Source organism: Chlamydotis macqueenii, chromosome 7 (assembly GCF_036417535.1).
Source record: "Chlamydotis macqueenii isolate bChlMac1 chromosome 7, bChlMac1.mat, whole genome shotgun sequence".
Taxonomy (NCBI): domain Eukaryota; kingdom Metazoa; phylum Chordata; class Aves; order Otidiformes; family Otididae; genus Chlamydotis; species Chlamydotis macqueenii.
This window is the reverse complement of record NC_141562.1, coordinates 25,061,644-25,175,803: the sequence shown is the minus strand read 5'-3', so window position 1 is coordinate 25,175,803 and position 114,160 is coordinate 25,061,644. Positions and strand designations below refer to the sequence as shown.

At 54.4% G+C, this 114,160-nt stretch overlaps 4 protein-coding genes across 8 annotated transcripts; all 4 read right to left on the bottom strand.

Annotated features, from left to right (window-relative positions):
* Positions 1-16,121: 16,121 nt before the first annotated feature.
* FGF8 (fibroblast growth factor 8) lies at positions 16,122-24,233 on the bottom strand. Its single transcript, XM_086752334.1, has 5 exons — positions 24,202-24,233; positions 24,064-24,100; positions 21,847-22,027; positions 17,497-17,603; positions 16,122-16,409 (listed from the first exon to the last, which is right to left on the bottom strand). Exons 1-5 carry the CDS (start codon positions 24,231-24,233, stop codon positions 16,122-16,124), a joined length of 645 nt encoding a protein of 214 aa, XP_086608460.1.
* An 11,020-nt stretch (positions 24,234-35,253) lies between these two features.
* Positions 35,254-39,468, bottom strand: NPM3 (nucleophosmin/nucleoplasmin 3). The gene is made up of 6 exons (XM_086752428.1): positions 39,377-39,468; positions 37,648-37,733; positions 36,829-36,948; positions 36,475-36,568; positions 35,967-36,098; positions 35,254-35,847 (listed from the first exon to the last, which is right to left on the bottom strand). Exons 1-5 carry the CDS (start codon positions 39,417-39,419, stop codon positions 35,998-36,000), a joined length of 444 nt encoding a protein of 147 aa, XP_086608554.1. The 5' UTR covers positions 39,420-39,468; the 3' UTR covers positions 35,254-35,847; positions 35,967-35,997.
* A 3,564-nt stretch (positions 39,469-43,032) lies between these two features.
* On the bottom strand, positions 43,033-66,372 carry OGA (O-GlcNAcase). Of its 2 annotated transcripts, XM_086751811.1 has the most exons (16): positions 65,833-66,372; positions 62,066-62,117; positions 61,628-61,725; positions 60,274-60,404; positions 59,438-59,609; positions 58,313-58,411; positions 57,796-58,080; positions 57,033-57,191; positions 55,161-55,771; positions 54,581-54,755; positions 50,874-50,959; positions 49,898-50,002; positions 48,196-48,281; positions 47,008-47,200; positions 44,590-44,749; positions 43,033-43,813 (listed from the first exon to the last, which is right to left on the bottom strand). In XM_086751811.1, the coding sequence occupies exons 1-16, from the start codon at positions 66,017-66,019 to the stop codon at positions 43,677-43,679; spliced, it is 2,736 nt and encodes a 911-aa protein (XP_086607937.1). In that variant the 5' UTR covers positions 66,020-66,372; the 3' UTR covers positions 43,033-43,676. The 2 variants fall into 2 exon arrangements, with proteins under 2 accessions (XP_086607937.1, XP_086607938.1); XM_086751812.1 differs by lacking the exons at positions 50,874-50,959; positions 54,581-54,755.
* Positions 66,373-69,390: 3,018 nt separating this feature from the next.
* Positions 69,391-113,892, bottom strand: KCNIP2 (potassium voltage-gated channel interacting protein 2). 4 transcript variants are annotated; one of them, XM_086752395.1, is made up of 9 exons: positions 113,719-113,892; positions 75,142-75,241; positions 73,910-74,030; positions 73,429-73,498; positions 73,268-73,338; positions 72,669-72,776; positions 72,195-72,299; positions 71,851-71,913; positions 69,391-71,521 (listed from the first exon to the last, which is right to left on the bottom strand). In XM_086752395.1, exons 1-9 carry the CDS (start codon positions 113,789-113,791, stop codon positions 71,474-71,476), a joined length of 759 nt encoding a protein of 252 aa, XP_086608521.1. In that variant the 5' UTR covers positions 113,792-113,892; the 3' UTR covers positions 69,391-71,473. The 4 variants fall into 4 exon arrangements, with proteins under 4 accessions (XP_086608521.1, XP_086608520.1, XP_086608523.1 ...); XM_086752394.1 differs by having other exon boundaries at positions 73,268-73,498; XM_086752397.1 differs by lacking the exon at positions 75,142-75,241 and having other exon boundaries at positions 73,910-74,034.
* Between the last annotated feature and the right edge of the window lie 268 nt (positions 113,893-114,160).

Here is a 114,160-nt window from a genome sequence, read left to right as displayed (position 1 = left end):
GGTAAAGCAATTGAGGAGTTCAGCTGTTCGGGTCAGCAACAATTTCATTTGGTTTGTACATGTCAGTATTGTGTGTGTGTTTATAAATATTTTCTGTGTTTAATAAACAGTGTATTGGGTAGTGGTTTACCAAGTGTTTTTCCTACAAGTGAATATAAGCCGAGTAACAGGCCATATAACAGATTCTGTATAAAATTGCAGAAAAGGGCAAACGAAATATTGTAAATGAGGAAATCCTAGATAATAACATATATTTGTCTTAGAATATAAATGAAAGTGGTTAGAGTTAGTTATCTCTGCTGCGAGGTACCTCCTGATTAGCATGCTTAATTATACAAACTTAATGGTCTCCTAGAAGCTTTAGCACTGTTTCTTTTCTTTTTTTTTTTTGAGAAAAACAGTGCTATGATAAAGAGTGTTAAGAGAAAAAAAAAGTAAAAAAACCTTAAACATGGGGCAAAGCTTCAGTACTGTCATTGTTGTGGGTGTATTTTCAGAAGTAGTTTCCCAAGAACTCAGTCTCTTACCTGCTGTGATTTCTCCTGACTGTTCTGGATCCTTATTTTATGTAATACAAGATTAAAATCTGGATATAAGCTTTTCCAAACACTTGTAGGTGCTGAAACTGCCTGGCAGCTCTAGTTGCCCACTTCCAGGACTGCTAAACTTTTCTAGCTTGCAAATAACTGTCATGATTGTGTGTAAATACCATCTCTTGGGACTCCTGCGATAGATACTGTAGGAATGCAGTTGCCCTGGAAGTAGCCAAGAGGGATCCATTTCCCTTCACATCTTAAAACATTCTTTGGGGAAAACTTCTTTCTCTCCATCCAGACTCTCAATTATGTCCCTGAAAATCCTGGGAAGAGGGTTGAAAATAGGGTACACACTCTAAGAAACAAACAAAAAAAAATACAAAAGTTAACAAGGGAATGGAGGAGAATAAAGTCATTTTCCCACTTATATGAACAAATGGACAAGAATAGCCTTCTGAGCAATCCGAACTTTGTACAGGAGCATAAAGGCAGCAGATGAACATTGTAGTAGAAAGGCAGAGGAAAGAACTACAGTGAGAAAGCAGAGAGATGGTGTTGAGGCACTTTGGGGGCGGGGGGAGATGATTCGTTGGGCTAAGTGACCTTTTCCCATCCAGCAATTTCTTCTGTCCCAGTGCAGAATGACAATAGGAACCCAATGGCAGCGCAATCTGACATCCACGTCCATACCAAAAGAGATTCAACTGGACCGTGCTGCGCCGCTGCGGCCATGGGATGCTGTGAAACAAGCCAGACCCAAGTTTCCAACTTGCCCTCTTTTCTGTTGTTGTTGTTATTGCTGTTTGTTTCCATTCACCTCCTTTTATTCTCCATTTTTTTTCTATCTTGACTCTGATGGGGGCTCTTTTTGTGCGAAACAAGCCCTTCTGATCTCTTTGAAAGACCAGCTCTTGTCATTCTTCCAGATCATCATTGTATGACATGTTTTTATATCAGACTGACAAAGGAGCTATTTGATCAGGGGGTATGGTGTGTGATTGTAAGAAATTCAGCTAGCCGGTGGCAACCATTGTTCCCCAAAGCGGCTCCCTGACCCCATTCTATTCAAGGAAAAACTCCCTTGGAGTGGCCTCTATTCATTGAGTAACACCAGTCCGCAGTCTCACTCCAGGAGTATGCTCAATTCAGAGGTGTGTCACCGATATTGCCCATCAACCAGCCTTTAACTCTTTCATCAGCATTAGGTTTCCAACACAACAGCTGTTATCATAGGATGAGCTGGGGAGGGGGGGCTGCAATGCATTCCAGCTCGCTGGAGCTCTCCTTATCTTGGAGAAATTTAACCTTCCTTTCAGAAGTTGCCTTGGAAAATATTCGTCTGCTGCTTTCTGCAGAGTGCAGCCCAAGTTGTTCACCTTCTCATCCCTGTGCCCTGAAACATCCCAGCTTCTGAAACAAGTACCTCTATGCTTGCCCAGGCTAACACGGGGCTTGGCATTGATTTAAATGCTCTTTGGATTCGGCCTAAAATGATCTGTGACTCTCCTGCATCCCAATCCTGTAACCTTCCTTCTCTCAAATAATCTCATACCCGTGTGTGCATCCATGGCATCAGTACCACTACTGGCTGACGGAAAGAGCACACAGCCGAGACCCATCTGTCTCCCTAGGAGATGTTTCATCTCACATTAGCGGCAGAGAAAATTTAGGGCATTCCCACCATCTCCAATAAGGCTGTTCCTGAAAACTGTTCCTGCTTCCTTGAATGGAGCCCTCCGTGCGCTAACACAGAGCCTCCAAAACGTGGTGAAATCGGTGCAAAAGCTCCCGGTAGGTATGAGAAGCTGTGGATCAGACCCACAGTTCTGTGGTTATAGGGCATTGCCACGCAGCCAGAATGGGATCAGATTCAGGTGGGAGATGGCAAACGGCTACAGCTTTGGCACTGCAGTGATCGATGGTTTTGAATGCTGCTGGGAGAACTGCCTAGATGACAGGATTAACACTGGCCAGCCCAGTACAAATGTAGGTACACAGACCACTGATTGTGCCTCAGGGAAGACTCTGCAGCAAAAATTAAACTCAGTTCATTCATCTTAGCATGGCTCTGCTGCATGTTTCAATGCAAAATTTTTCCCCCATGCAATGAGCATGCCGACCGGCCCTTGCAGGCCATCCACCTCTTGACACAGTTGCAGCATCCCAGCAGTAGAGTTACTTGCCGGGCCTTCTGGTGAGCCACAGGCTTCCCTGGTTGGAAACGCAACCCTGCTTTCAGCATGACCCCTAGACCCCCTCCACCTTCTGCAGCCTTCCTCCACCGGCAAGCATCCTGCCCGGGCTTTGGTACCACCTTGGTAGCGGCTATCTCCGGGATCGGGATTTGCTAATAAACTCGGGCTCCCTCTGCTGGGACAGAGCACAAAATACTGGGGGGGTCCGTCTGCAGGACAGGGTTACTTCACTGTTGGGCTTTTGACTTTTTTTTTTTTTCCCCATGACATTTCAGTAGATGTCATGACGAACTCTGCATTTTTCTCCACTGGGTGATAACGGTGGAATAAACATCAATGCTTCGCACTGCAGCATCCTTCACCGCATGCTCCAAAACCTCTGGGAAACTTGCATTAAACTTCCAGTGACCTGTGAAGTGATCTGGCACCATCTCCGTCTTACGCAGGGAGGAGCTCAGGTGGTCAGCCTGCTGTTCCATGCGACAAGCTGAAATGTCCCTCTCCCCCGTCAGAGACAACGTGTATTCCCACACCACAATGCTGGATTTAACCCCTCTGAGAACAGTCGTTTAAAATGCATCTGTCACCAACCTGCTCTCCACCGCAGAAGACTTTTTACATCAACCTCAGATGACCACAAAAGTGGCAGCAGAGTGGGGAAACCCTCTCCACCCTTTGTCCAGCAGCATGTTTGGCAGCACGACCCAGCAGAAAGCTGCTTCTTGAAGGGCTGTGTCTGTGTAGCCATCTCTGCATCACAAGTGGAAGATACCTCCCTGCTCCTCCTGCACCATGCTAACCTGCCACCCCGTGATTTAAAGCGTGAGGGAAAAGACTCAGGTGCAGACCCGCTAGCCCAGCATTTCCAGTGTGCAGAGGTGTAACATCCCTGAGCAAAATCGGTTAGCATGGCAAAGAACTGCATTAGCTGGGGCTGTTAGGATAAATCAAGCAAAGGGAAATGTGGCTTAAATGTCAGGAAAAAGGTCCAGGCAAGAGTGAAACCTGCTAAGAAAGAGATGCAAGCCCAGTCCTTGAGTAGAATGGACAAAGCTGCAAAAAAAAAAAAAAAAGACACTTTAGGGAGACTTTCGCAGTGGGTCTAGGATTCTTTCCATCTGCTGCCTATGAATTCAGCATGCTACATTAGCTCTACGACCTTTAATCCACCCCTAGTTATTTGCAGAATGTTACTGCATCAACATTTTTTCCAACAAAACTGCAGTGTAGATCAAATTCTATGCATTTCCTCAGCAAAGCTGCCTCTTCCATGGCTCACGTCTCTGCTTCCAGCCCAGAGACCACTGCGGAGGGAAAGCAGGCTGGGCAGGGTGCTCCAGTTTCAAGGAAGGTCAGACATTTCCCCAGCAGCTCAATACAGGCCAAATAAGTCAAGGAGACCTATTGCCTTCTGTGACAGCAATAACCACTCTCATGAGTAATTTGGGTGCCCAGCTTGCAGCTAGGTCCACGGTACTGTCCTGCAGCATCCTGATGTTCACCCTGCTGTCTCCAGACTTGTCTAGGGCTGAGCCTTCTTTGTGTGGGCTGTTAGGAGAGGTATAGATCCACTCCTTTAAGGGGGAAAGATTTGTCTCCCCACGATGTGACTCTCTGAAACAATACAGCAGCAAATAACTTCAGAGATCCTACCACCACAGGTGTCCCATGTGGAAAAACCAGTAAGGGAGCACACCTGGGAGCACACTCAAGGCTTTCCTACACAGACAGCAACCAGGAAGGCCAGACCCATCAGTATCGACAGTTTCAGTGCACAGTACCTGTGATGCTGTGCAGGCAGCAGAGCAGAGTCTGGTCTTGGTGTCCAACATCTCCCCTGAGGCGCCAATGAAGCTCCTCTGGACCATGCATCAGGACAGGGTACAGCCAGCACGGCCCAGCTCGCCGTGCCACGGGGTGCACCCAGCTCTGGTGCAGGCAGCAGAGGAGCAGCGAGCAGTGGGTGCCGCCCAGAAAAACTAACCAAGAAACAGCTGCTTGTGTCACTGGGGATTTGCCCCACTGGCATTTCCCTAAGTGAGGGTCCTCTGAGCAGCCGATTAGGAGTTCACATGGTCTCAATAGCTGAGGCTGCTGCACACTTGTCACCTCAAGGTGACAGGAGGACTAAAAACCTGCATGCTTCACTGACTGCTTGGCTCTAGCTTCCCTGTCCTCCCCATGGACATTCATTCCCAGGGAATGTGCTTTAGGGAGCACAGGGGTGGGACCCACAGACCCTTCTCCCCTCTGCTGGTAAGCCCGGCTGCCCTCTCTTCTGCCTTCTTCTGCCTTTCCAGCTAGGACTTACCCATGCCGCTTTGTCCCCTCTGCTGCTTTTCTCTTTGCTCACATCACCAGAAGAGTCTTCCACACAAAAGAAATGGTGCATCCTCACCTCGTGTAAGGTGATCCCACCTCACAGTGCTGAGGGTTTGTCCGAAATCCCAGCTCACGGAACCTCACCCTCAGGTCAAAAATCTCAGCTGCAATTTTCTCCTCCCTGTAGGGAAGTTTCTCATCCTCATTGATGAGGCAAGCTGGCTCCCCCAGGGAGCCCGAGACTTGATTTGGGAAGCTCTGGCGGGGGTCCAGAGTACCTGGGAGCATGATGTCCTGGAGGATGCTGTGTCCCACCACACCAGCTGGCAGCATGGCCCGTGGGGAGGCCACCTCCAAGTCACACCACACGGCTCTGGTCTTCAGCCTTGTCACGGGAAAGGTACATCTCCTTCTTGCAAAGCTGTCCGAGGGGAGCATTGGTGGAGGACAGGTGGCTGCTGCAGTGGAGATAGTCATCAAACACAAGTCAATGTCAAGTGCACAGCGAACCCATGGGTCTGCACGGGGAGGTGGTGAAACCCTCAGCTCCTTGCAATGATCGCTCTGAGAGGGAGTGAAGTGCAGACACTTCTCCAGGCCCCACAACAGAGGCTGCGAAGGCTCAATGTGTGTCAGCAACCACCGCCCTCCCCTCCTGGTCCCCCCAGTCCTTTAAGGGCTGGGGATGCCACTTTCCCAGCCGGTAGTAATTAGTAGGAAAGAGCTTTTCTTACGATAAACCAGGCCATGATAGTGGTGGGATTTGGGTCATTACATACTGCCACAAGCCACAGCCATGCCCTTGGGAATTTGCAGTTTCCACAGCACCTTTACTCTCCCTGCCTGGTTGTGCCCCCTCCATCTTTTGGTCACACCTCAGCAAGTGCTGTGGGTCCTCATCTGAGGGCAGCAACAGAAACACAGATTCTGCCAATACCTTTGGGCATATGAAAACTTCTGCACTCGCTACTGTTGCTGTGCTGGCAAAAATAATTGCAGATATGGGCACTGAGGATAATTAGGTCTAACCAACCTTTACTCACATCTTATTCAGAGTGATTCTACTGAAGACAGAGGAACAACTGTGGCTTTACCCATCACAACTGAGAGCAAAAATAACTCAGACTTCACCAACTGAATATTTGAACGGCCAGAGACGGAGCCCTCCTGCGCAAGCATAAGCCTTGGGATTTCAGGATTTATTATAAAATAAATGCTACCTTTGCTTTGGAGATGTGCTGTCGGCTTTGCAGCAGGAAACAAGACATGGGAGATTATATCCATGCCTTAGCTGTACCTCCTGCGGGGACCATTCGTGCCTCTCTTCGTCTGAACAGACTGGAGTTACAGTGATCTCGACCGAACAAGGGTTACAGTTCCACAGTTGGTGTCCATAGCTCCGAAAGTCCCTGCGAGAACCTCCTGGGAAATGGCAGCCCTAAGTAGAGAGAGATCACTCCAGTGGGTGGTCACTGCATCATTTCTCCTCTCAAGATCCTGGACACAATCAAGCCAACAATGGACACCTCCGCCAGATGCTATGGCCAAAACACTTGGCTGCACTTCACAAGAGACACTGACAGACTGGATTCAGCTTAAAAAAAATCCTTACAAGAGCTTGGAGAGACCTGGAAAACCCACCTGCAGTGCCTACAGCAGCATGGTCAGGTTGGATGGCACTGTAAGCTGGAAGAAAAAACTACAAGATCAAGTGCCTTGAGTTGAAGTTAGGCAATTTTAAACTAAAAATACCAAATAACTCTGAAAGATGGAGTCCCTGTGGGATAGCCTTCTTTCCTTTTCCTTAAATAAAGACTATGGCTTTCACTCAGAAGGCAATGAGCAGTATCCTCTCATCTGAGCATTGCAGAAGACTGGGTTGGACGTTCAGAGCAATCTCCATGACCTTGAAATCTGCTCATGTACAAAAGCAGGTCCTTCTAGTCAGGATACAGGACAGAGTCCAACCTTCAGTCAAAGCTGGGGACTTGGACGTGAGGTTTAGAAAAAGATCAGTTTTGTGGTTTTGTACTTCCTTTAAGCTTGGATTATTGCATATATACATTGCTTTCCCCCTTGGACCACTTCCATACCTTTTCTTGGCCTCTTGCAGATTGCTTCAGCTGATTCATAGCTCTGCCAGGATTTCTTTCAGATCTTAATCTTTCTGTGCACTGATTCTCCCCGTTCCTTCTCTAAAACCGGGCTATGCCACTTGCTTTCAGCTCCAGCTGGGAGCTCCTCTGGGTTCACCCTGTGTCTGCGCAGAGCCCGGAACAGAGTTGGTATAAGTACATAGCACAAAGTATAAGCAGGAATGAGGATGGGACACTTTGGCAAAATAGCCCTGGAAAGTCTGCATCACTTCTTTTGCTGAATTCTCTGCTGAGGGTTTGGCTCCGTTTGCATTGGCTGCTGAAAGTTAAGCCAGCCTGATGATGATGGAGCATTTTTGATGTCTAAAAAAAGCCCCAAACAAAACCAACCCTTTCTGTTTATATTTGACCTTCTGTCTTCTACAGAAAAAGCCTGAGCAGCCAGAGCTCTCCCGGCTCCAGCAGGTGAGAGGCAGCCGTCACCACCTCCTGGAAGGATGCATTTGGCAACAGCTGAGGGGAATGAAACACCCAGAAGATGCACAGGCCAGGATTGCCATGTGCACCCTGAACAGTTAAATACACAAGCTGGAAAAAAAAAAAAAAAAAAAAAAAGGGGGGAAGCAGGTTGTCAGGTCTCCTGCTTACCACAGATTTCTCATTTTCTCCTTTGTGAGAATCTGATTCTCCTTGTAGAGACCAGAGGGAGAAATCCTGTCTGTCCCCTGGGAAGCAGGAGCTCACTGCACATTCACTGCCCAGCACAGGAGAAGTCCCAGCTGCAACCCAGCCTCTCCAGCCTCCTCAAAAAGGGTGGCAAGGTCATCCCAACATAGGTGAGAGCAGAGCTACTTTAGTAGGTATTTGATGAAATAAGCAGCTTTGTTCGGCTTGCACAAGGAATATCTAATACAGCTAATTAAAGAAAACACGCACCATGCTGGTGTACATGCTGCTGGGAATATGGGACTACTGTACCACCTGTGAAAGGATGGCAAAAGCATGGCATTAATGGGAACCAGATCTGCACTTGAAGGAACATTGCAGGAAAAAAAGATCTACATGAGTCTCAGGTGGAGGTGTCCTGCAGAAAGTCACCAGGACTCAGCTTCAGAAGCAGAGCTCAGGCTGCAGTAAGCAGGTCCTGGCAGGACAACAGGTCGCCAAGTGTCCTCAAATGCAGGAGGACCATGGCATCACATGCCAAGGCGCTCACTCCTCGCCCTGCACTGCTCTGCTACCCAGCTCCATTGGAGTGCACGTTTCACAAGCTCAACCTCTGCAGCACGTCCTCTGTGTTTTCAAAGTCTTTCTCTAACAGGTGGCTGTCTCCCTCCTCCCTGTACATGCTACAGCTTGAATCAGACACTTTGATCAGAGGGAAAATATCCTGGGGGGAAAAGCCCTTGATGTAGCACCAAGCAGTGTGTTCCAACCAACCTGCTAGTACACAGCTGAGAACCAAGGCTGAAACAGTGGAAGGAAATGGATGAAGATCTGACCAGTAATCTTAAACAAAACCCTGCCTGAACCCTGGGATTCAAAGAGTACTTTGACTTTCATAGAGATACTCACATCTGCAGATGAGTCTGCACTGCCCACCAGCAGACACAGGCCAGTGTCCCAGGTTGCTCTGGAGGCATTCCCAGGTTTGCACGTGCTGATGGGAACTGCTTTCCCCATACAAGCTCCTGGCCGGTTGTGCAGATGGAAACAGCCCAGGTGATTTGTGGAAACATCTGAACATCCAAACTAGACAAACCAATCTTTACAGGTTTGCTAACTGAACAGTAACTATGGAAGAGAGCTGGACACGAAGCAGTTCCCATCCACGGGGGCTTTGAACTCCGTGATGCTCCACAAGTACAAGTGGTTGCCCTACAAAGAGTGGTGGCTGCCTACCTGGTGGCAGCACTGGCTGCCAGTTCATCCTGACCTCAGTGTCCTATGCTTTAATCAAAATGGACAGAAATCCTGGCCATCATCTTGCCTGCTCTACTGGTGTGGGCAGCTCAAATGTTTGTCTGAGCCAGATGTGTTCACGAATCTTGGCTTTAATGACATTTTGTGAAACAACTTGGCTCCTCCACTGCAGCCCCAACTGCTGAGAAATCAATCATTACCAGCAGTTAGCTGTTTGATGGTTAACAGCCTGAACCGAAGCCAAACTGGTTGTTAATTGGGCTAACAACTGATTTCAAGGGGTTGTTTTGCAGGGCCCAACACTCCCAGCAATTGACTTGGAGTTGTAACTAGCAGCCGGGGCAGCAATTAACGGAGCCGAGGGAAATTCACAGGCCATTACCAAGGGGCCGGCTCCCAGCTGGGCATCTGCTTCTCACGGGGCGATGGGGAGCGCAGCCACACCCTGGGGCCTGAGCACACAAGTACAGCCAGCACGCAAGGTCCCCATTTCGCATCTCAGCAGACAAAATTTTCCTATCAAGGTACAGCCTGGGTCTTGTCATCCTGCACTTTAGCAGGTTTTTTTTTTGGGGGGGGGGATGTTGCAATTGGAGTTTTTCTCATGTATACTACGAACTTCAACAAGGACACCTTCCAGTTCTCCTTCAAATCCCTTCCCAGGACTCTTCTTTGCTGTGGTAGCAACTAAACCTGTAAGAGTGGATAGGTCTGTCATGCTGGATTGTGCCACGTGCTACAGCCAGCCATATAAAACAGCACGCCTCTGGGGCCAGGGCTGCCATTTACTCCATGAGTAGCTCATAAGAGAAGAGACTCCAGTGGAAAGAGTTGGCAAAGTAATCACAGCAAGAGTCAGTCTGAGTTTTTCCTTCTCCTATAAAAATTTTAAGAAAAAGAAAAGTTTAAGATACTATTGGTTGTATTGTCAAGAGAGGCCATCCCGGGAAGCAAGGAGCCTTTGCAGCGCCATGATCATGGCTGAAAGGGGTTACTCCACACCTGAACAGAGGGCTCAAATAGGAGCAGCGGCACAGATCAGGCACCCACTGAACTGGGGAGGCCCTGGCAGCCCTCAGCATCCTGTTTCCGATCCACAACAATTGGCAGCGCAAGCTTAGCAAAGCTGTAATACCTGGGCATGGCTGGAGTGGTTCTTCCCGACACAGCCAAGCCTCCTCCAGCCTGAGTTAGGACACCACATCTCACAGACTGGAGGGACCTGCTGCTACAGCCACTACAAACACAGGAGAAATACTGTAAGTCACACAAAGCCCAAGAGTATCCTCTCTGGTCCCAGTACAGCACATCTAAAGTGTGTTTCATTGCAGAGTAGCCTAGGCCATTGATTAGATAATCTGAAATCTTCAACCCATCCACACATGAGCCCTCTCTCATCCTCTGGCTGACATAGCAGAGGACCAGTGGGAGCCGCTTTGCTAAAGCCCAGCACCACTTTCGTGCTGACTCTGACCCAGAAAGTCTGCAGGTTCCCATTAACTGAGTCTCAAAAACCCCTCCAGCATCTCCCAAGAACTGCTCTGATGCACCAAGCCACAGCTGCCATGTGAACCCAGACCCATGGGTTGTCATACTAGACGACTCAGATTATGTCGCTCAGTAGAGGAGGAAGGCAAACAGCAAACTTGGCCATCTTCTGCTGCAAAGCCACAGCAGCCACCCCAAAAAGCTTACCCCTGTCCCAGAGGGCAGAACGTGGCTGCAGCTCCACACGGCCCTGCCCTGAAGGAAATTTCCAGGAGAAAAGTTGAGGGGTGGCCCCACTTCTAGGGGAGTTACTGCTGTAGGTGTGCCCAGGGAGGGGGCAGAGACACTGCAGATGGGAAGCAGGGTGGTAATGAGGAGCAGATGTGTAGGTGCTTGGAGCATCCCAGGTGCTACAGAAGTGCTAAGTGTTATTATCATGGCCAGGAAACAGGCTGTGAAAACCCTCCAAACTCCACATCCCCTGGCTCTGTGCCTTCTCCAGGATCTGGAGCCGACTCTCCCAATCAGCCCCAGGAAAACAGGAGCCAGCCTGGAGGTGCCTTCTGCTGCAGCTGTGTGGAAAAGAGAGGAGCCCAGAGAAACCAAGTCTCAGCAGGAGAGCTGGGTCTGGTACACTGTGGCCAATAAGGTTTTGAACCCTATCACAGCATGACACAGTCCCCCAACACATGCGTTTCAGTAGCAGCCTGGAAAGATAATTGTCTACATGGCACTAATTTTGTGGTCACCCTGGCCAAAGTTACCCATCTCATGAGCTCCTGGCCCTGGAGAGTCTTTCCCTTGGAACACTGCTGAGCTCATTTCTGCTCAGTCCCACGCCTCCCTCCAGGATGCTCCCACTCGTTGGCACAGGGCAGTACTGAGCTCTCCCTGCTGGCAGGATACGGCCCATCAATGAGCCAGTTTGATTTGGAGTGTCTGTGTGAGAGCAGAAATATGGGATCCCCCACTGAGCCCCTGAGCATCCCTATTTCTGGCTATAAACCCCCTTCCAAGGAGGAGCCTTTAGAGAGCAGGCCGAGATGATCCACAAGCCACGGCTGTCCCCCGCCCCCTCCCCAAGAGGAATTGCTCTCACACAAATGAAATGTGTGTAATTAATGGGCAGGGGGCTGGACAGGTCCGAGATGAAAGCGTTTCCTGGACTTGTCCTTCATTTGCATGGTATCAGAAGCTGTTCAGAAGGTGTGACTTTTCCCACAGGGAGCCCTCAGCTCGGTGGCACAATAAAGCCAGGACTTCTTACCCAGAATTAATTAAAGGAGGGGGATGGGGATGGCAGGGAGATGTTTGAAAGCTGAGCCTGATGCAATGAACAAACACCCCAGTCCTCCCTCCCAAGCTGGAGCATGCCCAAGGGGGCCCAGGCGAGCCCCATCCCTGCCACAGCATCACGCAGCCCACCCCGCTTGGTGGGCACCCTTACGGCAAAGTTGACATGGGTCAGCCCTACAACGAAGACCAACAGCATTTGTAAGGTGAGAGGATGGAAGCGGAGACAGCCTGTGCCAAAAGGTTTGGGGCTTGGTAGATCAAGCCCTGGTGCAGCCCCTGCTCAGACAGCATGGACCCCTTTTCTTGCCACTTTGATTTATTCTTGCCCATCTACTGTTTCTCTGCCATAGCCACGTTTAACCTTGCCAGGTGCTGCCCCTGTGTGTTCAACCCACATTTACTTCTTACCCCATGCTGGCTGGCTGGACCAGCCGAGCTTCCAGGCCTCGTCTCATAAGGCAGATTTTCCCAAATGTTGCTTGGCTCCAGCCTTGTCACTGTGTCCAGGTGGCATCATGTGGCAGAGTCCTGAATAGGCAGGGACACACGTACATCACTGCTTGGAGCTCGGGACGGGGCGGTCATCCCTGTGCCAACAGCCGAGGCAGTACAGCTCCTCTCCTGCTTCATCTGCCACCGGCCAGCCGGTGCAGTGAGGGGACTGCAGGGTGACACTGGGAGTGGTGGCACTAGGGACAGCCACATCTCCACCACAAGCACTTTGCTAGCTCAGAGCAGGGGTTTCTGCCCAAAACACCCATGCTAACAGCATGAGTTGGTGGAAGTGAACACCCACCTCCAAAGCCTCCTGTTCCCAGCGCTCCCCTGGGTCCAGCCCTGGCTCAGCATCCCACAGTCCCCAGGGTCTTTGGGTGGCTGTGATCCTCCAGCTGGGTCCTCACACCCGCTGATGGTGGAGGAGGGGAAAGTCCCAGGTTCCTGGACTGATGATTGACTCTGCAAGTTCGACCAGCAACCAGTTTTCTGCATCCCTGGAGGAACAGCAGATACCACCAGGGACTGGGACTGTCCCCATCTCCCTGTATGGATGGTGGGAGCTACCAGCCCTGGAGGACCACACACTCAGGACCCTACAGGGCCCAGGTCACTGGGAAGAGTGTGAGCTGCTCCAGTGCCAGGGACTAAGTGGTATCAATGCTGAGAAAGGGTATGAGGAGCCATTAATTAATTCACTTACTCATTAACTAACTAGTAGTGGGGTCTTTAATCTTCCAAGCAAAGGCAAAACAACATTTGCTGGCTGGAAGCTAAAACTGTACAAATTCAAGCAATAAACCAAGTCCCAAGTTGCAGTGCTCCTAGGCAGCATGGCTACCCAAGAGCCCTGTAATGAAAAGGGGCTATGAACCACAAATCAACTGAGCTGGGAAAGCAGGGGGTCCCTTCCCAGGAGCAAGGCCTGGATGCCTTTTGCAAAGGCAGAGCAGATGGCAGGAGATTGAGATGGCGTGTGTGTCCTTCCCTGGCTCAGATCCCAGGGGTGCTGGGTGCCCCCTGCTCCAGCCCTTGGCTGCACCCCAGGATGGCAGGAATAGGGGAACAGCCTTACTGGAGGGTGGGCACCCATGTCATGCTCTTCCCTGCCATCACTGTCCCTGGGGGACAGATAGCAAGGGAGGAGACATCTGCTGACCTGCATGGAGCCAGTCTTGCCCCTCTGCTACCCTTACCTGGAGCAGGAACCCAGCACAAGCTCACACAGGTTCACAAAGCCATTAGAAAAAGCAATTAGACAAATTAATGAAAGAAAAGTACCCATTAAGAACTATCAAACACCATCTCTGCTTTGGGAAAGGCTGGCAGCCATTCACTTTTAGCTCCTGTAGTATGGAAACCACAACGTGGGCTTGTCCCAGTGCCCCGTGCTCCAGGCTGCTGCAGTCCTTGGGTCCCTCCCTGCACAGCCAGGCAAACGCTGTCCTACAGCCCAAGCATCCCTCACCACCTCTGTGATGCAGCGACAATGCTCAGACGTAGAGTGTGGCCAAGCGCTGGGTGCCCATTCTTCCCTCCTTGAAGTTAATGCTGTGTATTGAGAGCACAGCCCAGCCTGAGGCATCAGCCAGGGGATGGCTCGTCCTCACGCCCCGCAGACAGCCACCACCCCAAGCACTATGTAACGCCGCAGGCAGCCACCCCCTGAGGACACAGCACCAGCAGGGCTGGCACTGGCACTGATGAGACTCTCACCTTGTGACACTGCTCTATTTCTGCAACTATTATTAAAAAAAAAACCCCACATATTTAACAATTTTATTCTTGTATCTTTCCATATCTGACACCACTCCATAGCTGAGTCCTTTATCAGCTTCTCTGAGCAAGATCCTGCACATCAGCAGGGCTGAGTATCCACCAAAGGAACAGCTCGTTTGGCACAGACACGAAGCTCTTCTAGACCAGAGGGGAGTGGATATTGGCTTTCTCTCTTTGACAGCCTCATCCCATGCTTAAAACTGCTGGTCAAGGCTTCTCTGCACTATGCCCCCATCCAGCCTGCAGTGTTCCTATCCCCACAGGTCAAGGAGGTGGCATCTGGCCATGAAACCTGGAATTTGCCACAAGGAAAACCATGATTTCTACAAGACCCATCTGGGACTGAGATCTCAGGGCATCCTCCTGCTTCCCACCTCTGCTCCCTTGGGAAAGGGCTCACACCAAGAGGCAGCCCCAGCCCTGTCCTGTGCCTCACGGTCCTCCTCCGCCCCTCCCTGGAAAGCATCAGGCTCCGTTAGACTAACACAAATTTTTAATGCACATATTAAATAAATATTTCAATCATTTCATATTCAATTTGTACACAACAAAAACAAAAGCAAAAAAAAAATCCTCAAGAAAACAGAAAACAAACAATTAAAAAAAGATTGGATGAAAAGTCACCCCTGGTTCTGGCTCCTATCCAGTGTCTTTGTTTGCCCTCCCTGTGAAGAATAATTGCTTTAACCCTCTGGAGAGCGTCACAGTCCCAGGGCAGCATGTGCAGAGCGGGGCTGGCTGGGGATGTTCACTCAAGAGATTTAATGTTTCATTCTTTTTTGGTTGTTTGGTTTGTTTTTTTTTTTTTCTAAATAGAAAATTTGGCTTCTGTCAACACAGAAATTTTGAAAGAAAACCTCTCCTTTCCTAGGAGGACAAAGATGGTGGTATTTCTCAAAGAGCAAACCTGTAGAAGATGGTTGACAATGGAAGTGCCAACCACAAACTTAATATTATGACAAAACCAGCCCGAAATGGCTCCACAGTAATTTGTAAACTCTCTTTTTAATTTTACGGATTAAAATTTCCATCCAATAAAAAAATATAAACAGAAAAAAAAAAAATCAGTTTTTGGTGAGAAGTTCACATTTTCCACACGGAAAAAAATCCAAACCAACATTTACCAGCCCGCTCCACAGCGGCTGTCACCCACTGCCTCACCTTAGTAGTTTAAAACTAAACAAATGCCAAAGATGCTCTTGTGGGTAAGAGGTACCAAGTCAGTTCAGGACTTTCTCTGGGGCATCCATCACCCCTGTCCCCTCCTGAGAAAAAAAATAAGTTGGGAGTTCTGAAGCCAGCAGCATTTTTGTAAGGATGCAAGCAGCTTCCAGCAACCCCTCGCTCAGCCGAAGAAGCAAGCGCATCTGAGGAAGGAAAGCATCCAGCGGTCCTCACAGCAGGTGTCACAGCCAGCGCCCACAGGCAGTGCCCACGCACCACCCAGGCTGCAAAACCCACCTGGGAGACCTCAGGTCACCTCTGAAACAAATTGCCTTCCCTTAATTGTTTTCTGGCCTCTCCATCTTCTCCGGTAAGCGAAAATTCAGTTCGTCTTAAGTAGCACATTGCTCCCAGATTTGGATTTCCAGGGTTTTTGCCTGTTTGTTTAAATGGTGGGGGTTTTTTTTCTCCTTTACCCTAGAGCTACCCAAAAAAAAATTGCAGAATAAAACACGACCCCAAACAGACTAGAACATTTCTAAGTGAAGGGCTCCTCCCCCTTCACCAGTCTTTGAACCTTTCATTCCTTTTAAAGTTGGAGTACAAAAATAGAGCCTCTCTCAATTTTTTTTCTTTTTCTTTTTTTTTTGTAAAAATGAAACAACCCCCCCCCCCCAAATTTTCAACAACTAGAGCAGGTAATTATTTTTATCCTCCCTCCCCCCCCCTTTTTTTTTTGTTTAACACCCATATGGGAAAGTCTCTACACATAGTCCACCAAGCTCGGAGGAGAGTCCTCCGGGAGAGGCGCAGGCAGGGCAGGTGAGTCAAGGGCCCACCCTGGAGTTGGAGTTTCTAGTCCTTTTACTTCTCCGGTTGAAGGGGTAGTTGAGGAACTCAAAGCGTCTGTGGGGCTCGGTGGTCTGGTGGCCCTTGGGAAGCCTCTTCATGAAATGCACCTCCCGTTGGTGCTGCCGGGTCTTGGAGCCCTTGCGCGGGCGGCCCTTGCGGGTGAAGGCCATGTACCAGCCCTCGTACTTGGCGTTCTGCAGCGCTGTGTAGTTGTTCTCCAGGACGATCTCCGTGAAGACGCAGTCCTTGCCTTTGCCGTTGCTCTGAGAAGGGAACAAAGGGGGAGATGTAAGCAACGAGCGCTCTGTCAGAGGGCTGCTTCTCGCTAGCCCAAGCTGGACCGGTTGGTGTGGCAGCAGTGTTGCCGTGCTTGTGGGCAGCCAAGGGCTCGTTTTTCCCACAGATCAGAATGGCCCCAAATCTGCTTTTCCTTAGAAAGTTGTGGAGAGCAGGCGTAGTGGCATGGGCAGACGCTGCTCATTGCAGCTCGCAACCCCGCTGTGACGCCAGCACCAGGCTGCAAGCCCCAGTGCAGCTTGCCTTAGCCTTCATTTCCACTGTACCCAGAAAGGGATTTTTGCTTGCTCCCATCCTGCCCCCATCCATGCCAGGGGCTGGTTCCCTCACCAGCATGGCCATAAGCAAACTCTCTATCTCAGTGGCAATTCACCCCGCCATGCTATCCCCCCCCAGGGTCTTTAATATAGGAAGGGTATCAAGGGCCAGGCAGGGCGATGTGGGGACGATGCCCACAGACGCAGGCAGGAGGGAGCACAGGGGCAGCTGGAGGCTGAGCTCCTTCCCATCCCATTACAGGCAGCAGTGCGACCAGGGAGGGGACCCACATCGGCCAGCCTCAGGGAAGGAGCCACCATGGAAAAATCTTCACAGACAACCACTGTCCCAGGGGGATTTTGCACATCCAGCTCCCTCCGCCCCCAGGGAGGGAGCGTCGAGGCTTGGAGGGAGCGTGACTAACCGGCACACGGCAGGGCCTGGCCTTGAGGCCAGCCCCATGGAGCATCTCAACATTCCTGGCACTTGTACCATGTAATCGGGGAGAATAGCCCAGCAATCCGCCTATTTGTTCGGGGAGATACAAGGAATGCGCCCCACACAGCACCTGCCCGCCTCCCTTGCTCCCTCCCTTCCCTCCCGCTGCCTGGGCTGCAGGACGGCTCATCCCCCTGCCCTCCAAAGGCTGGCTGAGCCCCCAGGACCTCCCTCACCCCCACAGATGGGCTCCATATCAGGTAAGAGCGCCACTCCCAGCAAGCGCTGCTCAGCACTCGCAGCGCACCCCTGGCTTTCCCGTGCCCTCGATCCCAGCCCTCGATCCCAGCGCCCTACCTTGCCAATCAGCTTCCCCTTCTTGTTCATGCAGATGTAGAACCCCGTGGCTGCCCCCTTGATGCGCACGCGGCTCCCGAAGGTGTCCGTCTCCACAATGAGCTTGGCTGGGGAGAGCAGGGGGAGGAAAGAGAGAGGGAGGTCAGAGGGGCTCTGGGATGGGGCAGGCACAGGGATGGAGACCCCAGCAACGCCTGATGCTGGGCACTGGGGACACGCGCTGGAGAGGGAGGCAGCTGGGCCAGAGAAAGCCCTAAAATGAAGTCACAAGGTTAAGAGCCTTGGCCCATCTACGCCGCCACTGTGTTCCTGCCTGATCTTGGTCACATCCCTTTGCCATCCTGAGCCATGCTGGAGAGGGAGCAGCTCTGCCTTTCCTGGCTCCGTGGGGCTCAGCGGTTCAGGTGTCACAGAGACATCCCAGAAGGGAGGCAGGGCAGCGAGCAGGGCACGCACTGGCTGGTGGAGAACAAGCCAGCTGCCCTGCAAACCCAGGCAGGCCTGGGCGAGCCTGCAGGCAGGCAGCCTCTGGAAACGCACGGCGCGTTGCCAGCTGGCCCCAGCCCAGGGGACACCGCTTCTCGTCTCTCTGCTGGGCCAGGGCTGCAGGAGGAGCAGTGACTTTGCAGCTGGCAGGGGAGGCGTGAAGGGTATGGCCATCCTTTTAATGCCTTTCACCTTTGCACGAGTCGAGAGGGCGTATTGATTTGGTCTCAGTTTTTTAATGGAGGCATCGATCGACTTCCGAAGGAGCTATGCAAATCGCCGGGTCGATGGTCCGCCTATAAATAGACCTGTCACCTTCCCTCCCTGCCTCCGCCCTGGGAACGAGAGCCCAAAGCCCATCCATCCCCAGGGAAAGGGGAGAATGGGGACAGGACATCCTCCTCCCCGGCCACACAGCTGCTGTCCCCAGAGCCAGCTCCCCTCCCCGAGGCAAGCCCTGATGGGGATGCTGGCTACCTGTTTGCACCTGTGCCAAGCACCAAAGATTTCCCCACGGCACTGAAAAGCCAGCCTGGACTGTCCCATCTCACCACCATCCTCGTGGTGTGAGCACAATTTGACAAGGTAATTAGAGCGCATCCTGCAAAGCTTGCAAGTCTACAGCCTTATTATGAGAATAAGCCCACTGATGCCTTATTTCTCCTCTCCAATCTCTGCGCAAGGGCTGCTCCATTCCTCAGGACTGTGGTCCACCCCACTTGCACATCTCTGCCCCAGGATTCCCAGGCACCGGCGAGCCCCAGCAAAGGCAGCAATGTGGCTCTGGAGCCACATTTGGCTTTGCAAGATGATGCTTTAGATGGCGGAAGGAGGCTGTAGGCACACGCACAAGATAAAGTCAGCGTAAATCCCTCTCTGGGCCAGGAGCAAACTGCTGCCTCTCTGTCTCTGTGATGATCCTGCATCCCTCGCATCACAGGCACTGCTGAGGTCAATGGCACTGAGAACGGGGACAGCGAGCAGGCAGTGCTGGCAGCAGCTGAGCTGAGCAATGGAAAGGGCATCCTAAAATTTGCTGGAGCTGGTTGGTTTGGTGCTGCTGGGCAAGCCAGGCTCGACGCACAAACAGGCACCCCTTCCCACATCGCCCTCCTGCCAACACCACCCTGCAGCATCCCCAAACTTCGCTGTGCCTGCAGACACCCACCACCAGCCAGGGACAGATTGAACTCAGAGCCAGCAAATTTGGGAAGAGCAAACTTCAAGCCGTGCCACCCCAGCACCAACGCCCAGAGCCTGGCAAGCACCCAGCATTCCCTAAACCAGCCATGGGAGCCACGGTGCTCCATCAACGAGGCGCTGAGAAAGTGACCCCCTATTTATCTATATTGGGGAAAGCGGGGGAATTGATCTCGGAGGCAGTAAAAGGTTTGAGGAGAATTGATTTTTTTCTCTCTGAGAGATAGGAGGAGTGGGGAGGGAGGGAGGAATAGAGGAGGGAGGAAGGGCGAGTGGGAGGCCTCAGCCCCAGCGAGCACAAAACCCCGCTTTAAAGATGCACATCGCTTCTCTTTCGGCCTTTTTTTTTTTTTCTTTTCCTTTCCCCCCACCGTGATTTACAGCCGCCAGCCGGGTTCGCTGCCCCGCAGGAGCCCAACCAGCACACAGCTCCAGCCCCACCAGCAGCAGAGGATGAGGACAACCTGTCCCCAGGGATCTGCACCCCTAGACCCACGCAGGCGACGCACGAACCTTGAAAAACCCAGCCCTGACCGGCGGAAAACCCCAGACGCAGACAAAACCGGCAAGTTGGCAGAGAACTGCTCCGGCATCCCCGGCTGCTTGTGGGATTTAGTCCAGGCTGCAACCACCGGCTCAGAGCCCAGGAGGGAGAAGCTGGGGCTGCACCGGCTGCCCGCCTTCCCTTAGAATTAAAAAAAGTCAATCAAATATTGACAATTAAGACAGATAACCGAAAACGCCGGACTCGATGTTAAGTCGGCTGTAAAAATGTCAGTGTGGGGAAAGGGGTCATCTGCAAAAATAAATCAACCCTTTTTACACGCCCACCCCCAAAAATGAGATAAAAAAAAAAAAAAAAAGCAGAAGGGCGGGCTTGGGGAGGGAGGGCTCTTTGCTGCAAAAGTGGATTTCTAAATAACATTTTAGGGGAGACCTTTTTATTTTTCCCCTCCTTTTTTGGGGGGGGGGGGGGAGCTTAACGTTTTCAACTCTATTCTTTCACTTAAGTGACAGATTTATCCCAGTAAAATTATGTTTCATACTGAAACTTTGAAGGGAAAGTGGCTACGTAAATGCTGAAAAAATGCAGCGAGACACACTTGATCCCCCAACTGGACTGAGAAGAGGAGAAAGTATTCAGGAAATGTTAAAAAAGGTGAAAGTAAGAAGCGTTTTAATAGTTCTTCCAGACATGGGGGCCTCCCTAGAGATTCATATAGAACAATCCTGAACCTCTATTTTAACATTTACAGACTTGCAACTCTTTTAAAACTTTACATCTGAAAAACTGCTTGTTCTCTTTCTGGTTTAGATCAGTCTTCATTTTGCTCCTTAGCTCTTCAAATGCTTAACCTTTTTTTATTACATTTTAATAGAGTTTTTCAAGCCACCACCAGTCCCCTCCTTCTGGCCTTATTTAAACCTGGTCGTTATTTAAATATGCACTAACTGCCTTTTAAAATCCAGGCATTATAGGACTAAAATAAGACGGGATTTTTTGCTTGGGAAATTAGCTAATGTCCTTTCAAGGAGCGTGGAGCTGCTCGAGGGTGGGAATAATTCACTTGGAAGATTAATGCTGGAGGTATGGAATACCATATAGACGGAATCTGTGCTGCGCTTGAGCTGCTGAAGTCCAGTGTGAATTTGTCAGCCAAAGAAAAAGAAGAAAAAAAAAAAAACACAAAAAAATAACAGAAGGGGAAGGAAGGAAAGTGTTTCTACTAATCTCCCCAAGCAAGAAAGGGAAATTGCAGCTAATACCAAAGAAAAACAGTTGTGATTCCTATGTACAACACACATGAACACAGGCACTTCCCTGATCCGGGTGCAGGATCAGGCCTCCCGCAGCCGGCCCCGCGGCTCGCTGGCCCCGCTGACCCCTGCGCGGCGTTTGACTGTCCCAATGTGTCATTAGCGCACGCGATCAAACTCTTTGGGCTTTGAGTGGCCCCAGCGGAGGGATCGGTCCCGCTGCCCCAGAGGGGTGGAGGTTTCGGGGAGGGGGTGCCAGGGCCGAGGCGATGGCAGAGGGGCTGCAGCACAGCACAGGCTCTCGCGCTCACAGAGTCCTCGCTGCTTTGTCTCCGGAGACACCGCAGCATCTTTGCCCGCAGCCAACTGCCTCACTGACCCTCCACTCAGGATTTGTTTTGAGAAGGGAGGGATGGGGGGGGATATGTCAGGAAAATGCCACTTCGGACAGTTCTAATTCAGGGAAGGTTTCCAAAGAAGCCGTTCACCGTTCTCCCTCACTCTCCTTCTCTTTTTCAACTTTTCTTTCCTTTTCTCTTCCAAAAGGGAGTCTCAGAGACACCCAGCCCTGCAAAGAGCTGGGCTGGAATGGCTGGTGCTGCTCAGCACGCCACAGCCCCGAGCCCTCCCAGTCAGGTGCAAACAGAGAATGAAAAAGAGAGGAGCAGAGCCCATCCTGCAAGCACTGATCCCCTCCCTCAGCACAGGGAACCTGCCCTCACCTTGAATCACGCAGACGCTGATCGCTGACCCCTATGTTCTCCCTTTACAAGCCCCCGCAAGCCGAACGATTTTAATGATTTCTGGCTAACAAACAGGACGGAAATCATCAATCGCCACGCCAGGCTGCAAACACCTCCCTGGCTCCCCCCGCCACTTCCACCCGCCCCCATTGCGCGTCCTTACCGTGCACATCCCCATCCTCTGCCATCGCATTGATTTTCTTGTTGTCCAAGATCTGCACATGTTTCCCGCTGGTCCGGCTGTACAGCTGGTAGGTACGGACGAGCCGCCGGCTGAGCTGATCCGTCACCAGGCTCTGCTCCCTCACATGCTGTGTAAAATTAGGTGGGGACTGAACAGTTACCTTTAGGAAATTAAAAAATATACGACACACCATTATAATCTCTACTCCTCAGAGGGGCGAATGGGCTGAGCCGAGATTGCTGGTCTCCAGCTGGGATTTACGGGGAGGCACAGAGCTGGGACCGCGGTGGTACCTCCTGTGCCAGCAAAACCCCCAGGAGAAGGAGCATTAAGCTCCAGGACACAGTGACCAGAGCCCTCGACAGAGCCGTGCCCGCTCCAGACACGCCCTAAGCAGGGAGGTGCAGGCGATTCGGGAGCGTGACAGGGCTCGGCAACCCCAGAGGCCTCCCCAGGACTCGGTGGGTCCCGGCTGACACTGGGGTACCCGAGATGGGCATCAAGTCTGGGTCTGGGGGCGTCACACAGGATGGCGCTGAGTTGCCCACACAAGGGGCTGACACATTCGTCCCACACCTCTCTCACCTCTGCTCCGGCTGCCCTGGGCTTGTACCCCTGCTCCCTCGGCTTCAGCAGCCACCTTTCCTCTGGCTCCCAGGCTCTTTCCTTGCCCCCAAACACCCCATTTATTGAGCTCTTGAAATACACAGCCCCCAGAGAAGGTAGAGCTATAAGAATTACAAGAAAACCATGCCCCAAGCCAGGGTTTTTAGGGCATAAAAACCCAAGGATACAACCGCGCTACCCGTGCAAACACATCCCTCATCCGCAGCCAGCGGCTCGGTGCCAGCAGCGGGGTTGTCCCCAGTCGGGGCACACCAAACCCGTTATCCCCAGAGCCGCGGCCGAACCCGTCCCCTCCAGACCCAATGCCACCGCTCCTGGGCTTTAAATGAGCGGCCAAACCTGCTCCCCCCTCAGCCCCGGCTCGCGAGCTTGCACAGAAGTCTTTTTTCCCCCCTTGTCTCAAGTCCCTCTTTTAAGTCTGGAAAGTTTCTCTGCTCCCTGACATTTATAAAGATGTATTCTGAGCAAATGTTAGGAGATAGCTCCTTTCAACATCAGAAGGCTGGGACTACCCCCCGCCACCCCCACGTCAAATGGGAAGATTTCCTCGCGTCTTAAACAACAACAGAAAAACCCAATAAAAGCAAAAGCCGCCACTCTCCCGAAGCCGGCTTTATAGAGATGTCTCCCCTTGACAATGTCATCGCTCTCGCTCTGCTTCTGCCTGTGCATGTGTGTTTCCTATAGACGGGTTTTGGATAATGCAGCAGGATTCTCTCCCCAGCTCTGATGAGGGTACCATGTGGAGGAGAGGTCATTAGCCATGCTGCTCTTTGGTCTCCATCTCATACTCCAAAATATTACAGCTATGTTTTTATACAACTGCACACTCCCAGCGCTTCATTCCCTTCGCTTTTCGGCTGGAAACTCGATTTTTTTTTTCCCCAAGCTTCCAGGAAAATAATTTTAAGAAGTGGCTTAAAGGGCATTTTAAACAAAGCTTCTGCACCTGTGATCTCAGGGGGAAGGGGGGCTACACCCTGGTTCGGAGGCGCACTGCTCCCAGCGACGCGTGCCTGCTGGTATGCGGGTGTTGCACGGGCTCTGCCCGGGCTGTTTAATCTATTTGTGACACTTCTGGCGATGCAAACCAGCAACGCTGAAGCCTGACAATTTTAAGCTGAATTAAAACCTGCGATTTTTAGTAAGGTTTTGCTGGGGTTTTTGTTGGTTTTTTGTTTTGTTTTGTTGTTTTTTTTTTTTCCACTCTTTTCAATGCCACTTTACTTCTTGGATGAAGTGGTGTAGGAAAACCACACCGGACAAGAGGAAAGGGGGTACATACTGTGCCATTTAGAGGTGTGAAGTGGACAGGACCTGAAGCTACTTAAAAATAACCCTGCTCAATTCCTTGAAACCCCGGGTGCTCCCTGCCTGGCAGCGGCAGCACTCCGCACGTTATTTTGCGGCCCGGGGGGCTTCGGCCTCGGCTTTTTTACAGCCGGGCGACTTCTGGGTTTTAAACTGCTCCTCCCTCCCACCCGAGCCCTGGGGACCGGCGTGGGCTGCCGGGCATCCCCCTTACACTCCCCATCCCCGGGGGGCGAACAAAGCCGGGCGGGCACTTACCTGGGCTTGAAGGCAGAGGACGAACAAGTGCATTAACCTGGAGGTGGGGGTGGGGGGAAAGAAAGCGGGAGAGGTGTGAACCGGGGGGCTGCGGGCCCGGGGCGGGGGGCGAGGTGGGGCTGGGGCTGCGGTACTTACACGTAGCTGAAGAGCGAGGAGCAGGGGTCCATCGCGGCGGCGGTGCGGGGCCGGGAGCCCGGCGGTGGGGAAAGCCCGGGGTTGTGGAGCGGGGGGCTCGGTGCGGTGCGGTGCTGCCTCGGCTCTTCGCCTTCTCTCGCCGTTGCCGGTGCGTCCTCACCCCAAGGAAAGGAGGGCACAAGCGGCTATAGCGGGGAAAGGCACCCCCCGCCCCGCTCTGCTCCGCGGCCCCGGGAGCCGGCGAGGCCGGTCCGCAGCCCCGACGGCGGGGGCGGGCGCGGCCAAGGAGCGGGGAAGGGGGGTTGGGGGGTGGGCGGCCACCGCCTCCGCAGGGGGGAATCCCAGCCGGACTACAGCCCCCGCGCCCCTTCCCCAGGCCGGCGCGACCTGCCGAGGCGGAGGGGGGCGGCGGGCCGGGGCTGGCACTAAGGGCCGGGCTCGGCGGGCAGCCGCCGGCCGGACGACCTCCTCTCCCCGAGCCTCAGTTTCCCCATCTGTAGAACGGGGTTTAAGGGCTGGGAGGGAGCGGGGAGAGAGGAAAGGAGGGAGGGTGCGTCGGGGCCGCTGTTCCCCCGCTGGGGAGTTCGCCGCTCCACGGGCGCGTTGTGAATTGGGACCGGGCGGGCGAGCCCTCCCGGGACGTGCCAGACGTTAAAAGGATTAGCGGGGGGGTGCGGGGAGTCGGAGTTTCGAGAGGGAGCGAGGCTGAGCAAATATCGCAGCCAGGGTGGGGAGCGGGACCCCACCTCCCACCCCGAGCATCCCCCACCGGGCGCTTACCTGGTGTGGCGGGCGGGCACCCTCAGGGCCGGCGGTGCGGGGCCATGGGGCCAGGCGGTGGCGGCGGGACGGGGCTCAGCCCCGCAGCCCGGGCAGGGCCGCCGAGGGCTGCATTGTTCCGCCGAGCCCCGGCGCTCCCGGCCCCGCCACCTGTTGCTCACCGGGGCGGGGGCTGCGGCGGGGCTGCGGGGCGGGCGGGCGGCCCCCGAGGCCGGTACCTGGCCGGGGCCGGCGCCGCCTCGCTCGGCGCTGAGTGACAGCTGCTAATTTGCCGGCCGTGCCCCGCTGCCGGTCCCCGCGCTCCCCGCGCCCTCCTTTATCTTATCAGAGCCCATAATTACAATTGCTATTTTGTTTCCTCGAATCAGCAATCAGCGCTATCTGCCCGCCGCTGGAGAGGCAGCTCCTGTCAGCCGGCCTCTGAGTGACAGAGCGGCGGGGCTGCCCCGCCGCACACGCGCCCGCACCCGCGCAGGGCCCTGCAACACGCCTGTGCACCCCCATGCACACGCACGCACCCCTCACACGCGCAGCCCCCCTTGCACACACTACACGACCCTCCGCACAAACCCACATGGCCCTTCACGCTCACCCCGACCCCAAAAACACGCATCCCTGCCTCGCACATGTAGGAACACGCCAGCTGCACTCACAAGACATTTCTCTTTCGCACACTGATATCCAGCTCACACAGTTTGTCCCTTGTGCAGGCACCCAGCGACCCCGGACACACGTGCCCCCACACCTCTCCCCACCACACACTCAGCGTTTCACCCCAAAACATACGGATGGATCTCCCAAGGGTCTCACCTGGTCTTGCCCAGCTGCTGGGGGGCAGCTGCCCACCTGGGCGTTGCCCCATCTCTGGGCTGGCCCCACAGGGCTCAGGGAATAAAACAGCCCGTGCATCAGTATCACCAGACCTAGCGCAGCACAGGGTGGGCAACTGCCTTGTTCTGGCCAAAATTTCCCACAAAATCAGCCCCTTTTGCATTGTCCTTTCCTTTTTCTGGGTGCAAAAGGCCAGAAGGATGTTTCTGAGAGTTTTTCCTACATGCAGAAAGAAGTCTTGGGCCAAGCCCGTGTTTAACTGGGAGATGTTAGGAGCGCAACAGGGAAGGGCAGGATGGGTACTGAAGGCACTCGGCTGAAGCAGGAGAGGGTTTCCATGGGCAGCACACGCTCACGCATCCACACTCATCAGTCTAGCACATGCTCGGGAGAAAAACTCTCTGTGTCGAGCCATGCAAACACACCACGGCACGGGTGAGGCAGCTCCCCGTATCCATCTCTCTGGGCTGCCTCAAGAAAACCAGGCAAAAGAGCAGGCAGCATGAGATATTACTGATGCTCTAAATTCAGACAATCCTCACTTTTTTATATACAAAAAAAAACCTAAAGGGATTTAGGCACTGTCTCTTTCCCAGGTGCTGCTCCTGCTCAGGAGCGGCCACCCCTGCTTTACCTCGGGTGGGCTCAGGGTCTGGCCGGGCATTATCCTGCACACCGTGTTCAGCAGCACCATGTCCAGAACAGCCCAGGCTGCCTTAAACCGGGAGATTTATGGTGTCCTGTATGGGGTCAGAGGCAGCCGCAAGCTGACAGCCCCATGTGCCCCCTGCCCTCGGCAAACAGGCTCAAGTGCCAGTCATGGCCGCAAAATCAAGCCGGTGTGGGATCACCCAGGGGTGGCCACACTTCGCCTGACAGCCGATGACAGACGATGCTCCTGCCAGCCATCCTTGGGCCCCCAGCCCAAGCCTCCGCAGCCCGTGTCCTACCCAGCCTTTGGGCAGGGGAGAGACAGTAGCGGCTTAGGGACAGGCAGCATCGTGGCTGCTGGGCTTGTCCCGCCTCTGCTGCTGCCTCGGCTCGTGGCCCTGATCTGCTCCTTGCAGGGAAGCTGAGTGCCTGCACAGAGGCATTTGTCTCCTTCCCTCGGTGCTTCCCAGCCCACTACGGTGTCGCTCGTGTTTGCATCAAGAATGGTCCTCCCCCACATTTGTTTTTTAAGTAAAACCCAGATATTTTCAGAAAGCCTGTCTCCTGTGCAAGACAGCAGAAGGGAAATCAGCCTGCCTATCGGCTCCTTCGCAGGCCATCTGAGCTAAGTCCCTGGTCCACAGGGTCCCCTCCATCCCCAGGCACTGAGGCTAAATGGCTTGTCTGGCTCTCCTGCAGAGCAGAGAAACCCCAACCTGGAGCTTCTGAGAACAGCTGGGCCTCAGGCGAAGCTGCTATGGAGCTGGGGGAAGAAATCCCCTCCTGGCAGAAAGACCTGGGGACCCGCTGTGTCCCCAGGGCACCAGGCTGTGATCGCTGGAGGAGGCTGCCAGCATCAGGTCCCGTCCTGGTGCCCCACTGCTCCATTGCCCTGATCTGCAGAACTGGGACCATATTTGGGCTGGGCAGGCACAGGAGCGTGTTTCCCTCAGAGAGTAGCTCATGTATTTTATGTTCTTCAGGGATGTCAAACGCTGCAGATGAAGCATCAAACACCAGAGGTGTGAGCTGTAGGAGCTGAGAGAGGAACCAGGACACAGAGATGGCTAACTCAGCCCTGATTAGGGTCCAAGCTTGCTCTCAGACCTTCCCCACCTCCGCCTCCCCTTGCACCCCACATGCAGCCTCCTGGTAGCCGAGAGCCATGTGGGCAGCTCTGAAGCAGCCCAGCCTGCGGTCTGGCGGTGAGCAGACTGTGAGAGGATTTGAGGAGATGGAGAAGGCAGTAGGCAAGCGACTGTGAGACCCTGGGAGGGAGCTGCCTGTGCCACTGTACAGCAAAGACTGGAGAGAGCGCAGAGGGTGCTGCGGGGGTCTCTCCCCATTCCCCCTGTGACCCTCAGCTCTGCACCCCCCCAATGCTGGGACCACCCCGGTACTGTTCCTGCTCTCTTCCAGGCTGTCCCTTCGCACATCTGCAGGGCACAGCCAGCTCCCAGCTCCAGGGATCATTCCTGTCTGGCCCAGTCCAGAAGTGGTCCACTGACACCCCTCTGCTCCTGCAGAGCAAGCCCCTGCTCCCCAAAAGAGGTCAAAGCCAACAAGGAGTAGCTGCTACCAGCTCCTCCCTGAGCATCAGCCTAAAACCTCCCCTCTTCTTTCAGAAAGGCAGAGCCAAGAAAAGCAACACCAACCATGGCTTTAGGGGCAACCGGTCCACACTGGGGCAAGCAGAGACAAAGGCTCCTTGCAAACCGGGAGTTCACAGAACAAGAGGAAGAGAATTTGGGGTGAGTGACTAAAACACCCACAGGAAATTTGGCTCAAAGCAAGGAAAACTATCAAGGGGAGAAACAACCAGGACATCGCTGTCACTGGCAGAGAAGGGCCAAGGGGCACAGTTCCCTGCTCCTGCCAGGCCAGGGACACAGGCAGGACCACAGCGCTAATCCCGACCAATGGAGGAGAGCAGCACCTGCAGCAGCAACTGCAGCCGGCCGGCGCTGTCTGCAGGCACAGAGCGCTCGGACAGCAGCTGCCTTTGACAGGGGACAGACAGTGTAGGCAGTGGGGCAGCTGGCCTGGGGGCTGAGGGTTGGGTTAACCAAAGGCTGGGGCACACAAAGACAATGACACTGGGGTGCAGACGGCACTGCTCTGCACCCGAGCATCTCCCTCCCTTCCAATGCCATGTGATGAAGAGCCAAAATGCATGGAAACCACGACCCTGGCACACTTTACAGCTCTGCCTGGAGGATGCTTGGCCACAAACCAGCTTTGTCACCTCAGACTAAACACGTGGATGCTTCCCAGCAGAGCCAGAGGGATGCTAGCCCTCTCCGCTCTCCCCGTTCCCAGCCCCAGGCCCACGGCCCAGCGCCCCAGCCCTGCCCGCTGATCCTTCGCAAAGGGACCGCAGCATTAATGGGGCGTTTCGGAGGCAACAGCAGCTCCTCCATGGCTGAGCAGCGTGGAGCAGCCTGGGGCGATCCCACTGCTCACCATTAACCTGCCCCTCCGCACTAAAGGGAAGGAACTTGGCTGAACCCCACCGGGATGTGTTACATGGGAATGACCTTGCCTTTGCTACCCACAGCACCAAGGCAGCCCCGGGGGGAACGAGGAGCGAGAAGGGGAGACACAGCCCACTCACAATTAATTCCCCTCTCTATTCAATTACTAGCAGCAGGGTTGAGGCATGTTTTGTGGGAAGGCCAGGACAGGAGACCAGCCTTGCATTCTGGTCGCAGCCCCCAGAGCTGTGCCCACCCCTGTGCAGGACCAACCTGGGTGATGTGGCCCCGTTAGGTCGCTCTTTGGCAGTCTGCTTTCACGGCTTCGTTTCAGGGAACAGGGCTCACTCCTCTGCCTTTTGGAGGTGGTTTCATCACCTCCTGTTCCTTCTGCCCAGCAGCTTTCTGGAAATGTGGCCTTTGCTTCCATAGTTTCAGGCTGTGCTCCTGGAAGTGCTGGTGTCCATACTGGCTCCGTCATCCCTCGGTGGCCACATGCTGACTCCCAGGCAGCGATGCTCCTGCGGACCAGAGGAGTCAAAGCTGGGCTCTGCTTTCCATCCAGGGTGGGTGATTTGGAGACGAGCATAGCAGGGGCAGCCTTGGGGAGCTCAGCACGTGACAGCTTCTCTCTTAGTCCCCGGACAGAGCTGGAGTTCACCCAGGGCAGTCCGTGGATGCACGGAGGGATTTTCCATTAGTGTTAAGCATCTGCCTCATGGCTGCATTTGCTCTGCCAACATCAGCGCTGCTTTCGTCGCTGGTGTCTTGCTCCAGTGCAGAGGGGGAGCTGAGAGGTGAGCCAGGCATGCGGGTAAGGATACAGCTGTGCTGCGTGAGTCCAGGAGCTTTGTGGAGGGGCAGTGATGGGGAAAAGCCCAACCAGGAATGGCCATGATGCACGTACACGGGGAAGGAGTGACACACATGGACACGTGGATGAGGATGTGCACGCTCATGACATTTAAGCAGCTCCACTTCATTCCTGACCCCACTGCACAGACCAAAGAGTACCTCTAGGACTCGGTCCCAAGATGTTCCTGGCTGGCACAACTTCCCCAGCAGCACAGCCCCAGCCCAAGCAGCAGCACCCTGCTCAGTGTCTCCAGCCATATGCCACCAGGCAGGGCTGGGAAGGGGAGTCAAAGCCAGGCTGGGTGGAAGGGAACTCCGTTGGCCACCCAGGAAGGTGGGAGCCGTCGCTCAGTGCGGGGGGTCACTGTCCTCTCTGTGGGATGGGCTCAGAGACTCCTTCAGGGCTGCAAGGAGCTGAGACAGAGATGAGGAACACCAGCCCTCAGCTCCCAGCCTGCTGGGCCAGGTGATTTGGCTTTGGTTGGGCTTCTCTTAGGAAGAGTATGCCTGCACCCAGCCCATGGAGGAGTTAAGCCTAAAGCTAACAGCGGTGGCCAGGGAGGCCTGTCCGTCGGCTGTAACTCTACCTTCGTTTGTTTGCTTACAGCATCCACCCAAAATGCCCGTGTGTGTCTCTGGGCCCCTGTGTCAGTGGCAGCTGAACTGCTGACCTTAGGAGTTTGCAAAACACCAGGGTTATGGCCCCTTTGACATCCCAGCCCCGCAGAGCCGTGGCTCATCCTGACCCTGGCCCTGGGGAGCCAGCCCCCAGAGCACCCCACACGGCCCTGCGAGAGATGGGGGGAGGCAACAGGGCAAATGAGAGCCAAGCCCAAAGAAACGGTGAGGTAGCCACGCTCCCCACAGCACCTGCTGCTCCACCAGGCTGGCCAGACCCCCACCCCACCCCAGATCTGGGGCTGGCACAGGAACTGTGCCCCTCTCCATCTCCCATGCCCAGGGCCATATCTGGCCTCTGTGCCACCCTGCACACCTCTGTGTTTTTGGAAGGTGGAGAACACGTGGTCCCAGGCAAAACCACAGCCAGAGCCTGGAGACAGCCTGTAGCTGGCTTCTCTTAGACACTGACTGCGGAAGGTGACTTCACACCATCCTGGAGAGTGACCATGGCATGCAAGAGATGCCCAAGCTCCCATCACAATGCAGACACCATCTCCAAGGTGTGCAGGGATGGGTCAGGGCTGCAGGGAACCAGCTTAGGCACAGGAGCAAGCACCCAGGGAAGTTCAGATGGGGTTGGAGAGCTCTCCAACGATTCTGCTCCCACTTTTTCCCCAGGAGCCAAAATCCCATCTCCTGAGGGACCAGCCATAACATTACACCATGCTGCCTTCCCCCATGAGCTAAGCACCAGGAGGTCTTGAAGGGCAGACCTGCCACAGACAAGATCCCTGTTCCCTGTGCTCTCTTCATCCTCTGCTCGGCCCATCAGCAACGACCCTCTGATCCAGCCCCAAAACCCTTGTGTGCTGCAGCTTTGGAGTCTCCATCCCTCTGAGAGCCCACTGAGGGAGTGGGGGCTGGAGGCATGGAGGGGGTGTGGGCTGTCCCACAGCCCCTGTGCAGAGCCAGCACCAGTGAGGACATGGTGGAGGCCAAATCCTGCCCATCCAGCCCAGGGCTCTGCCACCAGTGAGGGTGGGAACAGGGGACCACAAGGTCCCTGCGGTCCCTGTAGCGAGGTGCCTCCCTGGGAGGATCCCTCTGGCAAATCCTAAATCCCCTTGGAGCACAGCCCAGCTGCCCTTGGCAGACTCCGTCCCCCCCAGCTGCCACCAGCCCTGGCAGGGACACGTGGCCAGCGGTGACGGTCCTGTCAGGGACAGACCAGTCCGCGGCGATTAGATTCACGCCTCAGAGGGGTCGAAGGCCAGGACACCTGCGACCTCCACGTATCTCGGCTGTGGCTGTCGAGCACAGAGCTGCTAATGCTGCCCTGACGCGAGGCCGGCTGCGCTGGGGATGTGGGAGGCGACTGTGATGGACCCTCATCCAGGCGGCCTTCCATGAGGCTCTCTGCCACAGCCCAACCATGTTCACTTTTAGCACCTGCTTTATGTGTTTGTGAGTTTAAACTCAACTCATTGCACAGCCTCTGCCCCAGTATCTCTGCATGCTCCCCCAGTGCCTTTTGCTGTGCCCCTACTGCAGACCCTAAAGCCACAGCTGTCGCAGCAGCACCTTTGTGGAAACAACCCCCTCTCATATTCTGAGCAGCTCTGTGGAGCTGGGGACACACAACCCCACCACAAGTGGACACGCTGAGCAGCTATTGCACCCTGAGCAGAGCCTGGCTGTAAGCAACCTCCTGTGCTGGGGTGAGCAGCCAGGAGCAGCCGTGGCAAATCAGCTGCTGGCACCCATTGCGGGTCAAGAGCTGGAGGAGCCTCTTCTCCTCCCACAGAGCAGTCAGTGGGTGAACACCCACACGGCCAGGCTCCCAGCCAGCTCAAGGCACGCTGGGGAGGACCCAGCACACAACCAAGCATCAGCAAGCAGGAGATGACCCCAGACCTGACTTTCAGCTTCTCCATCAGACTGAGCTATTCCCACATAGTGCACCAGTGCCAGTTCCCTCTGCAAGGCCTGTTGATGGGAAGAGGATGGGAATTACTGGCAGCCTGGCCCTTCCAAATCCCACAGCATCCTCTCTTGGTTGCAATGTATCCCTGGTTCAACTCTGCCAGGGCCAGCCCTGCACTTTAGGATGCTGGCAGCTCCCTGAGGCAATAGAGGAGGTACCTGTGCCCACTGCCCAGCAGGACAGAACATGGATGGCACAGTCAGCTAAGGCTGCAGAGAATGGGGCACTCATCACACCTACCACCATGGTGGTCCCAGCTGAGGGTGGCTCTGCTGGCCCTTTTCCTGGATCCTGCTGCCACTGAGGTGCCACATGCCCCACCTTGCAGATTCATGGCACCTGGGATAATGAGGGAAGCTGCGTCTCCAGGGGTGTCCCACTGGCTTCCTCTGCAGCCCAGGCAGCCAAGCCTCGGAGAAAAGCAGTGTTACCCCAGTTCAGCGTGGGAACCAGTAGCAGAGAGCTCATGGAGCAGGGGACCAGCCCCACCTACAGCACAGTTACAGCTGTGCCTCTCAGCCACCCCGTGACCGAGTTCTCAGCCATGGACAGTTGAAACTCAGCAAGAAAAATGTTGGGGCAGGAACCACTGGGGCATCGCAAGGAAAACTGCTGCCTGGCCACGCTCAGCAGAGCAGGTCCCCATCCTGCTCCTCCGTCCCTGAGAAAGCAACGCAAACCTGATCCCTGAAACCAGAGCATCCTCTGGGAGTCACCTGGCATGGAAGAGCAATGGGCTCCACACCCTTACATTGCATCTCCAGCATATGTATGTAGAGCCCACATATGTATGTAGACACCTGACAACTTCATTTTTTCCCTCACCCTATGCAAAACAAGGCAGCCCTCACATAGGGAGGCCCACGCTTTGCTCCCCACATACAGAGAGCCTTCTGCCCCCTGCCACCCCTGAGCACCCCCCAGCCAGGCCGTGCCCGAGCTCACCTGCTCTTAGACAGCCCTGTTTGTTTGCCCAAGGTATTTGCAGCCGGGGGCACCTGCTTTGATACCATCAGCTCTGCGAAGGAAGCTGCTCACCTAGCGTGACCCCTGTAATCCCATCCTTCCCCATTAAGCGCTGTGTGTGAGCACATCCCCCCCTCCCAGCCGCCTGCCATCTCAGCATTTATCTCCCTCTCCCCGAGCTGAGCACATCAAGGCTGTGACATTGCTGGGGAGGAGGGGGGCAAACCTCCCCAAGGAGGAAAGAGGCCTGGCAGTGCCAGCACCCATCAGCCCCTCCGTTGCCCCCTCTGGGACTGGGGAGTTCCCTCCCCCGGCATTGCCGACCACTCAGCACTCTCAGCAAGGCCTAGGGATGGGCTGGTCCTGCAGGGAGGTGGACAAGCTTGGTCTCCTAAAGCCTCTTGCCACAAGCATAATGTCCCCCACGGTGCCACCTTTGCCCCCTGGCAGGAGCGTCCCTCCCACCACAGGCCCTCGTCCAAGCTACCGGGACACCCCCTAGGGAAAGCAGCACCCCGAAATGCCTCCTTCTGCTCTTTAAGAGGCCAAATGCTCCAGCCAGCACTGCCTCTCCCACCTCACCTCATGCAGCCGTACTGCCCTGCCAGGGCTGAGCTGTGCCCGCTCCCTCCCATCATCACCCTCCACCAGGCTCCCAGCCAGGCGCCTCCCCCAGCCCACCCTTCCAGGAGCACCTTGTTAAAAATGATCTACTGGCTCTTATCTCCTGTGAGCCAAGCTGCTCCTCCATGGAGAGCAAGCAGGACCAAGGCCAGGCAGATAAATATTTAGCCCTGATGCCTTCCACGTGCACAGGGCCAAGGAGATCTACAAGGTCCTGTGTGTGCCAGTGGGCACCATCCTGGCACTATGTCCTGCCAGCGCCTCCCAAACACACATCAAGCCCTCGGTCAGGATGTTCCTGCATCTCTTCCCTCAGCAAGGCTGCCGAATCGCTCTGCTTCCCGCAGACTTCCCCAGGGCGGTAAGATTTGCTGGGGCATCTCACAGCACTTGTGGACATGGGCATAGATTGCCAGAACACCCTATGACCCGGGTACGGCAGGAGGAACGATATTTCCTCGACACTTCCCCAGGGACATAACCTCTCCCAGCTGGCACCCATCCTTCCCACAGAGCCAGACCCAGGCACCCCACTCCGTGCAGGAAGCAGGAGCAGCAGCATCCCAGGGGCTGCCCAGACCTGGAGAGCGTGGCCGTGCCCTGGTGCGAGCCCCCAAGCTAGACCTGGCAGGGGGACAGGGAGAGGCCAGGAGCGGGGCAAGGGGAGCGGCCAGGAGACCGGGGTCCCCGCCGCCGCCGCGCTGCCCGCCTGCCCCCTAGCGGCCCCCGCCGCCTCCCGCTGCCGGGGCAACCCCGCCGCCGCCCGGCCTGGGACCGAGCCTGAGCCGACGATCCACTCCGGAGGATTTCCTACCGGTATCGGTGCCAACGAGAAACTCGCTGTCCCTGGGCATCAACAGGGTGGGGCAGGACATGGTGCTTCCCAGGGACAACAGCCGGGGGCGCAGAGGAGGAGGGCTGGGACAGGCACCGGACCCACGGGTCAGGGATGCAAGATCGGATGCAGGGAAACCACCAGAGAAACATTTAAAGACGTAAGTGGCTCCTAAAGGTGAGAAGTGCTACCTGACTGCAGCGTAGAAAGGATGAAAGGAGCAGGGTCCCTGCCCTGTACAGCCACCTGCAACTCTGCCCCTTCCCTGGGTGCACCACTGGGGTGGCTGACGGGGGACAAGCACACAGAGCCCACAGGGAGAGTGAAGAGCCCGGGAGATCCGCAGTATCGCCAAGGGGTCTGGACACAGAGGAGCATCTCCCTCTCCAGCATACATGGGAGGAACCTGGCAGCCAGCAGTGACCCCCCTCCAAACCTGACGCCTGAGACACCTTTATTCAGAGTGTAAAAACAGTTCTTTACAAAGTAGATTGACCCAGAACCTCCCCTTAAATCACAAATAGGCTGTGAGCTTCCACCCCACCGCAACTGCAGTTGAGGACGCAGCCTGGGCCCCAGTTTCACACTTCCAAGTGTATAAAAAACAGCAAATTGTGAGTAAAGAAAAGCAAACACACTAGAATCAGTGAAACGGCCCGCCCCACCAATGGCTTTACACCCATCTGCTGGGGAAGGGGCCAGGAGTGGGTGCCCAGGGAGATGGGGTGCACAGAGCAGAGGTCCAGGACAGCAAAAAGGCACAGGGCAAAGATCACCTCCTCCACCCCTGACTCCCCGCACAGGGATGGGGGAGAAGGGATGTACCAGCAGCATCCATCCAGTTTTGGGAACAACCTCCCAGGGCTGTGGGAAAGGAGACACCCCAGTGCTGGGAGCAGCCTCTGCTCCCCAAAAAGTTACAACAGAAAAAAAAATTAAAAAAAAAACAAAGCAGCAAATGTTGAGGTCCTGGCAAGAGGTGTCCGAGGTAAAAGCCGTCCAGGGAGGAAAGTCTCAGCGAGTACCTGGAGGAAGAACCAGACTGAGACCAGCAGCCTCCTGTGGCAGGGCAGCTTCCACCCACGCTCACCACACCAGGGTCACAGCCACCCGGACCCTTCCTCCGAGGCTGCTGGCCCCTCACCTTGCCGGGAAATAAGTTACTGCTTTCTCCTCTACTTCTTGGCTGGCATGATAGGAGCAAGCTCTGTCTCTTCCTCCTCCTCCTCCTCAGACAAGTCATCATCCTCCTCAAAGGAAGCATCTTCCCTGTGCACTGGGACACAAATAACTCTGTAACTCACCAGTGTATGTCTTTGTCAGAAACAACTGGTCCCCAAGAGCAGAGCAGCCCAAGGAGCACCAGAGCAGTTTTAACAGCAGCTTGTGGGCAAGAAGCTGTATCCCAGCTGGAGGGACACCTCAGAGGGGAATGGCAACAGCCAGCCATGGGAAAAGGGGACAGTGTGGGTCACCCAGACCCCTTTTCCCATGCTAGGCTACATGGCAGGGAAGGAATCCCTGCACAGAGATGCCCCCGAGCAGCACCAAGCGCATCTCCCAGGGGCTCCTCAGCCAGTGTTCGCGCTGGAGGGAGCCCCTCCGTACCCCTCACTCCTCCCAAGCCTTTTTCCCCACACACGAGTCCTTACCGATCCGGTGCCAGCCAGCGAGGTGTACTGGGCCAGAGCCCGCTGCCAGACGAAAGGTCACCGGAGGCTGCAGCTTGAAATTGTCCAGACTCAGCTGGAAAGAGACAAGAGGTGGAGTTGGGTTACTGGCAGGGGCAAAAAGCAGAATGTCCTGCAGTCCCCAGCATGGCATCCAGCCCAGTTAAATGTGTCCTTCTGGGGGCATCTGCAGCCAGGCCAAGGCTACCTAGGGCATCTCCCTGCAAGCTGCAGACCAGCTCACAGTCAGGATCCTAGAAGAAAGGTCCACAAACATCCAGAGACATCCAGTTCCCTGCAGCCACACCCACGTGATCCTTCAAAACAACCTCTTACCAAGGGCTGGCATGACAACTTCAGATTTGCCACGGGCACAGCAATCTCCTGGTTCTCATGGTTTCGTCCGACGACCTCCACCACATTGCACTCATCCTTGGCACCATCCGTGAGGCAGACCTGGGTGGGAGCAGAGATCGTGAACTCCCGCTCTCCCAGGGGACACAGCAGGGACAGCAACCCACGGGACAAGCAACCCACAGCAATGCTATCAGCCCAGCTGCCATGCAAGGTGTGAGGATGCTGCTCCACAAAACAGGAAGAGCACGGAGCTTCCCCTGCAGTGATTGTTCCCTTAGTGCCTGCAGAGGAGCTCTGCGTCTTTCCCAGCTGGGACATTTGTTCCTGCAGCCACCTCAGGAGATGGCACCCGGGCTGCAATTTCTGCTGATCTGATCCATGCTGGCAGGTCCTGTGCTACCAGGATGGAAAGTCACCCGCAGGGAGACCCAGGAATGAAGCCCTGCATCTACCTGGGCTTGGAGCACAAGAAGCCAGAGACCCAGCTGGTGAGGAGGGCAGGAGGCTCCAGTAAGGTCAAACACAAGAAAAAAACCCAAACTTTTCTTCACCCCGTGTCTGGAGTATTCCTCTGCCGAGCAGCCTCCTGACGCCACTGGCTTTGCTCAAGCATCTCCGTACACTGAACAAATGCGACAGCCCACGCCCAACCCTGAGAGCAGCCAGCACCGATACCTCAGCCAAGGGGGTCCCCTGGTCCAGCCGGGCCAGGGAAGGGAGAACAAGCCTGGGAAGGAGGGGTGAGGCTGCCGGTCACTATGGGAGAGGACAAGCACAGCTAATTCTCATTTCTTTTACCACAGACAGGGCCAAAATGTGGTCAGAGTCATCCTCCTCGTCCACCTGAAACGTGTAGGACTTGGTATTGGCAGTCAGCTCGCAGCCTGGAAAGAGCAGATCGGAAAAGCTGCAGCAGCCATTATGCAAGCCTAGGCATCACGCGCACAGGGTTCCCAGGGCGAGCCCTGGCTGGGCACACTCACGGCATCCCTAAAACTTCTTATTTTCTCATAAGTACGCTGCCCTGGACCACAGGAGAGGGAGCAGACAGAAAGGCAGCTCTGCTCTCCCCCAGAGCCAGCAAAACATTTGCACTGGCGAGACTGGAGGCAGAGACAAAGACACAGAGTGTGAGACCTGGGCGATGAGGAAGAACTCGAGAGGAGGATGCTGGGCCAGGCTGCAGAGAGCTGGAGTCCCTCAAGAAAAGCCTGAAGACAGATTTTATTACATACTTCTCCAAACAGCTAGAAAAACACGGGAGATACAAAATTATGTCCTTGGCTCTGCGGATCAGGATTCAGCCGACCATGCGAAGGAAGGAAAGCAGAGCGCCCTGGGTGTGTTTGCTTATCGCTGGGTGATTCACCAGCGTGAAGCCAATCGGAAAAAAACAGATCTGAGCCCTGCATACCAGAACTGGCACTTGCAACGGAGAGAGAGGAATGAGCCTCGGCAAACACGGCCCAGGGCAGGACCTCTTCCGAATCACCCTTACGTATTCAGCTGGCCGGGGCAAGGACCAAAACCCAGGTGCAGAACAGGCCTGGGGCGGGCGGAGGGGGGGGCTGCTCCTCTTCTCTTTCCGAGACAGGCGTTTGCTGAGCCGTGGTGCCTGAGATGCTGCGGGCTGGGAGCAGCCCGGGACACGCGCACGCCTGCTCGCACACACGTTTGTGGGCAGCGCGGGGCCGCGTGTACGGTGGGGGGCGGGGGGGGGGTGGGTTAACAGCCCCTGCCGAAACCACTCCCAGAAAGGAGGGGCACGGCTCTGCCCCTCCCCCCGCGAGGGGCACCCACGTGGGAGCGCGGCGGATTAAGCGGAGGAGCGGGGGAGCCGGGGCTGCCGCCCTCCCCCCCCACTACTCCCAGCCCACAAGAGCCCCAAGACTCCACGCGGCTCCCCCCAAACTGCCCCAGGAAGCCCACCACGGCCCCCCTCCCTCCCAAACGCGGCCACACACGCGTCCCTCTGCCCCGGCCCCCGCTCCCCAAACTCTAAGGCCTCGCTGGTCGCCCTCACCCCACGCCCCAGCCACACACGTGTCTGTCTCCCCCACGGGCACGTCCGGTGCCCCTCAGGGCTCAGCAATGCCCCCCCACTTCTCCCCCCCGTGTCTCTTGCCCTCTTCTCCCGTGTGTCTCTACTGCCCTCAGGTCTCTCTTTTGCCCCCGACGTGTCCCTACTGCCCTCCCACGTGTGTCCCCCAGATCTACTCCCACGTGTCTTTTCTGCCTCCACGCCCGTCTCTCTCCTGCGCCCCATTTCTTGCCACCCCCCCCAACGTGTCTCTCCTGCCCCCCACCTCCCTATTATTTCCTCCGCGTGTCTCCTTCTCCCCACAATCTTTCCTACCTCCCCCCATCTCTCTCCTATTCCCCTCCACGTGTCTCTCCTGCCCCTGGTCTATGACCCCCCCCCCCCCGACACGTTTCACCGCCCCAACCCTCCCATTAACCCCCACGCGTGTCTCCCGCCACCCAGGTCTCTCCGTCACGCCGCCCCCTCGCCCCCCGTGCCGCTCACCGAAGAGGACGCTGCCGGGGCAGGCGGGCCCGTGCGGCTCCATGAGGCGGCAGCGCGGCGCTGGGAGCGGGGCGGGGCGGGCCGTGCCGTGCCGTGCCGGGATGTGCCGGGCCGCGCGGCCCCGCCCCTGCTGCTGGCTGGGGAATGACAAAACCGAAGGGTTCCGCGTGCTGCGTGGAGGGGAACCCCACTGGGGTCCTTTCTGGAAGGGCGGGCTCGCTGGAGTAGCTGGTGAAACGGCGCGGTTACCGCGTTTTATTTCCTTGCAATAAAAGCGGAAGGGTTATTATCCCAGCGGGGCCCTAATGACTTTCCCTCGTAATCAGCCTCTTCCCTCCGAGGATTTTTTTTTTCCCCGATGGGTACGCAGGAGGGGCAGCAGTGGAAGGGGAGAGGGGCTTAGATGGTGAGGGCAGTGAACAGCCCAAAAGCCACGCAGGAGATGAAAGCTATCACCACCCTCCTTTAACTGGGGGTCTCCAGCCCATCCCGGGCCTTCAGCCAAAGCCAGTTCAGCAGGACATGGCCAGTGCCACAGCAGAAAAACGGCCCTTAGTACCTGTTGTCCACACATCACCTATCCTGGCTCCAGTGGCCCAGCCCTCCCAGACATCCGGGAGGAGATCGAAGGCACTGACAGAGCGAGGAGTGGCAGAAGGCCAAAGGCATTAAGAGGGTTATCAGTGAGACCCACAGTGGTACAGGAGCCTTTGAAAGCAGAAAGCAAGATCCTGCCTCAAAAACCTATCACAGGGAGCAGAGGGCTGGAGTGGCCTCTCCAGGCAGAAAGGGAAGCAGCCAGGTTTGTGCTGCAGGGGTGGAGGGGGCAGCAGCTGAATTAAAACAAACCCCACTAACGATGAGCTCACACCAGGTTCTCGGTCAGAAGCTGGCTCTGCTCCCATCGCAGAGGAGACCTCCACCAGCTGGCCCTTTGCTCTGCTCCAGCTGGAGTTCATTCAAGAAAAACATGACTGAAGAGGTTTGAAAAGCCGATCCTGGCCTCAGAGAGAGGCAAACGCTCACTCAGCGATGGTTATACAAGCGCACTCATTTGCTTCTGCAGTAGCTGCTCTCCGCAGCCATCTGGCTGGCAGCAGCGTGCTACCTACGTGACCCGCCTGCAGCCACCACCCTGGAGCAAAGGAGGGAAGAGCGCCCATTTCTGCTCCACACTCTCTTAAGGGAAAAGTTCCTGGTGCAACATGAGTCCAAATCTGCCACCCAGGCCGAGATGTGTTTAACACAGGCAAAGGCATATTGCCCTTTCTGCCATCACTTCATGAAATAGGCTTCAAGAAAACAAAGACAGCCATATGCAACACAGTATGATTTTGTGAAGATAAACTACCATTTTAACACAGCACCCATCTACCGGGTTAGGAGGAGAGTTTTTAACTGCCAATTTCCCTGCTCAATTTGCATGTTATCACATTCCCCACAACAGATGCCTTTTGCACTGCATAACCAGTGCACTTTTACAGTAGGCAGATGAACTCTTGCGAACTGACTTTAGGAAAAAGCTGCTTTTAATAACCCTGATCCATCCCTTCCACCCAGCTGTCATTCTAAGCAGGAAGCTACTTGCTTTAGCTGTCTCAGGTGTTTAGCTTCCCAAGTTAAATTTAGTGGATGTAGAACTAAGGCCAGACTGTGGAGCTACAAACATTTGCCACTTACACAGAGTGTGACCCTCAACATCTCTCACCTCTTTTCTGCTGACAGGCTCTCCTGGGTTTCAGCAACCTCTAAACTCAGCAGCTGGCAAGAAAGAGTAAGAAAGGGCGAACAAGCACAGGTGCGAGACAGCTCACACTAGCTTTGCCAGACACTGGAGACCACCTTTGAAAGAACTGGTTTTCACAAAACAGGTAAAATTGAACCGGTGCTACTCACAGAAAGGGCTACAAGAAAGGTCACTGACACTCAAAAAAATCTTTGGGGCGAGTACTTCTGAAGGGTCAATGAATACCTGTCTACGAAGAACATCAGCACAGGTAAGTGTCTGCCACACAACAACACACTGCCACCACCAAAGCCAGACAAGTTTCTCTGGCAGCTGATCCTGAGGGCATCCAGCACATACGGCGTGATGTAACACACTGCTGAACCACTTCTGGTTCTGGAACCTCATATAAAGACACACATTTCTTATTTACATTTACTTCTCAATTTTTATTCTATTTCTCGCATGGTCTTCAAATACAGTTTTACAGGTCTTTTTTTTTTTTTCTGCTACAGATACTGTTGACCTAAAAACAGATTAATGAAAGTGGCATTCCAACCTTAATGAAAATTCATAACCATGAAAGATATGTCAACATATCACTTTACAATCCTAGAATGATGGTATTGGCCTGACATTCCATAGGCTCATACAATTAACTCCTATTATAATAATAACAAAGTCATAGGAAGAGAAAATGTGGCAACTCTTAAAAGCCAAGAAATAAGGCCACAAGCATCCTATGGTGTAACGTTATGCATCCAGATAAAATAAGTTGACTCTGGTATCCATGAAGAAACAAAACTCTCCCACCTGATAAACCAAGGTATCAGCTACTCAACATGCACTCAAAGCTGCATAAAAACTAGTGGCATTCAGCTCTGACTTACATGAAATCCCATAGCACAACCCCATACCTCTCTCTAAAAATGAAATGAACTTGTTTCAACTTAAATACTTCGCTACCGCATTAAAAAATTGTTCACATTCTGCAAAGGGAAAAAAAAAAAAAAAAAAAAACAAACCATCCTGCATGTGACTGCACCAGAAGGCCAAACACAGCATCTCCTTACAGGTGGCAGACAACATTACTGCTGTCTTGATGCCATCCGTTATTGGTTGCCTAACTTCTACATAGCTGGAGGCTTGTAGAAGGAACTGAACTTCCTTTGCGCACCACTGAAAAAAACCCAGGAAAATTAAAAAGGAAGATACAGACAGCTGATGGCAGCGGGTGAAAGCAGAGTACTGCGAGGTGTATACCACTGGCCAATTACGTGTCTGGGACACTGGGACTTTTGTGAAATACCAATTTCATAAATGATGCAACTACCTTACTACCAGATCCCATACCATGCCGATTCCATCCCATAACCAAACATGTCAGACCTGGGTAAAAACTTTAAACTCTTCGAAGATTTAAAAGTAGGTAATCATTTAAATAATGTGTAAAAATGTGCTTATTGTGGTATTTCTTATAGAAAAGTTATTTGATACAAATGTGAAGGACTTGAAGACCCTGACTTAATCAAACTAGTATGAACAGGCTTTGGAACACGGTGACTGTTCCAAGGACAAGTCCCAGCCGTGGGCCAGCTCTCTCCCTCTCATCGCCTTTCATCCACAATCCTGTGCGAATGTTACCAAAATGCGTCGGCAGACCACCCTGTGAATTGCTGTTTCAGTCCCAGGAGAATGATAGCCTCAAGCAGTGACAAACTGCCGTCTGAAGGAAGGATCAATTTGGGATCCGCACCCCTTATGCAAGATGGTCGGTTTCTAGCCCTGGATATGAGGCACAATAAGAAAGGTCAGTGCTGAGGACAGATTCGTTCTCCATTGTGGTTTTAGGTTATTCAAAAGTGCCATCTTGGACCTATACCATTTCACTTTTCAAAAGAAAAAGTTACAAAAACTGGTAAACAAAAAGTTAGTCAGCATACAGCTAAGTTTATATACACTGAAATTTACAAGTTTGTCATTAAGTGACTTCTGCCACAGACCAATGCACATTTGTCCCTAACAAAGCACAAAGCTTGAACCAATGGTCATCAGAAGTGACAACGGGTCATTGCTTTATCAACAAGCATAAAGATAGTCAAAAACAGAACTGTAGCCACTTATCTTTAAATTTGCTGATTGACACAAGCAATCCCTCCCATTTCTGCAACTTCCAGTCGCACATCGTGCTCTGACAGAGAAAAAAAAACCTGCATCTTTATAGATACTTCTGCCAGAGACCACTTGTTGACACATGAATGCAGAACTGTCATCAACCACAGAGCCGATTGAGAGGGATTCCTCCGAGAAGCTATAGCCCATGCAAGATTCCTTGGCACTTCACACAGGACCAGGAGAGGACAAGGTTTCTCTTTGTTAAGACAGTATTTTCAGCAGCATTATCCTCTTCCAACAAATTACAGTCTGAATGTGTGATGGGTGATTTTCACATAGCCCCTTCTACCAAGCTGACGTATTGCTGGCTTTGTGCAGCTAGACCATATGAAGATCCCCACCACTACCTGCCAAGCTGTTAAGGGACTACAGTACTGGAACAGTTCGCCGTCAAGGACTTCACAGGCTTCTTCCAAGGATAACAACATCCTTTGGAAATCCTTCCATTTTAGCAATTTCAAAACAACCCAGCTTGCTGTAAAATTCCAGGATTCTTTTATCATCTGGTCTGACTTCACAAAAAGCCCCACGGGAGCCTGAAGAAGGAAGAAACAAACAAAACACTGTAGGAGAAGAGTTACTGTAAAAAGCACAGACATCAAATATTACTAGAATTCCCACCTGTTTTAACATTTAAACCCAATGAAATCACTGATCCAATTCCATATGGAGCATAGTGCCCAAAAGAGACCAGATTTACAGCTGGCCATCCCTAATGGGACCACACATTGTAGAAGTCTTGTCAGTCTGAATAAACCCTCTACACACCTTTTATTTAACATAAAAGCATCCTGAAACTCTGATGTTGGCTCAGAAAAGTTGCACTAGAAGAGGGCACCAAATCATGTAAAAGAACTGTGAACCTCAGGTGCGCAGTAAGGCAGACAGCCAAGTACTTGCCCATATTGAAGGTTTTGGTAATTACTCACCAGCACACACTGCTGCACATAAGAAAAAGCATCATTACCAATGTCAGCAGGGGAAATATAAACATTTGTGTGTGGCTCAAGATGTAAAAACGTGTGTTCTCATTGCCAAATTGCTCCCTTAGTTCTTCCTATTTTCTAATCTGCAGGATAATGGCTAAAGTGAAAAGCTACCTTTTACCAAAGGCAGCAGCAGAAGCTTTCGGATAGCTAACTTTTATAATTATTCACCTAAATCTAGAATGCTCACTGTGGCAGGAATCAAATATCTCAGGCTGACATGCAAATATGGTATGGTAATATTATATAACCACCCCAAGTTCACCTTGCATCCTAGAACTAACATGTAAGTAGGAAACAAGGAGTGTTGAGGGCAAGCAGCTTACCATTAGCCTTTAAAGAAGAGAGCAGGCAAGCCATCATACTTTTGGCCACACTTGGATCTGTCACTTTTTTGTGGATATCAATCTTTATCAATGATGGGAAGTTGGCAAGGAACGATTCTGGCAATACTTCTTGCTCTTCATGGAAGCTTAGCATTATTTTCTGAAAAGAATATGGGAAACACAAGTTAAATCATTATCCAGCCTTTTATTTTCATTCGTGTTTGTTAATGGAGGCTTTGCTCACAGAGTATACCTCCAAATCAGCATGCTTTTCAACTACACCTCCAACAGCCACTTTGTTCCTTACCTGCTGAGTTGCTCTCTGTACTCCAGAGAAAAAGGCAGGCTACAGAAGCTTCTCAGGCAGTCAAAGGAAGAATGCAAGACTCCTTGCATGACTTCTCAGTAACCCACACTGCAAGTGAGAACACCCATAACCCAACCCATAACCAACAGTTTACGCACAGATAATCCTCCTCTTTGCATCTTCCATGGACAGTTTTCGTTCCAGATGTCCAGTACTCCCACATGTACTCTGCTGTTCACAGCAGCCTGGAAATATCTCCAATGTCCATGCAATTATCTTAGACTACTTGCCCCAAAGGCAAATTTGTCTTTAGCTTGAAATAAGCTTTGTTCATGACTAAAGGATGCTGTTGATTGCTAAAGGTTATTGCGATCACCCAGGAAGGTCTTTGGGAATGTGACATCAGACATTAACTTCATGCAACTCACAAGAATGGAGCAATCAAGCGAGGTAACACAGAAGCAGACAAAGCCAAATCTGAAATATACTCAAGTCACTCTCTCTGCTGGTCAGTGAATTTTAAAACCTTTATGGACCACTGCCTCAAGTGAACTAACCACGAAACTTCATTTCCTGTATAACTGAAAGTCACTGCTGTAACAACCCAGACGAAGACCTCATCACACAAGGAATCCTAACACCAGCAACGCCCACATCATTCTTTTTACAGGTCAAGTTTAAATGCAATCCCCTCAAATCTACAAACTGTCTATAAAATGTTTTTAAACATCTCAATGGAAAAAGCTAGTTTATCAGCACAAAACACCTCCTGCTTTCTTTCTGAAGTTTGGCTTTACACTTCTGGAAATCAAGGCCTCCTCTCCCTTACTGTACCTACTACAGCTTTGCTGCGTTTAGTTTCCACTATCTTTATATGTATTAGCTTTCCTTCAAAATCTGAATTTACATACACAGTTAGAAGCACAGCACTGTCCAAATGAAGAAAAATCAAGGTCATAAACCCTACAGACTGCAGAAATAGCTCCACTTCAATAGCAGCAGTGAAGCTATTAAGACACCTTCTAGTCATACCTACCCCAGAACACTGATAGTTGCTGCAAAGCTGGTTTGTTTTTTGGTTTGGGGTTTTGTGGTTTTGTTTGTTTGTTTTTAAAACGTACTTCACTTTTCCCCCAAACATGCCTAGAAGTAGTGGCCATTTTCACAACAGAGTGACAAACACTTCACTCAGTTTCCAGGAAGCTTTGCTTTCTTGTGGGAAGGCCTCAAAGCCATGACCTCGTTTAAGAGTCCATCTAAGTCCTAGTCAAATAAAGCAAGGGCACACTGTCATATATGCCATTTTTGCCCTGCCCTTACCAGCTGGGGATTCTCTTAGAAGGCCCACCAGTCTGACACCAACCTCTGTATTCACATAACTTGCTGGAGAATATTTTCTGGAAGGTATTCTTTCCCTCGAGAGGGAAAGAAAAAGGCTACGAAATAGTGTTTCTTGGCCTGCCTCTGCTACAGCTTTGTTCACGCCTCCTTCCACATGCGGGTGTGGATTGGCACCTCTTACTATTAAACACATTTCTTCTCTTGACAAGAACGCATCAGCTAGAATTTTCCACTATTTCTGACAGTTCAGCGACACAGTTTTTCCAATTTCTTCCAAAATCAATTCAAGATACTCATTTTTAGCACTTGCTAAAGATGAGATGTCATTTTGCACCATTTACAGCTGTCACACTCGACATACAGCTCAGAGTTTAACATCAAAACCAAATGCTCTTTAATTTGTTTTCCATACTTAAACTGATGTGACTATCAGGGGTTAGCCTTATCTGCAGCATCTCATTTTGCAGGAGAACAGAGCAGAAGCAATCCTTTATTTTTAAAACTTAACTTTTCTCTAGATTAAGGTGGCTTACATTTACCACATTGATTACTACCAAAGTACAGCTCATGGGAGCATTATAACACACAGCTCTGTCTGGCAGCAAATAATTTTAGCGTCACCTTCTGAGATGTCAGATACCATGCTCAAAGACTTCAGAAAGGTATAAAAATTGAATTACATGGAAGCTCAAAATGAAAGAGAAAAGCAAAGACCTGCTTTGGAAAGAAAGATTTCAACGCACAGTTCTGATCTTGTGGGTTATACCAACCTCTGCCTCAGACAGCTCCTTGTCACTATTTGGTTTAGTATATTTTTCTTGCATGAAAGGGATCCAAGACATTTTGCATTTTTTAATGAATGGAGTCACATCAACCGTTCCCAAAGCATAGCCACATATGCCATCCTCATCTTCCAAGACGAAGCAGTAATCCAGGCTGAGGGTGAGTAGACCTCCTACTAACCTGCAGAAAGAAGTGTCTAAATTCAGTCCAAAGAAGGTCACTCTGAACAAGTATGCTCTTCAGGTATTCTGGAAGAGACCCTAGAGTCATCCAAAGAAGCGACAGTATCCAGTCATGGAATTAGTTCCTACAAAGCATTAACAGACTGATTAGCTGTCAAAACTCAGCTATGAGTAATATCTGCACCTCAGGATCCCATAATTTAATTCTACACACACTGCTCTTCTGACTCACTAGAGACACAAACTTCCTTCACCTTTTGCCCCTGGTTTCTCTGCCACCATTACCTCCTTGTTCTTCCATCTTCTTTGGGGTATTTTTTTATATCAGTTACACATCCTTTCTTAGCTATCTTCCTGTCACTCACAGAGCAGCCTCTTTACAAAGTTCTGTCTAAATTAAATACTTGAGACACACACAAAAAAATACTCAAAGTAGCTCATTTCACAGCTCAGATTTTGTCTTTTTTTTTTTAACTTAATCTCACTAGTGATTGCTTACTCTTTTAAAAAGTTGGTACAGGTAATCTATAACATGTATTTCAGAAAAAACTCAAGGCAGTCACAGCTTGCAGACTGGTCGTGAAAAAGTTTCAATTATCTGAAGAACTACACTGGGTTGTAAAAAAAATACCAGAGGGTAACTGCAGACTATGGACACTCTTAAGATATACTTTCACAAAACCAGAAATAACAGGATACTACAACACACAGGTTTCACTATACCAAGGTTTCAGAGAAGTCCTTTTTTCCCCCCCTAACAACTCACAACAGGTGACCAGACCATAAACTGAGACATTACTGTCAATGGTATCTTTAAGAAACCAAAACCTCATATTCCTGAGGCCTGCAGAGGGCAGGTTTGTTTTTGTTTTTTAATCAAATGCTCATTGAATTCTTCCCACACACACACTCTTTTGAAAACTAAATTCAGTACAGCGTCAGGACTTCATCCTTCAGAACCATCCCTGCAGGTCATCCATTCCTAATACATACTTGTCTCCAATTAAATCTGGTAAACTATGGAAGGGTTGATCAGCTCCATCAGCATACATTTCTCTGCAGATCTTATATACGGATGCCTAAGAGGAGAGAAGAGATGATTTCAAGTAATCAGTTGCATTCAAAAGCTAACAACTTTGTTTTAGAGAGATTTCACTAACAGATCCACTGTAAACTAGTACTGACAGGTATTTAAGGAGAGAATGAGAGAGATCTTTACGAGAAAGGATCTATCTTTCACCTTGCTTTCCAAAAGTAAGTCTTAAAGTTGCCTGTCAAAAGCACTGCGGTTAAGTTGAATGGCTGGGAAGGAAAGGCTGGAGGTCAATTTGCTGCACATTTTAACAGCACAAGGTTAACCCTGAGGGTTAGTTATGAAACACTCAGTGAGGATCAATACCCTTGCTACAAAGTTGCTTTTCAAAACCTCAAATGTTTCAGTGCAACATTGAACCACTGTGAAGGATGGCCAGATCCCAACTTTCTGCACCTATAAGGCTTTCAGCTGAATCTCTTTAAAAAGTAAACTTGTATCAGTCACACTTTAAATAAGAAACTTCACATTTTTCAATAAAAAGACTTTGCATCTGACGCTTCTCCAGCCTCCTTTCATAAAAAGGGAACTCCTTCTCAGAAGGAATGTTCTTTATGACTGCATGTTTAACTGCATCACCAATTGTTTAGGTGGCTTAGAAATATCAATTCCATTGCTTACAAAGGAGCAAACCAGCTTTGCACTAAGGCATGCAAAAGGCTGCTTTACTGCTCGTGAGAACAGCCCAGAACAGAGCTAGCCTAAAAGCAGCAGGTAAAGGACGCATCTTCACGTGCGAACTCTGACTGGCTTCGAAGTCTGGATTCATTTGAGCTGCTGCCAACTCCACCAAGATACTTATATTCCAAAGGAAACATGTTTCATCTCAATGTAGCTACAAACGCAAAAGTTCAAGCTACATTAATCCTTACATTGCTTGAACTGCATCCATGAAGAATGTTAACTGCTGGTTGATACATCAGTTTCAAGTATTCCTTTTGCTAAGCTAATAGGAATGAAGCTACACTACGGATCCCTTCAACAGAAAAAAAAAAAAAGGCAAAAAAGCTCTAATTGATAATGATTAATAAAAAATTCCTGGTTTCAAAGTATTAAACACTCCAAAGCAGATTTGACATCAGTTCTTTCAAAATCAGACCAAAAAGCTTACAATTTTAACTAAAATGGTAAGAATGGCTGAAGTATCATCATATTTTGCAGCGACATTTTGAGATGCGGTATTAACGTTCTGCCTCTACAGCTCTGAGAACACCAGCAGTTACCACAATAATGACTGAGTGAACAGGAACACACACCTGTCCCTAAGGCTGATCCACTGCATGTGTCCCCACTGCAAGAATTCCTCTACCAGCCACAAACAACTTTAACTTGCCTTTTAGAAACAAGGAAGGCACCTGGATTTTAAAAGGCAGTGGGGTGGGAGACTTGGAATCAGGATGTGGGTGTACATGTACTGTTGCACAGCCTGTTGTTGAACCGCAGGCAAGTCACTTAACTTCAGTTTTCCTTGCATTTGTGCCTTCTGCAAGATACCGGGACAGCTGTTTCATTAGGGGATGACGGGACTCAGAAGTAACCAGCGTTGCCACAAAAGGAAATGTATCACTAACAGTAAGAGTGACAAGTGTCAAAAGCAGTTACCTCATCTTTAGGAAAGTAGGGTCGTATGGTGTACACTTTGGATGTGGGTGTTAATGGAGGTGGTTGAAAAAAGAGGTCATTTGCCCCATCAATAGGCAGCAAACGCTGTGAAAACAAAATACTTCATATGACTGTATGAACAACAAAACCCATCACTCTTGGGTGTGCACTGCAGACTCCCAAATTAACATTTGCTACTTGCAGGCACCCCAGAAGAAGGTGGTGGGGTTGGTATGCTTTACAAATGCAAAGACCTTATTTGAATAGAAAATATCCAATTGGTGTTTTAAAATATGCGATTGAAACAGCACATTAAGAGTCTGTTAATCTTAGCTGCTTTAAAATACTTTTTACCAATCATATCTACACTGTCTCTGTATAAGAATATAGAATATCAGGAGGAAAGGTTTGGTCTGAAGAGGGTTAACTGGCCACAGGAGACGCTTTATCCCAAAAGCAATGCGCTGATTCAATTTGCTGCGCGCAGAGCACCTGTGAGGGGGGAAAAGTATAGAGCCTGAAAAATCCATGAACAAATTTGAACATGGTATAAACAGTGATTTACAAATATTTGCCAATTGAAATCTTTGCAACAAAATGCATTGCAGTTTTATTTAGAGAGAAACCGAACTTCTGATGGCTATCCCTTTTGCTCATGGAATTCCCATCGGCAGACAAGCATGCGCGCATTGTGCAATTGCGGGCGCAGATAAAAATGCTGTGCGACCTGCAAAGAAACAATGTGAAATGTACAACTAAAGCCGCTGCGCTTCGCATGCGCGTGGGACAGGCAGCATCTCCTTGAGAAATTACTGTAGAAAGGGGAGGAAAATTATTTTAAACCAAGCTGTAAGGCTAATGGGCTTTGGACCAGAAAGCCTTCGGCAGACCAATCCTTCCAGACCTCTGATGTGCAACAAAAGGTTTCTCATAAAACAAAGAAAAATGTCATTCAGTTGTGAAGTCATATTGATACCTGGAACTCTCCTGCTAGACCACCTCTAAAGGCCCAGGGTTCTTGGTCTCCACTTAAGAACTGTGCTGAAGATTGACTACGACACCCTGTTGAGATCAGATCCAAGCGGAGAATGTTACGAGAAGGGGGATTTCCTGGGTGTCTAACATGTCCAAAAAGCTAACACACACTTGTGGAAAAAGCTCTCTAACTGAGCTATAATCCAGGGCTTGGGGGGAGGCTGTAATAATGTATGATTTATAAAGATTTTGTGCTTGTGTGCTAATTACAGTATTCCAGGTTTTTGATTACAGACTAGTCTAAGAACAGGCGAAGTGATTCAGCTAGCACACCTCATTCCAGACCAGAAGGCACAAGAATGGTGACATGTAAGATTACATAAGCTTCCAGACATTTTGTACACTTTTTTTTGTGTGTAGCTGTGTCAGAAACATCAATTTCATCTATATAGAAAAGATGACATCTTGGAAGCTATATGGCTCAATAGCTGTTACTGTAAATTTTAGATCAAACAAATGCCATTATCACAGCCCCTTGAAAAAAAATGGACCTTTCTGAAGTCACATTTTTTAGTAATTATTGTTTCTAATCTTGTCAGAAAATTAGGACTGGCAACACATGGAAACAGTCTGGAGTAGTTCAGGCAGCCAGGACAGTTGTATGAAACAGTATTCTTGACAGAGACTACGCAGATTTACATAATCCAGGCTGTACCTTCACAACGCTGCTAGCGCGTGAAGAAGCTAAGTAGTGCTAACTGGAATTAACTCACAATTTAACTAGTACACCCTGTTGGCCACAGATGATACTAGCTTTGCTTTTTAGCATCTTGATTTTTTCCTCCTCAAGCATATCAGATGCACCAGGGTCCCTGCTGATCAACCAGCCACAGCTGACCCACTGAAGCAGTGAGCTTTAGTTTATGCTTGTTTTAGAAAAGAAAATTCCATTAGCCGTTTGACTTTTAATACTGTTCTGCCAGCAAGGCACCACAGCATTCAACAACTAACATAACATAAATGACAAGTCTGGAGAGAAAAAAAAAAAAAACAACAAAAAAAACCCAAAAAAACAAACAACCCACAGTATCTGAAGTGGAGATTTCAATGACCCGCCTAGTTTTCTGACAAGATGAGCAGCGCAAATACTCTTTTCCTTTTGTTGACAGCAATCTACCTCCTGTTCAAGTAACAGTCTCAGATCAGTATAGACAAGTACGTTGTGCTAGTCAGAGAGTCCCAAAGTGTGCCAAGTTTGACATTTATGAGAGTTTAGAAATACATGTTAAAAAAAAAACTACCCTAAGTTTGGTAGAGTTCAGAAGTGATCCAAGCATCAGAATTTTAATTTCGTTTACTACCACATTTCAGAATTTTCACGTAAAAAGATACCCTTCACAGGGAGATTCAGTCAATAACTTGGAAGACAGTATCTGTCTGTCCTTTGAGACTACAACTTAACTAGCACTTCCAATTATTACAGTAAAGAGCTGCGTGAATGAAGAGCTGTATAAATGAAAAACATAGTTAATGCCTTATCGCTGCGCAAATGTGACTTCAGTTCATGCCTTTTGCACATCTAATCTATCTGAGCTGCCTCACAGACAAAACCTTTCCATTTTAATTAATTAATGACGACGCGCTGTGAACATCTGGCGCTGTCCATCCAATAGCAGTAGAAACTTGTGCTGAGGATTCTCCCATCTGTACACAATGGGGAAGAAGACAATAGAAGTCATTAGTAATCCATAGTACTGTACAGCCACACTAATTTAAGGGACTGAATGCTAGCTGGACTTGGGAGGAGAGCTGAAGAAAGTGAACATTCAGTGGACCATTGAGCACACCGTTGTGAGAAGTAGTTTGTTTGGATTTCTAATTTGTTTGGATTTGTAACATACTTAGCTTTATGTAATGATGTATTTTATCAAAGATCTTTGCTTTATATGGTTTTACACTAATGATAAAATGCACGGTGAAGACAAAAACATCCCCTCTCACGGAAGCACTGTTCATAAGAATTTAAAACAGTACATGTGAAAAACTCAAATTTAGTTTTTCAACTATCTAATAAGAGTTTGAGTACTGGAACAGAACAGTGCCAAAGTTAGAGCTAGTATTTACAGAGCTGGCTTCTAGTGTGAACTATACCACATATTTTTTGCATTTAAAGACTTGAACCAAACTTTACAGGGACATTGAAAACTGAAGACAGTTTCAGCCGAAATCAGTAGGTAGTTTGAGAATTCTGAAATGCAGTCTTAAGTTGGGCCCTCAATGTTTAAAGATTACAAGAACTGCTGCTCTCTGTATAGAGCTTTGGCTTGAAGATTTAAATAGATTAAGTTATCAAAAAGCGAGCATTCTTTCCAGCTAAGGGTCAACATAGAGTAAGAACAGAAAAGTTAGGGGAGTTGTGTTATACTGGTCTAAAAAGTATGCATGAACTAAAGCTTTTAAATGGCATTAGGCAGACATGTTGACGTACTACAGTGCTGCAGAGTTTTCCTCCCAAGCTAGTTTTCTTCTCTGTACTTTGCAGAAGGCAGTCTTAAAAGTTCTTCTTTATCAGCCATATATATAGGGATCAGATATTTAATAAGCACAGAACACAGGAAGTTGTTGAGCACGGACCGACTTGATGACTTAAAAAGGTCTTTTCTGTCCCTGCTTAAACCTGCCAGTGTTTAAGAATATCATTTAAAGACAATCCAAACACTAAGACTAGACCAAGGCTGTGTAATGGTTTACCACTGTGAGGTTTGTGACAGCTACAAAAACTGTGACATGAGACCATCAGCTTTGCTGCCTGCTGTGTATGTCAAGCAAGTCCACAGCACATTCCTTACAGCTGGATTGAAACCTGAAAGTGAAATGAGGTCACTAAAATTACCCAGGCCATGCTGGTGCTATCCGCCAACTTAGGATCCCCCAAAAATCTTTCAGGAAAAAAAAACCAGACAAAACTAAAAAAAAAAATACAAAATAAAAAAAAACCATGAAGCCACATATTTAAAAAAAAAAGAAAAAGAAAAAAAGAAAAAACTGTTTCAAGATCAGTTTAAGTCTCAGACTAAATCTGTCTAGAGAGCTCCACAATTCCCATCCATTACAAAAAAAAAAAAAAGAAAAAAGAAAAAAAATTTAAAAATCAGCAATTTAGGAAGTGTTTAAAGAAAATTATTTTGCACCAGAATAGCCTTACGCTAATGCTCGCATGCGCATAGGGCTGGGAGGAGCTTCCTCTTGGCCAGGCCCATTGAAAGGTCGCTTCTGCAACTGTTCTGTTGAAGACAGCAATAATGTTATCAAGACAGAGCAAGCAGCAGACGGCTGATGTGGTCACATTTCGTAGTGTCATTTCCAATCATACACTAGGTTATCCAATGAGTTACACTGCACAGTCCAGTGCACATTCAGTCAAGAGTAAGGTAAAGTCAACACTTACGTGTCAGATGAGATTCAAGTTTCATTAGCCCAAGAAGAAAATCAAGGTCTCCAATCTTAAGCATCCAGCAGACTTCACTTACAATACCAAAGCAAATTCACTTCAAATAGCGAGACAAGAAAACCTTTAAAACAGGGTCAAACCAGACCCCACGTCCAAGAAAACATATTTGCCTAATACTTTGTTTTCCCCGTGGGCTAATTAAAAACAAACAAACAAAATATACTATCTGGGATTATGATGGCTCCCAATGCACCTACCTAACCACTGCACAAAAGATTTCACCATTGACATAATACTCTTGATATCCCAGACGTAGGAGTACATGTCATAAAGGATTGTCCTGTTGGCACAATTGGAGAGGCGAGTGAACATCCCCATCACCAAGCTGCACATCTCTTCAAACTTAGCTGCTCGGTTACGCCATTCTTCTATCTATGAATGGAGGCAAAAGATCCACAAGATCAAACACAGCCTTCCAGGGGAGAGAGGTTCTCTAAGTATGGAGGAAGACTATACAATTCATTATTTCATTTGACTGGCACAGACCACCACTCCACACATGACTCACGGGTATTCTCTATGGCTGTTAGAAGCAAGGCCAGTATGGGGATCAGTGGTCAACTGATGCAGCGGAGACACCAGACTGCCTTCATGGCTACACAGCATACAGGACTTAAAACAGTCGATTCCACTGGAGAAATGAAAGTTACTGTGACCTGCGCTTACTTACACAGTATCCTTCAGGTTCTAGGAAGGGGAACACCAGTCTGTTACAGACAATAGATAACATTGCTCAGGATTTTGATTTAAAAGGAGAGAAACAAGATTCACACTCACTTTTTCAGCATCCTTCCCTTTGCAATTAACACTGACAACACTGCTATTTGCTCGGAGCCACTGGAATTCTCTCAGCATCTGTGCACCTTTGGGCCCATGTTCATAAGGAAGGTAAAACAAGTCAGCGAGAAGCTGCAAGTCCTCTAAAGTCACTTGTTCTACTGTGTAGAGAGGCTTCTCATTTGGCCCAGGCACAAACTGTTCTTTGTTAATTTGCTCATCAGTCTGCATAGGGGCAATGTCACTACCAGAGTCTTCCTGCATAGACATCTCTGGGGACTTTGATTCAGCTATGCTCTCCTTATCGGTATCCATTGGCTTCAACTCCTCTGCCATCTTGGCTTCGGCAATATCTGTCAGTATCTGATTAGCATTCTTGTCTGCATCATCCTGTTTCTCCACCACCATGTCCATTGGTTCCTCATCAGACTGCTTCTTCTCTTCCTCCTTTACCAAGGCCGGTGACTCGCTGCTCAGCGCTGCCCCCTGACTCATGATGGGTTCTTGGTAAACTGTGGTAACCACAGTTGCTGCATTTAACGAAGATGGTGCCACTAGAGGCCCTACATCCCCCACAGAAGTTTTAGCACCACTGTGGGCCACTTGTCTACCTGAGAACAAGAACAAACAAATTTAGAGATTTCAGTATCTACCAACCAACATTCAAATCTGCAACTTCCACAAATCATGGATGATTCCGTTGCCACGGCATCCAATCAGTGCAGCTTCCTTTCGGTACTTTGCCTGTTCACTTACGCCATTGTAATTACAACTACTGACTTTGGTTTTTGCAAGTTTCCCCTCCACATAACTGGTAAGCAAAGACAGGATGGGGAAAAAGTTTGGAAAATTAGTTAATATTTACGTGCTGCCAGCAGCATTTCTGACTATGCCATCAGAATAAAAAGTTCTCAAAGTTAACTTTTTTCCCTCTGCATCAACTAACTTGTTAAAGTTCTACTTGAATACAGAACGCACACCAAAATAAAAGGACTGAAGCTTAAATATTTCAATTGCAAGAATGTCTTTAATCTAGGAGATATCTAATGGAGATATTCAAAACCTGATTGGATACAGTCTTGAGCAACTTTCTCTAAACTCACCCTGCAAGGTGGTCTCAAGAAGTCTCTTCCAACCTAAATTATTCTGTGAAAGCAGAGGAAGATTACACCTTAACTGCTACTCCTCACTCAAAGTTTTTGGTGCAGCTGAGTTTGCTGATTTGAGCAATCCTATAGCAGTTCAAAAGGATAACTCCTCTCAGCTTCACTCTGGTGCTGAAGAGGTTCTTCCAGTCCACCACTGCTTATTAGAGCGGGGCACTCTGACCACCTCAAACCCACATTTGAGAAAAACAGATTTTACCTCAGATCTCAAGCTCCCATTGCTACAAGAACCCTGTGCAATGCTGGAAGGAATCCAGCTGGTTTCTGTACACAGAAACTCAGAAAAATAAAACCATGTAAAACAACTGTAAGAACATGGACTCTTCTAGAGCAGAACTAATGTTTACAATAATCTAACACTTAAAGAAAAAGACTATTCTTCCTATTCTCTCAGTTCCCATGGAAGTCTAGTAACAACTGGAACTAGCAAGATCCAGACTGTTTCTTGTCTTGTATCACAAGCACCAAAGGATCATACATCAAGGTTGCTGCTGCTGATCAGTCAGGGCACTACAGGCATGCTGCAGAATGCCAAGCATTCTTCTTCCTTTATCAGACTTTCCCCAACTACTAAGGCAGAATACACTTCCAAGAGAAATGTATTCAAGTTGCCAGGATCTGTAAAACAGTTTTAATCTAAATGCAAGCACCGAACATTTAACCCCATTTTTCCACCGACCCCAGAAGAATAGCAAATGAGACTCACTGCTGTATTGCTGAGGTACCCCAAATTCCTGCAACCATTCCGTTAAGGCCAGCTTCAGGGCCATTTGTGGGCTGTAGAGAACATCTGTTTCAATATCTTCATCACTCCCCTCATTTTCCAATTTAATCTGGATAGAAACTGTACTGTCTTCCGTATCAGCTACAGAGAAAAGTTTTAAAAGGTTATCATGCAAGTTCCTTTTTTTTTTTTTAAAAAAGTCATGTTAGACATGGCATTCAAGAACTCTTTAACAGCCTTATTTCATAAAGAAGGACAAAGCATTACATCCCAATTCAACAAAACAGAAAACTACAATCACCATCAATGTCAACACAGACAGTATGCAGAAACTAGATACTCTGGCATTCAGAGTTTCTCTTTTGATCTGAACTGCCTCTATTCCAATGAAATAAAATCCACGGACACTTATGTCAAATTTGGGCATTAAAATTGCCTGCTGAAAGTGGCTTTTTATATAACCATAGATACCTCTCAAGACTAAGAAATTGTCTGACAGCATGTGCTACAGATACTTCCCAGAAGTCAATAAAACAATCTAGATGCTCGTTATCTTTCAGGCAACTGCCATTTACTTATGGAATAGAAAATGCTAGGTGATCTTAAAAAGAAGTTTGTAAGGAAAGGCTAGAATTACTTTTTAAAAAATAATAATTTAAAAAAACAATAAAATAAAAAAAAAAATCAGTATGACTCCTACTTATCAGCTAAGTACAGATCCCAGCAAACAGTTACACATACTTACTCATCACCACATCTTTTCTCACTCCATTCATGTTAGATTTGTACCAGGTTGCAAGCGTGTGAATAGCAACATAATTGGCTTCAAATTCGCAGTTTGGATTCGTCAGAACTCCCTTTAGTCGAGGGATGAGCTCAGTTGACCGACCTTTGTAAGGCCCAAGAAAAAGCCTCTTTTGATCATAGTCATTAGCATGAATGTTATCCCAGATAACCGGTGCTCTCCTGATGATCTTAGAAACTTCTTCAATGGACTCTACTGGAATGTCTTTGGATACAACTTTCGGACCTAAGAGGGAAACAAGATAATCAGAGGGCTTTGTATATACTTGAAGATTCAAACCCCGAGTAGTTGGACAGTTTATTTTAGTAAATACTTATGAGATATCATTTTGAACATCAACAGTGAATTAAAAAAACCAAAACAAACAAACAAAAAAAAAACCCCAAAAAAACCCCACCCAAACAACAACAACAACAAAACAACCAAACCACAACAACCCAGGCCAAACAATTTGTACCTGTCCACAACACCTCGATGCCAGGGAGCAGCTTTTCTCCTACAGTTCGTAAATATGGTGACTGAGCAACATTTGGATAACAGAAAGTTCCACAGTACTCTGTACAAGAAAAAATGTCACTGTCAGTAGAAGGATGCGCATGTGTGACAACACACCCAACTGTCCCACGAGCACATTGAAAGAATACTACCATTTGAGAAGAGAAACATCTATAAAATTAATAAAGAAAAGTGCAAAAATCTAAAGTATAAATAAAAAGGAGATTATGAATGCTACGCAGCATAAATGTCAGAAAGAAAAGGTAGAGAATTTATTTAAAATTGCTCAAATGTCAAAATGAGGAAAAAACTAATAAAAGTCCACACAAAGAAGAGCAGCTTATGGCAGACAATACGCAAGAGAACTAGAAACTCTAAGACTGATTACAAAGTGCAAATACCTAAAAACATTAACACCAGAACATATGTCTCTTTAAAGTTAAGGAGGAGGCCTGCAACAGAACCAAACTACTACAGTGTAAGGGGATAAACAAATTAACAACAATTACAATATTGCTATTGAATTGAACTTTTCTTGCAACAAACCACACCACTGAACATATTATCACTCCCTTACAGGTATTAGAGGAAGCCTGCAATTTAAAAAAACAACGGCTGGACCTGAGTGCAAGTCATCTTATTTTTTGAAGAAGTAAACAGATAAAGTAACTCAGGGACTAGTAGAAGTGGGTAATCTTATTAAAAACAGATACCAATAACAGAAATGAGCACAGACATTTCTGCACCTCTACTTTAAGAAAATTCTGAGAAACAGTTAGCCAGATCAAGAAGCAAAAATATTTTGGTACAAGTCAAATAGACGTCTTCCTTTAACCTATTTTTCAGTTCAAACTTCTTGAACCACCCTATCAAGCTGCATTCTTTGCTTGGCATTAAGCCTTTCAGAGATGTATACATTTGGCAAAACCTCTGCATGTATTTGAATTACTCAAATTTTTCTTTTTAAGTCAATTTCTTCAAACAATCCCAAAATAAAGCAGTGATTATACATTAAACTAGCATTTCAACCAGTAAGATAACAGGCCTCCTCCTTTAAGGCTGAACTAAAGGATTCATCTCATTTTACCTGTAGGACAGAAAAGGAATGTGTCTGGTTCTCCTAGATATTGATAAATCTCATTTGTGATTGAGACTTGAGCATGAGCAAAGGAACTGAAAACTTCTTTATCTGCTGCACACATGTTGTGATCGATATCATCGAATAGCAGTGCAAAAGATCTGCAGCCAAATTGGGAAACCTAATACAAGAGACAAGAGCAAAAGGTTTGGGGTTTTTTTTGGTTGTTTTTTTTTTTTTAACTCAGACCACAGAATTTTTATAAGGAAAAGCTACAGGAATGGGGAGGGGGAACGTAGAGGAGGTAAGACAGGCATTCATTGTGAATAGATACCAAAGCCTGTCTCTGACCCACTGCTCTGCTTCTCTCAAAGATTAGGCCTCTAAAGACGTGTAATCTGTTCCAGTTCTCACAATCCAAAGCTGATCGCACTGGACAGACAGCTGGAAAAAAAGCTAACTCTGTAACAGCTTTTGGACAAAGGAGAGCAGTCAATTAGGAGAACAAAGAAGATGCGTGTCAGGTGTGCCTCCAAAAGCGATAAGAGCTCTTGCTTTGGAAACGCATCTTGGCTTCTAGGCCCTAAAATACTCTGAAGACAAGCTCCAAAGAATAGCCTTTAGAATCCAACACAAGATGAGACTTTTTTTAAAAATCTAGATGATGACTGGCCACTTCTGCAATACAACCTGAAGAATTCCAATGGATGTGTTCAGAGACATCCAAACTAATGCTAGTGCTCAAAACATTAAAGAAGCTAGTGAAAAGCTGCAAGAGTGAGCAGGGTACTGAAGTTTTGAAATTAAGTAGTACTGCAACTGCGGTAAGTTTGTGTCACATTTACCTGGTCCAGCTTGCGCTTCAATGTGGATACCTCTTTAGGATTGGAGAAAGTGATGTCAAGTCCAGGTGAGATTGCATAGATGAACTCTATTTCATGTTCTCGTGCAGCTGATATTAGAGTCATTAGCTGCTCTGTAAATCAAATTCAAGTATTTCAGAAGAACTCAACAATTAAGAAAAAATCTCAGACATCATTTTAAGCAAACAATAAAACGCAGACGCCTCTGCTACCGTAACAACAACAAGAGTTTGCTGGAATTTCTTAAAACTAACACAGCACCAAAGAGCACAAAATTATTTGGAAGAGTTCTCAGAAATTATGCCAAAAGGAATATAACTGTCCTTGTATTGTTATTTTCCATGTTAAAATCCTTAAAAGATTTTTACAATTCTCTTTATTTCACTGTTGTGAGACAAGTGTGGATGTAGTCTGTTTTTACAGTATGCACACCAACAGCTCTAGACTTATTGCTCACTATTCCCACTTCTCTCACACATACTGAGACAATTCACTGTAGTAATATCACCCTGCATGACACTGATTCACATACTATTCATATGACTGAAGCTCAAGGCACATGAAAAAGGGCTTTTTTAACATCACTATGTAGAAGTAGTTGCTGTAAGAAACAAACTTCAAATTTAATTGTCCATATAATGAATAAATACAGTCATCTTTAGAATATTTAAGAATCTTTGTTGTTATTGGCAATGATCTTGCAGTATCCTTTAGATTATATTTCTGCAGTGATTCAAAGTGGTCTCCAAGAAGGATTATTTAATTTCAAGCAAGTATCATTTTTCCCCTCACCCAAGGAAAACGATAATCCCCATACGCTAATAAAACACTGTAGATCCCATAAACGCCAGAGGTGGATAAAAAGCCTCACAACAGGTCTTATGTTCTGACTAAACAGTCAGAAGCTGCTTTTCTAACTGGGGCTGTCTTCACTGAGACAAGCACTTAATGAATCACATAAAAGGGCATGCTATTCACTCAAGATTCTTTCTTTTCTGAAGTAAGTGATTTCTACTTGAAAATATGGCCCAGATGTTTAATAGCCAGAGGAATAATTTCGAGTAACCTTTCTCTGGAAAAAAAAAAAAAAGCAAATCTCATAAGACAAAGCCTTAAAAGCGGTTTTAGAAATCACCTGTACAGTTATAGTTAAAAGAAGTAAATCCATGCTTGTACCAAAGCTGCACCACATACATCTGCAGGGTATTAAGAACAGGTCTCCACTTACCTTTGGAAATGGCTACTGTCATTAAACACACACAGGCATATGTAGCAATGACCAATTCATTCAAAAGTCTTTTTATAGAAAACATAGAGGGGAAATAAAGGCAATTACCTGCTTCCTCCACAGAGTACATTTCTCGCCAGAACATCCTGTGCTTGTAGTCATCCTTTGGAGCATATAGGTATGTATTTAGTCCCCACTTCTGAAGCCTATAAACATAGGGAAAAAACCTTCATTGTGAAAATAGTCTACAAATTCAGGAAGTCTACGTTTTCCTTGATCTAATTCTAATTCTTTTACTTGATGCAATTCATTTTTTTTCTTCATTAAACATTGTGTTATACTATTATTTCACAATAACTTTACACACTACTGATATTGCACAAATTTGGTTTAGGCAAGATGGAAAGGTGAATATGAGCCCCCAAGAATACCAATATTAGTCAAAAAGCTGCTCTAGGTTAGAACAATAATTCTTTTCAGGCTTAAATGGAAGATTATGATTATATTGCAATGGAATGTGCTGCAGTAAGAGGAAGCGTGACTTGCCTTCTAAAAAGTTCTTTCCTTTGCTCCATAACCCAAGGTCTTCCATAAAATCCTACGGGAAACAAGATTAAAATTATCCTGTTAGATGTTAGATTATGCCTACTCCATGAAACATTATATTACAACCCACCATCTTCTTCCTTTTCTGCTATGTTCATCAAAAGCTTCCCAAATAAGAAAGAAAAAAAAATTAAGATAGTTAGACAGCATTAGGAAAGTGCAATAACCTAAACTGATCTACGTGTAAAATGCAATTATAACTTATTTCTTATGATCTAAGGTCTTACAATTTTGGCCACTGAAGCAATTAATTTTCAGAATCCAAACTGTATTCCTGAAAATACGCCCTTGACAAGTCAAGTCAGCATTATTGTAAGAGCAGACGGAACAGTCATAACCTATTTAAACTATGGCTCCAGACACCTGCAAAACAGATTTGATCGTAATGTGAACACTGACGACACTTGAAAATATCTCCCAGCTCAAAAATGCTTAATCAGCAGAACAGATTAGAATGCTAAATACACAGAGTACATAAATACATGCTGAGGTAGATGATGTGTAATTAAAAAAAAATGCACAAGTGAGTCAAGAAAATGCTTAGGATTTTATTCCTGTTATTCAGTTTAATAGGCTCCTTGTCAAAATTAACTTGCAAATTGATACCTTACTTTACAACTTCCACATCTCTACAAGCTAAGACTATGTCTTTGAATAATCATATAAAAGCATCTACACAAGTGATTTTAGAATAGTCTATATTCAAAGTCATGGAATTCCACAGAAATTGTAACCGCTTCTGGTTTTAAATCTAATCCTTCCATTCTAGAAACATAATACTTTAAAAAGCACTCTCAGTGCACTCTTAGTCAAGTAAATTCACTTAGATCTATGTGCAAACAGTTCAACCACAAGTGGGCACTTCAAAACAAAGCTTCAGCTTGGCAGCCTGTGCAGGGACTAGAGACTAAAATAACACTGAAATTTAATAAGCTCTTATTTTCAAACAGCACGGCCACTCAGTGATGAATGATGCTCCTAATACACAAAGCTCACAAGTCCTCACAGAACACCAGTTCAAAAGGCAGACAATGTCTTCCTTTCCAGAGCTATTCAACGTTGTAAGTCTGCAAATATTTGGTCTCATGAAGGTCAAAAACATCCTCCAACGACCTTTCAGAACTCAAAACTGATGCAACTGAAGCATTTTCCATATATTAGCGAGTATTTCAGTCACCTGTTAAGTGAACAATGCTCTTTTAAGAAGCTTAAAGCAGGCTCAGGTTTTAAGAAGTAGTCTCTCAAAGAGTGATCTTAGTCTAACTGGCACCACGGAGTGGCAAAGCTGAGTAACTACTACTCCTCACAAACTGCAAAGTGACAAACTGAGGACAGTTAAACAGATGAACAAACAAGAGAGCAGTTGCAAGGCAGGAAAACCTCCCAGCTTATTTCACCCAGAATACATTTTTCATTTTCACTAGCATTACGTAATTCTGACTGATGCCGTTAACAACCCACAAAAGGAATGAATTACTGTGATTCCAAACAAATACCACCTATGTCTCACAACTCATTCAGAACACTTTTGCTTTACCTATAATACTACTGCTTCAGACTGACTAGTCTAAGGTAGAGCAGGGGCCTGCTACTAAAAAAAAAAACAACATGAAAATCAGGTAACATAGACAAAAATAAGACTGAAGAGAATAAGCTAATCCAAAGCGATACTTTTCCATCTGTCACCGCATTTCTTAGATTACTAATGTCACCAGCTGATGACAATTCTTGGATCTTTCCGTCCAACTCAAAATCGACCTGGTTTTGTATTACTCTCTCAAGACTGCGTATCAGGTCAAATCAAAGTCAACACATCACACCAGATACCTCATCCCAGTTACCACGCTCTCCATCACTAAAATCCAGGACATCCTGGAGGCAGAGCACCAGAGCTTTGCATCCAGTATTCTCTTAGATCTCATTACTCCCCAAAACAGTGAATTTGGTACGTGATAAGCTCTTCACATTCTTAGAGCGCACACTCAGTATTTTTCCCTCAGTATTTGGCCGCTTTCCCCCACCTCTTTTCTACAAAAGATCCAAACTCTCCATTTCATTGCTTTAATCTTAACAAATCTCTAGCCTGTGTTAACTGCTGCACTACGTTTAAGTATTTATCTACACTTGTAAAGCTAATCTGTTTTTCTCACTCCTATAATTTTCTTGAGTCACTAAAGAGAGAGATGTTTTCACCCACTACCGTTTACCCTCATTCACCACAAGAAGTTTTTTTTTGTTGTTGGGTTTTTTTTTGTTGGTTTTAAACACTCCCCTCTTCCTTTTTTTCCTTCATATTAACATTAGACTGGTAACTCCTAACTAGCGTTAGACTGCTTTGTTGGGCAGAGGCCATTTTCTTGTTTTGTTTTATGCACAGCACAGTCAAGAACACCTGCACCAAAATACATCCAGAGGAGATCAACAACGTAACTAAGATGACAAGAAAAATTATGATGGTATATGGAGTGGTTGCAATATAAACCTGGATGAAGAGGTGATCCATGGTCAAGGTGTACTGCCAGAAACATGAGACAACATGTTGTTACAATCTCTGTTATCTATCTCCAAAGCCTTCAATTTAGCACCTGTCTAAGCACTAAGTCTATTAACAGATCAAAGACATCTCTCTCTCTTTCCATGTTGACTGTATTTAAACTCTAGTAATTTCTAAAAAATAAAGGCATTAACTGGGCCTAGTGCACTTTCCACAGTGGCATTTGCAGGAGCCAAACAGTCTTTTCTTTTTAAGATATGAACAAAAGGCATTCTGCAAGCAAGGCAGATACCGACTTTGATAAACTGCCTGTTTCACTCTCCATTCCATCTGCTAATCAATTTGTTCTACTGGAGATTGATTACAGGTATAGAAACAATAGCAGTCCACAGGAATTTAGAACAATTCCAAATCAACTATTATGTTGGGAATAAACCATTTTTCTCGCTGGCTTTCAACCATCTACCTTAACTGACCTGTCAGAAACGTAGACAAATTCTGTAGTTACTGAGAAATACAAAAAGAGTCCCCTTATTCTGCAGCTTCTGCAACAATTTAAACCTCTTAATACTTCAACTACTCCAAAAGACAGAAGAGGACTGTTCCACAGCGCAATTAAAATTAAAGAACAGGGAATATTTAATATTCATTCCAGAACAGATGTCTATGGAATCACCTATTCCCTACCCAGGAAACTGAGTCTGAGCCTCTGGCATGCAGGAAGAGCACGTACAGCTGGGATAATCGCATAGTAGCTCTTCTCTCTCTCTCTCTCTCTCTCCATACTAGCAAGCGAGCCACAGCACTGCCTCAGCCTCCATGAGGAATCACCGGCTCGCTGGGGTGCCAGGCCTGTCCTCACCCTGCGAGCAGCTGCCATCAAAGGGCACTCCCTGCTAGCGCACAGCTTCCAGCACAAGCCTCAGGGGCAGCGGCCCCGCCCGGCAGCCGCGGCTCCTCCTCCCCGCCCCCCAGCCCTCTCTACTGGAGGGAGCCCAGGCCAAGAACCGCGCACCACCCCCCTCGCAGAGCGGGCTCCTCCGGGCGCCGCACAGGATCGAGGGAGGAGGCGGGGAACAGCAGCGCCAGCTGGGACCAGTCCCTCCCCGCCCCAGTCTCCCGCGGATACCGACCCCCTCAAATAGCCCCCGACCCGTCCTCCCACACCCTCCGCCTCCCAGGGATATCGGACACCCCCTCAGAAAGCCCTTACCTTCGACGACGCCGCAGAGGAAGCGGCGGGAGCCCAGCGCGGTCTCCGTCTCGGTGTCGGTTTCCTCGCCCCCCGGGACCGGGCCCGCGGCGGCGCCCGGCGGCTCTAAGGGAGCGCCGGGCACTCCGGCCGGGTTGGGGCTGCCCTGGGGCTCCTCCAGCGCCGCCTGCCCCTCCTTCTGCACCATCCTGCCGCCCGCCGCCAGGACCCCCGCTCGCTGGGCCGGGCCGAGCCGAGCCAACCCGAGTCCCTCCTGTCCCCTCTCCACAACCCCTTTGTCTCCGCCGCTCCGGGCCGCCGCCGCTTCCTGTTTACGGGGCCCTGCGCCTGCGCGGGCAACCGGCCCCAACCGGTCCGCACCGCTCCGCCCGCAGCCGCCCCGCTCGGAAACGCGCAGAGGGACCGCCGCGGGGGCTGCTACCTCCGTGGGGAGGAACGACGAGGGCCGCTGCGGCCCTAATGCCCCCCTCCTGCCGCGCTACCGGCGCCGCGCCGCTCCAGCGGGAACAACGGGCTGAGCAGAGGGAGCTACCTCAGGGAACAGGCGGGCGGAGGGGGACACCGCCCACGGCGCATGCGCGGAACACGGAAGGGAGCGCATTGCGCCTGCTCGGGAGGCCGGCGGGGGGAGGGGCGAGGCCGTGGCCTCCCAGGGCGCCTGCGCGGAGGTCTAGTGTGTGCCCGCAGCGCATGCGCAGGAGGCGCCGCGGTAAGGGGAGAGGCGGCAGCGGGACAACACGCAGGTGCGGGGTAGGGGAGGGCGCATGCTCCGTGGGCTTTGTGTAGGGAAGCGGCGCCGAGCGTGGGGGGAGGGCGGATGGGTGGAAAATGAAGTGTTTACTTCGGCTCTGCGCATGCGCTTCGGGGGAGAGCGCGCGGAAGCCGTGCGGGCGGGAAGGCGAGCGCGCCTGCGCAGGACCGCAGCATCGCACGCGGAGTCTCTGGGGCCGTAACCTACTTCTCGCGCCGCCGCCGAGCCTCCGCAAGCTAAGCAGGGCCCGCTGGGGCTGGGGCGCGGATGGGAGACCGAGCTGCTGGATTCTGCTGCAGGATGGAAAGGGCCTGCGGGTGGGGTGCAGGCGAAAAAACCCCCACAGCTCCTCCTACCATAGCCCTGCTGATGTTGTGCTTGCAGATGTTTCCACACCTGGAAGGGGCTATGAGGATGCTGAAGAACAGACCACGAAGCTGAGATCATCCCAGTAAATAAGAGAAGGGGCCTGAGGTCAGACAGCATCTCCAGGGAGAAGCTCCAGCCAGATGAGAGCATGTGGGGCTGGGAGCAACAGGCCCCCAGAGCATGCGTCAGAGACCACAGGGCTGAGAAGATGACGAAGGCTGTGTAGAGAGGCCAATGAGGTCCTTGCAGCCCACCCAGCAGTGGGGAGGCTGCGGTAGGTACCAGCCAGCAAGAAAGCAGTGAGAAAAAAGCTGCTGGAAACCCCGGCTTGTGAGGAATGGCCAGAGAAAACCTGGACATCACAGCTGCTATGTCACATTTCAGCCAAAACTGAACAAAATTAATGAAAACTCTGATTAAAAACATCCCCTGCTGGTTTGGACACAGTTCACCCCTGCCCACCTCACTTAAGCTTTCCCCAAACCCTCTGTGCATTTTTGAAGTCTCTTGCTCCTCGAGCTTGTTTCCCCTGGTGATATTTCGGCATGTTGTGAAACTCAAGACGGCCTCGTTCCTGGCTCTGTCTGTGCCCATGCTCAGGAAGCTGCAGCAAAGACCCTGGCCAAGGAACATCTCTAGTTACCATCGCATCCAATCTAAGGCTTTCAAAGAGCAAAAATAGCAATTGTACTGCTACCCGAAATAGTAACTAGCTAAATTGTGTTAATATGGAATAAGACTTTACAGAAGGGTTAGAGAGGAGAAATGCACAGCATTTGGGTGGAAAACACACAATGCTCTCATACTTGTATACCGGTATGTGGAGCTGGGCAGTTGGCTGCTAGGTCAGAAGGGACCCTGAAGCAGGCATCACGCTCATGGCTTTGATCATGCTGAAATAATTCTGCAGTAACAGTTCCCCGAGTGTTGGGATCTCATCCTTTTACAAGATGTTTGTGTTTCTAGGCAGTATTCACGAAGATGGAGTGAATCGCCCCCCCTAGGCTGCATTAGCTGCCTCATCCAGTTGCTCAGCTGTTTTCCCACGTAACTACTATTCTTTTTTCCTCTAAAGCTGGGAAAAAGATGGCTTGAAACAACACAAAGCTGCCCTTTTCCAAGAACCCATCAGCTCACCTCTGGTCTCAGCATACACCCAATGACTTTGCTGTTGTTCACCCTTAAATGCCACATCCCAATGGGGGATGCGTGGTCCCATGCCCTGCCTCACACAGCAACTTCTGGTTACAAGCTGATGACACCCCTGGAGGGACTGATCCAGTCCTGCCTGCCCTCAGCCCCTTCCCTGAGGGCCTGCCCCAGTGGGGAGCTAAGCAGAGATTATTTTTTGGCTCGCCCCTCCCCTGCCCCATAGCTGCCAGCAACAATCCTTGCACAAACCTATTCCCATTTGGTGTGAAAAGGCTATGGCAGCATTTGAAGGCTGAGTGAGCCCTACAGCACCCTTCTTCCCCTTGTCACCCCAGTCCCTTTCCTGCCCTTCACACTGGGCAGGGCAACCCCATCAGTGGCTCACAGCATCCCCGTGCCGTGAGAGGGCACGTCAAGCCCATGGATAGCAGCCCCCAAAATAGCAACCAGCCAAGCAGAACTCACAGAGGACAGGATGTACTGGGAAGGGTGGGTTAGAGGGGAAAACACACTCAGGCCCATTCATACTGCTGAATGCAGTCCTGGGCAATTACCAGCAAGTCGAAAGGGTCCCTGGGGAGTCAGAGGCTTTGGAAGGAGCAGAGTCACAGCTTTCCTAGTCCTATGACAGTAACTCCCCCCATAGCCAGAGCCCATCCTTTCAAGATGTTTGGGTCTCCAGGCAGCTCTTCGCATTGAGCTTTCAGTTCCTGGACCACAGACTGCGTGATGCTGGAGCGTACCACTATCCCACATCAGGTCCATTATCCCATCGGGCTGCTGGTTTCTTATTTTCCTGCTTCTTTTTTTCCTCTTTGTTTTGCTTCAAGCCATTTTTCCCAGTTCTCAAGGCTGCACTTTTCCAAGGGAAAAACCCCTTTCCAGCCCACACCTACCTCTTCAAGGTGGTAGCTCACCACCTCCCAGTTAGCTCAGCCTTAAATGCCACATCCTAACAAGGGCCACCTGGTCCCAAGCTCGGGTTCACCCAGCAGCGTCTCATGAGAAGCTGAAAACACACCTGACAGCCCCACTCCTGACACCCGACACACTTGTGTGAGGCTCTGTTAGCCTAAAGCCTACAGCCTCTTAGCAGGGGACAGACTGTATTTACGGGGCCATCAGCGGTATGACCAGACTGTTTGGGACCCTGGCCATCTCAGCGTGCACTTTGTCCCCCCTGCAACCTCCCAGAGCACCCCAAAAAGGCTGCCAACCCTCTACAGAGACCCTATTTCCCATGCTGCTCCCAGAGAGCTGACAGATGCAAAGACATAACAGTGGTGTGCATAGCGATTGTGGTTAGATTTTATTGGTTTTTTGTTTTGTTTTGTTTTAACCCATATTGTTGTTATAGTACAAAATATACAGACTGGAGATGCCAAGCAGGTTGTGGGTCACCATGCCCTGGGGCGGGGCGGGGTGGGGGGGATGTCACGCCATGCGGCCTGCAGCATGAGGGAGGAGGCAGCATCTGCTCCACGTGGCGGGGGACAGTGGGTACCCCAGAGAGGCTGGGAGGAGGGAGGATGTGGAGAAGGAGACGGGAGGAGTAAAGGTCAGGATACCTGCCCTCCCACCCTTGGGAGACTGCAAGTGGGAGCTCAGCCCCACAGCAAACCCAGGAGCAGGACTGTGAGATGAACAATGTGTTGAATGAACCTAAAAAACACATCATGTCTGCAAGGGCTGGGCCAGGGACGGTCCCATGGGGAGCAGCCCCGTAGCTTTGGCTCAGGGCCCTGGGGGGCTTCTAACAGCTCCAACACAGGCCTGTGTCTGGGGCCTGGCTCACCCCTTCCCCACCGATCCCAGACACCACAGCTCAGCCCAGCCCCAACCACCCTTGTCTGTTAAGGACACGGAGGCTGGAGCAGCAGAACTGGGGGCTGCTAGGGCTGAGCATGTTCCCAGTGCCTGTGGGATTGCACAGAGGGGCTTTTGGGATCGGCATGGGGTCATTAGCCCATGGTCATCACTGTCCCAGCTACGACTTGGAGGGGTATACGGGCAGGACAGACCTGCCTGCAGACACCCAGCTCTGAGGAGCTGATGGTGACAAAGACGTGGGGAGCCCCAGGGTGCCGGCTTCATCCCCAGGGTCCCCAGGCAGGCTCTCGCATGGCCGTGCAGGGAGAAGGGGCTGAACCCACCCTGCCCTGGGGTGACCCTCCGGCCCGCCAGCAGCACAGTGATGGCTCCCGGCCAGCTCAAGCCTCAGCTTTCTTCCCCGAGGAGCTGCCAGCCCAGCCATGCCCCCAGCATGGACTCTGCCCATGGGGACACCACTCTGCCCCATTGCTGGCTTCCCAGCGCCCGAGGCAGCAGGTGGGGTGGGACAGGCCGGGGCACAGGAGCCAGGGAAGGTCAGCAGCAAACGATGCTGAGAGCGTGGCCGTGAGGCCCAAGGGCCAGGGTGGCTGCCGGAGCCCAGCACACCTCCTTCCTCCACGTCTCCCCCTGCCCTGGCTGCCGTGTCCTCAGGGAGGGGTGGGAAGGGTGTCTCTCCACTGGAGCCTCAAAGTGGGTCCCTGAAGTCCCATGTAGCCAGCAACCCAAGTGTAAGGAGCAGGATCTGAGGTTGCAGGTCTCCCAGCCCAGCATCCTCCATCCTGGGGACCAGTGCCACAAGAAGGTACCTCAGGGTCCCTTTAGTCTCCCCTCTCCTCACATCAGGGTGAGCCTCCTAGGTCTAACCAGGCTCCCTGGGATCAGGAGCTGCTCCCCACAGCTCGTGCAGTGATGAACCCCGAGTGCTCATGCAGCTGCCTTCCCCAGGCATGGCTGTCTGTGCCCACCCACTGGCCCAGGGGCTGGGCAATGAGGGTGGCCAGTGGCTCATGGCCAATGTGCCAGCCATGCTCCCCGCAGCAGGGCACAGCCAGGGCAGGGGAGGAAGCCAAGGCGCTGGCACCCATTGCAACACTTTATTGGTTTCTAGACTGTGTCACTGGAGGGTTTGGGCTGGAGCCCGTGCTGGGGGCTCCCGGGGCTAAGGAGGAACAGGGGTGGGGGAAGCTGTGGTTACACAAGGTGCTGTGCACGGGGGAAGCCTCTATCGCAGCCTGAGGCTGCGGCTTCCCCATTGGGAATGGGTGCAGGAAGGTCTATCTGGGCCAAATGCTTGCCCCGTGCCAGCCGTGCCACCCTCCGACGTCCAGGAGCACCTGCTTGGGATCCCCCGAGGAAAGCGGAGCTGGCCCAAGGGGACAGAAAGATCCCGGCACCCACTGCATTTCCAGGAAGGGAGGCCCCTTCCTGCGGGGTTGTCTGTGCAGCCGGCGGAGGGGAGGCTCGAAGGAAAAGTCGAGAGAGAAGCAGGTTCTGGGCCCGGTGGCAGGAGAGCTCGGCTGGAGGCAGGTCTGGGAGCTAAATCACATTGTCGAAGAGCTGCATGGACCGCATGATGTTCTCGTCCTGCGGCAAGGAGGTGGGAAGTGGGCAGGTTGGGCATGGAACAGCAATGTGGGCAGCTCCCCCCAAACCTGGCTTTACCCTCACAGCAGCTCTGACCCACGGGACAGGAGCCCCAGGGATTACAGGCAGTTTCCAAGCCCTGCTGGGATACACAACTCTTGTCTGCGCAAGGATGCCAGCACAAATACCGTTCCCAAAGCAGAGCCCCAGCCTTGCCCCTGGGAGCTGTGCCTTCACCCCCTCTCTGCCAGGAGGGTGACGAGGGGACAGAGGTCCCCAAGGGACAGGGAGGTGGCCCAGCCCCAGAGCAAAACTGCTGGTGGCTTTACCTTCTGACAGGATTCCAGGAACTCTTCAATTGTCACCACACCGTCCTTGTTTCGGTCCATTTTCTGTGGAGAAGCACAGCACAGGGGGCATGGCAGGAGCAGCCCCAGCCCCAGGGAAAGCCCAGTAGCCCCTGTCCAGGTCCCACAGGGGCTGGACACAGCGCACCCCTGCCCCAACCATCCCTAAGCACCCAGCAGGACCAGGATGGCCTTTTCTCTCCCTGGCTCCAGCGTAGCCCTCCTTCATCCCCAGCGTAAGGTCTTTTCTCCTGCACTGTAACAGGTTTTGGGCAGCCACTGGCTCTGTGCTGGAGTTCTGCTTCCCCAGGATGTGCTCAGCTCACCTGGAAGAAGTTCTCCACATGCTCCCGGGGCGCTTCGTCCCGCATGGCCGGGTAGGTGTATTTGCCCATCATGTCGTAGATGGACTTCATGATGTCCAGCATTTCCTAGAGGGAAGGGGAGCAAGGTTCTAGGGTCAACATGGGGCTCTGCCTGCACCTGATCCCCAACCCACACCTTTTTTGTGATGCTCCTGAAGGACCTGTGGGGTGCTCAGGTGTGTTCCTGCCAGCTCTGTGCACAGCATGGGGCACATGTGATGGAGACCCAAAGCAGCACACCCCTCATCCAACCTCCAGCCCAGAAGCACACCAGTGCCAGGGTCCAGGAGGGACCTGTTTGCAAAGCAGAGCTCAAATATTGAACCCCTAGCTCTCCTCCACACGTCAGCCAGTGCACTTAAGTCCTGCCCTTGTCCCTGTTGGGTGCAGACCTGTGCTGGCCCCAGGAACCAGCCTGGACTCCCCCCATCCCACCTCTTTGGTGATGCAGCCGTCTTTGTTCAGGTCGTAGAGGTTGAAGGCCCAGTTCAGGCGATCATCAATGGTGCCCCGCAGGATGATGGACAGCCCAGACACAAAGTCCTGCAAGGATGGACAAGGCAGGCAGACGGGAGTTACAGCCACAAAGGGTCTCACAGACACAGAGGGTACAGCCCTGCCTGTCCCTCCCGCAGAGGGGGAAACTCAGGTGTGCCTCAGGGCTGGGCTGACAGGGAAACATTGAGTGTTAAAAAGAGCCCGAGGAAAACCGATTGCTAGTCCCCAGATAAGTCACAGCACCCAAGAAGACAATGTGCATCAGGACCTGCTGTTCAGCCAAAGCCTGAACGAGACCCAGCCATGGCTGCGCCTGCCAGTCTGAGTAAGACCTGTAAGACACGAGCCAGAAAATACAGAAAGCCCCGTTTTTTGTTGCTTTTCACTGTTTTTTCCACTGCCTTGGGGAATTTAAACTCCACCAGCCCCTGCGAAGCTCTCCATCCATCTGCAACAGCAACACCGCTCAGCCCAGCCCATGGTACCTGCAGGGATGTGCCCTCCCTGCCCCACTGCCTTCCTCGGCCACAGCTCACCTCGAAGCTGACGGAGCCGTCGTGGTCAGTGTCGAAGGCGTTGAAGAGGAAGGTGGCATACGTGCTGGAGTCTGGGGGGAGGCAGACAGTGTGAGGGGGTGCTGTGTGACCCCCCCTGCCCCGCTGAGGCATCCATGCAGGGCATGTGGATAGGCACTCACCTCCCTGCGGGAAGAACTGTGAGTAGATCTGCTTGAAGTTCTCTTCATTGACGATGCCGCTCGGGCACTCCTGCCACGGCAAGCCACAGCGTCACCTCCACATTGCAGAGAGGGGCTGAGCATCCCCCTAAATCCTTGCTGCTCCCTTGCCTCGCCCCCCCAGCCCTGTGCTGCCTGGTGAGGCAGCTGGTAAGGCTGCTTGGAGCATCACCTTGATTTTGTGGGCTGTACCCCTCGCTGGAGGGGCTTTGCATCCCAGGCATGCAGGGAGGAGGCTCTCTGTGCCCAAGGGATGGAGGACAGGATCAGGCCTCCACACTGAGCTCCCCAGAGATGGGATCAGGCTGTAGCCTGATGTAAACTTCAACCCCAAGGTCCCAAATGCCTTTGCAAACCCCAGGCACCGCCGGGTGCGGAGCACCCTCTGAGGTGGATGTGGCAGCGGAGGAGGGGCTAGCAAAGCTGGTCGAGGGGTACTCACGTTCTTGAAGCCTCGGTACAGGACCTGCAGCTCTTTGCGGGTGAACTTGGTCTGCTCCTGGAGCTGCTCCAGCCCCTCGGGGCGGTGGCAGACGGTGGAGAGCTCAAACTCATCCTCAACGCTGTCTGCAAGGAACCCAAGGGAAGAGAGGGCAGCTGAGGCCAGCACAATCCTGCCCTGCCCTGCTGTGCCGGGGGCAGGAGAGGCACCTGCCCAGGGTGACACATTTTTGGGGTGCCCTGCTCAGCCGGAGTTGGGTCTGTGCTGGCAGATCAGGAGACACCCTGGGGACAGACCAGCTGCTGACACTGGGCAACAGCCCCCACAGCCTCCAGTACAGCCCAGGCTGGGCAGGAAGGAGGTGTGAGACCCCACCCAGTGCTGAGACACCCCCCCGCCTGCCCTTCTCCTCCCCCCAGCATAGACATCTGCCCTGTGGAGCTGAGACTCGGGACATCCCGCAGGTTTCTGCCGTACCGGGGCTCGTGTCCAGCAGGAGAGATGCCCCGGAGAACCTCCAGCCCCAAATGCTCCCCAGGCCTTGTCTAGACCCCCATCCTGCCTGATATGCCCCCCCTTCATCAATGGCTTCTGACAAGCTGCACGACCTCTGCCCGCAGCAGGCAGCAACCCCAGACCCCACTGCAAACGAGAGGGACTTTGGCCCCACAGCAGGTACCCCTGCTCTGTGGGGCGGATCAGCCCCTGCCCCTCCATACTCACCTCTTCTCCCAGGGGGGGATCAGCTCGCACCGTGGGGCAGGGGGAGACCCCAGCCAGGGGCTCAGACTCACTGAGGGGCCCAGCACCCCCGGTGCGGGGAGGGTAGAGGGCTCTGGGCAGCTCTGCACTCAATCCCTGCTCCTTTTGGCACCTCACCATCACACCTCCATCTCCAACTCAACAATGAGCTGAAAGCAACAACCCCCCAGCCCTTAAACCAGGAGGCTCCTGCTGCCCCGAGCCAGCTCCAAAGCGGGTCTCGCCACTGTGCATCCTTTGGGAACCGCTTCAGGAAGCTGGAGAAGGGGAAAACCAGCCTGGAAGCAGATGAGGACTGAGGTGGGCCCATTGGATCGGACCCCTCCGGGGCAGGACTGATCCTGACAGCCCCAAACCCAGGGCAGAGGAGCGGTGGAGGCGTCCCCTTCCCGCGGGTAAGGCCGGGGCGTAGGGCAGGCAGCAGCACCGCCAGGACACACACACAAACACACAAAGGCAAGAAGAAGCACTTGCTTTCGCTGAGCGAGGGGATGGATTTGGGCCGGCAGCAGGGCAACAGTTTGAGGAATCGCTGCTTCAGCGCTTTTTTAGTTTGGCCCGGCGGGTTGCCTGGAAGAAAGAAGGAGTCACCAAGCAGAAGAAGAGTTAACAGAGCAGCAGCCCCCAGACCCGGCGGGCAGCGGGGCTGGGCACCCGGCGTGGGGCGAGCAGGGCTGGGGGCAGCACATGCAGCATGAGGCTGGAGAAGCAGGAAGGCAAAGCCCAGCCCAGGCTCTGCTCGGCCTTTCTGCTTCACCCCAGGACAAACCCAGCACTGGAGCATCCCTCCTTGGGAAGGATGGGGATGGCAAAGGGGCAGAACTGCTGGGCTACCCGCACCCAGCACCTCTGCACGCTCCCCATCAGAGCATACTGGGGTGTACTGGAGACACCCAGCAGCCCAGAGACTCAGGAGATGGCAGGGCTGGACTCTGCCCTTTAGCCTCAAGGCCAAATACTGGCTCCCTGGGGACCCTCCCCTCCCCATGGGGCTGCATGGAGAGGCAGGGCAGGATGGAGCTCAAGCCTGCGGCCAAGCATCCTCCCTAGGGCTCAGGGCCGAGTTTGATCCTGCTGGTACCCGATGGCTGAACGCAAAGCACGCACCAAACCCAGCCATGCAGCCCGGACTGCAGCATGCACCCCTGCCCCAGCACAGCACTGGGATCCGAGCTTTGAGACGGCCAGAAGGGGAATGGGGCTCGGGGCTTTGCTTCGGCCAGGCTATGGGGCTGTGTGAGGGGCTCCCAACATCAGCCTGGCCCTGGCCGTAAATTCCAAGTGGCCCTGCATTAATAGCAGGTCCCCTCACTGCACAGATCCCCCCACCACCCCCTACTCCCCGATCCGGACCCCAATGGCTTTGCTCAGCCCCATTTCTCCCAGCTGGCGCTGCCCCACGGCCACAGACCCGCTTCCTCCCTTCCCGCGGGGCCCGGCAGTGCCTCAAGCCAGCAAACTCAGCGCAGAAGTAACGGCGCAGGCGGGGAGGAGAGGAGGAGGAGGATGGGATGAAGGCCGTGCTGGACTCCAGCCCCCAAAGGGAGGCAGACAGCAGCATAGGGCACCGATGGGATGAAAGGTGCAAAGTCCCTTTGGGGCTCCACTGACGCTGCATTTGCTCCAAGCGCCCTGGACATCTGCAAGCAGCAGGTCACGGTGCCTACGTGTCCCGAGCCCTGGTTTTGGGGTTGTTTCTCTAGGGGGCTAGGAGGTGGGGCTTCCCCAGAAGCTTTCTCAATCTCGTGGGGCTGAGCTGAGCCCCAGCTGCTGGGGAAATGGTGCTGCGTGGCACCCAGCTCCAGGATGGGGAGGTGAGTCTGCATCCGGCAGCCCCTGCTAGGGAGGTCGGTCCCTGAATGCGCGCAGGCAGGACCTGGGACTTTTTGAGCTCACGCCAAGGCAGCAGGCTGGGGAAGGGCACTCCATCACTCTGTGGGATGAAGAACAGCTCCCAGAGGTCATTGTCCCAGCAGAACATCACACAAAGCCACTCAGAGAGAGCGGACTTGTCCCTAGGGAAGTGGCATCCACAACAGGGTGCCAGTGACATGCAAAGGCACAGGGATGCAGGAATGCAGCCCCCCCGGGGGCATTTGTCGAAGGGTGACAGGGGCAAGCATGAGGGCCAGGATCTTGGCACTGGCAGGATGGCACAGCCTGGCTCCTGTCTGCTCCAGGGTTTGCAGGCAGGTGGTGGAAGAGGCTTTTTCCTTCCTAGAAGCAGGCATCAATTGTGCCTAAAACGTTATTTTGGCCCAGCTGCTTTTCCAGGGCTTTAATTTGCAAAGAGAAAGGGAAATTGCACCTTTCAGCCTTCCAAGGGTGCTCTGGGGCCAGGTCCCTCCAGCAAGGCTGAGCTGTGGGAACAGACCTGGGAGGCAGGAGCAGCCCCTTCACCCGGGGGGAAGGGACGGGGTGGGCAGAGCAGCACCCAACGCCAGGGTGATGGACCAGGGGAGGGAGCAGGGCAGAGGGGAAACCACACAGCGAGAGAGATGCAACAGAGAGAAAACTGTGGTTGGACTCACAGGGGCGGCAGGTATAGGCACGTGCAGTAGGTCAGGTCGGGTGCAAGTAACACTTTAGTTTGTTATAAAGAAGGAAAAAGAAAAAAAAATAAAGAACATGGGCGTTTTCTTAAGGAGAAAACCGAAGAGGGCCCGCTTCCAGGGGCCCCGGGGCAGGGGAGGGAGTACGTTCAGCACATGCAGCTTAACAACAGGAGAGGGGTGACCAGGGCTGGGGTTTTGCTGTCCTGGCTTTGGTGCACCCAAGGACTCTGTTGGGGAGGGTGCACCATCCCCTTTCTGTCCCTAGCATCAAAACCACAAGCAAGTCTGGGGGCTCCCTCAGCTCCCCCTTGCTGGGAAACAGTTCTGCCCAAAGACAAGAAGCGGAGCCCAGCCATGTGCACAAGAGGCACAAGAGGCGTCCACAGCACAGAGCCTTGTCCCTGCCAGCGACAGCTCCTTTTCTGGATGTCACTCTGCCCTCCACCCCTCTGCCTGAGCCATCAAGCGGCTGGCACACAACAAGCCAGCAGAAAGGGCTGGCAGGGTTTTATCTGCAGCAGGAGGTCTGCCGGGTTAAGTGGCTTGTCGCTTCCCACGCATCACTCCACAGCCCAGTGACTTCGAAATACACGCACACACAAACCCAGCCTCCATCCTGGGGCAGCACCAGAAGGGGAAGGGCTTTCCCATCCCCACCTCCATATGGGGTTGAAATGAATCCCAGAGGTTACTGGACACTGGCTCTGAACCCGCAACAGTGGGTGAATCCCTGATCCCAGCAGTGACCGTCACCGGGACGGTCATGAACTACTTTGTACCGAGCTGTCAGCAGCTAATGTGTCCTTGGGGGCTAGATCCAGCCAGTGCTGCCGTGTCAGGGGGTTACACGCTGCTGGGCTGACACCCCTGTTCCCAGTAAGGACCCAAGCCCGGGCTGCTCCACAGTCTCCCCAGAGAGAAAGCAGGAGCTGGGGTCAGCTCAATGCATAACCACGTCCCTGCCCTCCCCACAAAGCCACAGCCACCAGTGCTCTCCCAGTGACAGCTGGCTGGGGAGACCAACCCACCCCTTCCACAGCACCCTCGTGCTAGAAAAGACCTTACAATAACAAACCAACAGACAGTGCCAAAACTCTCCCCCCCTCAGTAAATGCATCATCACAGTAGGTGGAAGATGTGTATCCCACCATGGTGAGACCCCCTCAGTGTCCCCAGCTCAGCACCCAGGCACAGACCCATTCCAGGAGGGGAGCAGAGCACCAGCAGCCATGGGGCAGGACATGCAACTCCCACAGCCCCTGCTTGGCCCCAGGGGCCAACACCGCATCAGTCCTAAGGTCAGGAGGAGCTGGTACCCCAGGAACAATCTGCCCCAGCACCCAGCTGTGGTGGCAGCTGGGCAAGGGGACCCTCTGCCTTTTCAGATAGCCTGGCTGGGAGGCAGGAGGGCAAACTCCAGCCAGGGTAGGAGGAGAAGCCGTTCCCAGAACATGGTCTTTTTGGTAGAAGAGCCTCCACCCTCTTCCAGATATCACTTTTACCTGGGAGGCCAGAAGTGCATCCCCAAGCTTCCCCTGCCAGGCCATGGCTTTGCGTCCATCCGTGCAGCGGCGCTGAGCCCAGCTGTCCCCACAACTTGTGTCTCATGATCATCCCTGCGCAGAGCTCAGCTTGGAGCAGGGTCCACAGGCCCCCAGCTCTGCTTCCCCTCCACAGCACCCAGCCTCAGGCAGTGCCAGCTCCCAGTCAGGGGGAGCACAGCTCTCTGGGGGTCTGCAATGAAGGCTGACAAAAGAAAGAGACAGCAAGCTCCCCCAGCTACCCCAGGGGGGTCAGCTCCTGCCAGCAGCAGCTCTGCAAATGACCCTCATCAGTCAGCAGTGACAGAGCCGAGTGTAACCAGGGCCAGGGTGCCTGCAGCAGCCACTGGGGCCAGACATCATCCATTAGGGGAATGAAACCAGAGCTGGCATCTCCTGGGACAGGGGACGGAGGACGAGTCCCTGTCCTGGGGGTGGGATGGCAGCAGCCTCAGCCTGGACACGCAGAGCCAGCAGTGCTGACGGAGCTGGGAGCAGCAAAGCTGCCAAGAGAGACCTGCACTTCATGGGACAGCAGAGACCCAGGGCCAGGGTGTTCCTCGGTGCCAGAGAGAGGAGAGCAGCTGCATGACCCTCATGCCAAGGAGGCCCCGAAGGGAGATGGGGGTCAAAAGGGGCCACAGAACAGGGCCCCATCCCCAGCCTGTGACCATGCTCCCAGATAGATTTGGGCTGTGCCCAAAGGAGATGTTGGCAGAATAATAATTTCTCAGACCACACCATGTACAAAATGCTGCAAGCAGGGAATGGGATACAGGTGCCAAGGACAGTGCAGTTCAGGGGGTCCCCAAATTGGGCAGGTAAGGCTGTGGGACTGGGACAATCATGTGCATTGCCCTGACACAAAACCCACAGGCCGAGACCCGTCCTGCCCTGTCCCCATCACCACCTGCATGGCAGGGACATCTCTGGCAGCAAGAACAAGCACATCCAAGGTGCCAGAGGAGCTACCCAAAATATGCCTCAGCAGAGCAGCAGCTCCTTTTAGCTGCAGGCAGCGTGCCCCGTAGAATAGCTGGTACTCTGCATACCCATTACCCAGATGCCATCCATACCCTCCCCAGCAAGGAACAGGGACAAAGCCTGGACACACCTCAGCCTCAGCCACAGCCCAGCCAGCTCAGGAACATTCTCCATCACAAGGGGGTTGAAAGCACCTCCTGGGCACAGCACCCTCCTCCCCTCCCTCTGCTCACCCACTAATTGCTCCTCTGATAACTCCTATCCACACATCCTCCCATCACAGCTCCCATCCTGAGATCTGGCTGCCAAAGGGGATGTGATCCGCAGCATCCCCAGCACCAGGCAGGATGGAGGCAAACAAACCCCAAATCACACTCACGCAAAGTCTGTTGGCAGCCCTTGTCTGAGCCAGGAAGGCTCTTCTGCCTGTGACACAGCCGAGGAAGGCAGCCAAAGGCAACTAGTCAGCAGCACCGTGCAGCTCTCTGCCAGGCACAACCAACAGGTTGTGCATCCCTCGCTCTGACATGTTTTGGGTCCTCTTGTCTGGCCGTATCCAACCCTGTCCTCAGCACCTGCCTGCCAGTTCAGGGAGCTCAGCACCCACAACAGCCCCTTCCCTTCCCTTCCCTTCCCAACTCTGGCACAGCCCCATAGGGAGGACAGAGGGGTCAGCGGTTCCAGCCTCTTTTAGCCACACTTCCCCGACAGCCACCAACTCCCGTGGCAGTGGGGAAAGCTTTCCCCTGCATGGTCCTCCTCGTCCCCAGCTCCCACTCATCTCCACAGCCCCAGTCACCTGCAGCCCTTTTCCCCATCGTCTGACAAAGCTCAGCCCTCTGCATCCCAATGCCCCCAGACTCAAACATCCCAGATAGTCCAGTCCCCCAGCACCCCACAAATCACTGTGCCCCGATGCCTCCAGAACCAGATATCCCCCACCCTAATGCTCCCAGACACCCTAACTTTCTAGCGTCCTGCAGCCCAACACCCAGCATCCCAATGTCCCCAGATATTCCCACCCCAACATCTCTGATACCTCTGCACCCCAGTCCCCTCCCAAGCACCTCAACACTCCCAAACATCCTCCCACACCCTAATGCCCCCCGCCCCCCCCCCAATGCCCCAAAATACACTAAACCTTCCAAACCTCCCCCAAGCACCCTGCAGCCCCTGGGACAGGAAGCAAGGAGCATCTCCACCACAACATTCCCATCCCAATGCAACCCCATCCCCATCCCTGTCCCACCTCCCCTGGCCAGGTCGATGATGCCCAGGGCATGCAGTAGCTTGAGGCTGGAGAAAAGCAGCAGGATGATGCCCACCGTTTGCAGCCCCTGCGGGTCCCAGGGTGCCCCAGCAACCGACATCCCCCCGACACACAGCCCCAGCAGGCAGCTGGTCTGGCAGCAACAAGGGAGGAGAGAGGAGGGCAGGGGAGGAGAAACCTGCCTTGGCCCTACCTCTTCCCGCCCCGGCACCCTCTGGGGTCCCTCGGGGCACCCAGGCTGCAGGGGAGGAGGGAGCCCACGCAACCGCCCAAGGGACTTAAGGATCAGCTCTCACCCCAGGGCACACCTGCACCTCCACACCCTGGCACAGGCACCCCACAGCACTGGAAACCGCAGAGGGGTGCAGAGCTGGCACTATCAGGTGTGTGGAGGAGGCTCGGCTGCACCCCACTCTCACCCCAACAGCAGTGGGTGGTGGCACCAACCCTGGAGCCGAGCTGTGCACAGGGACCCTCGATCTTATCGCTTGCTGCCCCCAGGACACTGCTGCCACCCAACCCAGAGATGATGAGCCCTGCCCAGGAGAGCCCCTCTGCCCCATCCCAAACCACCAAACCTGCCCCAGCAGTGCCCCCACCTTGTGTGCACCCACGGCACAGCACGAGGAGCTCCCAGCCTCAGAGCTCAGCCTTGTCTGCTTGTCACCTCCAATGGATTCCTGCCATCCCTCACCTCTTCCCTCTTCACCTCCTGGGAGAACATCTGCACCTCTCCACACCAGCGAGTAAGTCACAGCCACGTGACAGATCCACGGCACGTGGAGAAGCCGCAGCTGGGGGCTGCCAGCCCCAAGTACCTCACTTGCCAATGGAGGGAAGCGTGCTCCACTCCACTCTGGGGTGCTGCCGGGAGGGAGGGCAGCACAGCAGGGTGATCAGTCAGGGTGGGGTCTCCCCACAGCCCACCCAAAGCCCTGCCTCTTGGACATCAGGGCAGAGACCCCAGCCTGGCAGCAGTGTTATTTGAAAGTCTCTTTGAGCCGATTTTCTACCCACCTCTCACCCAAAAGCTGCTTTTGATCTGGCCATCCCCCGGCTCCAGCAGCACAGCAAGGCCCAGGGCAGGCATCCACAGGGAATGAGACCTTTCCCTGCATCCCGGGGAGGGGATGCTGCAGCCAAGCATGGACAGCGCATGGGACCTCTTGCTGCCTGTGCTCCAGGGACCGCAGCCCCACAGAGCCCTGGCCAGGGCATCTCTATTCCCACCTGCGCCCAGTCTTGGGGTCTAATCCTGCCGCTCACAGGGAAGGGGGGAAGGAGACGCTGTTGAGCTCTCACAGCGCCCTGCAGCCCAACACAACCTTGTGCTAGAGAGTCCCAGGCCGGCTCCAAGCCAGCCTCTCTCACTGGACTCCAAGGTTTCAACCTCCACCTGCTCCAGAGAGGAGCAAAGAAAGATGGACAGAAAGGCTGTCCCAACAGGGAATCCTGCTCTCTAGCTTTACTGCTTTATCTCCAGCCTGTGATTCCTCACCTCCCCGTGGCTGAGCGATCTCCCTGCCCCTCCGTCCGCCGGCTCACAGCCAGTCCCTGGGGCAGGATGCAGGAGAGCAGGGTCCCTGCTCTGTGTCCCGCTGGGTCCCCTTGCTGCCCTCTCCAGGCACATCAGCAAAAGAAAGAGCAAGCCAAGCCAGAGGGAATTGGGAGGGAAGCAATGTGAAAAGTGATTAACGTGAGGCCGGAGGCAAAAAGAGATTCAACAAGCTAATTACGTCTGGCTAGGCTGAGCAGGACGTGACACCACGCAGTGGCAGAGTCAGTGGGGTGTGTGCAGCGGGTGCTGAGGTCCTTCGGGAGCTCGGTGCTGGGAGATCTGCCCTGCTCTGGCCGCAGCCTTTGGAGTCACAGCCAAGGGGACCCAGGACCAAGTCCCGTTCTCACTCAGCTTCGCCTTCTCCAGGCAGGGCGAGACAGCACAGCCCATGCTGTGTCCACGGTGATGACCAGGGCTGATGTCCCTGGGTGAAGAGCATGTGGAAGATGCTCCACAGAGAAGAGTGTAGGGTCCCCAGGAGACCTTCTCGAAGACCTCAGTGCTGGCAGGATCCAGCCCAGCTATACCATGCCCCAAAGTGTAAGGCTATGCCAGGATCCAAACTCAGAGCTCGGCCATGGCCTCCATACATCTGTGCCCCTTCTCCTCCTGCTTTGCAAGCCCTCACCAAGAGTGAGCAGCACTCTCCTGATTCAGTCACCAGACCCCACACAGCCCTACAGCCAGCTGAAAAACCTGCCAGCCCTTGGAAAAGAAAAGGCAAGAGTTAAACGCACTGCACATGGGGAAATCTCTGGTATACCCCAGCTCAGAGAACCCCAGACTTCAAGCTGGAGCACCTGCAGCCATCCCAGGCTGGATTTTGATGCTCCAGGATCTAGCCCAGCTGCAGCCAGCTCGCCTTGACCTCTCAGACCTGTCAAACCCACCAGGCTGGACGGTGCCCTGAGCCTGGAGACCCGTGGCACTGTGCCCCAAAGGGCTGCTCCCTCCTACACCCAAGATGCCACACTCCTGCCAAACGGGTTCCTGGAAAGCAGGAGGAAAGCAGGGCTTGGCACGGGGCTTCACTCTTGCCAGTGCCATGGGGATGTTCATTTTCTCCCCTCGCCAGGCACCAGGAGGTAGCCATGCTGCTCGCTGCCACCACCCTCCTGCCTGGCATCCTTTGGGGTGCCGGTGGCATCCAGGCAGGTGCTGCTCACTGCCATTTCTCCCCAGAATCTGGAGGGGTTTGGCACCCTCCCCTGCCCTGCCCTGCTTCCCCCTCCACATCATCAGCACACCCCAATTCTTGCCTGCCCCACGCACGGACCCTGACACGACCACCGAGGCAGGGACAGCCCTGTGAGCCCCAGGCAGGCACCAATTATCCTGCCGATAGCAATCTGCAGCTTCATCTAATATTCATCTGAGGCCAGGCTACACGGGCAGCTCTCTCGCCTTTTACCTCCTGCCCACCCCTCCTCCCAGCCAGGACCGATTGCTCTGCGCTGAATTATTGATGCTGCACTTCAGGAGCCAAAATCAATAGCATTTCTCTTCACCTGCCCCCTCCCGAGCACTTGGCCGAAGCGGGGTCTTGGCAGGGGGCTGGGAGCCCCTCGGGCAGCTCAGCAGCTTGTGTGCAGCTCCACTGGGAGATGTTTAGGGCTGGGGATGGGCACAGTGGCACAGGGCAGCAGTGGGGTGACATGGCCCATCAGTGATTAACCAGCTGGTAAACAACATTGGTGCTGGCACTGATTGCCCCTGGAGCACAGCACACCCACGGGAGATGCTCCGGCTGGCTGCACGGGATCCAAGGGGGGACAGTGCCAAAGGGACAGAGCAAGGGGCTGCAGACAACCAGCGCTCCCACCCCAGCCCTTGCTCAGAGGAGGGCCAGCTCCAAATGGAGCACAGGATGATTGGGTCCTCATCCAGCTGAGTCTGGGAACACACCAAGACTCGCGTTTCCCCATATCATCCCTCTCCCCTCCAGGGGCAGATGGGGTCTTGCTGCAAGATGCTCCCACCAAACCCTTTCCCAAGACTAGCGCATTTTTCTGGTCTCCTCTGGAGACGCTCCATCCGCAGCCCTTCACCGCGGCAGCAACGACACCTCCCGGCACCAACCATCCCCAGGACACCACCAGCACTGCCTGGGCAGAGAGACAGCCGCAGGCGGGGAAACAGCAGGGATGGGGCAAGGAGAGCACGGGGCAGCAGCCAGGGCTGGGGAAGCATGGCAGGCGGTATCGACGGCTCCGGAGCGGGTGGCAGGGCCCTGTGTCCATTAGCAGACCTGAGCCATTAGTGTAGGGTTTCAGGCTCTTTGCGGTTCCTGGGCTGTTACTGCCAGCCCAGGCACAGCTGGTAAACAACCCCAGGAGGGGACCCAGCATTTCCCAGACACTGCCTGGGACGTTCCCCAGAAAGCAAAATCTCCTACCTGCTGCCTCTCAAGCCAAGGGGGCAGTGACCCACACAACAGCATCTCACCCCCATCCCAACCTGCAGGATTCCTCACACAGCACCCAGAGCTCAGCTCAACTGGTTTATACCCCTTGAGCAACACATTTCCCTCTCCTCCAGGCACCTTTTGGTGAGGGGAGCAATTGCTGACAATCTAGGGCACCTGGGTCCCACTCCCACTGCCACAGCTGGGGCGAATCTCCAGTCAGGCCAAAGGGACCCACAGCTTCCCAGCATCCATCCCAGTCCCCTCCGGAGGGGTGCCGGCTGATGGGGACAATGCTGGACACAGGACACCCCATCTCCAACCTCCTGCCCAGGCCAGAGCAAAGTCACTTGCAGGGGGACCAGGAGCGTGCCCAGGGGATGGAGGAGCAGGGCTCAGCACAGCCAGAGGCAAGGAGCAGCCACACAGGCCTAGGAGTGGCCCCTGCCCTGCCCTGTCCTGTGCCTCCCAGCAGGGTGGCTTCCAGAGCTGGGGGGCTCTCTGCCCCCCCTGTCCCCACTGTGCATGGAGCCAGCATGCTGCAGAGAAGCCACAATCAATGCCACCGACTTCGGTTCAAAGCTTCAGGCAGCTGCATGGGGAAGCGAAAGCACGGGGAGGGGGGGAAAGCAGGGTCTGGGCAGGGCAGCCCCTCAGATCACCAGTAGAACTGGGGAGGGGGCGTCCACTCTGGGCACAGCCAGCATGACCCTCTGCCGGGGCTCCCGACGTCTGGGAGCTCAGCCCCTGCCTCAGTTTCCCTCCTGGAATGATCCAGGTAGGAGCACAGGGACAAAGCAAGCAGTTAGGCAGCAACAAAAGCAGGGGGGACTTTTTGCACAACCACCACCCCAGGAGTCCAAGGAACACCTGGCCAAACCGTCCTGACCTCTCTCCCACTGTGCACAGAATCCCTCGAGCGGATCTGGGCTCTGCTGAGCACGCCCCACGTACATCGCTCAGCACCTTGCACAACCAGTCCCCAGCCGGGCAGCACCCCTGTGTCCCCCCATCCCACCCAAGGGCCACGGGGAGCTCTGGGAAGAGCCAGGAGCAGAAAGCGCAGCTGGGACCCATCCTGCCCAGCCCTGGCTGCTGTGCAGGCTGGTGCTGAGTCTGACACCTCACGTTCAGGGTGAGGTGACCACAGACCCTAGGGACACCTCGCTCCCGTAGAGCTGCTGGAAAACACCCTGATGCCAACCTGCATGCTCACACACAGCCCCAGCCCACAGCACCCCAGCGCACACCAAAGTCACCACCACGCAGCAGCCACCCTGCCAGCCCTGTCCCCTCCCCTTGTCCCCAGCCACTGGGACCTTGCACGGAGCAGGCAGGACACCCTGCTCCCTGCACTAGGACCCCCCTGCTCACCCCTATAAACAGCAGACACCGCGCCCCAGGACTCCCCTGTGGATGCGCACCCTCAGAGCATCCTTGGGGGCAGCTCCGGACACCCACCAGCTGCCCCCACCGTGTCCCCAGAGGAGCCAGCACCGCCCGCGCCCGTTACCTTCCAAGGACACGGGCTCGAAGAGGCCAAATTGCTCCAGCACCTTGACGAAGAGGACCAAGACCACCAGTACCGCAATCATCTCAAGGCCTTCCAGGTTCATGGTGGGGGTGTTTCATGGCCCCCCACTCTCTACCCCCTCCCCACCACCGTCCTGGAGGCCCCTCACCCCAGCGCTGCAGCCACCAGACTACACATCCCCAGGGACCCCTGCCGCTGTCCCCGAGGGGGGTCAGCTGTCACCCCTCTACTTGGGGGCGCCTGCCATCAGCCGTGGGCGAGCAAGGGGTCAGCGCAGGGCTGTGGTAAGTGGCTTGCGGAGCCAACGGCCAAGAGCCCAAGCAGAGCAGGGCCGTGCCTGTGAGTAACAGCAGAGAGGCCAAGTGGAAGGAGGCGTGGGGGGGTGGCAGGCATAGGGGGGCCGGAGGGGGATGGAGGCATGCCCTCCCATTCCAATGACACCACCTCCATCGATTTGCTTAATGCAGTTGCTAAGGAAACGGGCCACAGATATTAAAAGGCACTCGGTTCCCAGGGGGGCACATGGGGAGGGACAGGACGCTGAGCACTGGCTAAACATCCAGGATGGGGATGACTCAGACTTGTCCTCTGTGCCCCACACAAGTGCCTGCCCCATGGGGACCACCATGGCTGAGCACCCCAGTGTTCCCACAACCCTCTCCTGAGGAGGGTCTGGGGCAACAGGTCCCGCTGCCCCATTTCCAAGCAGGCAGATGGGTCCAGCTATCTCACTGGGAGAGCCAAGGGGAGATGGGGAGCAGGGCTGGGGGAACAGGCCGGGAGCAGGGACTGGGATGCAGGATGCCTGAGATGCTGCCAGACCAGCAGGCAGCACAGCAACAGGCAGGAGAGGAGGGGACACAGGGGCTGGGGACCCAGCAGGGACCCAGCCAAGGTCACACAGCAGCTGGAGGCTGAGGGTGAACCCAGGCATCCATGTGCGTGGAGCACACATCCACGCACAGCCAACAGGGCTATATTTAGCTCCCATCGTTTTTTTTAACAGCATCCCAGCCCTTGCCTGACTGCTCGATCACAGGCCACAGGGACCACTGGGCCCTCGACAGTCCCTGCCCCGTCACCAGGTCTCAGCACCCCGTCACCAGGTCTCAGCACCCCTTGGGGTGCACAGCTTCCCCCAGGGACACCATGGGCGTTGCCCATCCCCAGTTGGATGAGTCCTATATGGGGCAGAAAGCAAGACCAGCCCTGGCTCCAGCACCAGTGTGGCAGGCAGGGAGCAGGGCTGTTCCCATGCCACCACTGTCCCCCACCCTGCCTTGTCCCCCCGAGGAGCAAGGCCAGCTGCCCCAGGTACAGGTAGGGTGGCCATGCCCAGGTTATGGGGCAGAAGTTGTGCCCAGCTCTAGGGTTCTCCAGCCCCCACAAAGGGCCCTGCAGATGAGACTGGGGTAAAAAACCCCTTTTTCTCCCTGTTGTCTTTGTGCTGGGGGAAAAATATGTCACCAGGGGAAGAAATGTCACCCCTGACACCCATGAGGGGAAGGGGATGGTGGAGGTGCTGGCTGATGCTGACAAGAGCTCTCAGCAGGGCTGCCACACACCAGCCCCCCAGGCCCAGGACCCCCACTTAGGTCCCCATTCCCAGCCCAGGAGGCTGCAGGTTTATCCTCTGGCAGGGGATGGAGAGGGCTGGTGGCTCAGTGTGAGGTCACAGCATGGCCAGGCCATCCAGCGGCTCCGTGCCACCAGGCTCGGCATCTCCTGCCTGCCTGGGGCGTGGTCCCGGGCTCTGACACCAGCAGAAGATGCCAGCGATGCATCAGAGGCTGCCTGGGGAGAGAGACGAAAGTCCTCCCCGGGGAAACATCCCTCAGGCTGGAAGTTTTCAGACCTGACATTTCCTTTTCTTGGAAAGAGGTGAGTTTCCAGGCATCGAGCCTGGATTTCAGCCGGCTGGCTCCCGGCTTTGCCCCCGCCCCGAGCCAGTCCCTTCGGGGACAGGGCAGCGCAGGCCTGTTGTACCATCGGAAGAAGTTTCCCACTGATACCAACTGCATTCTTAAACCCATTTTTCTTGCTGAGCCCCACTTGCAACCCATCCTCTCCCGGAGCCTCCAGCTGCTCCCAGGGCCAATGCCTGTCCCGCATGCCATGGGGCTATTTATGGAACCTAATTCTGGCCAGAAAACGTGGCAGAGGAGCCCTTCTAGCCCGAGCCAGGACTAGATGAGATGCTGGGGCCAAGGGGTGCAGCGGCAGGTCAGCCACCGAACAACAGCCTCCCCGCCTGCCCTCATGCCCGTCCCGTGCCAGCTGGCCTCCCCAGCGCAGCAGTAAATCACCCGCCGGCCGCCATGTCAGGATTGCTCATTTCCACACTGAGGCTGTTAATAAAAGCCCTCCGCTGTTCACTGCCAGCACGACACAGGATCCCACCAGGACTGGCACAGGCACCCGGCACCGGTCCCAAGTCCCAGTGCTGCACACCCTGCCAGAGCCCAGCTCTCAGCAGCCCAAATTCACCAGGGTTGCTCACCTGGAGCACATCCCCTCCTACCGAGGGCAGCTCCCAATGGGCTGGGGAGTGTTTTAGGGGATCACCCCCTCGGCTCACCCAGGTCCCCAGGGGATGTTCCTCCATCTGGACTTGCCCCGAGTCCAGACACATGGGACAACACATGGGGCTTCACCCATGGAGCCAGACCCACAGCTGCCGGTAAGGGATGCTCAAAGGACCATTCAAAACATACGCACCCCACCAGAAGTGAGACAGGGCTTTGCCCTCCACCCCATCAAGGGACATCGCTCCCAGGGGTGGCTCCTTGCCCCTGCAGCCAGCCAGCATTTAGTGATGCCGTGGGAAGAACCACGAGGCCCTGGCTGAGCCCTGCAGAGAGAAACACATGCCCCGGGCAGGAGAGGTCCTGCACGTCCCAGACACGCAGCGCCGGTGCCACCGCTCCTGCCCTGCTCCTTGCCATGGCAGTCTCACCCTGCAAAGTCCTCAGGACACACATCCCACTGTAGCAAGGCTTGGAGAGACCCCCGGGACCCCCACCATATCCCAGAGCTCCCCAACACACCAACTGAGGAGCAAACATGTAGGTCATGCCCAAAGGGACTGAGAGCCCCAAAATGCAGGTTGAAGCCCCAGCTTTGGCACCAGGCACCCCCCACAGAGCGGAAGGCACCAGGGAGCCCATCCACATCCCCACCCCGCAAAGTGGCAGCGGTACCTGGACACTGGCAGCACAGCAGAGACGGGTGCCCCTGGAGCAGCCCTGGGCATCGCCATCGCTCAGCTGTGACTGCCACCAGCTGCTGTCACACAGTGGAGCAGGACAAGGGCCAGGAGAAAAAAATAAAGTGACTGAGGAGGAGATTGAGGTGCCCCAGAGAGGCAGAGAGAGGGGTCCCCAATGCACTTCTCCCACACCAAGAGCCCAGCTTGCCTCGCCACCTGGCTTGTGGAAGGTGACAGGACGGGCCAGTGTCACCCTGTTACCCCATGTCCCCAACCCCGTACCTTCGATGCCGCTGATGATTTTGAAGCAGCGGGTGGTGAACCAATAGGAGATGAGGAGGAGGATGGCAATCAGGGAGGCATAGAGCAGGCTGTCGTTGTGCAGGGATGTCCTCTCCATGGCTCCATCCCCTGTGCCCGCTCACGCCCCCCGCCCAGCCCCGCTGTGCTATCTGGGGCACCCCTGTCCCAGCCGTCCCCCCGCCAGAGGAACCGGCCACGGCGGGCAGGGAGGCGGGGGGCCGTGCGGGCAGGCAGGCAGGTAATTGGGAGCAGCGTGTGAGAGCCAGACTCCCAAACCAATTACCTTAATTGTGCTCAAGCAGCACATGGCAAACAGTTAAAAATAACCCTCCCAGCCCGGGGGGAGAGTGGCACCATCAGCCAGGAGAAGGAAGCAGGGGGCAGAGAACAGATGAGGCTCGCTACACATGTGGCTGACTCTCCCTGCCACAGGGCCAGCAAGGCATCACTGCAGCCTGACAGCCGCTCTGAGCTCATCAGTGACCCCAGGGCCCTCAGGGCTCAGCCCCTCGCTGCCACCTTGCAGGAGGAGCTGGGAGTCCTGGAAACTGGGCTCCCCAGGGAGCGACGCTGCAGCCCAGGATTGGCAAATGCCAGGATCTCCACTGGGATGCCTGCGCCTGTCCTTGCTCCAGACATGAGGTTTTGAAGGAAGGTGTCTCCGCAGCCCGGCTGGCCTGGAGAGCTGGGTCTGGCAGTGAGATGCTGGCATTTTGTCCCCTGCGCCCCAGCACAGCACCTCCCTGGCGATGCCCGGGATCAGCCTCCCGTTTTCTCAGCTTGGAGCCAGAGCCCAGTTGGCCTGGTTCCTGCTCTGCAACGCCGAGGGCACTCGGGCAGTGCCACTGTGAATTTTGGCACACTCACCGGCAGACCCCAAACCCCATGGGATTGGCTGCACCCATGCCTAAGACAGCTCCACTCCCTGGACCACGCTTGCCCTGTGGGCCACCCCATGGGACACGTCGCTGGGGAAGATGCTAGACCTACGTGTTTCACCCTGACACTTCTGTGCATACAAGATGTCCCATCCCTGCAGCTACAGCCAGGGGACATGGCCACCTGGGGTAAGGTGGGGTGAGGAGCTTTTCAGGGCACAGAACCCAGGCATCCGGGACGGGCAGCCCAGGCTGGCACCGAGTCCATGGCACCTGTCCCACTCTGGACTGTGACAATAACAGCCATGAAGTGTCCCCTGCCCGGCCACCCTAGCCCTGGCTCCTCAGTGCTGCCAGCACTGCACCTGGCAACTTGGCTAAAAAGAACCACCCCACCAGCCATCCGCTGCGTACAAAGAGAAGAGCCCGGGAGCGGGGCTTCTTGTCCAGAAAGCAGCTCCATGCACATAGCGTGCCATGGGCATGCACAGGGCAACGTCCAGAGCCATGAGGTAGCCAGGTGGCTGGTGCCTATCCCCATCCTCCCAGCACTGCCGGCAACTGGGCATAGGGGACTGTCCCCCGCTGGAGGAGATAGGGAGGGAGCAGGACCACTATCTCCCATCACCAAGGGACCTGCCTCTTCGGGAGGGGACCTCACATCCTGACCACAGCCAGGCTCTGCCCTCCTTGGGAGCCACCTCTGTGGCTAATCCTAGGGTACTCCCAGCCCAGTGCTACCAGGTGCTAGGGCACTACCCCCCGAAACGTGCCATGGGACCAGCTGGGCTGCAGCAGAGGCAATGGACCCTGGGCACAGCTGGGCACAGCTGCCCAGGTCCCTTGGGTGCTGCCGACCAGCCGAGGGGGCCAGCCTGATGGATAGGAGCCGCTCCTTTTTTTTTTGGTTCTCGGGGCCGTCATCCATTAGGGAGAGTTAAATTTAGGTTACAGCTGATCCCTTATTACCTCGCTGCTAATCAGAGCGCGAGCAGATTATTAATAAGCACATTAAAATATTGGCAAAACGCTATTTTTGGGAGGTGAAGTCACAGTTTTAATCTGCTTAATTGATTGAATCATTTCTCTTTCCCCCCATTGGCGACCCGTCCTTGGCCAGCTCCCCAGGGCACTCAGCCGGGAGGCTACCCCAACTTGGGGCCCGCCTGGCCCTGTGGTGAGCTTTGTGGGACCTCCTTCACCTCTGCAAGGAGAGCAGAGGGGCTCATTGTGCCCCAAAAGGAGCCGATTGGGGAGGATAGAGGCTGGAGGGGGGACAGCATCTGGGTGACCCATGTGCGACAAGGACCAGAGCAGTGGCTGGGGAGGAGGGGATGCTGCAGAGGGGAGAAGGCTCTGCAAGCCCCACATCCCGCTCCCAGCCCCAAGCTCCGAGCCTTTGAGGGGGAACAGACCTGTGCGGCTTTCGGTTTCACCCCACTTCAGCTTCTCCCAGCTCTGGAGGACATGGAAAAGAGGGTGAGCAGCAGCAGCCAGTGCCCCACTGCCAGTCCTCCGCATCCATCCCAGCTCCACGCAGCACTGCCACCCTGCACACTCCAGCAGCGCTGCGGGGACAGGACAGGGCCAAGCCCTTGGGGCCACTTGGCACCACGCATGGCCCGCCCAGAGACCTGGTCCCAGCAGGACACCCGCTACAGACCCAGCCCCATAGTGCCTAGCTGAAAACCCAGAACAAGGACCTACAGGACGTCCTTGCAAGCGGTGGGGATGGGAGCACCCCGAGGTCCCCTTCCCACTCAGCTCCATCACCTGCAGCTCTGCCCCTTGCACCCAGGGCTGGACTCAAGCTAACTCATCCTCTGCCCCCTCCGCTCCGGGCTGGTTGGCCAGTGCCCGATGGAGCCAACCAGCAGGGATGGACCCAGTGCAGTTTGCGGGCACACCCAGCCTCTAGAGCCTCGCACACCGCTCAGCCAGGCCCATGCTTACCCTGGCACCTGTTCCCCTATCACCATGTTGTGCCCTGAACAGCCTGCAAAGTGCTGGGAAATGCCGGCAAGGAGGGTTTCACACAGACCCTCCATCGCAGGGCTTGGGTCCCCGTGGGCAGGGAGGTGGCACGGCGGCTGGACACGGCTTGCAGGGCAGATACTGCTCTTGCGTCCCAGCCCCCAGCGCTGTGCCAAGAGCATCCCCAGGATGCCCCCGCCATCCCCTGGCCCCAGGGATAGGCACAGGCTGGGGAGACCAGGGGCTCCCCTGGGCAAGGAGGGGACAGAGCCTGGGAGGGTTTTTCCTGGCAGGCTGTGCCCCAGCAAAGGCGGTGCAAGTTCCAGCCCCCCTCCAAGGCGTGGTGCTGCCACGTTGGCCCAACAAGGCCTTTCCCGTGTTCCCAGCAAAGCACATCCCTCCCCAGCACCATTGTGGCCCGGAGGAGCAGCCTGGGAGACCCCAGTGGGGCCCCCAGTGCGGCCCCCAGTGGGGAAGGCAACTCACCCCTGTCGGGGGGGCAGAGGGACAGAGGCAGGAGCTGAGCACTCAGGGTCCCAGCGTGCACAGGCACATGATGACCTCACGGAGATGTGACCATTGAGGCCAGGAGGTGGCTCTGGGCTCACGCCCAAGACAGGGGGTCCTGGCCAGCTGACTGGGCTGACCAAGGGCTGACAGGGGGATGCAAATCCTGTCATGGCCATAAGAGCGAACCAGGAGCACATAGCATGCAGCTCTGTCCCCAGGACCAGGCAGCATCCCAGGATATGAGCATGGGAGGATGTAGGCACCAGGGTGTGTCCCTGCCCCAGCCCACCAGCACACCCAGGGCTTCTCCGGCCCAGAGGACGCAGCCCTGGCCGTGCAGACAGTGGACACCTGGCACAGCAGGGAAGGATCAGACCTGCTGTGATTTCTTTCAACAGCTCTTTTCTTACTGCACCAGTACCCTTCCCAAATAAAACATTTCCCTCATCCCAGGTCCACGGGGGACTTTCAGGGGCTCTTGTTGCCTCCCATGAGCATCCTCAGCTTTGCCCCACACAGACCCCAGTGCAACACCTCAGCCTGGGGCTGAATTGCTCCGTACCACTCAGCACCCAAACAGCATTCCCCTCCCCCCTCCCCCAAATAACCCCACAGAGCCTACCAGACAGAAACCCCCTCCGACAGAACAGAGCCCCCCCCCAGGGTGGCACCTACCTTGGGAGAGGGTCCCAGTGACAAACTGGTAGAAGAAGCGGATCACCCGGCCCAGCTGCCTCTTGCAGCGCTGCTGGCAGTGGCTCATGGCTCCAGCTCCCAGCGCTGGGGAGGGACCCCGTCGCACCCCGTCCCAGGCGACAAACAGCCCCCCAGCTCCTCCGAGCAGCAGGCGATGCCCAGGGGGAGGACAGAGCCTTCCTTGCCTGGAGCGAGCCCGCAGGCATGGGCAGCAGGTCCAGGCAGGCGGAGAGGGCACGGGCAGCGCGGCAGCCGCCAGGCCCCGCTCACAGGCTGCAGGCAGCCAGCCGGGAAGTTTTGTGCCGGGATGCTCCTGTGCAGGCTGGCTGTGATCCGGAGGGGGCCGGCGGCGATGCCCTTCCCAGGGCTTAGGCTCACAAAAGCTGACCACAAGCTCCGTGAGGGAGTGGGGTGCCCCCCCACACACACACACACAAGCGCCGTACTCGCCCCCCAGCCCCCTTCGTGCAGCAAAGTTGCAGGGAGAGGTGGGGAGTATCGGCGGAGGGATGCTCGGGGCCGGGGAGCCCAGCCGTGCCAGGCAGCTCTCCCTGGCTGGCAGAGCCCCGGTTTGCCCCTGGCTCCTGGTCCGCCCCTTGCCACCAGCTCGACCCGGCACTTCACGCCCCGGCTGGCCGGGAACCAGAGGCAGGTTGTTATGGCAACCCGCAGACTCCACAGGTCCCGCTGACCAATAAGGCACTGCTGCATCCCAGGGCCGCCTCTCTCCAAGAGCAGGGAAGGATGCTCCTTCCGGAGGGTAGCCAGCGCCGAGAGCATCCTGCATCCTCGGGCATCAGCCCTCCACTTCCACTATCAAGCGCTGTGAGCATCTTGTATCCCTGGGCACCAACCATCTGCTCCAGCCGACCAGTGCAGCGAGTGTCCTGCATCCCCAGACATCAACCATCCAGCGCTGTGAGCGTCCTGCATCCCTGTGGCACCAGCACTGCGAGCATCCTGCATCCTCAGGCACCAGCCCTCCGGCACTGTGAGCATCCCGCATCCTCTGGCATCAGCCCTCCAGCACTGTGAGTGTCCTGCATCCCTGGGCATCTGCTCCCACTCCCTTGGGCTCCACGCAGGGGAAGAGCTGAGGATCAGCACAAGGACGGGAGGAAGAAGAGTCAGACTCCCAGACCGCCCGGGCTGAGAGCTGCTCGCTCCAAAGCTCAGCCTGGCAGCGAGTTGCTGGCTTGCACAGTGTGTCACAGCCAGAAGTCTGGCGCGTGGCAGCAGTGGGATTTCCCTGCTCCCAGAGCCAGCCCAAGATGCTCTGTGCAGATCAGTGACCACATCCCTTTCCCAAGTCCCATTTTCCCAGCTGCAGTTCCCTCTCCACATCACATCCACATCCCACACCAGCAAGATCTCTTGGCTCTGCATCCATCCAGGCTCTATTATCTCATAAGCTTCATCTCTTATTAATGGGGGAGGAAGCAAAGAAAAAGAGACATGATGGAAAGTACAGCATCTGCTCCCTCAGGGATGGGAAAGGGGATGCAGGCTGATCCAGCCAGGAACAGTCAGACTGCCCAGTCTCTACCAGCGCCTCAACAAGGAGCCCCAAATGAGGGGGCAGGAGCCCCTGCAGGGGTTGGTATGGGGCAACCTCACCCCCTGCTCCCCAAAAGAAGGGCCATCCCCTTCAAACCAAGCCCTCCCTGTCTGCTTTGCTGGCTAGGGGCAGCCCCCTAACAGAGAGGCCCCACACCATGGCAGACAACAGCCTGGGGTGAGGGTGGGACAGGCACCAGGGGATGCTGCACCGGTTGTGGCAGCGCTGAGCCAGGTTTGGGGAGACCCTACAGCAAGGTACAACACACAGCACAGCGAGGGCTGGCAACCCTACAATAACGCACCCGCAAAACCCGGGCCAAGGAAGGGCTGCAAGGGCCAGGGGTCCTGCAGGAGGTAGGGGACAGCCCAGGCCAGCCAAGGCAGAGCAGCAGACGCTGAGGCACGCTGGCAGGGCCAGTCTGTGAATGCAACACCTCGACTGAACCTACCCCCTGTAGGCCATCTGCCCACAGTGAAAAGCTCAGAAATCTGGGCTCCCAGTGGTGCCCAGTCCCCTCTGGCCACCTCCCAGGCACAGGTGAGGGGTTGAGGACCCTTGTCCTGATTTGTGGTATCCGGGAGACCCATTCTCGGCTCAAACCCACGACACAAACAGGCTGGGACCTTTTTTTTGCAACGATCGGGTCCTGTGAGCTGAGTGACACGAGGCCAAATCCTGCGAGCGCGGAGCTCCCCCCACGCTGGGAGACACCCGGCTACGCCGCGTCACCGCGGGGCCAGCACGACCCGGCCCCAGGCGGCCGCAGCATCCCGAAAGCCCGCGGGATACAGGAGAGGTGGCAGAACAGCCACAGGAGGGTGCCAGAGCCCGCAGGACGTGACAGCAAACAAAATGTGCAGATCCATCCCAAAACCACCATCCTGCTCCTGGTGAGCTGATCCCATCTGGCCAGGAAGGTGGCTCCATGCGTGGCCCGGGCAGGTGGGAGATGCGAGTGCTGTCCATGGGGGACAGGGGAGCTCATGCCCCCACATCACTATGTGTATACCACCCCACGTCAGCCTGCAGGGACACGGTGGGAGAGAAGAGCCCAGCACCGATGTCACCTGCCCCAGATTCCAGGCTCGGCTGTCCACCAGCATCCCAAGGTGCTACAACCAGTCCAGAACTGGACAGTGATTTCCACAGGAGCATCGCCCCTCCAGGCTGGCCCTTGGCTCTCCAGAGAAAGAGGCCAACAGAACGCACCAACGCCAAGACAGAAGCTCGTGGAGATCGGGGACCATCCTCTCCCCCTGCACCCAGCAGCTCACAGCAGGTGTTTCGCAAGGACGGTGCATTGCGGAGAGACACAACCTGGCTTGTCCCCATCCCAGGGCTCCCTCCAAGCACAGGATCCCCAGGCTGGCACCAGGGGCCCTTACAAAAGGGCAGCAAAGCCACTCTGTCACCAAGCCACCTCTCCCTGGGCACTACACACAGGAATCCAGCAGAAATCCACCTCCCAGTGCCCAAGCCTGCGCTGGGGACCAGCCCAGCTCCTCGCTGCAGGGTATAAATAGCAAATTCAGGGAGACTGGAGACCGACATCGTCCCTCGCTTCTCTGACCCCAATCCCCGCCTGCAGGTTTGGGGGCTGTGCTGGGACACCTCCAGCTTGGATGCACGGGAGCCCAGGGCAGCCCACACAGCACCTGTGCGGTGCCACGGCCCCACTCCACACTCCGTGTGCCCCACGGCGCCGCTGCTGCCGCCTGAGGCTGAGAGGAGCCCCCCGCACAGTGAAGCAGCAGGGCCAGGGGAGGTAAGCCAGGGACAGGGCTCAGTTGGAGGGCAGTGGTGGCTGGTGGCACATGCGGGACAGGAGGGGACACGTGTGGTGGTGCCGGAGTGCGCAGACGAGTGTGGCCACCTGGGCAAGGTTGTGCACACGTGTGGAAGGATGCACAGGAACCACAAAGGCCATCTGTGCATGGCCACTACACTCAGCCGGCTGTCCCTTGCAGGCTGAAGGGACAGTGACAGCATCGCCAAGGAGTGGGGACAGGACACAGCTGTCCACACCAGAGGCATTGCTTTCTTCCCTGCCGAGGCCCTCTCCTCCTGGGAGGGCTTCTTGGCAGACACATCCCTCCTAAGCCACAGACATCTGGGCTGGTACTTGCCGCAGGAGCGCTGTGGGCAGGGAGCAGCCATGGGAATTCACGCTGGTTCCTGGCCATGAAACATTCATTAGCGCAGCTACGAAGAGAAAGGGAAAAATAAAAGATAAACGGAAGTGAGGAAACAGACGTAACGCTTGCTGGAGTCTCGGCATAGTGCAGACAATTCCACGGGGTGGCTGGATCAAGGTCTTCAGCATCAGCATTTGTATGTGGGTCTCCTGGTGTCTGTGCAAAGCCTGTCCCACTGTCACGGATGTTGTGGGCATGTGAACACCCCTGGAAAATGCATCGAGGAGACATGCACACCCAGCGTGGGCAGGGACATCCTGCCCCAGACATCCCTGAGGGGCATCACACCGAGCTGGTGCACAGGGGCTGTTCCTCCTGTGCCAGCCCTGGATGGTGTCCGGGCTTCAAAGTGCTTCAGCCTGGGCCACATGCCCCAGGGACAGGACCAGAGCAAGATTCTAACCCAGGGCCACCCCAGCCAGGGCATCTGGGGGCTCTCTGGGGTCATCCTAGAGCTAGCAGAGGGCAGACCCCTGCAACAGCATCTGCCAACATCTCCCTCAAGGAGGAAGGGCAATTGGGGTTGAAAGGAGGCAAATTTCCGTTAATGAAGAAGGGCAATCAGGGTGGGAAGGATGCAGAGCATCCTGCAGCCTTGTGCCAAGCCTCAAGCCACCACTCAAGTCCACTGGGCAGACTCTCTGTTCTTTTGTCACCTAAATCCAGCGGTCACCTTTTTGGGGGGATGGAGGGCACACACAACCCAGCAGTGCCAGACCCATGGCTGCCTGGGGGGGAATGGGGCAGCTCCTGGCTGGAGGGAGGGCTCAGCAAGACTCACCCCAGAGCCAGGGCACGCCAAGGAGGGGGACATCCCAACAGCAGGGACCACAGGAGCCATGTGAGTCCCTGGTCCCAGACACATCACGTTGGGTTGAGGTGGTGAGCGGTTCTGCTGGAGCCAAAGGCCCCTGCCATCCACAGAGGCAGGCTCAGTGCAGCTAGCCCTGTGTGCAGGTCCCGCTGCTGCTCCTGCCTCCCGCCAGCCCTGGGGATCCACAGTCCCCGGAACTCGAGGAAGTGCTGAAAACATGATGCCGGAGCAAATAAGTAAGCCAGCTAATGAGGTAATTTGCATAGCTATTAGCAGGCAGGATTTGCAGCAGCTCTGACATGGGATGTGCTGTCACGGTGAAGCGCAGCCCTGGGGCTTGGCTGGTGCTGGCAGAGGGAAACACACAGCACACCCATGGGGCGAGGAGGCAAGGGGGACAGGAGCAAACCAAAGAAGGAGGTGGGAGGAAGGCTCAGAGAAGGGCAGGCAGCCTGGGAGCAGCCGTGCACTCTGACCATGAGGCTGCGCTGCCTTCAGCCATGCACCCTGGGGCTCGGCCCCGGGATGTACAGAGCATGGGGCAGCACATGGCCCCCACCTTGCCGGGGCGCAGAGCGCATCCATGGAAGGCGAGCTCGTGAAGGCCACGGGAGAGCTGCCGGCCGCCCAGGCTGCCTCGCAGGGCAGCCCCGCCGTGGCACAGCCAGCTGGCTCCACGCACCTCCCCATCCAGGGCCAGGCATGCTCCCTGCCTCCCTTACCTCCTCTTTCTCACTTATCAGCCTGGCCCAAAACACATCCCAGGACAAGCACAAACCCATTCCCACCTCACCCCGGCTGCCAGCAAACCCAGCTCGCTCTGACTCCCAGTAGCAGGCAGGTGCAATTTTGGGGTGTAGGGCAAGTAGGCAAGTTTGGGGTGCAAGAAGCCCAACGGCAGCGCCAGCTCTGCATCGTGGCTTCCCCCGTCCTCAGATGATGGGGTCAGGAATGACCGCACCATGCCAAGGAGGAGGGCACTGGCCATCATGGTACCTCCAGGGATGCAGGGGCAACGCGCCTGCAACCTGTGACACTGCTGGATCCCCAGCCTGTTCAGCCAGGACAAGTGCCCTGTAAATCAGCTGTGTGATGGAGAGGGGTGGTGTGCACGGCCATCCTCCTGCCTGGGCTGCCAGGACATGTCTGGCTTTGATCACAAACCCGCGGCGACAGGTCGACTCGTTCCCAGCCAATGGGTCTTGTTAAAAAATGCATGTGGTGTGATCCGTCTGCTCGGGAAAGGCGCTGCCAGGAAGGAGCACGGCCCAATGCCGCGCACTGGTCCCCCAGCACCAACTTGCCAGCAGTCGGCGTGCAGCGGGTGACAGGGCAGCAGCCCGGCTCTGGTGGCACCAAGCTGGGGATCAGGACATGGCCCACCTGGCAGTTAGCTCCAAAGGCCCCCTGCAAAGCAGGGAAACGACAGGGGCACCCCCACCGCCCGACGTCAGAGACAAGCAGAAAGACCCAGTGGGTGGGTGGCTGGATGGACAGACAGATGCAACAGCAACTTGGGTGGTGGGTTTGGGGCAAAGATCTGGTCAGAGCACACATGGGGACCACCCCCATGTGCCCATAACCCCCCATGATCCCCCCCCAGCCCTCCAGGTTACACCAAGGTACTAACTCCTCCCAGGCTGCCTTTTTTAAGTCAGTTCTGCTAAATATTTCAGGGATTTACACGGAAAAGCTCTCTGCGCTCGGTGTCACATCAGCCCCGTTGGCATCACACAGGCGGCAGCAGACGCCTCCCTGACAGGGCGTGAATAATTCATCCCTCCCACACACAGGGTAGCAGTGGCGGGGAGGAGTGGACAAGACAGGAGGGGACTGGCTCCACTGTCCCCTGCCCAGGCTCCTGGGGTGCACCCCAAAACCCTTTGTGCCCTGCAAAGGGAGGGCACACCAGCATCAACATCTGCAGGGAAACTGAGGCACGGGGAAGGGATAAAAGCCAGGAGGAGAGCACAGCCCTGGTTGCAGGACTGACACACTGAGACCACAGCAGCAAGGACATCACAGCCTGCCTGGAGCACCTGGAGCCATTTCTGAGCTTGTTGGGATCTGCAAAGCACAGCAACTCTGGGGGTGCCCAGGATATACTGGGCAGTGGGGCAGCACAGCCCCAGGACCTCCAAAAAGCACAGCCTGCTGCGGGGATATTGCCATCAGCATCTCCTTAACCTGAACCAGAATCTTTTTTTGTCCCTCAGATGCCCACCCTGCTCCGTGCCCAAAGCACTTCACAGGGACGGGCTGAGGTTTCCATCCCCAGCACAGCACCCTGTCTCCCCAGGCCTGTCCCAGCTCCCACTCCAAGCCTCACTGGGATCTCCTGAACTGCAAGGCTGCGAAAAACCTCAGCCCGGCCACAGGTGGTGCCAGCTCTGCTCCCAAATCTGCTCCAGGGGAAGACATGGCCCTTGGCATCCTGCTGCATGTCCCAGCTTCCTGGCACGCTCCCCTCCAGCCTTGCCACGCTCACAGCTCTGCACCAAGCCACGGTGATGGCGACAAATTAACGATCCGCGCAATCACACACAGGTTTGGCTCTGACAAATGTGAGATGGCACTAGGTTAATTTCCTTGCAATCAGGGCTCGCTCAGCCGCCGACAGCTCCAGCTTGGGGGGGTAAGACGAGGAAACGCAGCAAGGACGGGCTGGGATGCGATGTCAGCTCCCACGTGTGGAGGTGGCGAGGGGCTGCCAGTGGGCCAGGCAGCGGGGCACCCTCCATCACCCAGCCAGACGCGGCCCGGAAAAAGCCATTAGCACCACGGCTTATCCAGGGTCTCCGGCACGCACCGGCTGCACGGCTGGGAGAGGGAGATAAGGCACCCGAGGGATCCCGAGGAGTGGAAACATACTTCAAATGGCAGGAATCTCCCCCAAAACAGACTCAGCTTGAAGGCACCAAGAGTATTTGCAGCTGTTAATAACTCCAGCACTGCGACAAGGCGCCTGTCCCCCGCTCCCCAGCTCAGACCCTCCCCACACTGGGAGATGCAGCAACAAGGTGCTGGCGATGGGGCTGAGGTCCTGACCCACGGTGCCTCGCCTGTCCCCACGCCAACAGCCCCCAGCACTGGCCTGAAACCCTTGGATGGGTGACAACCTGGCTGGGGGGACACGCAAGGTCAGTGCAGCCCCTCCGACAGCCCGCAGCCCCCCCACACCTTTCTTCAGCCTCACCCCAAGACACCGTGCAGCCCTGCGACCGGGCTGACGGCCTCCCACGCCAGCACAGACCCTCTCCCCGCCTGCACCTGGAGTGTGGCTCAGCCCCCCTGCCCCTGCCCTGTGCTCCCTGCCCCATGGGGCAGCAGGGCTGCCCACCCAGCATCTCCAGGGTACCCGCTCAGCCCACTGCCAGCCCGAGGGGGCCCCCAGAGTCTACCTTTTTAATTGACATTTTGGGGACAGGAAAGCTATTTTTGGTTGTTTCAGAGGCAGTTTCCATCACAGTTTGTCTGCCTCTGGCAGAGGGAGGGATGCTCTCCCCGGGGGTGCCATGGCAGTCGGCTTTGGGCTGGGCTGCGGTGCTCAGCACCAGCTCTGCACCTCTGGGTTATCCTTACACCTCCCCGCTGCCTACCCAGTGCCTGGGGCCAACGGGCCCAGGAACGAACAGGAAAAGACACCCCTGGGCTCCCCACCTGGGCACGAGGGTCAGGAGCATCCCACCCGGCAGAGGGGCTGGCAGGAGGCACAGAGCAGAGTGTGGGGGCCATACTCCCACCCAGGACCTCCCCAGCATCAGCAAGATGTCTTTTCCAGACACCTTGGTAAGACATCCCCAAAAATGAGCACACAGAGCTGAGCAGCCCCTCCTCCCCTGAAGCCCCCAAGCAATCTTGATAGGAATAAACGTGGCCTGGCAATTACTCAAAGGGAGACTACAGCCTCTCACTGCAGGACCTGCTGAGAGGCTCAGAAATAAATATGTTAATAATCAAATATCCATCCTGCGCCTGAGCTCACGGGAGGACTTTAAAGTCTAATTAGCAGCAGATTTGTACCGTCGTTGCCTGGGCTCAAGGGACAATTCGCCGTGGTTCCCACAAAGCGAGAGGCTCGGCTATAATTAGCCAGCAGCATCCCGTCCGCGAGGATTACTTCCAAATCCCGCTGCGCTCCGGGTTGGGGGGCAGGCAGGACCCAGGTAAAGGGAAATGAGAGATGTCCCCAGGCTTTGATCTGTGCGAAGCAACTCCTGAGCTGCAAATCCAGGGCAGGCAGCAGGACAGGCAGCACACCGGGATGAGAGGCACCGCCAGCCTGCAGGTCACTCCACGCTCCCCTGCCTGCACACAGCCCCTACATGGGCAGGAAGGACCCCACGGCATCCCACCACGCAGCCCCAGAGTGCCCCCCAAAACCCCTCCATCCCCAGACTGATGGTTTCCAAGCCAGTCCCCCGACATGCAGGGCTGCCCACAGCATCGAGAGGCCAGTCCCCAAACAGGGGCCATTTCCCAGTCTACTCCAGCCACGTTTTGTGCATCTCATCACCGATGTGAAGGCAATGCCGCTTGCACAACCAGCAATGGGTCCCCGTGGGAACCTGGCACTGCGAGGGAGGGGATGGCATCTGCAAAGAGACCTGGTTCCTTACCGCAGGCAAACACAAACCTCGGGGCTTGGCAACAGTTTGGGGACGTTCACCAATCCCCTGCCCTGCCGCAGCTCGGTGCAGCGCTTTGTCTCGGGGAGATGGAAATCCCGTCAGATAGGACCTTTCCCCAGTCCATCAAAACAGGACAGGCAGTGCCTGGGAGAGCGCTCCCACCGCCCCTGCCCACACATTTTTAAACAGGGCCACGTCCTGCTCCCCAGGACATGGTAACAGACTCCGTTCCCAGTGCTGCAGCACCTTGCAGGGTGGCTGGGATGGGGAGAAAGGGGCACCCGGGGGAGCAAGACACAGGGGCAGCACCTGGAGGTGCCAGTGCCCAACCTAGGACTTCCTGGGGAAGATGGAGGAAGGATGAGGGCAGGATGGAAAGAGAGCAGAGGGACCCACGTCTGCACTGAGGACTAACGGGACCACCGAGGATGCTCTGCCGAGCAGGGAGCGGGACCCACGCGTGCGGCGCCATGGGGGGACTACCTGGCAGATTCTCAGCTGGAGCTCACTGACCCAGCAGCGGCTGCCGGGGACGTTCATTAGCACCACTAATTGCAGGCAGAGGTGGCTGGCCTGGCAGCGGGCACCCCGCCCACACGCTCCTCCCAGCCTGGCAGCGGGCACGGCCCCGAGCCGAGGGGAGAATTACAGAGAAGAGACACAGCGGTTGCAGCCAGGGCACCTCCTCGGGGATGGCCTGGAAGCGTCGTGCTAGTGATGCTGTGCCCACAAACAACAAAATCAGCACTTCACCCCCCTCAGGGGCACGCAGGTACCCCGCATTCAGCCGCGCCTCCAGAGCCAGAGCACAGCCCCTCCCCATCCAGTTCCTCTGCCAGCCCCGAGAGACCTCCCAGCACCGCTGGGTTGTTCGTGCCGGCAAACAAGGGGTTACCAGCCCCTCACTTCCCCACAGTTATTTAATTAAGCAGCGATAAAAGGAAAGACGTATTATCCAGAGAGTGACAGCGGGTTGTAATTACAGCAAGGCGGGCTGAGAAAACAAACAGCGCCGAGGGAGACGCAGGGTGGCGTGGGGCTGGGGAGCCACCGTGGCCCCTCGGGACCTGCGTCCCTGCCCCGGAGCTGTGACCCAGGGCAGAAGCAGGACCCCTGGGTCTGAGGGCGATTGAAGGGGGCAGAGGCTGCTTTGCCCAGACAGATGTAGTCCCAAGAGCCCCCTCCTCCAGCTCACACCCGCTGGGGTGGCCCCAATCCCAGCCCTTTCCCAGAGGTGCTGTGTCAGAGCAGCCCCGGGGAGCAGCAGGTTTTCCATGCATTGCTTTGAAATATTAAACACCATCTACCCCCTCCGCACGCTGCTCGGGGGCAGCCCTCTGCACCAAGGGGGTCTCGCTAGGACACGGCACCCTGGAGGGGCTCTGGCTGCCTCCCACAGAGCCAGGCACAACGCCTGGCCACCGGGCCTGGGTTTGAAACTTCTGCCCCATTTCCCACGCAAGGCAAGAGGCAAGGGTGGGACATGGGGCATGGCCACGCTGCGAGTGAGCAGCCCACAACCCCGTCCCCATCCAGCTGCCGCACGGCAGCACCCCATGCCCAGCTTCAACCCTGCGGCCCTTTCCAGCTGCTGCTGGGAGCCAGCGGGCACCACTGCAGTCACAGCTGGGACACGTTGGCGTGGCTCGGTCCTGAGGGGTGCACGGCCACCTCTTCCCTCCTGCCCATCCTGCTTTGTGGTGTGCACCGTCCCCTATGCAGCCCCCTGCCACACCCCTGCCCTTCGCTAAATCCTCCTGCTCCCAGCCCAGTCCTCTTAGGCTCCCCCTCTCCATTGCAGCATCTTTAAATTAATGCGCAGTGGGAGAGAAAAAAAATTAACCCCGGGCAGGGGGGCAGCCCCACGATGCCTTTTAACCAGGAAAGCGCCGTTCCCTGTCGTTCTCCCCTCTCACCGCGCATCAGAGAGACCGGATCTCCCACAACCACAGCGAGCATCCCTCGAGTGAGGGCTCCCAGCACCCACAGTCCTGAGCTGGGGTGGGTGAGGGCAGCGAGTGCCCCCTCCAGCCATCGCCCTGCCTGGGAGGCTGCGAGGTCCCTGGGAGGGAGTCCCGGCCGTGCTTGGATTTGTACCCCGTGCATGGGTTCACTATCAGCAGCAGCCCCCAGCTGAGACCTTACTGCAAGCAGTTGCAGAGCTGCGCTTCGGGGCTGCACGGCCCTGAGTACAGCCTGCACCCCCACTGAGGCTCTCGAGGGTCCCCAGCTCTGAAGCAAGAAGCCAGGAGGGATTCGGCTGCCAGTGGGATGCTCTTGCAACCCCATGGCTTGGGGAGCTCAGAGAAGCTGGAGCAGCACATGACAGGGACACGGTGCCACAACACATACCCTGGTCAATGCAAGGGACGCTTCTTGCCCCTGTCACCGTGGAGAAGTTGAGATGAGCTCCTTTCAGAGGAGCTGCGCCAGGGTGAGCAGACACCACGGCCATGACAAACAGGTCAATCCCACCCAGCCGGGGTCCAGGCAGGACTTGATGGTCTTTGGGAAAACGTCTTGGGGAGCTGACAGCAGCGCTGCCTGCACAGTGCAGCTGTGGGACCACAACCCTAGCAAGACCTGGGATGCTCCCAGCTGGCGATCCCACCGAGATGCCCTCTCCTGGGAACAGCGGTGGCCGGGGCAGCGGTGAGCCAGGGCCAGGCATCACCTGCCAGAGCAGTGCTCCTGCTGATCCTCTCCATTACACAACAAATTATTCCACTCGCATTAATGACTTTGCGGCAAAGGGGGAAATGACATGAATGATTCCCGGTGCCTGGGAGTGACTCACTTTGCACAGCGGAGGGGAGGCGAGCGGGGAGGGCGGGCGCCTGGGGAAATTTGCTCCGGTCAGCACGAGCAGCACAGGGCAGGGCTGGGCTCGGAAGATGCAACTTGTGGAAGGAGAGTCGGGGGGCGGCAGGGAGGAGGTACTTAAAGGCAGATCCCACCACCCAGGAGAAGGCTGAGGTGTCCCCAAGGGATGCCGAGATCAGCCCTAACTGCAGCGTCTTACAGCATCCCTGGGCACGCAGCCCCAGCCCCAGCCCCGCACTCATTCACCAACCTGTGCTGCGACTCCAAAACCTGGCACCAGCAGCTGTCCCACCCCACGCCAGTGTCACTCAGGGAGCTGAGACCCCACGCAGGTGCACCCAGAGCCATCACACGGGCTGCAGCACAGAGCCCAGCATTTGACCCTCTCCCTTCTCCCTCACCTCCAGGAGGCTTCAGTAAATCACACCATTAAAAATTCATCCATATTTCCTCTGGGAGTAAGTCGAGAGCTGCCAAGGGCCAGTTAGCCCAGCCAGCCACCTCCTGGGGACACCAGAGACACGCGGAGATGCACTGGGGACTTCAGCAACCCACTGCCAAATAGCCCCAGGGGGACACTTGTGGTGCCGGAGGGCCGGGTGGATTATTGCCTTTAAACCCATTCAGGGGCTTTCTGTAAGCAATGCAATTTTTAAAAATTCAATCTAGGAAGAAGCAATTAACCAGCCGGGCCGGGAGCAGTGGCTCGCCTGTCTAATCCTGTTAGCGAGTGGGCTGGCTCTCATTTCGCCCCATCACGGCTGAATGGACTGCAGTACAAAGGTGAGAGCAGCCGATGGCTCCTTCCCGACTCCTCCTGGGTCTGAGGGTGACCCATACGTGCGCCAATTTGCCAGTGTCACCCTGCGTCCCCAGCCAGGCCAAGTTAAAAAAACCTAGAAACCTTATTCCGAGTGATTCAGGTCCTGGCCAGATCATCAGCAGTGCTCCATCCCTAAAAAGCACTTTTTTTTGGTGTCCAAATATGTGGTTTTGGTGATGAGAAGAGGAGTCAGTGCCTGGAGCCAGGAGCAGGGTCCCAGTTTCTGCCCCACGGAGGCTCAGTGGCAGAGTCCCACCAGTCTCTCATGGTAGCATCTTGCCAAGAAACCTCCCTCTGCTTCACGCTGTTGAGCCCCTTCCAGCAGGAACATTGCTGCCATGGAAGGTGGCTCACGGGGACAGCAGGACAGCCCAAGGGGGTCCCATCCTGTCCAGTCAGTCCCTCCATCTCTGCACAGCAGAGCTGGGGCAGCAGATTCATGCCACCAGCCTGCCTGCAGCATTAGTCACTCCATCACTGCCTCTGACCTGCTCCTGGGAGAGGGACCGCAGGCGAAGCCATCCACCACCGCTGCCAGCCTGGCACCAGCCCTTCGGGCTCTGAGCATCCCCCCTGCCTGCACACAGGCACTGCTGCTGCTGCAGCATGGTCCTTGTCGGACCTCTCCGTGCGTCAGCCAGACACCATACCATTCCCTCCCGTCCAGGACGGAGCCGCCAGCTTGTCCCAGGTACAGCCCAGGTTAGCAGTGATGCTAACACTGTCCCAGGGTTGGGAGGAGTGGCAGCTGCCTGAACAGGAGGGACCCTTACCCGACACGTTCAAAAGCCAGATGGCTCCTGCCAAAATGGGGCTGGAGGCACCCAGAGCCAGAGGGAGCTGAGCCCTGGGGGCTGCCATCAGGCGCAGGCAGAGGCACGACACTGCAAGAGCACGGGCACGTACGGGCACGTGTACAGCGCCCCTGCACACGAGTGTCCCTAGGTGACTCGCCCCGTCCAGACCAGAGAGAAAACGTTCAAGATGACCCAAATTCAGACGCAGGTGACAGCCCCCCATGCTCCCATCCCCATCAGCTCCTGTTGAACGCAGCAGCCATCCTGCCCCCTCTATTTCCAAATAGAGGTACTCACACTGCTCCCCAGAGGGCTGCACCACCCATTTTCATGTGAAGCAGAAGGCAAATTTACTTAAAAACTAGAAACAGTGAGAGCCACAGCAGCTCAGGGATGGGAGGACCCCGATAAGAGCCTCCTGCCCAGCACAGCCCCGCTGCCATGTCCTCGTTGCAAAGCCACTCAGTGGGGAATCGCTGAGAGTGGGGCCACTCCATCCCCTCCATCCCATCCCCTGCCCCATGGAAAGGGGCTCCTCTCCCCCTTTGCTCCCAGGGAAGCTGATTGCACCAGCCCCAGCAGTTCACTTGCTCAGCAATAACCACCCCCAGAGCTCCGCAACCCCTTGGCGGAGGATTTTGATCCCCCCACCCCAAGCCAGAGCCCCTCACCATGGTGCCTGGGAGGCTGCCCGCCCAGTTGAGCCCCCCCGGCAGGGCACGGCAGGGAGATTCATTTCACCAGAGGCTCATTCATCTGCAGCACGATTAACGTCCAGGGCTGGGATCCATCCCGGCGGCGGGAGAGCTATTTGCCAGCAGATGGATTTATCATCTCCCAAGCACAGCAATTTGGCTTAAACAAAACCAAACCACTTCTCCTAATGAAAACACCACTAATGAGCAGAGCCAGCGAGGGAGGGGGAGGGGAGCTCCACTAACGGGGTCTCTCCTGGCCTTCAGGGCTGGCATGACCCTCCAATGCCCCGGCTGCAAGGCAAGGGCGAAGGCTTAGCTCCAGCCGGGACATACAGACCCAGTATGGCCCGGGGGGAAATCAGAGCTCTGTCCAGGGACCAGCTTTGCTCACCCCCCCAAACCCCGTCCTGTCCTGGCTTCCAAAGCTCTGGGGGTAACTGGTTCGAGCACAGCACACAGTAGGAAAGCAATACCACCGAGCCAGGACACCTTCTCTGGCTGAACACGGCCAGCCTCCGGGAAAAACCCCTCTCTGTGCCCGGACGCAGAGCTGGCGAAAGAGCAAAGCCCTCCCTGCCGGTGCCCCGCCAGCCCCCTGCAGCAGGAGCTGCGCACCTTGGCCGAAGTTGCGACAGCCCATGAGTTACACATCAGCATCTGCAGAAATCAGCCGTTTCAACCGCCCCGGCCAAACCCACCAACTTCCTGTCAATTAATCCTGTGCCACCAATTCCCTGTGGGCTCTGACCTGCCTCTGCCTGCGGGGATGCAGCAGCAGCTGCCAAAACCTCAGCTCCGGCCTCTCCACCTGCAAAATCCAGCCTGCCAGTGGGCAGTGGTACCCAGTGCCATCGTCCTGTGCCCCCTGCTCCGCACGCGGCTCTGCCCTGGGGTCGGTGCAGGGCAGCATCCCACCTCCCCACGGCAGGGTCTCAGCCTCCAGTCAGGAGAGGCCACAGCACCCTGTGAGAGGGGGTTCATCGGCGTCGAGGGGCTGCAGACAAGCCAGGACAGCAAAGGGGGAAGAGGCAGAGGGGTACAGATGCCAGAGAGAAGGAGACAGCAGACAGAGACGAGGCAGAGTCAGGCAATGCTCCCATCACCCCAGAAAGGTGCAGCATCCGTCGAGCGCAGGGCGCTTTGGCACAAAAGGGACCCCACGGGAGCCCCCCGCCCCAGTGCACGAGTGGGAGCCCTTTCCCCACTGTACCCCCAGCCCTGACTGGTGGCCTCCTGGGGAGGTTGGGGACCTGGCTCGAGGGTCAGCCCAGCTTCCAGCCCAGTCTCGCCGCCGGGCAGCAGGAGCAGAAGCGGCAAGCAGAGCGGGGTCATATGGGGCAGCAGCGGGGTCGTGTGGGGCAGCAGCAGCAGCACGGAGGAGGCAGGTTAGCGGGGGAGTAGGGGGACGGGCAGCACGCTCAGTTCCCACGGGCCAGACTCCCCAGGGAAAGGATATGGGTGTGTGCCACCCCTCCTCGGGGCTGCTTCTAGGAGGGGATGGATCACACGCGGGCCAGGCAGAGCAAGGTGCCCTTGCACCCAGTGCTGCTTGAGGAAGCAACTGGGCAAGAGAAGGAGCTTTTCCCACCCCAGTCCCACCCCAACAGGCAGCCACGGCACACAACCTGCCACGCACACACGCAGCCGGGCGCCCAGCCGGCCCCTGCCTGCCTCCTGCCCTCACTCCCACCCTGTCGGTCTCACCACTCCATCCTCCAGCTGCAGATCCCAGCTTTTCTCCACACACACACTGTTATTTGGGACAGCGCTGACACTCCCTCCACACCCTGGGAAACAAATTATCCCTTTACAGGTGGAAGTCCTACACTAGGGCAAACTCATAGGGATTTTCCTCCAGCCCGGCTGAGCACGGGCTGCAAGCAGCCACGATGGAGCTGCTGGGTTTGGCAGCAGCAGCAGCAGAAGCCCCTGGCGCAGCCCTAGATCTGCCCATCACCTGGTACCCGCCTGCGGCAGACGCGTTGCTGGGCCACAGCTCCTGGGTTTTACCTCCCAGCAGGGACCAGAGCCTGGCTCCCTGTGTCCTCCCACCCACCCAGGTACACGGGTACCACAGTTTTCATCTCACTGGCTGGGCTGCTCAAAGTGCTGAGTGTTAGGGACCCCCCCCACCCAGCAGCCGTGCCTCAGGAGGCAGGAGGACCCCAAAGCTCTGCCGATGGTCTCTACAGCAATTGCTCACCCACTGCTGACGCTGCGGCTGCCTTTGGGGTGGAGCAAAGCGGTTGCTCAAGACCCCACAACCTGACCGCGGGAGGGAGAAAGCAGGGGTGAAAAGTGAGTCTCCTAACCCCCTTTTGGGGACCAACAGCCCCAGAGGTAAAACCCTCATCCTTCCAAAATGCAGCTAGGAGGTATGAACAACCCCAAACAGCCCAGGTGTTGACCCCGTGATGGTGCGTGCCGTCCCGCTCGCAGGACACAGCATACTGGGACAGGCTTGTGAAATGGGGCCGCAGGCCACCCTCCCCTGCTCCCCAGCTGGGGCGGGGGCAGCCCCACTGCCCACACACCGCTGCGGAGCAGCGGGCAGGAGGGAGAGCCACCTCCAAGCTCCCCTGGCCTCTCGCGCTGCTGGGATTTGGGACTGCGGATGCGGTACCTGCGCTCCTCAGGGCAAAGCGGCACGGGGGTCCCATTGGTCCCACACGGAAGGCCATGTCCAGAGCAGCCCCGAGACACTGGCTCTGGGCTCTGCTTGCACACTAATCACTCATATCATTAGAGGGCTGGAGGAATAATACAATTTATGGATGGCTTTTATTTCTCGCTAGCGTCATCTAAATACCCCAGAAATGGACCAGTTTAATTTCCTAGGGGCGTAACCGAAACATCTTTCTCTTTAAAACCCAAGCGGGCGCTCAGCCCCAGGCCCGGCAGTGGGGCAGGGCCGGTGCCTGCCTTCACCCCACACCATCGCAGCGGGGCCAGGGGCTGGCAGGGACCACCCCAGCTGGCCACAGTGTGGCCGGCCCGTGTTCCCCCGGCACAGCTCTCCTCACTGCTAGCACGCAGGCAGCTTTCATTCACTCGGGCGGTCTCGCCTCTCACACACACATCCACGTGCCACGCACCCACACAGCCCAACAGCTGCTCTGGCCAGGGACCGGGTGGCCAGGCACCCCTGGAGATGCCATGGGGGGCAGGGGGGGCTGTCACTGAACCCTCATTTTCAGCAGCTCTTTAAATTTAAAAATCAGTCAGGGAAGGCGGGGGGGGTTTCTACCCTGCGCATGGCTGGGGGTCCTGCTTCCTTCTCCTTCTTTTGGAAAGGGGTACTGCTAACCCTTCTCTGGGCATGCACAGATGGGGGTCTCATCACCCCCAGCCCCGTTTTTCAGGAGTGATGGGGAGGCAGCAGAACTGACTGCTGTCCCTGTGCACACCAGCAATTGCTGGAGCTGCCGTGGGGCTGTCGCATCACCTGACATCAAATCATCTCTCTGTTAAGAGCTCTTGCATGGCAGATGTCCCCCAGAGCCTGATGGGTAGGGGTCCCCAAAGCTGCAGGAACACCCCGAACTGCCCATGCTTGTCCCCAAGCAGGATTTCTCACCGCATCCCCAGGGGAACTGGGAGAGCTCAGGCAGGGCAGGGGCTTGAGCTGTTAAACCATCCCCAGACCTAAGTCGGCACGCCCTCTCCTCCTGACTGCATCACTTCCACACTTTTTCTGGGAGAAAAACAACTTTCCCTCCACAGGGAGGGATGGCTTCGGCACATTCAGTTGATGTGGGGGAAATCGGTGCTGCCAGGACCAGCTCCCTCCATGGGCACCTGGCGTTCCTGCCGACTCTGCCCTGGCAGGTCAGCGACCTGACAGTGATGCCAAATGAATGATGTGCCCTCCCGGGGACTCCATTTCCCACACTGGGGAATGGGGCAGATATTCCCAGCCTGGTTCCCCAGAGGCTTCTCACCAGCCCCATTCCCACAGGCAGGGGCTGGCACAGCGGCACAGCTCCCCTCTGCCCGGGTTCCCGCTGGCTCCGAGGTAAGCCCAGGCATAAAAGGTCTCAGCCTCGGAGAGACTGGGATTTATTTTTAACCTCAGCTTGATTTAAATCCATATGGACATTTTAAAGTTACCGGAGAAACCGAAAGTTGTGTGTGGGTTCCAAGTTCCTACACAGCTCAAAAATATCTTCCCTGCAGCACGTTTGGGCAGGCAGCAAGCAGCGTTCCCCACGTGTGGGGCTGCTCAGGAAAGCAGAGCAGGGGTCCTGCCCCGCTACCATCACCTCCTCAAAACCCCAGAGCTATGCCTGAACTCTGCTCCAGACCGTGGCAGGAAAAGCATCATCGGGGCTCAGGGGAGCCGCCTGTGTGTGCATCCCAGTGCCCACGGCACGAGGCCACCCAACCCCACCGGCTATGGAGAGGTTTGGCTCCGTCGTGGGTCCCGGGAGGCAGGTGGGAACTGCTGCCCCGTTTCACAGCTGCTGCGACCGAGGCTCTGAAAGGGGACGACAGGATTTGGCCTGATCCGCGGAGAGTGCATGGGGAATGAGAGGTGTCACCAGCTGCTTCGCTACCGGACAGCGGGGCATCAGGTGTGAGGGATGCACGGATGTTGTGGTGGGATGTGGGATGCCAGGCAATTCCCTGCTGGGGCAAAGGATGTAGGGGAATGCAATAGGGTCACAGCTGGGTCATATTTGACCTCGCTGTCCCACGGCCACCCCATGCCAGGGGCAGAGCGCCTCTGGAGATGCTCTGGGGGTCACCAGGTGATGGGTGGAGAGGACACCGGGCCCTGTGGTGCTGCTGAGGTGTGCTGAGTGGGGTGAGCCTCTCCATTCCCGGGGGAATCTGCTGCCAAGGTGCTGCCGTGCCACCCCAGGGTGCAGCAGGGGTTCCAAAGCATGGCGGAGAGACCCCAGCCCCAAACCCTGCCGTCCCGAGGGGCTTGGAAGCAGCGGTGAGGGAGGGTGAGCTTGTAGGTGGCCAAAAGCAATCCAAGCGTCCCACCCCCCAGGCCTTTTCCCTTCAAATCTGCCTGGGGGCAACCTCTGCCCGGCCGGGACCGACCCTAATCCGCACACCCTGGGCCCGGGACTGTCCCCCTGCTCCAGCGCCAGGATCGCGGCCGCCACCCCCCTCCCTCCCCATCCCTTCCCCGGGCAAGGCGTGCAGCAAAGCGGGGCGGGCAGGGGGGCCGGGGCTCAGGAGGATCTGGAAGCGCGGTGCCTGGGTCGGGGTGCTCGGGGCCGCCCCCACGCCGCGGTCCCGAGTGGCTGCTGCACCTTCCCCGGCGGGCAGCACTCACCCGTCAGCTGGTCGTAGGAACCGTCCAGGTCGCGGGAATCGGACAGGCTCTCCTTCCTACCCTTGCTCCGCATCTTCCCGCCCCGCCGAGCGGCGGGGGGAACCGCGACGGGGCGGACGGGCTCCGCCGCCGGGCACGGGGGGGCCCGCGCCCGCCGCCTCCCCCCGCCCTCACCGCGGCAGCCGGCGGTACCGGGGAGCTCGGCTCGGTACGGCTCGGTACGGCAGGCGGGAGCGCGCAGCCGCCCCGCTCCCCCCCGCCGCCGGGGCTGGGCACGGCCGCCCCCTCCCTCCCGTCCTTCCCCGCCTCCTCCCGGGAGCCGCCGGCCCGGCCCCGCCGCCGCGGGGAAACTGAGGCACGGCCGGGGGCGGCGGGGAGGGAGCTGTCCCGGGCTGTAGCGAGGTGGGGGTCTGGGGCGGTTTGGGTGAGCCCCGAGGGTCGC

Bases quoted from the DNA above. Each gene is read 5' to 3' on its own strand.
- FGF8 (XM_086752334.1), bottom strand. From the start codon at position 24,233: ATGGACCCCTGCTCCTCGCTCTTCAGCTACGT. The intron at 22,028-24,063 runs GTAAGTGCCCGC...AATTTCCTAAAG, and splicing joins TCCTCTGCCTTCAAGCCCAG to GTAACTGTTCAGTCCCCACC. The intron at 17,604-21,846 runs GTAAGGACGCGC...TGCTCTCCCCAG, and splicing joins AGAGGATGGGGATGTGCACG to CCAAGCTCATTGTGGAGACG.
- NPM3 (XM_086752428.1), bottom strand. From the start codon at position 39,419: ATGGAGCCGCACGGGCCCGCCTGCCCCGGCAGCGTCCTCTTCG. The intron at 37,734-39,376 runs GTGAGCGGCACG...TGCTCTTTCCAG, and splicing joins CCCCGGCAGCGTCCTCTTCG to GCTGCGAGCTGACTGCCAAT. The intron at 36,099-36,474 runs GTAAGGACTCGT...TTTGTGTCCCAG, and splicing joins CGCTGGCTGGCACCGGATCG to TGCACAGGGAAGATGCTTCC.
- OGA (XM_086751811.1), bottom strand. From the start codon at position 66,019: ATGGTGCAGAAGGAGGGGCAGGCGGCGCTGGAGGAGCCCCAGGGCAGC. The intron at 62,118-65,832 runs GTAAGGGCTTTC...TGTTTCCCGTAG, and splicing joins CCTCTGCGGCGTCGTCGAAG to GATTTTATGGAAGACCTTGG. The intron at 61,726-62,065 runs GCAAGTCACGCT...CTATGTTTATAG, and splicing joins AGGAAAGAACTTTTTAGAAG to GCTTCAGAAGTGGGGACTAA.
- KCNIP2 (XM_086752394.1), bottom strand. From the start codon at position 113,791: ATGCGGAGCAAGGGTAGGAAGGAGAGCCTGTCCGATTCCCGCGACCTG. The intron at 74,031-75,141 runs GTGCTTCTTCTT...CCTTGCAGACAG, and splicing joins CCCTCGCTCAGCGAAAGCAA to CGTTGAGGATGAGTTTGAGC. The intron at 71,914-72,194 runs GTGAGCTGAGCA...GCTTCTCCACAG, and splicing joins ATGTGGAGAACTTCTTCCAG to AAAATGGACCGAAACAAGGA.